Below are 144,179 nucleotides of genomic sequence, written 5' to 3'. Positions count from 1 at the left end.
AGAAGAATCTGAGGGATTTGACTCTATTAATCACCTTATCATGATTAATCGAGGGCCATTCATGCAATTACATAATGAAGATACAATTCTTTATAAAATTTTGATAAATGAGTTGATACAAGATAACAATTGCAGGAGTTGGTACTGAATATTGCAGATTTAGACGTTCCTGTAGCCACTAATGTATTGCATACTCTGTTGCCGTGGGAAGTCTGTACTTCTCATTTTTCTGATATGTCCCAAATTGATCTTACTACCAATATAGAGGTTGATTTGAATAAATGTTTGAATATCAATAGAGGTCTTTCAGATACTCAAAAGGGGGCCCTCGTGGACTTGCTGAAATATCATAAAAATGCTTTTGCATGGGATTACAAGGATGTGCATGGAATATATCCAACAATTTGCACCCACCATGTCTATATAAAAGAAGAATGTTGCCCACTCAGACAACCTCAAAGAAGAATCAATCCTGCATTAAAAGAAATAGTTAAAAAGAATTGTAGAAGTTGTTAAAGGTCGGGTTTATCTATCCTATCTCTGATAGCCAATGGGTATCACCTTTGGTAATAGTTCCTAAGAAATGAGGAAAATGGAGGGTATGTGTTGATTATAGAGCCTTAAACTTAGCAACAAAAAAAGATCATTTTCTATTACCATTTGTGGATCAAGTATTGGATTCTTTAGCTGGTAAAAGAAATTTTTCATTTCCTGATGGATTCAGTGGTTACAATCAGATTCAGATAGCCCTAGAGGATCAAGAAAAGATAACATTTACTTGTCCTTGGGGCACATATGCATATTTTGTTCTTCCTTTTGGGTTGCGTAATGCTCTAGCCACTTTTCAAAGAGCAATGATCAATATCTTCTCCGATATTTCTCTGGACATCATGGAAATCTATATGGATGACTTTACAACTTATGGTTATGAATTTGAACAAGCATTGGACAACCTGAAAAAAGTTTTCCAACGATGTGAGGACTATAGTTTGTCATTAAATAGTGAGAAATGCTTCATCATGATGTAGGAAGGAATAGTCATTGGTCATCATATCTCTCAAAAAGGAATACAGGTAGACCCAACAAAGATTGAAGTCATTCAACATATCAATGCCCCTATGAAGCAAAAAGATGTAAGAAGTTTCCTTGGTCATGCTGGATACTATAGAAGGTTTATCAAATATTTCAGCAAAATTGCAAGTCCCTTATATTCAATGCTTACCAAGGATATGGAATTTAAATGGACCTCTGCATGCAATGAAGCTTTCTTAAAGCTTAAGCATGCCTTGACCCAAGCACCAGTTCTTAAAGGTCCAAATTGGTCTTTACCATTTCAAATTCATACAGATGCATCTGATTATGCAATAGGGGCAGTATTAGGATAGAAGATTGACAAATTGGAAAGTGCAATATATTATATTAGCAAGAACTTACAGGGACCTGAGTTGAATTACACAGTCACTGAAAAGGAAATGTTAGTTGTTATATATGCACTCAACAAATTCAGGCACTATATCACAGGATATCCCATATTTGTGCATAAAGATCATACCGCAATCAGATATCTCATGAATAAGCCTTCAATTACTAGTAGATTAGCTCATTGGTTATTGTTGATGCAGGGATTTGATATCACAGTTGTTGATAAACTAGGGAATTCTAATGTAGTTGCAGACTATCTTTCAAGACTTTAGTTACAAGAAGATTCTACAGTAATAGATGATGCTTTTCCAGATGAACACTTATTACTTATACAAGCTTGCACTCCCTGGTATGTTGATATTGCTAACTATTTAGCTACTGCTAATTTGCCAATTCATTTCTCTCCTAAGGAAAGAAGGTTGTTAGTAGAAAAAAGTTTTAACTTCTCATGGATTGTTGATTGTTTGTTTTATATTGGGCCTAACCATGTCATGAGAAGATCTGTAAGGGAAGATGAAACATATAATATACTGTATGCGTGTCATGATGAGCCATGTGGAGGACATTTTGCTACCAAAAGAACATCACTCAAAATATTAAATACAAGATACTATTGGCCCACATTACACAAGGATGCAGCACAATATACAAGAAAATGTGATAGATGCCAGTGTATGGGAAGACCTACTAAATCTGATGAGATGCCATTATATCCACAAATATTAGTTGCACCATTTGATAAATGGGGATTAGATTTTGTTGGCCCAATTGATCCACCTTCTAATGGCAAATCCTACATTTTGGTATGTACAAATTATGTAACAAAATGGGTGGAAGCTCGTGCCATGACACATGCAAGAGATAATAAGGTGGCTGAGTTTCTTTATAAGGGGATATTTACAAGATATGGAGTACCAAGAGAAATTGTATCAGACCAAGGCCCACAATTTACTTCAACATTGATTGTAGCTTTGGTAAATGAATACAATATAAGGCACAGAAAATCTACTCCATATCATCCACAAGCTAATGGACAGGTAGAGGTTACAATAGGGAGCTTGACGCTATTCTTACCAAAATAGTATTTGTTCATAAAAAAGATTGGTCTCATAGGCTTTCAGAAGCAATTTGGGCATACAAAACAACTTGGAAAACACCAATTGGTTTTACACCTTTTGAAACGGTTTATGGAAAAGCACCAATGATGCCTATTGAATTTGAGCATAAAACTCTGAGGATAGCTTTGCAATTAAATATGACACTATCTGAAGCATAAAAAGAACGTATTCAACAATTGAATGCATTGGATGAATGGAGGAAAATGGTTGTCCAGCAGACAGAACTAATCCAAAATCAGAAAACAAAGTGGCATGATAAATATATCAAAGAGAAAAAGTTCAAAGCCAGTGATTGGGCACTATTGTATGGCTCTAGATATAAAGATACTATGGGAAAATTGCAAACTAGATGGTTAGGACCATATGAGATAGAAGAATTTTTCAATAATGGAGTTGTTCGTTTGACCACAATTGACCATGTTCAGTTTAAGCTTTTTGTGAATGGTCACCGATTGCATCTTTATCATAAGCTAGCTACTAAAGAGGAGTTCCTGCAATAATTTTCCCAAAAGGATGAAACACCAGCTCCTGTAGCAACTGATAAGGTTTCTATAGCAATTGATCAGGTTCTTGCTGCAATTGAGTACAATAATAAAGGTAAGCTTCCTGCAGCCACTGCAGTGAACATACTTGTCGCTTCATCATAAATATTTCCATGTCTTATAGGAATATTCTTCTCCATAAATAAAATTTCATCCACATCATCGCATCCCATTTTCTTATCTATCATTTCACTTCATTTTGCCATCATGTTCATATGACTGCAGGCATGTACATATTGTATTTTATTTTAATTACGCATTTATGATTTCATTATAATTATGCCTTCCCAAATCCACGAATACTCCCCTAAATCTTGTCATCTTGTGTGGACACATGCTAGGTTAAATTGGGGGGGGGGGGGTGTTGTATGGTTTGGTTTCTAAAGTTAGTGATTATTCATCCTTTTCGGTACTTAGAATTGATTGCTTGCCATCATTGTTTTTAACAAGATATTCTTTCACGCAAGGAAGTAATAAATTCTACTGCAGAATTTGGAGATATGTATGGAATTTTCAATTTTCAAGTTTGTAGGATATTTTGGTTCTTGATTTCTCAGCTGCAGAGTGTGCTATACTAACAAAGTAAGAAATGGGTGGAGATCCAATCCGCCATGAACCAACAGTCCATGATGCATTGCTGCAGGATGCTCTTTGTGAGCATTATTTTAGACACCATGGCTGGATTGATTGCTTTTTGAAAATCAGGGATTTTAATGAAGAAATTGCTCCAGAGTTTATGCATTCCTTCAACGAAGGAGAAGCTACGGTTAAAGGTTTAAGGGTCATTGCTATGGAGCAGCGGATAGCTGAAGTTACAAGGTTGCTGCAGGAAGGAGAATTGTTTCCAGAATCAAAAGATGCAAGGAGCGTCAGGGCAGAGTTTACACTTCCCATAGATGGACCTCTAGAGGTGGACAAGCAAGGAACTAGGAGGGCTTCCCTACCAGCAGAGTGGCGTCAAATAGCTTTATATGTCATGAAATACATTACTTGTGAAGGGAGGTATTCAAATCTACATTCACCATATTTTAAATTCCTTAGTCATCTACGGCATGGCCAGAGGGTGAATTTCCCTAATTTTCTATACCACCTCATTTCTACAAGTGCCAAAGAAATGCGGAAGAATGGAAATCACTCTGTCAGCCATCATGGTTTGATTAAATTGCTTGTAGAACATTCCCTTAGAGATGTTTTACAGATGGAATGGGGGGTATTTGATGAAATATTGCAATTTAGGGTTGAAGATGCTCCTGTTGCAGGTGATCCACTAGTTGAAGAAGAAAATATTGCAAAACCCTCTTCTCCTGTAGTTTCTGCAGAGGATGATTTGCTCGTTGCCGAAGGAGTTGCGGTTATTATGGAAGAAGAGATGGTTGAGACAAATGTGGAGCAACCCTCCACTTCTCTTCAAAGAGATTCACCACTTTCTAAGAGAAAAGGGAAGGAATTGGAAATAAATGAAATAGATGAAGAACCTATGGTTCAGCCACATGCGACTCAAAATTGTCCTGCAGCCAAGAGGCGTAGGTCAAAAAGAAAAACTCCTGTAGCAGAGGCGCAGGTAGAAACCATTCCTATGGCCACTCCAAAGGATTATGTGAAAAGAACACAAAGTAGGACCCAGAAGGCTCGTCCATCAGGTGATCCACTAGAGGTTATTGCAGTGGAAACATCAGAAGAAGGGAGCCCTATAGATGTTGAAATCTAGGAAGAAGGTGATGTAGATAGACTATCAAATCTTGCTTATGTGGCAGAGAAGCTTGAGGAAATTGTCGAAAAGATTCCACAGCAGCTTGAGGAACCTGTTGAAGAGATTCCACAACCTAAGGTAACATCTATTAGACCTACATCATCCCTAAGCATTTTATCTATTGCGTTAACATTTTATAGACAATGGAAAGTAGAGAGGGATAGATTGCAAGGGGTTATTGACAAACAACAAAGAGAAATTGAAAAGAGGGATAACAAAATTGAGGAATTAGAGGCTAAGGTTGAAACAATCTCTAGTATGGTCCTTGAATTGATGCAATGTAGGGCACCTCCAAGGGTTTATTCTCTACATTTAAGGGAGTGGTATTTAAATTTAAAATTGAACCACATTGTCAGGGACCTTAGCCCCTCTTTAGAAACCCCTAAGGAATTTTATTATGCTTACCAGACTTCTCCAGTAGCTGTGAAAAAATTGCTATGTGAATTTTATTTAAATAACTATGTTGTAACCTCAAATAGTGAGTGGAATCCTTTGTTATATATCAGAGATATCCATATGAAAGCTTTAATGTCATGGATTCAAAATGAGATCAACATGGGGGCACAAGCCAAAGCATACAAAGACTTTGAATTTAACTATCCATTGCAATTAAGGAAAGAAGCAAAAGAGCCAAGAGTTCTTTATTATGAATGACAAAAATTACTAGTAAGAGATGATGTTAGGAAACTAGTCCTTCTAGTGAGGGAGGAAATATACCAGGCATATAAGCATTTAGTTCAGACTGACAGTGCAACTGCAATAGATGGGTTAACTCAGCGCTGAAATAACTTACCAAAAGAATTGAAGCAGGGAGAACCTCATTCACTGCAAAATTTTCAGGCAGCTATGCAAAGAGCCCCCAAATATATACAACTGGGCAGAGAGAAGGCCAATAACTGGTTACCACTGATCTTTCAACCTCCTATTCTTATGTGGCCACTATTAGGATGTAAGACTACGGATCAGCCCTATGAAGCAGTTACATAAGAATCAGCCAAATGGTCCAGGCTGGAAAAGATGAAAGGTTTTTACTGGAATTTAGCTTCAGGAGGAATGGGTCAAGGAACCATTGGTGATCTGAGAATTAGTGCAAGAGTCAGAAATTTTCCTTTTGTTGTAGGATCAACAAGCTCTTAAAGTTGGGGGCATGATGAGTTGAGACATTGTCATATTTTTATCCTCAAAACTCTTGAGTTTTTGTCATCTTTTGATTTGTGTCATGCCCAACTTTTGGGCACGAACGGAAATTTTTTTTTTTTAAATACTTAACTAATTATCAACTTACTAATTTAAAATAATGCAACTTAAATTAAAATATCCATCTAAGTACGATTAACTTAAATAAAGTAATGCAACTTGTTGGGTCTTAACTATGTCTCATTGTAACCAAGCAACTAATTTTAATGAGTCAAAATATCCTATGTTGAAAACGAGCCTTTATCTCCCCAATTAGAGATTAATAATCTTCTATTAAATGGTTAAATTCTCAAATAAGAAAGTTTTAACTAAATATAAGATTTCTAAAATAAGGTAAAAACTTACTATAGTTCATCCAACCCGTGGGTCAAATGTTGACTCATCCTAACGCTTAGGTTGATTAAATTTGTTAAATTAAATATTCGTTAGTTTGAAACAAGCCCATTAATTCTCAGAATAGAGGGGCCAACATAGAGGTATTTATCCTCTAAAAGTTACCCCCCCCAAAATATAAAATCTCACTCTCTCCTTTATTTATTTAATTATTTACTTTATTGAACTGCTCTTACATATCATTAATTTAAGAGAAAACCCTATTTATAAAATTCCTTCTACCTTCTTAAATAATTTAAAAGGAAAAAAATAGCATTACTAAATTTTAAAATCAAATATATGACTCTAGTTAAACGAGGAAATTAAACCCCTCTAGGAAATAAATCCTCCCTTGTAAAAATTCTTCTTCATGTGGCCATTTTTGAAGACTTATTTCAACCATTAACAAATTTAGTTCTTAATGAATACCCATTTAAGACTACTTATGTGCATTTTATATATATGTGTGTGTGTGTGTGTGTGTGTGTGTGTAAATATATTTACACACATATATAAATATATATATATATATATATATATATATATATATATATATATATATATATATAAAATATATTTATACAACTAATTATTCATTTGTCTTTAAACCCCGTACTTATGAATTTAATTATAATCCCAAAAGGGAAGGAGGGAGAGTGAAACCCTTATTCTATTATTTTTTTTAAAAACTTTTCCCCCCCCCAACCCTTCCACCACACACACATGTTTGTTTAACTTTATGAGTGTTGCCCTAACCCGAACTAGGGTTAGGGCGTCTAAAATAACATCCCTCTTTTTTTTTCTTTACTGAGAGTGTGGGTGAGGGAAGGGCGGAGTAGGGCCGAGTGAGAGGAACCGGGCGGAGAGTCCATAGCAACCATCGCGCGCGCGGGGAGGCGGAGCAAGTTTCCAACACGGCGCAGCAGGGTTGCATAACGCGGCGAACTTGTTTAAACCACGGGTGGAGCCACTGGTGGGCGGGGCTTTCCCCCCCGGGCGCCACTGTGGCTACCCACAGCGCGGCCGGGCGCCGCCCACTGTGGGTAACCACAGTGGCGGCCGGGGCGGCTCCCGCGCCTCCGCCGGCCACTGCGTTACGCAGTGGTTCGGCTCCGAGCTGGAACCCTTGCTGCAGTTTGCTAGAAAACATGTACTATAACGCGTGAAAAGAAAAAGATGATCATTTTTTCTTGGTTTTTATATTTAATTGCTAGTATATATATATATATATATATATATATATATATATATATATATATATATATATATATATATATATATATATATATATATATATATATATATATATATATATATAGTACCGTTGTTATCAAATATGGCAGATTTCTCATTTTATACTTTATATATATATATATGTTTTGAATAACTTGATTAATAATTCTATCAGATTTGTTTTTTTTTTTTGTTTTTTTTTTTTCTCCTTTTATTTAATATCATCAGAACTGTAAATAATCTTTTTTATTTCTTTAGCTAATATATAACTGAATATCAAAATATTATACAAGAAGGTAAAATGTATTTAAATATATCTAGATTTACCCTTTTTTTTTTTTCACATTTGCAAAATGGAAGGGCAAACAGAATTTAGTTTTGTTACAGCTGCAACTAATGTTGTCTAATATTCATTTAAACAATAACATATATGATGTATTTTCAGAAATCACTACAATTTTCATTTCTTTTCAAAAGCTTAATAAGACATAAACAAACTTTCTGCCATAATACAGTCCAGCAAGTAAACATTAACTTTATCTTAATATCCATAAGGAAAGATTTCTATTTCTTTCATTTGCAACTAGCTAAAATAGGAAAACATCATATATTTCATTTTCTTTTGCAAAGCTACCAAGTAGGGATAAACATGAGTATTCATTGACAAATATAATTACAAGATTGACAAGGATACAAAATAACATTAATACAAATGGGATGATATCCCTACAATGCTTCTTTTATTCTACTACAACATAAAATCTATCTTTTTTTTTTTTCTCCTTTTCTTTAAAACTCTTTTCTGCAACACAAGAAAAACAGCCACATAGCTCTTTATTTCATCTTTTCCCATTCCCATGCAACCTGCAATAAAACACATTTTTGACCATGGGAAGCTCACCTCCCAGCCTAGGCTTACTAGAAGCCACCCCCGAGCTTGGAGAACCAAGCACTAGACGGGCTACAAACATGCAAACTCTACACAAACATAGGAAAACACTTTCTTACAAATTTCCCTTCCCAAGCTACACATTCACCACTTTCATGGTGACTCTTCCATGGGTGGAAGTGGACCAAGTACCTATGGGGAGAATGCATGCCAAAACATTACATCATAAGCCACCTCATGGCAACACAAATGCAACCAAAAATACTTCCTCATTCCTTATGCCCCCCAAAAGGCTCAAGGCCATATTTACTCCCCTTATGACCCCCAAATGCATACACAAGGCTATGCATCAAGGGTCACCAAGGACACCCTTGAGAACACTCTCCACAAGGAGAGCCTCTCACCCATGGCTATCATACTCCTTCCACCCCAAGATCTTCCTACCCTCCCAAGAGTAGGAGATCTTGGACACTCCCAAAGCAATAAGAACACAAACAAAATACAAAGAAGAGAAACTACACATTTTTAACTTCAACAATAAAAACTTCATAATACTCATTCTTACAAACAACTCTTTTCTTTCACAAAACAACACAAACTAACATTTACAACATAACAAGAGGAAGAGAGAAGTACCAACCTTATTCTGCCAAAAGGTTTGCTAACTTTAGTTGGGGATGAGCTGCCCAATTCCACACTAACTTTCTCCAAAATTCCACTAAAAATGCCAAACTCCTACTAACTTTTTCAAAACAAGCAAAATCTCCAAGAAAGGAGAGTGGGTGATTACTCACTAAGTTTGCAAATTCTTGCCTAAGAAGGCCTCTCACACACTTCCCAACCCCTTGGGTGAGGTGTGAGTTCCCATTGGTTGCCCTTCCCAAACTCTTGCACATCCCTAAAATTGGAAAGGGAAAAGGTGGAAGAGGATGGGGAAGAGAGTTTAACTCCTAAAGGGAAGGTTCTCTATCCTAGGGAGAACTTCCTAAGTTGAATTTTCGTGCATCTTGAAAACACCACTTTTTGAAGTGACTACATAGTCACATGGGAGAAGCCACATGTTGCAAAACACCCCTAACCCATAGGTATACCCTTAGGACCTTTGGAAAAGCCTAAAAACTTACCCTAGGAGTCCATTAAACCCTTTGGAAACCCCACTGAAGTTTACCTACGGGTCAAGCTTGAGTTGACCACTCCCATGACTCCCTACCCAAGGCAGATTTGGGACCACACTCAAGTTTTTGAATGGCTTTGGTAGAAACAAAACTCCCTCCAAGAGACAAGTCAAAATCAATGACACTTAATCAGCACATGTGTCAAGTGACACAACAAAAATACAATATAAAAATTACACATGGAATTTGTCCCTTGAAGGATCACACATTTACATATAAATTAAATTTTACACTCAAGCATTATACACATCACAAATAAAATACATTACAAGGGAAGGGTGTTGTCTCTCCAAATAGACAACTCCCGGCTTAACAAGCGCACATTGGTCTAGGCTTGGTTCTCCATTAAATTCCATGGTCACATGGATAATTTTCCTGCGCATCTCAATTAACACATTAGTAACTTCAAATAATCACAATTATACATAATCAAATACATGGATTTCATTACACATCAAACACTCATACATTTGACATCAATAATTCAATATCTCATTTGGTTTCAAATTCAATTTCACATAAACAATTAACATAATTTCCCAAAATTGAACCATTCATAAATAAGCATCATTTTCTTTCATCAAAATAAAATCCTGCAAATTTCCAATAATGACATTCACCATCATAATATAATTCTATTCTAGAAATCATATCTAAAGTTTCATAATCATCATGTATGAAATAGAACATCAACAAGTGTCAGTGTGATCCAAATCATGGGATCATATAAGTTCTAAGTCCATAATGCATAAAGTAAAGCAACCATAATAGTCTCAATATGCAAATAACTGAAAATGTCAAACTGAATCGGGGTAGGGCCTCACAATTTGCATAAGCAGTAGTGATGTATTGGAAGTTTACTATTATTACATATGTTAGCCTGAACCTATTAAATCATGTTTTTATCTTTGCTAGTTTATTCCTGCAACCATGTCATTTATTCCTGCAACCATGTGGTTTATTCCTGTTGCCATGTGGATTGTTTAGGGCAATATCATATGTGAAATTACTAGATGTCTTGATTAAATAAAATGCGTATGTATGTTCTTGGATGTTATTTCTTTTGTAGTGCAGGGAATAAATGATGATCCGGTGGATGTTCGCCTATCACGCCAGTTGAAGGAAAGGATACTCAAGAAGATGAATGAAGATCAAACTACAGAAAAGTTGAGAAGCGTAAGGAACGGTATAAGAGGAGCAATCAAGTGATACTACCGATGTCTAACTTAGGTGGACATCGAAGTTGTAAATACCACCACAGTATGTTATGACTATGGTTTGGTTTAGATCCGCATTTCCTGCAGCATAACTCCAGCTATCTCCTTTCTCAGTCAATCATCTGCCTCTTCTTTTCGGCGTGATTTGTATTGACTATTGCAGATGATTTCTTTTTAATAATAATCTTTTTATCTTCTCAGAGGTTAGATAGAAAGGGAAGAAACATAGCAGCGGATCTTTCCTAAGTATTTTTGAGTTTTCTTTTCATATTGAATCATGTAATGACTTCCAAAGAACGATGAATAAAAAATATGTTATTCTGAGCTTTAAGAGTTGTTTTTGGGAAGCCTAGTATCACTCATCCAAGGGGGCCCACTTGGTGAGTGTTCCTATGCATTTGTTAAGATTAGTTTTTTTTCCTTAGCTAGAGTAGACATTTTTGCATTGATTTTTCCTACAGCCACTAGAAACAGATCTGCTGACTGTTCCACAGCCAAACCAAAACAGAGTAATTTCTTTTTTTCAGCATTGAATTTATCCAGTATTTCTTTTATGAATTTATGCAAAAGTTTTCCTGTAGCCTTTCTATGGTTTCAATTCTTGCTTACCTTTTGCGCATAATGTTAGTTATTGCAGTAATGCAGAATAGTTGTCACAGGAACTTAGTGCATATATAGTGTTGACCCATTTCAAGTATTACGTCCCTAGGTTGACAATCAAATGAACACTAGCTATGAAAATAGTGACTTTACCAAATGAATGTCCAAACTTAGGGTTGAAACTCCAAATAGAGTTATTATTCTTATTGTTGGGTTGAACAGGCTCATCACCTTGCTCAATCATGGTCTGTAACTCCTCGATCCTACTAGCTCAGTTCTCTTGTTTGTGTGTCATTTTTGCTCGGATTCTATTCAAATCTCTGCTCGAATACCCAGAGTGAATAGTGCAAATGACCCTTCTTGGGGCCCACTTTCAAGAATATAGCTTAGGTTTTGTCTGAAATGACCTTTACCCATTTTTGGACAATTTTGGCTTATTTTCCCCACCTTGCTAGGGGGAAAACATAAGGGGCCATATACTCACCTTCATCTAATTTTTCTCTTCTATCTGTACTAATTCTCCTTAAACATTCTTCTCGATGAAGTAGCTTCCTCTATTTTTTGTGCCGACAAATTTTCTAGTTTTGTAGTATGGAATTCATCACACCAAATACTAGGCTTTCTCGTGTATACTTGGGGGCATCGCTTTTGATCATCGACTCGACCTCTGTAGTTTCTATAGTATCCTTTTTGGCTAAGCATTTATTGCATATACTGCACTTATTTCACTGCATGGGCTTAACGAACATATATTTCCAAACTACATATTGCGATTGATCCCTACAACCAATCAGTCCACTAAAGTGGGGGCAAAATGTAGTGTCCTAAATTATGCCTAGTGCATTTATGACACTTACGCATGCCTAGTGCATTAATGATGAACCTATGATCAAAATTGCATCATTTTGGCATCATAGGTTTGAAAGACAAAGTGCATCGAAATGCCTTAAAGTCCATTTGGGCCCGTTTTTGTGTGGACCACAGTGCAATGCAGGGATGTCCTCACGTTGCACCAACGTCTTGAAAAACTGATGAAATCTCAAATCTGGCAGAGAGTTAGATGTTGGTCGACGCATTTCCTTTGGCTCGCATTTCATCGTAATGACTCTCCACACCTCTTCCAAGTTTAAGAACCCTTCCTAGCTCATTTTGAAGGGTTTCAACTTTGGGTTCTTGGCCCTTGGATCTTGGATCTTGTTATTCTCTTGATATCACATTTATCTCTTCATGCTTTTGGATACACACTCTACCAATATCAAGCTACAACTATCTTGTGGTGGCTCTTACCAACGAACACTATTGCGGGCTTCATCACACTCGTATCTTCAACAAAGAGGGGTTTGGCTTCATGCCTTGTCTTCTCTTTTATCTATTTCATTTACATGCAATGAGTCCTTTGCATTATTTATTGTATGTATCATCTAGGTGCATTCATTATTTCCAATATTCCAATATATTTACATTGTATGCAATAGGGGTTTTCTTTCATTAAGCGGAGTATAGTTTTTATTTGCATTATTTCCAATTTACCAAGTTTTTAAGTTTATTTATATTTTTCCAATTTATCTATCTGGTTGTTCGTGGCGGTGGAAACACCTAAGCGGGGGTCTCATTGAGGCATGCCCTTATACAACCCCAACAATTTTCCTCGTTCTAGTCCATGTAGGTGACGAACATATTCCATGTGTAGGATGCTCTGCACAGAATCAGATTTTGGAACTTCTCTGTTCGTGGGTCGTACAGACAACAACATAATGCACTGATGTCCATGCCTTGCATTGGTGTCCAAAACCTGAGAGCTTCCTGGTTAGCAGGTATAATCTACTTTTGATACTTTGTCATTTCGTAAATCCAGTTTCTATATTTTATCATTTTTGTATTGTAATTCTATCATTTATTTCTATAGCATAGTTAGTTTAGTTAATTTTTTATCCCCTGGGTCATCTTAGCACCAGTTTGAAAGAGGTAGCGGTTGACTGATTTGCGTTCCAAGATTGGAGGGGGTGAATATCCTCCCCTACACTTGCAACTGAAAAAGGGAGCATCTGCACCATAATTTAATCACTAGGGGCCATTAGGTCCATAGAATTCAAACACCATCTGAACTTCTATATGCTCACAGCCTTAGTTAAATAATTTGTAAAATCCATCAAAGTCTCTACCATAACCAACTTCACCTAGCTATCCTCAACCATATACCTAACAAAAATGGTATTGTACATCAATGTGTTTGGTCTTGGCATGAAACATCTGGTTCTTATTTAGGCTGATAATAGTGTGATTGTTACAATAAACTTCACTACACCTTATTTTGTTCTAATATCTAAACACACTCTTTTAAGCCAAATGGCTTGTTTAAAAGCATGAGTAGCTACCATATACTCGAATTCAATAGTGGAGAAACAAGTCGTAGTCTTTTTCTTACCCATCCAACCAATTGCATCACCAAATAAAGTAAATACATAAGCATTAGTGGATCATTTGTGATCAACATCACTTGCCTAGTTTGAATCCATGTAACCTCGTTTCAAAGGAAAGCTCATCTCCTATCAAATTACCATGATAACACAAGGAATAATCTGAGATACATTATTAATAGCTGAAGATTGTTTTAAGTACATCCCAATGAACTCTACCAAAATTAGATATGTATTTGGAGAGAACTCCCACTACTTGGGAAATTTGTAGTCTAGTGTAGACCAAAGCATACATCAAACATCCAGCTGCACCCTAGTAAGTCACTCTATTTATGAAATCCATCTTTGATAGGAATGGAGTACAATCCAAAGTAGATAAATTTGTTCCTGTATGCGGGAAAAGTGGGCTGATAAAATTTAATATGTGAAAATATTGTAAAATAACTAGTCCACACACACACACAGGACTTCTTGGTGCAAACTATGGAGTAATAACGTATTACTCAGCTTCCCAAGGAGGGTCCCATGGTTCTCTATCTCACAATTTCCCTCAAACCAATGTTTTGCTCTCAGATCACTGAGCAAAATGGTTCAGGGATGGCAAATGTGAGAACGAGGGATGCTCTGATAGATTTTAGTATGAGATGCGTTATAGGCTAGGTATGATTCTAAAATGCAATAAACTAAATGATAAGATGACAAGATTAGTATGAATACTATCCTAGCATACTGTATTTAGTCTATGATTGAACTAAAATGATAAAGAAATTATTCTAAACATGCATATTTAGTCTAATTCCTGATCTAAAAGAGGCTAAATGATGAGCATATATGAAATGAGAAAGCTTGAAAGAATTTGAGCATAAGTGTAATGCTTCAAATTTGAAAGATGATTGTTGAGAATGGAGGAATGAGAGCTCTATTTATAGCATAAACAGGGCAATGGATGGTCAAGATTGAAAGGTTTAATCAAGGGCCAGGTTTGAAAGTTGGGGATCCATGTGCACAATTGGCACCAATGAAATGGTGACAAGTGTCAACATAGGGTTGGGTGGAGAGAAGAGGTTGGAGGCATTAAAGGCCTGAGAAGACCTCATGGTTATCTAAAGGCTAAGGGTCAAGTCTAAGTTAGGCTTACCCACTGGATTAAGAGTCAATCCAAGGATAAACCTTTGTGCAAATGATTAAGAGATAATCATGGTCAAAGCATTAATGGCCTGATGAGACCTTTGGATTGGATAGAGGTTGAGTCAAGACAAATATTTTAACCATGTGGGAGGGTTTGAATTAACCATTAATGGTTATTGGAGACTTTGGGGATTAAGTGGTTGAAGGTTGGAAGCCTTCAATGGTTTTCAAAGACTTTGAGGATTTTGGTGGTTGAAGGTTGAAAACCTTTAATGGTTATCAAAGACTTTGAGTTTTTGAGAAGTGACTTCCCTTTTGTTTAGGAATGTGACAAAGTTTAGAGGAGGGGTTAGGTTAATTAGAAGCGATTAGAAGATTCTAGAAGGGATTAGAAAGGGGTTTGGGATTTTGCAAGTGGATGGAGGGATAATAGGTTTTAATTGAATTAAATGATTTAATTCATTCAATTTGGTTGTAATTAAATAAATTTGATTTATTCAATTTGGGATAACTATTTAATTAAATTTGAATTTAATTAAAAGTGGATAGGGGGGATTTAATTGAATAAAATGATTTATTCATTAAATGGTATAGTGAATTTATTTAAATAAATTGAGTAATTTATTTAATTAAATAGAGGAATGTGGATAATTTAATTAAATTGGATTTAATCAAATAGAGAAATGAACATAAAATATTCATTTAGGAATATGGTCATTTTTATACGTCTACAGTTCCAAATGTAAAAGGAACACATAATGGTCTACAATTGCATATGTTAAACCTTTATAAAATTTATATTCACATACTCCAGACTAGCCATAACTTTATAATCAATCAATATCTTCTAATTTTCGTCCCAATAATGTGTTTAGATGCACCAAGAACTTTCATTTCAAATTTAGTTGCAAGCTAAGTCTTTTGAAAATCATTTATTTCCTTTTATGAATGAATAACATATCATCAACATATAATGCAATATATAGGAAATGATCACCATTAAATTTATAATAAATAAAATAATTTTATTTAGGACATTTAAATCCCAAACTAGCACATATTTATCATTTTTTTGTTAACATGTCCTACCACATAGTGCTTTGGCTATGTCATATAAATATCCTCCTCCAAACCATAGCGAAGGAGAGTAATTTTCACATCATTTTGCTCAACTTCTAAATCATACATAGTAGCAATACAAAACAAAAACATAATGTATTTCATTTTTTAATAGGAGAATCTCACGATAATCAACACTCAACCTCATAGTAGCCTCTTGCAACCAACCTTGCTTTATACTTCTCATTACGTCCATATGAACCAATCATTTTCTTGAACACCCATTTGCAACCAATAGGTTTTCATCCTTCTAGAAATGGTACAAGATCCCATGTATCATTATTTTCAAAGCTTTCTTTTCTTCATCCTTTGCAATTCTACATTGTTCATACCCAATGCCTCTTCTATAGATCTACATTCATCCATGTAGTATTCAAAGCAAAAATACGTCTCCAGTCATTAGGTCAATACCTTTCAGATGGTTTTCTATGCATTGTAGACCTTTGAACAAGTTGAGTTGGAGGTTCTTCTTCTCTTCTAAACAGTCAAAGCTAGATGAGCTCTTCTTAACTTGTTGTCATCTAGGGATGTCAATTCAAAAAAATCAGGTGTGGAAGGAAGTTGAATTACATATTCCTATTAAGTTTGTTTTGGTTGCAATGTAACATGATGAGACTTAATTTCTCTAAAAATAACACTTTCGTTGTATATTACCTTCTATGCAACAATATCCTAAAGCTTGTATCCTTTCACACTGTAACTGTACCCAATGAAGAAATATTTCACAACCTTGTTCTTCAACTTTGTTCACTTCTCATTTGGCACATGTATATATGCCTCACAACCAAAACTTTAAGATTCACAGTGAATACTTATGAACTAACCATGCATCCATAGGCATGTTATCAATGAAAGCTAATGCAGGAGACCTATTAATTAGGTAGCAAGAAGTAGCAACAACTTCCACCCAATTTTTTTCTAGACTAGCACAACTCAACATGCTAATTTAGCCTTCTCCATTAGTGTCTTGTTCATTCCATTTACAACTTCGTTATGTTGTAGATGATACGAAGTTAACTTCTATCTATGATTGTCATAACCTTTAAAAAATCTATCAAAATTATTAGAGAAACATTCACTACCATTATCAGTCCTTAAACATTTTATTTTATTTTTAGTCTATAGCTCAACCATTGCTTTAAATTATTTAATTTGACTGAAAAAATAGATTTTCTTTTTAGAAAATATGTCCATGTCCTTCGACTATAATCATCAATAAATGAAACATAATATGTGGATTTTCCAATGTAAGGAACATATACAAGATGAAACACATCAGAATGAATAAGATTTAATATGCCATAAGATATATGAGAACTTGAGTAAAACTAAATGTGGTTTTATTTCCAGTAAGTGCAATTCTCACAAAAATAAAAATCAAGATTGCAATCATTCAAACCTTCAAAAAGGTTTTTATTTTTCAAGGTCCTTAGACCCTTTTCTCAAACGTGGCTAATTCTTTGGTACCATAACATAGTTTTAAATTTATATATAATTTTGTTTCAAAAGAAAGAGCACCCTTAGGCACCCAAAATCAATGACTAAGTGTTGAAGGTGAAACTCTCACCTCTTCCAATGAAGTATTCACATATTTAATTTTATGAAATGTACTATTACACTCAACAATGTATGCATCCAACTTATACAATGTGCCAAATCCAACACCTCTATAAATCACCATAGCACTTGTGACCATTGTAGACACATAAAAATTTCCATTAAAATGACCTCTTGATTAACCTTAATTTTTTCTACATCATCAAGTGGATCCATTATTCAATTTTTCATTATAATATTCATAAATATCTGCTTCTTGTTGAATATCTCAGACAACTGAGAGGGGGGTGAATTAGTTGTCAATTAAAATATTTTACTTATTCCATAGAAATGGATCTAATAAACTAACTTTTGATTACTTAATCATAAACTGATATAAGCATGAGAGAACACACACATGAAACACTAGATTTTACGTAGAAAACCCAAGAAGGGAAAAACCACATAGAATGTTAATTATCAATTGTAAAACACCTGTTAGGGTGACACCAGTTAAGGTGATTTTTATAAAGGGTGGCTCATTGCCAGAATGCTCACTGCAAGTGGGCTCATTGCCCAGAAGAAGAAGAAATTTTTTTTAAAAAAAATCCACCACTTAAGCACAACTGCCACGACTCTGCAATGCCGGAAGAAACCTTTGGCTCACTGTCTCTGGTACCAAACAACAAAAACACACTACCATATTTCTCAACCACAACTTCACATAACCTCATAGAAAATAGATCTTCTTTTTCAATCCACTTTCTTTTGTGTAATCTTCATTACAACCATCCTTTATTTTTACTAATCTTTGAAATAAGAAGTTTCTCAAGTCAACTAAAAACAATTCACCAGAACACAATTTGAAATAGGTATACACTAAACATTCCTACGATGGAAAGGAATGAGAAGTGGACCATACCACAATGCGCTACATTGATAAAAAAAAAAAAGCATGTTATACATATGCCACAATCACCGAAGCAAAAATAGAAAAATTCAAGGTCAGCCAGACTCGGAATAAAAATATCCGCAACCACGACTTCAGAGCACATCATCACATCCCAAATCCAAATAACAAAGATAAAGATATGAATAGCATAAATCCAAGATATCATCATCAAAACTAGAAATGTGGAGAAATTCAAAGCTCTGCAAATACTATCAAACACCATCATCACTGAGAACACTTCTAGAGAAGCAAATCAATCACTAAAATACAAAATCAGTATGTTGACATTAATGACAACAATACTTACACACCATCAACTTCACATTTGCAACAATCTCCCTCTTTGTCATTGATGGCAACATTCATCAATGACAAACACAAATTTAGAATCATAACTCATATCTCCCCCAAATATCTCCAATCTCCAATCTCCAATCTCTAATCTCTCCAATCTCTCCCCCTTTGACATCAAAGACAAAGTCAACAACTCAACCATCTTCAAATTCCACACAACTCCCCCTAAGATTAAGCCCCAAACATTAGTCTAGGCTAAGATATACACAAAGTTCCCTGGACTAATGCACTAGTTCAAGCTAGGAAGGGGTAATACCCCCAGCTTATGTCGGAGACACTCAAAAGTATCTTTACACAAAGCCTTTGTAAAGATATCTACGACCTATTCTTTTGTAGGAACATAGTCAAGTTTTACTTCATTGTCCAACACCTTCTCCCTTAAGAAGTGATATCGAATTGAGATATGCTTTGTTCTAAAATGTAGTACCGGATTCTTAGATATATTTATCATACATGTATTATAACACATGATTAAGATCGATTCATCAAATATCATACCAATATCTTTCAATGTTTGTTTCATCCAAAGTATTTGAGTGCAAAACATGATGCAACTACAATGTATTTAGAATTTGCGGTTGATAAAGACACAAAATCCTACTTTTTACTTAACCATGCAACTAATTGGGATCCAAGAAAAAATGCTCCACCACTAGTACTCTTTTTGTCATCAACACTTCCTACCCAATTTGCATCAGTATGAGCTTTTAGAGTAAAATTTGATCCTATGGGATACTGCATCCAAATTTTTTTGTACATTTTAGATATCTGAAAAATTATCTTTGCTACAACAACATGCAACTCTTTTGGATCTTGTTGAAATCTAGTTGTAATGCAAACAAGATACGTGATATCCAGGTTGGTAGTAGGATTAGATTGATGGGGATGATTGGCTACATTTTAGCTGACAAGCTATATGCCAGTGGTGTAAATGTCAAGACAAGGTGTAGGCTATAATTCTTATTATCAAGTACCTCCAAGGGGTGATCGACACTGATGTTCCTTGTTTTAGCCTATTGGGGAAGGGATCTATGATTCAAAATACTTTTAAAAGGGTGGCTAAGCTTATCAAAGAGGATCCTCAAGAGTGGTCACCAAGGGGTACTGAGCATGCTTGTCAATAGCTAGCTAAGATTATAGTAGGTAGAATGTGTAACTCCCTTAAAGGGGGATATATTTTAGCTTGGGGTCTTGCCCCGAAAGGTAGATTCTCTGTTGCCTTAAGTTATTTGGAGTTGTATAAACAATTATATGGGAGGGCTAGCATTCCTTGGTGGAAGCGGGTGTGAAAAAAATAATCTTGACCCAAATGTATTTTTTTCTTATAGTTGGTGCCCCAAAATAGGTGTCTTAGGAAAATTTACGGAAGATAAGATTTTAGGGTCCTTCTATCTATGTTCTTGGTAATAATTGTAAAGAGTGTGCTCCACATGTATTATTCTAGTGTCCTTACTCTAGGGAGACTTGGCAACTTTGGTGGGGCACTTGGAATCAAGCTTGTGTTCATGCTACTTCCTTGGTTGAGTTTTGAGAAAGTTTGGGTAGACCTCTAGCTAGACATATTTTTTGTAGGTAGCTTGAGCTATTGGTCATACTTTCATTATTTGGTATCTTTGGTTGGAAAGGAATTGAAGGATTTTCCAGGATATGAAAATGATGGTGAGTTCATTTATGGTGAAATATTATCAACAAGCTTCAATAGACTATTGATATAAACTTGAGTTTTGGTTCTCCTATTTGTAAAATACCTCATTAGGATAAAGATAAGATACATCAGGAGGAAAGGTGGCTTCCTCCTCCTCAAAGAGTTTTGAAGGTAAACACTAATGGCTCCTCCAAGGGGAATTCCAGGTCATGCAGGGATTGGTGTCATTGGCAAAAATAGTGTTGGTGATGTTATGCTTTTTTTCTATATATAAAGGGTAGTAATCTAATAACCTCATGGAGGCCATTTCTATCCTTCATGTAGTAGAAAAAGGTTGCTTCCTCGGATGGAAAAGGATTATAAATGAATATGATACATAGGTTGTGGTGGATAGGTTGAACAAGAAAAAGTTGGATGGGCTTAATTGACAATTGGCCTTAGTGGCTAGACAAATTTTGAGTTTGGGCTACTCAATTTAGAATCTATTGCCTTTTGGCATATTCCTAGAGAGTGGAATAGAGTGACAGACTACTTAGCCGATTGGGCTTTTAAGTACTTGGAGGGATGAAATGTTGGTGATTGGGAAGTCTTGTCTCTAGAGTGTTCTCAAGCTTTCAAAAAATTAGTTATCAAGGATAGGAATGTGTAGCTAGGTTCTTATTCGGTGTCCCTCTTGGGGGATTCTTCTAGCTATTTTAATTAATTAAAAATATGTGTCTTAAATGAAATCTTATTTTGATATTTAATTATCCTATTATCAAAATCCCACCTTGCTTTTAAAATCTACAATAATATTTACTAGCAATTGCACCTCGATGTGCTATGGGTATGTCGAAAAGGTGTGGAAGGTCAACTAGGGAAAATTTTGGTTTGTTTTTTGCTTAAATTTGTGCAGTATATGAGTTCAATTGGTAGGCCATTTAGAACATGATGTTGTTTTTGCAACAAAGGCCTTAATAGAGGAGTGATAGCTCCAAATCAACTATGCATCGAATTACAAGGATCCAATCATAATTGAAACAAAACCTTTGAATCACGAAGCTATCAAGTTCCATTAGAAATACCCTCATGTCATGTTTGAAATAGGGTGAGGGAGAGAGAGAGGGGTGGGGGAGAGAGAGGGGGTGGGGGATGAAGGTGAGACAGAGAGGGTAAAGAGATAGAGTTAGAGAAGATAAAGATATAGATGTAGATAGAGATGGGGAAAGAGGAGAGGAAGATAAAGAAGAGAGATATGGAGAGGGAGGAGAAAGTAATAACTAGAGATGGAAGAGAAAAATAAATAGAGGGAGGGAACGAGAGAGATATGAAGATAAAGATAGATATAGGAAGTGATATATAGAGAGAGGAGAGATATATTGGTAGAGAGATAGATAGATAGAGATAGATGAAGAGATGAAAGAAGAAATATGGAGAGATAGATACAGAGAGGAAAATATATATAGGTCTAACGGGGGAGGGAGAGAGAGAGAGAGAGAGAGAGAGAGAGAGAGAGAGAGAGAGAGAGAGAGAGAGAGAGAGAGATTGGCATGAAGTGAGTATTCAAAAGTCGATTTCCCTCTCCCTCTCTCTTGCTCTCTTTCTGTAAAATTTTAATTTATGTTTAAAATTTATTTTATTATATAAATTAAAATATAACCATTCTAAAAAATCAATTAAAAAAATTATAAATTGAATTAATTATAATATCTTTTGGTTATCACTTGTAAATTCATAAGAAAACATAAATAAAGATATTAGAAATGATTTAATAAAAAACATAAATAATTAAAATAAATTTTAACTTAATGAAAATTACTCTGAAAAAAGGAGAATTAGAATAAATAAACAAACAAAATAGAATATGCAAACAAAAGAATATAATATCAAAAATAATTCTTATAAAAAAAAGATAGTAATAAAAGAGAGATTTTTAAATATCACACCATAAATTATAGGAAAAAAAAAAAGGCTCTACATGTAATAATTTTTACAATTCCTATGCGACAACTAACCTTCTTTTGAGGCCTCCTTATGGCAACTATCTGGGCTATGCAAATCGATTTTCTGTTCTTGCTAGCAGACACCAGGATGATGGCAATAGTCTTATCTCAGAAGCAGCAAAAATGTGAGATCAACAGACCTTTTTTGCGAAGACCAAATATTTACTAATAGACATGGGAAGGGCTTCCCCTCCTCCCCTAAACACCGATGACCGAAATTGGCAGAAGGTTGGACACAAGCAACCCAAATTCCCAGAAAGGGGTGAAACATCAACCAGTATGCCATGACCATCATCCACTGAGTTATACGGAGAAGGGTTTTTTAAAACCTACCCATAAAGACAAAACCATAAACCGGGCAAACACTCTCCGGCGAAAAATTACAGAGAAGAATTCGTGGGGCAAGGAACCCTAGCTAGACATTCATTGCACCACCATCATAAACCATCGATGGATAAACAAATTAAGGGTGACCAATCAATGCATCCATCAACCACAGAGGAAAGGCTAGTGATAGAAATTGACAATCAAATCCTAACAAAGCATCAGAGGCACTATAAAGAATTCGTCATCTTTTCTCGATGGGAAGGTATAGGTACTCTAGCCGAACAAATCGTTGAATGGTTAAAGACATCCTTTTAGGGCCTGGTAAGTATCGACATCCTCCCTGAAAATTTTCTTTCAATAGAATGTAGCAATCTAGATTTGAGAAATAGGCTTCTGAATGGGGATATTCCGACATATAAGGGTTTTTGCTTAGAATGTTGGGAATGGAAACCCCTTTTTGATCCATCTCGTTTAAAACCTTTTGTGGTAAATAGAGCAATATCAATTGATAACTTACTAGTAGAACTTTGTAATTTAGAAATCTTAAGAATGATAGGCAATAAGTTAGAGAAATTTGAAAGTGTCAAAAAAACTCCATTTAAATTCTCAAACAATGTTCTCATGGTGAATATGGATATTAATATCAAAACTTTAAAAAATATAGTTTTAAAAATCAATAACCATATTTTAAATGTCGAACCTTCCTTTTATAATGGCTCCATCGTAGATGATATTCCCAGGAAAATCTCACCTATGAAGTCATACCCTTGGATAAAACATAATAAAGAGGGTGTCAAAATTAAATTCATGGAAGGAACTAGGGGTTTCACTTTGGAAGGAGATGAGTCTTTAAAGATAGAAACTAACCATCAAGCCTTTGCAACAGATACGACATTGGATCGATGCTATGAGTCCTTATCTAAGGACTCCTTGAATAGGAAGACAAAATCCCCCTTCCTCCCATCTCTAGAAGTAGTATGACAAAAACAAATGAACCTTGGAACAAGGAACAAGATTTAGAAGATGGGGAAATTAGTGAGCCACCAATGCAGAAGGAACTGCCATGTATATGCACTCAAGGGGAAAACCTAAATATTAACTTTGGAATAAGCATAGACTGGGGGAAGGAAATAGTGAGCCCCCTGGGGTGGGGTATTCAACAGAAGTAAAAATATCCCTTTCAGAGCAACCATTGGTGAAGGAAATGTGTCCCCCTATTAAGGATAAAGGATCTGAGCAAGAACAACCGACAACACAAGATAAGGATATGGAGGAAAGTGGGGGGCAAAGGAAAATAGACCACCCCATAATATTGATTCAATGGTGGAAGAAGTGGAAGAGAGAGAACAAGTAGAAAGGGAAGTCAACATTATTTCCAACTTTATTGGGGAAGAAGTAGTTAATGACCTAATGGAACAGTTTGTTGATGAGGTTTGTGACTTTGAAGAATTGAAAATGTAGAGGGAGATATATGTGAAAAATTTAGTGGATAGTGCCAGAGTTAATATGGAAACAAAAGAATTGCTCATTTACCTAGATAATTTGGAAAATGAGAACCCAAACATTCTAGGCATTCATAATATAGAGGAGAGAAAAGACTCTCCTGGCTATGCCAAGTCCATCAAAAGGAGGGGTAGGAGATCACTTGCTGAATTGAGAGCCAAGGATGGGGAGGTTGTGGGCCAATCCAAAATTTCATCACTATTTAATGTAGGGGAGGGGAAGTTCCTCCCCACATAGCCATGAAACTCTTATCATGGAATGTTAGGGGCATGAATGCCCCTAACAAGTAGCGCATCATAAAATGTTGTATATCTGAATCAAAACCAAACATAATTCTAAGCCAAGAAACTAAAATGAACCCAATCGAGATAGACCTCTTTGAGAAGAAATTAGGTTTTAGAAAAGTGAAGTATTCCCCAGCACTTGGGGCTTCAGGAGGCTTAGCAATCATCTGGGATCCTAGATATTCCTCTTTTACACCATCAGAGATAAAACATAATTAGATAGGCAGAAAGGTAAACTGCTATAATAATAAGTTAAGATTTAACTTGATCAATGTATATGGCCCTATTCAGAATAGGGATAAAGTTCAAGTCTTGATGGAACTTGAGACTTTCTTAAGAAACAATCTGAATGAGATGTGTATTATTGGAGGAGATTTCAGTGCCATCACTAAGGCATCGGACAAAAGAGGAGGTAGTAATAAGTTACCTACAACAACACTCGACTTCATTGATTGGATCAATAGGAATTCTTTGTTGGAAATCCAAACAACAAAGAACACCTTTACATGGAACAACAGAAAGAAGGGCTTTAGCAATATTGCTGAAAAGCTAGACAAATTTTTTATTCATGGGGGGCTTATGAATTTCAATTACACTATTGAAGCAAAGATCCTTCCTTTATCTGGTTCAGACCATTATCCACTCCAACTTAACATTATGGCAGAACAAGGTCCAAGAAAATGCCCGTTCAAATTTGAGAACATGTGGTATAAGGATGATAACATCATCAACTTGATTGATCAATGGTGGACGGAATCAATATTCTAAGGCCCAAAGATGTATATTGTTGCAAACAAACTGAATTTTATCAAAAGGAGGCTCTTGGAGTGGAATTGAGAGCATTTTGGTAACATCTTTGATAAGAAAATTTTAGTAGAAATGGACCTCAAGGATGTTAATAGGGAAGTTTTGGATCAAGGGATGGATGAACCTCTCTTCTTGAAGGAAAAAATATTACTAACAGAGTATGAAGAGATTCTGGCAAAAGAAGAAATCTTCTGGAGACAAAAATCTAGAGAAACATGGTTGAAAGATGGAGATCGCAACACAAAGTTCTTTCATAACAGTACCAAGCATAAAATATGGGTAAACCGAATCTCTAACATTAAGAACTACCATGGAGTAAATCTAGAAGACCCGTTAGAGGTGGCAGAGGAAGCGGTAAGGTTTTTTGAAGGAATCCTTAACAATACAGCTGGTTCCAACCTTAGAGGCCAACATAATATAATTAAAAAATATTCCAAAACTCATTGATGTAGAACACAACAGATGTTTGCTTAAGAAATTTACAAAGGAGGAGGTTAAATCCGCCCTCATGAAAATGAACCTAGATAAGGCTCCAGGCCCAGATGGCTTCCCAACTAGTTTCTTCAAAAAATGTTGGGGTTTTATGGGTCGAGAGATCACGGAGGCCTAAGAGGGTGTTAGAAACTCAGGTAGATCCTAAAGGATTTCAACAATACCTTCTTAGTTCCGATTCTGAAAAAAGAGAAACCTAATAGCTTTAATGAATATAGGCCCATAGCCTTGTGTAATACCCTTTATAAACTACTTACCAAAACTCTAGCAACTAGACTTCAAAAACTTCTCCCTATCATCATTAGCGAAGAACAAACGGGCATTGTGCTTGATAGATCAATCTATGACGGGGTAATCATAGTTGAAGAAGCTAAACATTCGGTCCAGCATAATGGAGCACCAAGCATGCTGGTCAAGTTAGATATTAGTTAAGCATATGACAAAATGGATTGGAGATTTTTATGCAAATGTTTGGAAGCATTTGGCTTTGCCCAAACTTGGATCAACCTTATCTTTGAATGCATATCCACCCCCAAATTTTCTATCCTGGTCAATGGCACACCTGAAGGTTTTTTTAGTAGCTCTAGGAGACTTAAGCAGGGAGACCCCATGTCTCCTTTCCTCTTCATCATTATAGCAGAGGCTCTTGGTAGGTCTATTTCAAAGGCTAGAGAAGAGGGTGGAATCACAGGTATACCCATTACTAGTGGTCTAATTCCCATTACCCACCAGCAATTCGTAGATGATACAATTCTTTTTGGACGGGGCGACATTGGAGAAGCAAGTACCTTCAAAGATATCCTCAAATCCTACATGGAAGCCTCGGGTCAAGAGGTCAATTTGGAGAAGTCAGAAGTGTTCTTGTTCAACATAGAAACCACATCCGAGAAAGAGATATGCAAGGTCTTGGAGATCAAGCTTGGTCTCCCCCCTTGCAAATATTTAGGCATCCCTTTGGATGAGGGGAGCAGGACATCTAAGTCTTGGGATCACATGGTGGAAAAAATCAAGAAGAGAATTAACACTTGGAAAGGGAAATGGTTGTCCTCTGCAAGCAGGGCAACCTTGGTCAAATCAGTTATGGCAGCAATGCCCATTTACCAACTATCTTGTCACAATTTATAGGTTAAAAAATAGAATGAGCTAAATAAACACCTTAGAACTTTCTTTTGGTAAGGTGCTAATGATGATAAGAAATATCACTCCTATCTTGAGATAAGATTTGTAGACCAAAAGAAGAAGGATGAGCTGGCATTAAAAATATTAGTGACCAAAGCAGGGCCCTAGGGGAAAAATTAGTATGGAGAATGTTCAGACATCCCCATTTAAAATGGGTGAGAATCTTGTACCATAAATACCTTAAATAAGACAACCCTATCCAAATATTTAGAGAAAACAATCCGCCCAGAGGCTCTCGCATATGGAACTTTATGTTGGAATGCAAAAATATTATCACAGATAAACTCACATGGAACCTAGCGTTAGGGGAAGATGCCTTGTTTTGGTCAGACTCTTGGGGAGGTTATAAGGCGATCAAGAAAATCCATGATTTTGGGCCTACAAGATCACTCCTAGAATCAAACAGAGGGAAATTGATTGGGAACTACATTTCTCCCTCAGAGGATGGAGCGGGGTGGAAATGGATAGTCAGAGAAAATGAGGATATCCCTGTAAGGGATAAATATAAACCATGGCAATCCTAAAAGATAGAAACATTTCCTTTAGTCTAGGAAAGGATAGGCTTGTGTGGGATGACTCCAAGAATGGAGAATACAACTCCAAGGATGGGTATAATCACATCACTAAAAATCAAATTAGGCCCAAGATGAAGCTGCCTCTAAAACTCTGCTGGGATAGATACTGCCTACCCAAGGCTGGAGTCTTCACATGGCTTGCTCTCCATAATAAGCTCTTGACTGCTGAAAAATTCAGAAGGATGGGGTATGAGGGACCCAACAGATGCCTTCTATGTGAAAAGGATGAAGAGGACACAAATCACCTCCTCCTTAATTGCAACTATGCAAACAAATGTTGGGTGTGGTTTACCTAGAAACTAGGCTGGTCCTTTGCCTTTCCTCAAACTATTTTAGGAATGCTCAAAGACTGGCCCATCCTAAGGAAAGGTTGTCTAGTTGAAAGCTTATGGATATCTCTTCCATCTACCATAATTTGGGAATTGTGGAAGGAAAGGAATAGACGTCTTTTCAAAGATGAAAAATTAGAAGTGAAACAGGTAATCAATAAAATTGAGGCTGCTATGATCGAAAAAATCAACAGTATGATCAACTTTGGTCTGAAGAAGAATGCCACAGTAACTTATTGGGATGAGAAGATGAAGGGGAAATGGAAATGACTATCTATCCCACCCTATATTGGGGATGGTACTGAAGTAAATCTAAGGAAAAGAGCTGAATGTAAGTGGCAACCTCCAGGTGAGGGATGGTTCGAGCTAAACTTTGATGGGACCTCCAAAGGAAACCCAGGGGTGGCAGGGATAGGATACTCAATCCATAACTGGGAAGGGAAGGAAATTGCGCTCAGGGCTTACCCAATAGGTAATAAGACTAATAATTGGGCTGAATTGGTTGCCCTACTGGAAGGCCTTAATATTTGTAGAAAGATGGGAGTGAAGAAATTGAAAATTGAAGGGGACTCAACAATTATTATCAACGCTCTAAGAAAAGGTAGTATGCCCAATTGGAGACTCAACTCACTATTGACATGGGCCATTGATTTATGAAAAGGTTTTGAGAGATTTACGATCAACCACATCTATAGGGAAGGCAATAAAAGGGTTGATGAGTTAGCTAACTTGGGAGCTGATGGCATTCATCTTCCATGAAGCTCTATCTTAGGCCCTCGTCCAATGCTTTATATAAAATTCCATATTATGGTTTTATAGCTTCTTCTCATTAAAAGTTAGATATCATAACATCGACATCAAAATCCTAAAAATTATCGCTCAAACCAAGGCCATCGGATATACATACTAATCTGTCACCGAAATGCTCAGTCTGGCCGAAATGACTTTATCGAAGAAGCTTACCATTGTCCTATCAATAAAGTGACTTATCGAACAAATCTTGGCCGTAATGAACTTCCAAAAGGATTCACTAAAAACATTAGTTCCATTGACATAAAATACATCGAGGAAATCAGGAGTGGCCCACCGATGAAATAAAGAGTTTCGATGAAACCACAGTATTGATGAGACATGTGAATAGCTCACAAAGGGAAGGAGTCTGGCTGAAAGAGTGATATCGAAGGAACCAATGGATATTTTATTGACAAAGCTATTTCGAGGAAGAGAGCATATCGAAGAGGCACAAAAGATGTTGACCAAAGATAGCTTTCTCATTGATAAGATTTTTCAAGGAAAGGAAGGTGTCGTAGAGGTGCAAAACTTATTGGCCGACAAGCATAGTTCCATCAAAAATAAAAAATTCGAAGGAGGATATTTTTCTTTCGTCGACGTAAAAAAAATCATCAATGACCTGACTGATAAAATGGTTGCAAAACATAGCGCTGAAAGGATTCCTGCCGAAAACGGAGTTTCGATGAGCCGATGGAGGATTACATCGACATAAACACGTGAGGTAGAGCCTTTCGATGAAAGTGTAGAGATCGATGAAGCCTCAAAGCTCTTTATCGATGACGGTAGTCTCATCGAAACTAAGGAGACATTGATGAAACATGACATTTCGAGGGAAGATAAAGTTAAACCACCGAAGTTCATGATTCCATTGAAAAAGGGTGTGACCATAAAATTGATGAGCATCGATGGACGATATGTAGTGCTGCTAGATGAATGATTACTTTCTGTCACGAGGATCAATACAAATCTTTTGTGATCGAATGAAACTTGGATCAATAGCCTATGTTTATGTTTATAATGCCAAAGTAATTATAGAGTGGTCCCACCGATGAAATAAAGAGTTTCAATGAAACCACAGTATCGATGAGACATGCGTACATCTCACCAAGGGAAGGAGTCTGGCTGAAAGACTGATATCGTAGGAACCAATGGATATTTTATCGATGAAGCTATTTCGAGGAAGAGAGTGTATCGAAGAGGCATAAAAGATGTTGATCAAAGATAACTTTCTCATCGATAAGACTTTTTGAGAAAAAGGAAGGTGTTGTAGAGGTGCAAAAGTTATTGGCCGACGATCACACTTCCATCCAAAATCGAAAAGTCAAAGGAGGATATTTTTCTTTTGTCGACATAAAAAATTTCATCAATGACTTGACTGATAAACTGGTTGCAAAACAGGACGATGAAAGGATTCCCGCCGAAAATGGGGTTTCAATGAGCTGATGGAGGATTACATCGACATAAACACGTGAGGTAGAGATCGATGAAGCCTCGAAGCTCCTTAACGATGACGGTAGTTTCATCAAAAATAAGGAGACATCGATGAAACATGACATTTCGAGGGAAGATAAAGTTAAGCCACTGAAGCTCATGATTCCATCAAAAAAGGGTGCGGCCATAAAATTGATGAGCATCGGTGGACGATATGTAGTGCTGCTAGATGAATGATTACTTTCTGCCACAAGGATCAATACAAATCTTTCTGTGACCGAATGAAACTTGGTTTATGAATCATAGCTAAAATTATATAATTCTCCTAGTCATGGGACAAATCTTTGGAATTATGTGACATGAATAGAGCATTTTCTGATTATCATCATGACATCCACTATAATATGGTGGTGCATTTCAATGTGTTGCTTGATTTCAGACTAACATATGCTGACATGGTAATTCAAGATGTTTGTAGACTTTGGGTTGGCTGGTTTGTTTTGCAGGGCAAGGATACCAGGAGGGAATGACAATATCTTTCAAGCCTCATCCCAGGATCTATATCTGAGAGAAAATATAAAGCTTCCAGAACTTTCATAAAATCCACAACATTTGTATAATTTTCACATTTATATTTCAATGGTAACATGGCCAAGCAATGTAAGGTAGAAATACCATCATAAGATTTTGTACTTTTTCTAGGAAGTTAATCTTCCTTGGGCTAGATTGGAGGTTTTCTTGCCTCGGTTCTTTCCTACCAGTGTCCACATTGAACCGAGATGTAAAATACTTTAAATCAATAAAAATTCCGACCCTTGGCCTATTACCTATCAAAAAAATAAAATAAAGAGAGATTTTTTATTCAAAATATAATTATTCTATAGTAATTAAAATTTTAATAAGACAAAAATTATAAATTAAATTAATTTTAATAAATTTTAAATTATTATTTATAATTTCATATAAAGACATAATTAATTAAAACAATTTATAAACCTAATTAAAAATTAATCGTCAAAAGAATAGGAATAATTAGAATAAAATTACTTTTCTTTTATAATTTTTGTTTCTTTTTCCCTTTTAAAATTAAAAAAGAAGATAGAATATCCTAATAAAAGAAGATAATATTAAAAGATATTCTTATTAAAAAATACAATAATAAAAAATAGATTTTTCCTTTATACATATTCTTTTTCTAATTAGTAATACAAAATATATGTTTTTTATTTTTTATGATAAAATCGTGTTGCATCCTTCAATTTTGAACCATTGATTTCAGAAAGTAGGTTGTCCATTTTGTACAATGAATGTCTTTGACATAATATTTTTTTTTAATTTTGTGATGAAGGATGTGTACATCCTATATATGCAATGGTAATGTAATAAAAAAATTAACTATATCATTTTTTAATTCATTTTCCTAGTTTTGTGAATTTGTGATTAGCTCATAAGTGTAGGTCTTGGGTAGATTTATTGTGTTGTAATGACCACCCCTAGTTTGTAAAATTTTTTTTAATCTTTCCTATGAGGAATTTTGTCAAACAGTTGACACCCAAGCTTTGATACCATTGTAAGAACCCCTATCCTTTCTGCACTTATTTTTTCAGTTTGTGTGGTTTGACATTTTGTCAACTTGGCATGTATTCTTCTTAGGACTGATTTCTGCGTTTTCCTTTGTTTCAGAGGTTTTAGTTTGTGCAATGTTTGCTTTGAAAAAGAGTTGAATACAATGACTAATAGATAAAAATGACAAGATAATAAAGATAATAATCATAAGCTTATTCTTATTTCAAATCTGATTGAAACTGGAAATAAAAACATCTTTTCAAATTTCAATCCTATTACAATCTGGAAATTTCAAGTTTCTTCTACAATGGTGTGTCCAACTCATGCACAAGTTCACATACTAGAAGTAGACTCCAAATGAAGGGTTGCAGCTAATAGTGCTCATCCTAGTTGGTAAAAAACCAGTCACTAATACTTTGAATTGTTGTTGTGTTAACCTTTCCTACGTCCCTATAGCTCCCTTTAGTCACGGGTTTCAACTTTAGTGGATGGCAATAGGGATATGGTCCAAAGTTCAATGTGTCCTTTAGGCACAATTTGATGGCATGAATGGCTTAAGATAATGTGTGAAACTCATTATGTAGGTTTGATATTTTCTGCCCTTTGTTTGAATATTATGATAGCTAAAAATAATCCCAAACTCCTCCAAAAATATGTGTCCAAGCCTAGGAATAGGGTGTTGAAACCTTAAATGCAAAATGTGTCAATGAAGTGCTAAGTAGATCATCAAAATCTTGTGCATGAATTGTATTCTTGTTCACGACACTATTCATGCATTGTTCATGTCACTGTAGCACCCAACAATGTCCAACATGCAACTCAATGAGTTTGACATCCAAACTCCTTCACAATATTCAAACCCTAGCAAAATGAATAATAGAAACACAAAAGGTACCTTACAACAACAATACCTTCATTTCCATAAATGTGAAACACAAGTGAGATATACCCAAATGATATCTCCAACTGACAATGGGTTTCCATCCATTGCCTCCAAGCTCAAGGGTTTATGTCCTCAAACCTGTTGAAAGCCAAAGCTCTCGAAATCTCCAAGAGAAAATAATAAACCAAGCATATATATAAATGAGCTCTTGAGAACCTTTTATAACTTTTTTGGGAGAGCTCACACACTTTCTAGCCAATGTGGGATAAAAGATATTTTTTCCCCTTAACATTCATGTCTCCACATACTTTAATAATAAGAACTATTAATATTTAAATTACTTTCCCTTTTAACTTAAGTTCCCACATCAATAAAGTTAGATATTTTAATTTAACTTTATAACTTAACTTTATTGATAAATTAAAAAATAATTGCAAATGATTATTAAAATCTCAACTCAATATCATCAATAACCATTAACAAGATATTATTCATGAACCACTGATGATCCTGACCTAGCCCAACTCACTTATTATAAATAGAAAGCATCCCAAAAACACATCAAACCACCTTAGAATCGCTTGTAACTGAAACTGCCTAGGCCAAATATCATCAAGATCCCTTAAAAGTCCTAGTTAGCCTACACAACCATGAAGAAATAGGCTAATGACAACATCATACAAAGTGTGCTGGAAAAGGGGACATTACATGTGTATATAGAAAATTCTTATGATAAATGTTAATGCCATGTGCCGGTTTAGGTGGATTTGTAGGTAAGATTGCACGAGAAGTAATTACTTTATTGTTTTTACTAATGCATCATGATAACATTTAGTTATTTGAAGGAGAGCTATCATTGACATTTTACAAATGGTGTATAACATAATGCATATAAGCCATGCAATCTTGTAAGAAAAATCTGGTATGAGTTGAAAGGTGAAAATTATAAGATAAATATGTTCTAGCGTTAAGAGCAAGACAAACCATAAAAGCACATGACAAAGTATGGAATGATGTATAAGATATTTTATATGTATCAAGCTATTATTTTGTGTCACCAACTTAGATATTTCTAAAAGCATTTGTTAAAGTACCATTTCACATATATGATCATAAGATGAAGATAATAAAGATCAACCAACTTTACATTGTCATCTCCAATATACATAGATTTATCATCAATGTTTAAAAAGTACATGTATTAGAAACATCATTTATTGAATCATCACCAAACAAGGAGCCACTAACCACATTGTGTGAAGGATCGGATAAAAAATACTCGTCATTTAAGACACTGTCACTAAACACATCATTAACGGACCATGAACCAATGGATAGAGACAAGGGACCATTATGATCCACACAAGGATCACAAACTTATGCAATTGTAAACAAGGTGTAACATGTAGAGGTGCATAACCATCATATATATAAGCGAAGTTGAAACATGTGTATCCATCAAATACATATCATTATTCTCCTTAAGGAATGATGAATCAAAAGACGAACATGCAGGGGAATCCATATATGTAAGAGGAGAATTATCACGAGACATAAAAAGAATATCGTCACTAAGTATAATAACATAATGTGGGCCAAGATCCCTAGATACACCACTTGAAGATAGGGCTATATTATAATCATCATTTTTCATATAACAAGCATAATCACCGTTAATTATATAGATACATGAAGTAAATTCATATAAGATGGAAGGAAAAGTACTAATAAGGTCAATGGAAGAAGGGAAACTAGAAAGCACAGAACCAATTCACTAAATGAACATGCAACATTATCTATATGAAAATGGATGCAATATCCTAAAGGATGAACGAATAAGAGGTAATGAAGGGTGAAAACACCTTATAGTCCTTAATATGTGTGTGAAGCTAGTCCAACATAGAGGCTCACAAGGTTCTATAATGAAAGATACATTAATCATTTAAAATGGGTAAAAGGAGTGATAAACTAGAGCAAAACCCTAGGAAAAGGGAAAGCAAAACAATGATGCTCTAAAAAAAATTTATAAATGTGAAAGCAGAGATAAATACTACCAGAACCATCATATATGAAACACCAAAGTAGAAGGATAAACCTTAAGGCCAAACCTCAAGGGTGTAGGATTGATTGGGTTCACTAGAAAATAGAGATAAAAATATACCTTTCAAAATATTTAATGTTGAATAATTAACTTTAGTTCAAAACCTAGATAAATAAAAAGTGAGATTTAATTAATTGAACAAATTAATGCCAATTGAGTTAGTATATAAACACACGGTAAATTATAGTGAGAGAATTAGGGTTTAGATACATTGGATGTGAACTCGCCCAATAACACACTGTAACATAATACTAGAAACTAATGATGAGATCATATTTGTGACCAAGAATTAGATGATTGGATCTCAAGAATGCAACGAGCTTGGGACATACTTAAACAATGATCTCCTCCTAAATTTATGATCTTGCTTATGCTAAATTTTATCTCCACTACTTGCAAAAAACATTTGTCTAGTGCTACTTGATGTAAGAAAAACAACGATGACATTAAAAACATTAATAAGCTTGTTGCAGTGTTTTCTGGATTTGATTGTGTGAATATTTTTTTTTACCAACTTTTCAGATCAAACACCATGATCCATCATTGGGATAAGATAGCATGACTCAGGTTTCAGATCAAACACCATGGTCCATCATCAGGGTAAGATAGTATAAGAAGAGCCATTCTATCTTACCGTGATAATGGATCATAGTAAGATAATATAAAAAGAGTCATGTTATCTTACCGTGATAATGGATCATAGTATTTGATCTGAAATGTTGATAACAAAAATATTCACACAATCAAATTCAAAAACTATTTCTGTAAAAATTAAGATAAAATCAAATTAATAAATTAAAAAAAAAACTAACTTCAAACAATATAGCTTAAAACAATGGGGAAAATAGTTGGCATATGCTTTTTATCCTTGAAAAAGTATTTGCATTATCCTGTAAATTAGTGGCACTTCATTCTTTGTTTTTAATGAAATGTTACCTCAGTGGACCCAAATACTTATCTTTCATGGGGTTCCCACCTGTCTGTTGCAGAGGAGTGCCCATCAAAGTGATTTGAACGGTTGCCTTTCCGCCTTAGAATTTCTCCATAAGCTTTTAGTATAAAGAAGAGGCCATACTTCACCGGTAAAGAGAAAACATCCCCGCAAGTCGACAGCAACATTTAAAGCCCATTGGATTTGAGTTTCGTATTTTTAATTAAGAAAATCTCGCAGTATTCCACCTGGCTTTGAACTCTCTCTGTCTCATTTCTCGTTCTTATCTCGACCACAAAACCCAAATCATTGAGAAAAAATGGCAACTACTTAAACGATTTCTCGAACGAACCATGAAAAATTCCACCCTTTCTTTTATAGTCCTCAGTTTCTGCAAAATCTTCAGAATCCGAGTTACTAAACAGACTTAGGTAGAAGATGATTCCATTTAAATCTTTCGACTTATCAAAATAATCAGTTAATTGTTGTCTGACATTTATTCATCACTGGAATTGTCAGTGAATGAAGTACATCAGGAAAAGTCGTAGACACGGGTTAAAAGTTAAAAGAACTTTATATTTATATTATTTGGGCAGAGCGGGGGCATTGTTATTATTGTTCGGGGAATGGATGCAGCAAGGCGGGGGTCGAGAATGGTGATTGATCCGAAAGTCCGTCAGGTGGGGTTCGTAACCCCAGGAGGCAGCGAAGCACAGCCGAAGCCTCACACGGCAGCGGAGGCAGCAGCGACAGAGGCGGCGGCGGCCAATTCACCATCGCCTGTAATGATTCCGCCCCCGCGCCACGCGCCTGACAACGTTGGCACCCGGGCGGTGCCCATGCCCGTGCCCGGGCCGGTTCCGACGATAGTTGGTCACTCGGACATAACGATGCTAGCGGGGAGCTATAATCCTGGGGATTCTGTCCTTGGAACGTCGCCCTCCAGCAGGAACGGCACGGAGCGTGGCTACATCACTCTTTCTTCCGAGGACATGAATGAAGACCGCATTTCACCTCGCTGGATTGCCACGGATTCGAACCCTAGTCACAGGATGCCGCATGGAGTGGCGTCTGTACCTAGCAGCTCCATGGACCTTGCAACCATGCGGGCATCCGCCGCTGCAGGGTCCTGTGTTGCCGCTGCCAGCCTTCCTCCGATCGCCACTATGCCGCCCCCAGAAAAATTAGCCGGTACCTTTTTCAATCATATTATTGATTTCATTTGTTTTTCAAATGACATACTCCTTTGAGTTATCACGCAGGTTACCTAACCACTTACATTACAAATTAGAATGCAAATGTTCTTCACAGATAATTGATCCCTCATCATCTTTATCATGCTCTCAACAACAGGTCATTATTTCATGCAATACAGAATATTTGTACACCGGGAGACGTTCTCCTACATGTTCTGTAGTTTCCTTGTAACTCTGAGCTAGCAATATGGCTGGAATGAGTAGAATAAGGACTAAAAATTGGTGCTGCATGCATTGAATTTAACTGGCTTGGATTGTTTGTTTTATTATTTATGGAATGTTTTTCGCCTTTCTACAATGTTGAAGAATGTCTAGAATTGTGTCTGAGAAGGATATTGCATTGTAAATTATGAGTAAGGTTTCGTTTGGCTTTTCCGTGAATTGGGCAATGCTATGGCTGCATTCTAAAGATCTGTAAACATGCATCACGCAATGTATTTAATTACACCACTGAATTGTTTTATTTCCAAATAGTGTTAAAAAATGGTTAGTCATGGTTGAAAAGAAAAGGGGTTTTGAATTGCAGTGATTAATTAATTGTTTTTTATTGGTATTTGAATAATGTCAAATAATGGCCAAAATTAGGGCTAAAAGGGGTGGAGCTATTATATACTTACCGTACTTACATTGTTAATTAAATACTGAGTAGAATAGGGCTGAGAAATTCCTGAATGTTTGGGTTCAGGAGGAGAAGATGATTCAAAGCAAAAGCCCCTGAAGGAGAGGACTTCAAAAGCTGAGAGACGAGCACTTCAAGAAGCTCAGAGGGCAGCAAAAGCTGCTGCAAAGGTGACAGGTACTTCATGCTATTCCTTAAATATTTGAAGGGTTTTAAATTTTTTCATTCAAAGTCATGGAAATTCTGGTATGTCGTTTGAATTCACATCCAATGCTTGTAATCATAGTTCAAAGGTTTGGCCTTAACAAAAACTCAGCAGGCCTAAAGTTTGACTCGGATTGGGGACTTGAAAAAGACTCGGTGAATTTTCCAAACATTAAAACCATAGTTGAACTACTCGCCAAAACCAAAAACTTGCCAAGCCCCCCCCCAAAAAAACTCGGGAAAAACTCGGCCAATACTCAGCAAAAAACTCGAGAACTTAAAAAATTGCTTAAAATTAATTAGAAATGCATTTTTTTGCAAAATTCAATGAGAAGATGTATCCAATGAGTCAATAAATGAGAACACAAAAGAAACAAGCTGAGTTTAGATATATTTAAACGCAAAGTGGGAACAAAATCACATCCTAATGAGAAATGCTGATGGCTAGAAGCAAAATAGTAAATAGTTTTTGTAGAACTAAAAGTAAATACATCAATACAATTACATCTTCCTCTTCCCAGCTTTAGTAAAAACTAGGGGAGAGGTAGAACTAGAGGGTCTAGTCCTAGAAGTTTGTTGTGGGTGTGCTGCGTGACTGTGCCTCCTCGCTCGGTATGACTAGCTTAGGCTGTGGCTCGTACTCCATCTTGGATGTAGCTCTGCCTGTAGCTCTGCCTCATCCTCCTCATCCTCCTCAATGTCATCTAGTGTCAAACCAAATCCACCCCCTTCCTCCTCCGTAACTTGCCTCTTCAAATCATTGATGTCATCCTTTGTAAACAATGAGGTTACTCCTATGCTGTCCAATCACTGTAAGGATCTATACCATCCAAATCAATCGGACCAGTTGGTGCTTCCTCTACCTTCCTTATGCGCAACCGAAGATTATATTGCACAAAGACAAGGTCATTAAGGCTTTTTTTGGCTAAGTTGCTCCTCTTTTTCGTGTGGATAGCCTTAAACAAGCTCCAATTGCGCTCACAATTGGATGAACTACATGGCTGACATAAGATTCTGAGGGCAAAATTTTTGAGATTTGGGGTATTTCCACCCCAACTTTGCCACCAAGCATTTGCAAAATAAAATTAGGTTGAGGGTAGCACCAATCGCGAGGGTCTGAGGGTGAGAAAGAGAGGGGTAGAGATAGGTCTGGACCTTGGGGGAGAGAGGAGAGAGTGAGATGGAGAGTGGTAGAGAGGGGGATAGAGGAAGAGTGATAGGGAGATAGATAGGTCTAAAATTCGGGATAGATAAAGTGAGGGGGATAGAGGAAGAGTGATAGGGAGATAGATAGGTCTAAAATTCGGGACAGATAAAGTGAGTGAGATAGAGAGATCAAGAGAATGCTAATAGGAGCCTACTGATTACTGAATTTGACTAAGTCTAAAAATTTAAAAGATCTTCCAAAACCTAGAATTTGCATTATAACTCCTAGAGATCTGAAACCACTCTCAAACATCCTGTCAATATATACATGAAATATACTTAAATGTTATATTTCATGTATATATTCTGATGAAGAGAATGAGACTGACTTGAGAAAAAAAAAAAGATAATTTTTGATATGTGTGGGCCTTTTTTTTTAGTGCAGCCAAGTTTTTCTTGGAAACTCGCCGAGTTTTTGCGAAAAACTCAACAGAGTTTCTTCTGCGAGTTGAAGTCATAAATACTCGCCAAGCAAAAAAATTCGCAAGTTTTTGAAAACTCGCTGAGTTTTCGGCGAGTAGTCCATCTATGATTAAAACATAAGTTGTAAAATAATCTTAAAAAAATGCATTAATTGAATTTAGAGAACTCATAAATGATTTTTCCTTCATTTGTAGATCAAAAAACTAGTTCAATAAATACCATAGTTTTTCATTTCATATGATATGTCGATATGAATAAACATTCCATATTCAATTTCAACAAATTTCTTCTCCGGCTAATGCTTCTGAATGGATGTACTGGCATGCTTGAACTGGATGATAATGATTTCTAAGGAACAATACATCCTGAGCCTCAGGCATATCACATGCATCCAATAAAGCCCCTATTGATGTCTTGTCTCCTGCCTCCTCATTTGCTGCGAAGTCTGCTGCCCATTCTGCTGACACCCTCCCCAATTCAGTAATCTCATCAACAGAAAACACGACCCCATATCCTCAACAAACCAATTTGAATATGAAATGATGTCATCTAGGTTACTCATCTGACATGTTTCTTGCCCCTCTGCATTTTTGGCACATAGACAAAGGTTGTACCTCACAAAAACAAGGTTATTTATTTGCTTTTGAGTTAACATGTTGCACTTCTTCATGCAAATTATTTCAAATGTGCTCTAATTGTGCTCACACCTAGAACTGTTACAATGTTGGCACAAAATGCTGATGGTGAAGCATTCAAAATTAGGTATTTTTTGGTTAAAATTCGACTATGGTATGTAAATTCAACCCAAGAAATTGACCTTAATTATTGAAGTACTTTAAAGTTTAACCTGCACACACATGTTGCTGAGAGTACAAAAAACAACGAATACAATTGAAATCAGAATTATTTGCAGTTTGAAAATAAAATCTTATTATTCTGAATGTGCTGTTATACAAAAGTGGGTACCCAGGGTTTATTAAAAAAACCTCAAGCTTGGGCACACTAAAGCAGGAAAAAAAGCGCTTTCAATTAGAGTCTATTTTGTTTTATTTGTTACATAGAAACTCACTTAAAATCTAACAAAACAAAGCCCCTACACACTAGAATAAAACATAAAAAAACAGATTCAAAGAAGCTAAAATAAGTGCCTAGAATCAGGAAAAGTAATTATAAGTATGAATTATGAAGTTTTGTGGACTGGTACAACAACTGGTTAGAGGATTGTATGGCTGATGCAAGATGAATTATAAAGTTGGGCGGTCAAAAAAGAAACTCAACAGTGATCCAAAGTGCTGCAAACCCCTCCCAAATGCTGGCACCACACTATAGAAGCCTGAAAACAGCAGATCACGCCTCAATATATGATAATAAATGTTGGTCTCAGCACTAGGGTGATGCCAATTGCTGTTCAGTGCTTTGAACAAATCCTCAAATTGTGTGAAATGGCTCCTAACTGCTGTTGCTCTTCAATAGTGTAAGAAATATGCAGATTGCTGCACCCCAAGCAACATAAATCTGCCCTTGATTATCTACAGAAGTCTTCTTTGAGGGCTGATTCTGAATCACAGCAATTTGGGGTGATAAATTGAGGTCAATAACCTCTGAAACAGCAATGGAACCACAATGCAAGCCCTTAAAATATCTGAATTATGCTAGTGGTCCAAGAAAAATCAGCAACTATTTGCTTGCAAATATGGATCACCTAAACCTGAAAGTTCGCACAAATCTCCATTTTAGCTCAACACGCAAATCCTATGTGGAATTTGCTAGTGCCTATGATGAGGGCTTTTGTCCTCATCTCAAGAGAAGAGAGCCAAGAGGGTTTTTGTCCTTGGATTTAAAATTGAACACACAACCCACAATGAAAATGCTGAATGAAGTTTTGATAATAAAGTGAAGCTAAGATGACTTTGATAGGGTGTCTTGGATCCTCTACCCTAGGTCCAAGAGTGGATACACCATCCCTCTTGGCCTCATGTGGCCTGTGCCATCCATATGAGGTAGCGTACCCAGTGAGGTATCTCACAGCCCATTCCCCCTCATCTTGCCATGCCTTTCCTACTTCCTATGATTGGACTCCTTGGTGTGTTGATTCAATATGATAGAGGGATGAGGTTATTCACAATAGGGTGCCTTGAAAGCCCATCTCTTCTAAGCCCAAAGGCAGTACCCTGTGTATCCCCTTGGCCTCATGGGACCATTTGGTCACCACCATGAGGTAGCGTACTGTTGGTGTAGTTCTTATGCACTTTCAACACAGCAAATGTGGGCAATTTTGCTGTTTGGGATAGACTCAAATGGCTTGATGTGATTGCTGGTAATCTAAGGGGACTTACGTTGTACATGAATGTTGCTGGAACGTGGAAATTAACTTGACTAACAAAGAAAGACAAAAGAGATGAAGGTTCAGACTTCAAAGAGACTAATTTAATCCTAAGATCAATGATAACAATGGATCATGCTTGAATGGACAAATTCTTTAAACCGAGCTTTGCTTTGCCATGTTGCCAACAATTACACAAAACCGATGGAATCTTCCAAGGGAAATGAAAGGTTTTCATATCATGAACATTCATCCAAATACTCAATACATTGGTGCAACTTGAATGAACATATCCATGATTGAACTTGGCATATTTTGAGGTTTAGGCTAACTATGGACTGTAATTGAAAATCATCCAACCACAAATAGTATGAACCAAGGAACTATCTAGCATCCATACACTACTCCATCATAATCAATGAACTTTAACTAAGATTGAAAAGTAGAAAGAAACCATGCAACAAGTTGAAATAACACCCAATGATCCACCATAACTTCAATGCAATCAAGTATTTATTCCATCATGTCTTTGCAACAATCTCTTGTCTCCTCCTACTCTACTTCTACTTACTTGGTCCTAAACTATCTACCACTAATCTATTTTTTTTTTATCTCTCACACATGAGAAGGCAAAAGCCTTTTATAGAGCTCAATTACAATTCAATGGCCAAGATCAATTTGAAATGAATAGCTGAGATTACTAGATAAAACCCTAATTAGGGTTTGTTACAACCACTTTCTCATAACTAATGAGAAAATTATAACGTTTTGAATAACCAATGAGAAAATAGGAGCCATTCAATATCTTTCACATGTTGAGTTTGGTTCATTGCACTTGGACAGGCTTTACTTGAAACCCTTTGATTGGTTGATTGATGATTGGGATACCTCCTCAACTTGCCTTGTAGATTTAATTCCTCGTCATGAAGAAGTTTTGATACCTTAGGCAATATCTCTTGATACTCAACATTTCCAATTACCTAATGTGATGAAGATGCTGGGACATATTCCCAAATCGCATCATCTTTGGATGATCAAGTCTTCTAACTTTGATTATCTCTTCTGAAACTGTCTTTCCTTCTTGATCATTCTTGCATTTTAATCTCATATTTGGGAATTTTTCTCCTTTGTAATGCATTTCATCCTTGATTCTTGCTTTAGTCTTAAATTCCTTTACTTGATGTAGGGATACCTTTTTGTTGCAATTTTCTCAACCAGGATCACCGCTTTGTATTGACTCCTATTCTTGGATTTCCGAAGGAAATTCAAAATGATTAGAACATTTTCTTCATCTTCATCGTGTCTTGAACTTGTCGCTCCTTGGTGTGGAATCTTTTGTGTTCACCATCATTCTGAGGTTTTCTTTATGTTTGAACTAATCCTCATCTTCACTTTGATCTTGTGCTTCTTGAACAATTCTCCATATTGATGAGTTCTTTCTTTTGATTTTGGATTTCCAAAGGAAATCCAAGGTTGATGTAGAGTCTTTCATCTTTGAATGACTCGATCTTCTTGAATGTCTTGATGAAGTGTAAGTCCTTCTTTGTTCCATTTATGTTGGAAGTATGAATGTTGTCCTTCCATGCATTGTGGAATCAGCTTTCCAACCAGTTCCTTTAAACTTGAACACCTTGAGATATTCCTTTTTGTGGTTGAGTCTTTCTAGTTCCTCCTCCCATATTCTTTGGTGCAGACATGGTACCTGTACGAAGCTTGAAATTAAAGACTTTGTAAGGCAATTAAAATAGAGAGGAAAACTAATTAATTCCATAATTTCTTGCGTTTTGATTTTAGTTATGAATTCCAGACATTTTGACCTCCAAAAATCATAATTTAAAACTATGAATGCTCAATTTTAACAAAATCTGGAAAATGGAATCCTAAAACCTGATTTTCACCTTTCAATGAGGTCTGATCATAATTAGAACTTGGAGATATCAGCCCACTATGTTTCTGAAAATTAAATTTCAGACCGAAAATCTGGAGACAAAGAGGGAAATTCTGTGGTTTTGCTCTCAGAATATGATTACCAAGGCTTGAATATATGTCTGAACTTCTTTGCTTGCAAAAGATGAGGGCTTTGTTTGGTTGATCAGCCCTTCTCCCTCTGGACTTCAGACTGTTGTTGCAAAGTCTTCTTTGAGCAAAATCGAACTTTGTGCATTTAAATGATTACTGCTCTTCTCTTTTATAGACTAGTAAGCCATCTCTCAAGAAGGTTGACTTAGGTGTTTTTTTCCTTTACAAAAAAAAAAAAACATTAAAACTTTCATCCTCCCCTCTCAAAGGCGACTTGTGAAGAAGTTTTTAATTTTTTTGATTTTCCTTTAAAGCTATTTGCAAAAAACAATAAAGTTTTTAATTCCTTTCTCCAAGCGATCTACAAAATAAAGCTTCTAATTTCTTTCCTCAGGTGACTTGGGAAAAAGTTTGCTTTACTTGTTTTTTCATCGCTTTGCTCCTTTCTATGAAATCGACCTCATGAAGGAATTATTCTTCTACCTCTAAGTGGATTTTCTACTTTGCTCAAATCTTCTTCACTCAGGAAATTTCTCTTCCAAGTGAATTTTTTTTTTTTTTTTCATTTTACCTCACAAGGAATTTTCAAGGACTTCGAAACTTTTTGCTCACCTGTACTTGGGAAAATCAGACCTCAAGTGGATTTGTCCTCTTCACCTTGTGGATTTTTTTTTTTTTTTTGAGGAGGTTGGACTTCATGGTCTTAACACGAATTTCCACTTCTTTGTTTGGGCGGGATTAGCACTTTCAACTGGATTTTCCTTTTCTCCTTGGTGGATTTTATGCCTTAACAAGATTTCTTACTGAGAAGGTTGGACTTCATTTGAAACAGGATTTTGTCATTTCCTTGTCCACAATAGCAACCTCTGACATCTCCCAAAAATAGAAACTCCTAAAAATAGAAATTTCTCAAAATAGAAAAAAGCAGCTTCCCCAATTGACCAATTAGAGCCAAAAATGACACTTTCTAAAAATAGGAAAAAGCAACTTTTTCTAAAAATTAAAAGTCATCCAAAATCATCCTGGAAAATTGCGTCCTTTCTCATTTGGCCTGTCTGAACACATCTGCATATGACATGTTCAAAGCCTTGAAAGACATGTTTGAGATTAACAACACAAGCAGAATCCTCACACTTAAAAATCAACTTTCTAATATTAAAATGAGTAAGGAAGAGACTATCACTTCATATTTTATGAGGATAACAGAATTAAGGAACCAACTCTCATCAATTGGTCACATTTATGATAATAAGGAGCTAACTATGATAACTCTAAATGGGCTCCCTATCTCATGGGAAAACTTTAGACAAGGAGTTAGTGCTCGATCCAAAGTTCCCAAATTTGATAGACTAAAAGCTGACTGCATTCAAGAAGAGTGTAACCTAATATAAAGAGGAATCATGAAACCCGTTGATGAAGATGTTCAAGTTCTAGTCTCTAGTTTGAAAAGGAAAAAGGACAAAAAGACATATGGTAATCGATCATTCAAGAAGCCTAGAAACTTCTCTAAAGTACAATGTTTCATATGTGACGAATATGGCCACATTGCAAGAACTTGTCCTCTCAAACTTAAACTACAAGCTTCCCTTGCTGAAGTCAGAAATTCAGACATATGTTCAGAAAAATATGTTCTCTAGAAGAAACTCAAGATATCTTGTGATTGAGAGGGAGCTTACTAATAAAGATTGAGCACTTCTGAGGTAAAATTGTAAATATTGATTATTATTATTAATACTAATAATTGTTGTATGGGCCCTGTGTAAATCATAAGGAAGTGATGACTTCCAAATGATTTCCACTTGTATTTTTTGAAGTTATTGGAAGGTGACGATCTTACAATAACTCAAGATTGTGGATAGAATCGCCGACCGAGGCAATCCACGTAAGAGCTTGTGGGTAGAATTGCCGATTGAGGCAATCCACGTGAGAGCTCATGGATAGAATCGCCGACAGAGGCAATCCACACAAGAGCTCATGGATAGAATCGCCGACTGAGGCAATCCACGTAAGAGCTTGTGGATGGAATCGCCGACTGAGGCAATCCACTCAAGAGTTTGTGAATAGAATCGCTGACAGAGGCAATTCACATCTTGAAACTATGGTCCCAAGATAAGCATCATACAATTTATGAATATTGCTCCCAATATCTTTTATCCTCCCTAGCTAAGAGGGAGTGTTGATGATTTATAGCTTTAGTCGGATAAAATTAAATGTTAAATTGGCCTTAAGGCCTTCAACATTTAATAATATATATATCATTCTAATCACCAATATGCACATTGCTTTCATTAATTATTTATGTTTAGTTAGCACGTATTATGTCTTGTTTGCCTATCGGTGATTACACATCTCACCCCCTCATTTGGTATGCCACCCCGATTGAGGTCACAACCCCTCACCGAAATTGAACGAGTATTTATCTTCTATCGGGGGCAATTGCTAGGTGGGTGGTTGTGAGAGACCAATACTGATTGGACATATACGTCATAGGAGAGGCTGATGTAAATTTAGTGTATACGATATAGAGGGTTATGCTGTTCTCTTCTAACACATATATTTGTTTGTGGTCTGCAGAAAATATATGTGTGAAGTCAGGATATTACAATTGTTGTGTAATTTATAAAGATCATTTGCTGTGCATCTTCACCCAACAATTTATATATAAGCAAATTGATTATACTAGAAGGATCGAGTGACTGAAGGAGGAATTAATAACCTCAACAGTTTTCAACGCCTTTTGGGAGTCTTCTACCTTGCTGATTTTTGTGATTTCGGGTTGAATGCCAAGCTGTTTTTTCTGCAACAAGGAATGTGACGTGGTGGCTTCATTATCTATTTATAGAGCATTTCGGGTCATCTCTTGTTCATTTATTCTTGTCTAGGGCATTTGATCAAGCAAGATTTCGGGTTTCTATATGATCTTCCCAAGTTGTTTTGCTCTTTGAATACAACTTGTGAAGTTGCATGTTTGTTCTCCACACTTGGAGTTAGCCTTCCCAAACCCGAAATTGAGCTTTGACCCCACTTTTGCAGCTCCTTTGTCTCATTCATGTCAGTCTTGTTTGCACACACGATCTATCAAACCAACAAATCAAGGCATGGACATTGTTTTATAACAATATCATCTTGAATAAGGTGTTATGGGTTCTTCATCAATGAACAAAAGAAGAGATACAACATCAATTCATGGATGCAAATCATTGAATGCTTTCAAGACAGATATGGTCATAACAGGAAAAGAGGAAGGCAGCCCTTTCCCTCTTGAAGAAATGGTGCTACCCCAAGCATTTGAAAGGTTAAAGTTCACTGGTTAAAGACACAAAGACTATCAAGGGTGCAAGTTCCTGTTCCAGTTCAAGATGCCATTTACCTTGATCACAGAGTGTCTTGTAGCAGCATGAAGATTTTCAAAACAGAGGATGATGTAGTTAGAGTCGTGTCTTCGGAGACATAGAATAGTTTCAATTATGCATTTGTAATTTTGTTTTGACAAGTTACATGTAAAAATAAGTTTTGTAATTGCAAGTGTCACTTTTACTTGCATTTTTGTAAAATGTAATTACATGTAAAACAACTACAAGTTTAGTTAGATTAGGACTGTAGTTGGAATAAGTCATGGTGGTTGAGAGAATTTCTCAAGCTAGTTGGAATCCTCCCTTCTTTTTCTCAAGGCTCTTCTCCTATAAATACTTGAGGAGGCCTATTGTATTATTTATCTTTTGGCAATGCAACAAGGCTTTGCCAGTTTGTATGTACACTTTAAGACTTTGAGCTTAGTTGTAAATCAGATTGTAGTCAATTAAAAGAGGCAAATTGCTTTCAAACTTTGTATTGATTCAAGGTGTTATGTGACGACATTTTTTGGTAATTGATTGTGAGTTTTGAGGTGTTATACAAGAGGGATTCAAGCTCAGCAGACTTTGAGCTGCTTATTGCATTTGGAGTTCTAGATTGGTTTTAAGATTTGATACTATAGACTTTGAGCTGCTTGTCATGTTTGAAACTATTGTAGGACGCTCAAACAAAAGGGGTAACTTGCAGACTTTGTGCTGCTTCTGCTTTTATTTTCTATGTTTGTGCATAAGAGGTGCATCATGTAGTTAGACTTTGAGCTGCTACATACTGTGCTTGGTTACCAGAAAATCATCTAAAAAGGTTGATAGGAGGGTAGATAGCTGAAGACTTTGAGCTTTTTTTCTGTTTTCCTGTCTCGGAGAAGCTACATAGGACTTTGTGCCTTTATGGAAACTTTGCTTCTTTATTTGGTTTACTTCATTAATCATTTGTGCTTTCAGCTGTAATTCTTTTCTGAAAGAAGAGAAAAGAATAAGTGTCTTTTTTGAAAAAAGAGAACAAGACAGAGTTTCTTCCAGATTTAGAATAGATTTAGAGTTAAAGTTTATTTTTGAATTGTTGAAGTAGAAAGCAAAGGGGGAGCCTTCCTTGAATTAGGAGAGTTTTATACTCACACTATGGCTGAAACCACAATTTTGTACATCCCCCAGGTGTACAAAATTTTCAACCAACAAAATTACAATAAAATGGACACATGTCCTCCTTTGAATATTTGACCAATAGATGACGACGGTAGGTGCATTGGAGTTTGTGCCCACATGTAGTAGTTATCCTTGATGGATGAGTCAGGTACATTGAATCTGGATGCCTTATCTTAGAATAATGTGATTGGATAAGTGATGACTAGGCACCACCTCAACTAGTTGATCTTTGTAACTCATCACAAGTTGTAAATGAATGAGGCATATCTCTTGATACTCATTTCATCCTTCATCTTTTTGTCTGGGAATTCCACCTTAGTGCTGCATTTGTTGTAGATCTTGTGATGCTTATGCTTGACCCTTCTTGCCTTGAATGCATTGATCTTCATTATATAATATTATTTTCTTCATGTGGTGGAAATCCTTCATTTTAAGCCTGGAGTCTTCTTGTGCTCCCCTTGATCTTTTCTCTATTCTTGCCTTATAGTCTATGATGATGATCCCATCAGCTGCCTTGTATGAGCTTGAGACTTGAAGTACTGCAATGTCTTCCTTGGGCTCGTCTTTGCTTATGAGGTGAAGTCCTGACCTTCTTCATCTTCCTTTGCATGTTCATCCTTGCATCAAACCTGGAAACAAACATAATTTGAATCAAGATATTGTAAAAAGTACTTACTCAAGCTTCCTATTACCTTCTCTAAATCTGGAAATGAATTTTCTGATCATGGAAACATCTGATTTTAAGTCTGATTTTTCCTTTTGACTTAATTTTTCATTAACTTGAGTCTGATTTTGCATTGGTTTCAGGTGGCAAAGGAAGTTTGTGGATATCATAGGGCAAAGGGAGTGATGTCAATGCCTTGGTTGAGCAAAGGAGGTGGTGTCAATGCCCTGGCTGGGCAAAGGAAATTCTGTCAATGCCTTGGTTGGGCAAAGCAAGTAAAATCCTTAAGTCGCACATTTGAAGAGTCAATGGAAATCGCTCAATCCTTAAGTCGCACTTTCAGCATAGAAAACGAAATCATTTGATCTTAAGTGGCACATTCAAGGGGCCAATGGCAATTGCTCAAACTTCAAGTCGCTCTTTTAGGGGGTCAAAGGAAATCACATAATCCTTAAGTAGCTCTTTTCAAGGGGCAGAGGAAATCACTTAATCCTTAAGTCACACGTTTAGATCCTCAAAGGAAGTGAAGCCCGAAATGCCCAAGTCACACATTGGGAGCTGGATTGGAAGTAGAATCCCTTAGTTCGCTGATCAAAGCATCAAAGGAAATGAAACATCTTAGGTCACTGATTGGAGGAGGCAAAGGAATTGATCAAAACCTTAAGTTGCTGATCTAGGCAATCAAAGGAAGTGATCAAAATGCTTAAGTTGCACTATTGGGGGGTCAAAGGAAGTGCCAACGCTTAAGTCGCACATTTGGGGGGTCAAAGGAAATGATCAAAATTTCAACTTTGATAACTTACTCATTTCTCCTTGAGCCTTTTCATGATGATTTGGACTTCCAGCCCATCCTTCCTTTCAAAAGTTGACTCTAAAACAATTTGCCTTAGCTAAATTTGCATTTTATTTCCATTTTTGCAAGCTAATGATGATGGTCATCATGAATCATTCATTTCATAAACCTTAAGAACTAATTGACCTTACTTCATCCTAAAGAGAGAGACATGACGTGATTACCTCCTGGCTACCTAAGACACTACACCTCGTCCAAGTGAAAGGTAATAGCTAAAGACTCTACAACTATCCTAGAAAGAAGAAAAGAGTGGGGGTCCCCATTTGCAATGGGGCGATGTGTGTAAACTTCACAACACCATCTACTCCATTCCTGGGAAAGTTCGTGGAAAGTTTAGATCTGTTTAGGACAGATTGGAGGGCAAAGTCAAATTGGAAATTAGTGCCAACACTTGGGGTTAAATTGCCACAAATAATATTAGAGTTCGAGGCATCCAAGATTGGGGTAGTGGTCCCTTTAAGGACAGTTTATTGCTTAATAATCTAAGAGAATTTGATAATTTTTGAAATCAGAATTAAGGACAATTATTACTGAACATTGCCATATTTCAGGGAGAAATTGCTGTTTTTTGTGGTAAGAAATCACAGCCCTTGTAGGTATTTTGAATTACCAATCATTGCTGGTAAGGGTTTGGTGAATTTGTGCAAAACAAGAATTTTTTGAAAGAGGATATTACATGTCGCCTACATGCTCCATTTTTATCTACTTTGAAGTTAGGTAGCACATGCACCATTTCCTTTAGGAGAGGTAGAGCTCCATAGTGCAAGTGGCCAAATCAACTTGTAAAAACTTCCCTCGCTAATATCTCTAGCCAAGATTTTTTGATCAGGATCATGGCTGTGATTTCTAACAATAACTTGTAGACCATCAAACTCAACCACACACTTCAAATCTGTCATGGCTGAAACTAAAAGTATATTCTTTGTTAATCTAAGAACATGTAGAGTATTGTGAGGGTCAAGGATATCACCAAAAGTCATGTTGTAATATTTTAGTCCCAATAATAAGATATGTGGCATCGTCACTAGTCTCTACTTGTATACCATTCTTATGCTCTCAAAGTTTACTAAAAGCTTTCTTATTAAAGGCCGTCCTAATGTTTTGCTGTCCACATACTACCCTACATCTGAAATAGTGCTAGTGGATAAGCATGCTGTCATTGAGAAGGTTGTGTTGAGCTTGGATGAAATCTTATACATTGCTAAAGCTTTTGCACTCCATACCAACTGCTTTGGCTTTTGTTGCTTGCTTTCCCCTGTTTCTTCTCAGGACACTAAGAAGCATAGTGGCCATTCTTTTGGCATTTGGAATACTTGATATGGCTCAAGTCTTTTTTCCCATGTTGATAAGAATTTTGAGTCGTCCTTTCCTCTCAGACCTTTCCCAGGCCCTTTTGGAAACTTATTGGGTGGATGGCTCACTCTGAAAGAAGTCTTGGGTGCTCCTACATGTTCTTCTGCCTCTTGCAAAGTTTGGGTGAGACATTTAGGCTTCTTGGCTATTTTAGTTGGGGTCGAGGTGTCTTAAGCCTTAATAGAACTTGGTTGACCAGCATTAGGATTTGTTGTATTTTATTGATTAGAACTTGGAAGAATGTTCCAGTTATTGTTCTCAACTTCCATAAGAGGCTCTTGAGGCTTAGAGAACCAAGCATCTTCATCGAACTTAACTTTTTGCTCATTAATATTTCTTTTTGTAGTGAAACACAGATCTTGTAAGCCTTGTAAGACTCATTGCATCTCATAATTTCAAGCTAGAGGTTTCAAACTTGGTTCTATTCTCTTTGGCACATGAATTCAAACACCTTAAAGTGTGAAACGTTAGGTTTCTTCCACTGAAGGCTCCTTTTGCAGGCTTGTCCTTCAACATTTTGTGAGGACATCTGTTTAACATGTATACTGTACAGCGGCATGCTCGAGCCCAAAGAAACATTGGCATTTCTAAATCATGAATTATAGACTTAGTAGTTTCTATTATGAACCTATTCTTCCTTTGGGGAACCCAGTTTTGTTGGGGCTTGTGAGGAACAGTCAACTCCCTCTTGATCTTTACATATTTAAGAAAAGAATCAAAGTCCATGGAGATATACACACCTCTACTATCAGGCCTCAACACCTTAATCCTAGGTTACCGAATTGGAAAGAAAACAGGTTGTTCCTAAAATTGGATTCCAAATTGAATTGCTTGTGGATTCAACTAGGTTCGGTTATACTCATTTAGAATCAACAAAGGACAAACTTCAGTCACTCTAGGCTTGATGTGCTTACTTGAAGGTGTATGTCATGGTTCTAGAAGATGGAAAAGATTTTGACACATTTTTCTTTACTTATTAACCACCAAAAAGCCTAAATGACATCATTTCACTCATTTCATGAGTTTATTGAATTGTAGGAACAAGGAAAGAGCCATCCATGCTAGAGGAATAACAACTACAATATGTAATAGATTGCCTTTGAATTGCGACTCCTATTGGATACACTAGTGCTAAAACCTAGCGCCATGGCATGTCCGCCCCTCTCCCTTGTGTGTTCTAGTGTAAATTATCCTATTGATTGGACCATTTAGCGTAGTATTACCGTGCATCAAGTGTCTATAGGCTGTCCTACATGTCTGGCCTAATAAAAATGTATATCAAAACTCAATAAACATAAAATTAAGTGTGCTCTTTGGTGTGATTAATGCTTTCTCCCTTATAGATTGAATTAATAGACTGCAAATTAGTTTGTACGGATATATCTTTAATGTACCCAGTCCGTCCTCCCAATATTTTCTGTACTGGTGTACTATACCTGTGTACCCATACTCGTGCTCAATTCTGATTCCTCCCAATCCTTCTACTTGGTTGACTTTCCACAATTGCTTTGAACTTTTGAAATTTCTTAAGAGACCTTGTCATTAGTCTCCATGAAAATAAATAGAGGTTTTTCTCCAAGAAAAATCAATGAAGAAAACATAAATATTTTTGGTAACAAAGTTGCAGCCATAGGTCCGCAAATATTTGAATAGATTATAGCTAGAATTCCTTTTGACTTGTGGTCATTGCTAGGAAAATAGTCTTGTTGTGCTTGCCAAATGCATATCCCTTGCATACACCAATCTTTCTACCTTGAAGTCAGATACACAATATCCTCAAAAAGAGGTAGAACTCCATGGTACAAATGGCTAAATTTCTTGTGTCAAAGTTTGTACAATTTGTCACTGTCATGTATCAAGGCTACCTACTTGATCAGATCAGCAATTAACTTATAAAGACTTTATTCTTGAATATTTTTGGCCAATACTTACTTGGATCTTGGTTGTGATTTTTGATGGATCATTGACATCAAATAAACTCAGAAAATTGTCTCTCTCCGTAAGACTTCACAATCTTCTGATGAGACCAAGACTAACAGCAAAAGAAGAAAGCCATCATCGTTAATTTGTTTCTAATCTACAAAGCAGTGATTCAGATGATAATGAGATTATATAAAGCAGCAGACAATTTTAATAACATAGGCAAGCTATTTATAGAGAATGGCGACTATTAAAACACATTTCAGTTGCAGTGATTATCATTAAAGTGGTCATATTAATGAACAATAAAGCAGCTATGTGATTATAAAGAACAACACAAGGCAGCGACTTGATTAATTACATGAGATACGATTTGTATAGAGGTAACAGACAATATGGTGTAATTCAGTTAGTCAAGCAAATACAAAGGACAACGATTGTATTAGAAGTTAAATAAAATATAAAGATAAAAGAGAGCAGTGCTTGTATTAGACAACATTAAGGCAGCAAACTAAAGACAAATACACAGCATTTAAGAGGTGTAATACATGTTGTGAAGGCAGCCATCTTACTATAGGAAGAGGTGCGATTAAGTGAACAAACAAATAGTTCTGAAGAGGCACGTCCACTTTCTAAAGAGCAATCACTCCCAAGAGACGTCTCTCTCCATAAGACATTAAGTTATAAAATGGAAGACTATGATGAGGAGAGAAAACAGGGAGGAATAAATTTTACAAGGATCAAGGAATCAAGAAAGAGAGAGAGTTATAATCTGCAAATGGAGGAAGATTGATCAAGTAGAAATCTGAATAAATAAATCATATTCAGCATACAGTCCCTGTGCATTATATAAGTGATTGAGTATGACGACTGATGTGCTCTTGTTATCTGGTCTTCTATTTGATAGGAAGTAGCAAATTTATAACATATTGCTTCTAATATATATATATAAATATGTATAATTAATGATAATGAAGATTCCTTTAAACTTTTATCCAAACTACCATTCCATTATGGAGGAGAGGTAGGGTGTATTAGGAGAGCAAGAGGCTTGAGGGTCCATATGAGCTAGGTAACCCCGGGTGGTGCTAGGAGTGCTGAATGGTGGGTGTCATTCCGTGCTCTTGGGCTTGGTGGACAACCTCAAGGCGTGTCAGGGACATCGCAGGATGCTTCATAATATGGATAGGTTATTAGGGGAAAGCTTAAGGAAATTCCGCATTTACATTATGAATATTATTGAGTTGATTAGAATCCTATTTCTTTTTAACATTGTTGAAGTATAAGTATATCTATCTTGTGATAACTAACAGTAACCTGACTGCAGGCTCTAAATCAAGGTATTTAGCTGACAAGTTACATTCTTGAGCATAATTCAAACCCTATTTGGGAATTCTAGGGCAAATTGAGTTAAGAGCCAGTAGGGGACATTGTAGACATACCACTGGTAGAACATCAAGGTTAATGTAAGACCTATTGACAAATTAGAGAGATTTTCATGTAATGGTCTCAAAGGAGACGTGCTTAAATACACCAAGGAGTGCCTTGTTTGCCAACATAATAAAACAGAACATCTCTTTCTTGTATGGTTATTACGGCCAATACCAATCTGGAAAGTATATCTATGGATTTCTTTAGTGGACTCCCTAGGTCACATGGTACAGATTGTATAGATGTGGTAGTTGATAGAGTTACAAGTATTGCCATTTCTTTGCCATATCTATGAAATTTAAGGCACCTCAATAAGTAAAATTATTTTTCGAAGAGGTTTTTAGATTACATGGGTTGCCAAAAAACATAATAAGTGATAGAGATGGTCCCTTAGTATGTTCTGATAAGAACTATTTCATCTAATAGGAATTGAATTATCACTAAGTATCGGTTACCATCTACAGATTGATGGATAACCAAAAATAGGCAACAAGTGGATTGTAGGCTAACGTAGCAGAATATCAAACATCTTGGAAAAATTGGCTCTATTTAGGGGAATATTGTTACAATGCCACATCCCATATGTCCATTGGGCTAACGCCTGCCAAGCCTTATATGGCTATTATGCCTTATAATTTGTGGATTTGGTTATCATAGATATTAAAGTACCAAGGGGAAAAGATCTAGTTAAGCAAAGCCCAAAAATTCTAGGATCACTCAAAGAGTAAAAAATTATATGCAGATCAACATTGAATCGAGAGAACATTTGAAGTAGGGGATATGGTTTTCTTGAGGCTACAACCTTAAAGGCAATCTTCTCTAAAAGGAAGTAAAGAAAAGAAATTGAAACCAAGGTTTTATGGCCTTGATAGAATGAAACAACAAGTTGGGGAGGTTGCATACAAATTGGAATTACCAAAAATTAGTAAGATTCATAATGTATTTAATGTCTCTTCTTTAAAAAAAGCTTTAGGAAGTAAAAGCATTTGTTTGTTAGAGCTACCCCCATTGAATGATGAAGGAAAGTTAATTTTGATTCTTGAAAGGAAACTAGGACATAAAACAATGTAATGTTCCTGTTTCTACTTGTAACAAAAAACTCAATTTCCAGCACACATGCAAACTAGAATGATAGATTACAGTGGATTCAAGGTAACTTGAAGTTCATATAAATTTTTTCACAATATTACACCATGTGAGTTTGTAAGCCCATATCTTAATTTTGGGAGAGTTTCAGAAAACCAATCTTTCAGAAGTTTAAGACCGACTTACATTTTTCACCGATACAAACTCAATATGATCTCTGGGTTATGAATAGATCGATAGGACAACGTTTGGCGTTGGAAGTCACCAATCCTATTATCAGCCCCTTTTGAACTGTTCCACCACCCAGTGATGAATTTCACTACTGATGATGTCGTTCCAATAACCAATGCCTCCGTTCACAATATAAACCCTGCACTAAATATTACATTGCTGGCAAACCTTTATCGCGGATAGTTGTTAACCCCAAATATTTCATTTGAATATATCAAACTTATATGCAGCTCCCTATTGAGTCAGCTTATATTCATAGTATGGGCAATTATTTACCCACCACTTACAACAATAGAATGACATATGAATCTTTTGATATATGCCCTCGTCAGCGCAATGGTTTAGGGAAAAGAACCCGTTGATGTGTGTTTTATGCACATGCAAGCATCAAAATAAAATTCCAAAGTACTTTACCCTCTCTTGAACAAAATCACCTTAGATGCTAAGGGTAAGATCAACTAAAATGATTCCAAGGTTTCTACAATCAGGTCTTGACGAGTGGGTAACTCAATGGTCAATGTGAATTGCTGTTTTCACTTGGGGACTCACACAATTGTTCGAATCAACTTTGTATATCATGGATGTAGAATGGGTGTGTGTTGATGTGTATTTTGTACACGACCAAACACAAAATAAAATACCTAAAAGGTACCTTATCCTCTCTTGATTAAAGTCTCCGAATGCTGAAGATGTCGCGAAAAGGATCAATCGGGATGACTTCAAGGTTCTTTGTTGTAGGATCTCTACGTGTGGATAAGCACCAGTGGTCGTTGTATATGCTGTTTCTTCAAGGGGCCTTACGTACTTTCAGAGAAAGCTTGTCCATGTTACTTTCTTTCCAAAAGCAGGAACAGGATTTTCCTAACACTAACAGATTTTCAAAAAATGTCAAAAGATAAGGGTTTCAAAGAAGGAATACTTGAACTGATCCTAAGAATGACTCAATGAAGACTAGACTTGATGAGATTCTACCAATTTCAGTTTTGCCAAGAAATTACAACTCTACTAGAATTGATGCGATCTTCTAAGGGGATTCAATAGTTTTTCAAATCATCAAGGATATAGATACTATCATAGAGATACATATCAATACTTCCAAGAATGATTGAATTCTTAATCAATCTCAAGGTTTCCAGTTGACCACACAAGGCGTCCTTACAATCAGTAAGAAGCTAGTGGTTTGGAATATGAATCTTATCAAAGGTCAAGCACAACACTTCGTCTTTCAAACTTAAAACTTAAATGCTACTTCAACTGAGAGTGATTCAAGAAAATAAACAATCATGAAGATAGCCACAAGTATTGCAATAAAACACCATAACTTCAATATTTTATTGATCTCATAGCCAAATGGACAACAATTGTTCAAAATTCTTTCTTCACTACTCAATCTTGCTACAACAATAACTTTCTAACTTTCTTCTCTTTTAGCTCTCTCTCTCTTCTAACTTTTCTCTCTAACTTCTTTTTTTTAAAAATGAAATGAGTGAGGGTATTTATAGCATCCTCAAATACAATGAATGGCCCAGATCAAAAGAAGATCAACGGCTGAGATTTTGACACCTAAACCCTAATTAGGGTTTGTTACAAAAAAGTCCCCATTTAGATAAACATCACTAATCCATAGCCAATAAAGAATTGGCACAAAAACTGAGGAGACATAGACCAATAGGAATTAAGCTGCCACATCATCTTATAACAACTTTTCATCTAGAATTTTGTTCCCCTTCCTATGCTCTTTCTTAGCATATTCAATGAATCTGGACACAATTCCCTCAATCTCAGCAATGGGAATCTCAGGAAGATTCTTCATTCGTTCTTCTAAGTGAAGGACTTGATCAAAAGCAGTGAGAAGAGTTGTCTCCCATCTAGGTTCAAGTTCTTTGGTCTTCTCAATCAGGAACATAGTAGTGTACATCTGATCTCGTTGCTTATCTGTGATGATGTTCTCCTCTTTGCAAAAGATGACCTTGATTCTATCCTCCAACCCTTGGATGTCCACATCTGTCTCGATCTCGATCCGCCTGTCAAGAATGGTACACAACACCTCAAACACCTTATCTTGAATTGGATGAATGATACCTTCAACTCGACTGCATCTGGTGTTGATGTCTTCAAAAAGGACCTCTTTCATCTGGAGCAGAGCTGACCACTATAGGAGGTTATGGGTTCCTCCATCCATTATCTTTTCTTGTGCCAGAATCCGTCTTGGTGTTTGTCTTATCACTTGTAAGACAGGAATGATAACATCTCTAGTGTGAGCGAATGCAGCTACAATTATCATTAGATTATGGATAATCTCAAGGACCTGGATAGCTCGATGAACTGTCTTCATCATTCTCGTTGTAAATTCAACGACTACCGTGTGGGATTTATCAATCCAAGAACTTATAAGTTGAACCAAGCTCTTCACCCTTTCTGCCTCACCTACTGATTCAAGAGGGAGTGCTTGTAAAGGAGATACTGCTGGATCCTGACGTCTCAATGGCTGATTAAGGTGACTAAAATAGTTCCTCCAAGCACTGACCTCCCTTTCAAGCCTCTTATTCTTTTCCATTTCTTCTTTAAGTTTGTCCTTAAGTGCTTCAAATGAATCAGTTGCTTCTTCCATCGCTTGCTCAGAGGTAAGTGGGCCAAGCTCAAATGTTTCTAAGTCATACTCTTCTGCAAGAATCTCATCCTCATATTTGTCCACCACTGGTGCAGCTACCTGCACTTTCCTGGATCCCGTCTCATCTCTAATTACCTTAGACATCTTTGTGGCCTTTTTCTTCTCCATTACCTCATGAGAATTGCCTATAAGACTTTCCAAGTCAAACACATCTTCTTTCTGTTCAACCACAACTACCTTTGTCAGTCTTTCTTTTAGCCAATCGGGAATGGCAGATCTTGTTTCCCTCACTTGTATTTCTTTAGGTAGTGGCCTATCTTCCCGGAAAGGAGATGTTGCTTCATCATCATTCTTTTCTTCGTGTTGCTCATTAGCATCAACTTGGGGAGATTGACTTGATGAATGCTGAGGTGTCTGTCCTTTCTCTTGTTTATCATTCTGTACCATGGATTCCATAGACTCATCAACTTCATATACTATCTGCCTCTGATCTTCCCCTTGACTCGCCTCCTTTTCATGCCTAGAAGATGTGCTTGGTGGGTGATCAGGGTTTGTTTTCTGTTTCTTCTTGGAAGGTTCTTTCTTCTCAGGTCCTTCTTTCCTCTTTGAGCCTTTGGAATGAGAAGTATTCTCACTCACACTTGCTTCTCCTTCTTCTGGTATTGCCTCCAAAGTAAATGTCATTGATACATTTTGCTCCTTCAATTTTTGATGCTGTACATCCACCCATCTGCGAGTGCAGGATAAAACGGGAGCCATCAAAGCTCTCAAGTCTAAAACCTCGGGTTCATCCCAATCTATCTTCACTTCTTTGTCGTCTTTCTCATAGGACGACTGGAGGTATCTACCATTATCCTGGGCTTGATCGGCTACTCTATAAACTTAGCACTTCCTGATGAGATCTAGTGGTAGCCTGGAATGTATCTTTCTTTTAACCTCTAAATCACCTGGGAGATTCATCCAAAAGTCCTCCACCTGAAACTCATGCTTGTACTTTCTACCGACTGTCTCTTCCATATAACCATGAGGGTCAAAGTTCTCTCGTGAGGCAAAGGATGTGAATGAGTATAAAGATAATTCCTTCTCTGCATCTTCCGTGGCTTGAGTATTAGGACACACCTCAACTGAGTTCCCTAGTATGATGGGCACAGGAATCCCATTTCCATGCTTGTGTCTGGATGCCTTTGCATAAGCTGCCAACTGTCTAGTCACCTCAAGTAGCACTATCCTGTCTGTTGGATATCTTGGCAACATGTAAGGAGGTGAAGGACACCCATGAACTCTGATGTATGTGAACTTTTGAAACTGGATGAACCATGCGCCATACTTCTTCACAAGGTCTTATGCATCCAGAGACAGTCGATTGTGAATTCCCCCTTGCAATATCCTGGTAATGTTCATCGTGAAGGTGTCATTGACTAACTTGTAGTCACTTCTAGGCGGATGATGCAGATGAACATAAGAATCACAAACCCTTATTTCTCCGGGTCCTCTTCCAATCACTCCTTTGTGAGGTAGCCCTGCATACTCGAAACTCCTGATCAAGGCATATATAACATATGAGCTCATGTGGAATGATTTGGTGGGTCTTAGCCTTCTCAACTGCACGTCCAGACAATTGCTAATGATTCTGGCCCAATGAAGCATTCCTTTTCCTTGGTCTATCACTTGTATGAAGAAGAACATCCATTTTTCGAAGAAGAAGGCTTGAGAGGCACCTGTAACTCAATTGAGCAAAGTTATCAAGTCTCTGTATGCCTCCTGGAAGTCAATCCTATGTGGTGTATTGGGAATCTTGTTCAGGCGAGGCCGACTTTTGAGCAACCAATTCTTATTGATGAAATTCAAACAAGACTTAGGATCATCTTCATAGATTGACCTTGCTCCTTCTAAGCTTTTGTAAATCATGTCTTTATGGTCCGGAAGATGAAGAGCTTCGCTTATAGCTTCCTCTGAAAGGTAGGCTAAGATGTTCCTGTCTTTGGTTACGGTCGTCCTTGATTGTGAGTCATAGTGGCGGGCACACTTGATCATCAACTCATGACACTTGACTGCGGGAGGGAAACCTGCCGCCTTGATGATGCCACTCTCGATTATCCTCCTTGCAACAGGTGATGGCTTGCCAATATAGGGGACCTCTCGAAACTTCTTCACATTGAAGTTTCCTAAGTTGGTGTCTCCGACATTATTCCACTTGGACACGATCCTGGTCTCCAATTCGTCGCTCCTCTGATCTTCCTTGATGAGAGCCTGCCGACTAGTAGATCCTTCGGCTTTGGGGGTCGTCATTTGATGCCTACACAAAAATTTAAAATTAGTCTTTAAGTATCATACCTTAAAGCATAGAACTTAAGATCTTTCAAGGGAATAGCTCAAAACATTAATTTGAAAATGACATGATAACTCAAGAATTATGAATTTTCAAATTATGAATGAAAATTAGATTGCACAAGACTTAGATTTTCAAAGGATTGCTATGAGATCAAAATAAGTCTTGAATAGAAACTTCAAAAGGATTCTTCATACCTTCTCCTTGAATGCTTAACTATAAACCTTGGAAAATGGAAGAAAGGAGATCAGATTTTTTGCTGGATAAAGATTGAATTTCTGGTCCTCCTTGGATGAATTATGTCTTGATTAACCTTCAAAAGAGCTTCACCCTCTCTAGCCTCCAACACTTAGCAAAATTCGCCTCCAATCTGTTGGGATTCGCTCCTCTAATCTGCTCCTCAAAATTCGCATAAGAAGTAATGAATGAATGATTTGAATTTTGAAACAATACTCCTCCTTTATATAGGGCGCTCACCCTAATTAAGCATAAGGCTGACCTAGCAAATAAGCTTTAAAATAAGATAAAATCCACTAAAAAGGAGGCCAACTTGCTTGTAAAAGCCAATAAATGTGTTTTGAGCGCTCACTTTCATTTAAAATTTTAAAATTAATTTCAAGGCCTCCAAGGTGGATTAATTAATTCAATTATAAAGGCCTCAAATTATGTAAATTTGATCTAACCACCCCAGATGTCTTAATTTTGGCAAATTTGGAGAAAATTTGGGAATATTAAGTTTTGATCGAGGCTAAATGAAGTATCCTGATGATTTCGCCTTGGACCCTTTGGAAGGTTCAGGAGCGATTTTTCAAATTAGGTCTTGAATACCTCATTCCTTGACTCCAAAATCTCTTGGAAGGTGAGTTCATGTGCGTCTTGACCTACTCGAGGTCTTGCATTTTGAATTTATATCATTTTTCATGAGGAAATTAGGTGAAAATGTGAATTTCGCCCTGGACCCTCTGGAAGGGTTAGGAGCGATTTTTTCATTTTAGGCCAAAATTCACCTTAGTTTGATCATTAAACTCCTCCGAAGCAATCTCCAGGGTTCATTTCCTTCCATCATTGGGTTAGCTCATCAAAAACTTTGAAGGAAATATTGCATTTTAGGGAATTTCGCTCTGGACCCTCTGGAAGGGTCAGGAGCGAAATTCTCTCCTGAGCTCAAAATTCTCATTTTTGTAAGTCCAAAACCTCACTAAGGCATTCCTAATGGCATCTTTTATTGTAGTTTAGGCTTTGTTTCACTTGAATTTTGGAGGAAAAGGTGTCTTTAGTGTTTTTCGCCCTGGACCCTCTGGAAGGGTTAGGAGCGATTTTTCTTGCTTAGGCTTACTCCTCCATCATTTTAACTCCAATCCACCTCACAAGGTTAGGCAATGATCCTCTTCATTCACTTCACACATGCTTGGTTTGTTATTGCAAGGCAAAATAGGTGTTTGAAGGATTTTTGCCCTCGACCCTTTGCAAGGGTCAGGAGCGATTTTCCTTCTCTGACCTAGAATCATCAAATTTTTAAACAAACACCTACTCACAAGTGGTCTCAAAGGCCTTTGCTAGCTTGGTTTAGCCTTGTCTTAGCACAAACTTGAAAGGAATGCACTAGTTTTAGATTTTTTGCTCTGGACCCTTTGGAAGGGTCAAGAGCGATTTTTAGGTTTTAGGGCAATTCCTTCATCCTTTCATCTTCAAATCATTTCCAAGTGATAGAACATCATGTCTTACTCTTCTTTGAGTCCTGAAAACCAAAATCTAATCTTGAACTGCAAGGAAAATAGGAGGATTTGGAAATTTCGCCCTGGACCCTCTGGAAGGGTCAGGAGCGAATTTCCCTCTTGGCTTCAAAATTTTCATTCTTAGCAATCCAATTCCTCTTCAAGGCAATTCAAAAGTCGTTTCAAACCCATGTCTAAGCTTGGTCTAGTCCAATCTTTGGAAGAAAAGATAGGTTTTAGGATTTTTGCCTTGGACCCTCTGGAAGGGTTAGGAGCGAAAATCATGTTCTAGTCTTGATTGTTTCTTCTTGACAATTTCAATCATCTTCAAAATGCAAAACACTCTTCCTCACACCCATTCAAGCCATAAAAACTAAAAAGTTGCTTTGACCTTGCAAGGAAATAGGTGCTTTTAGGAATTTCGCTCTGGACCCTCTGGAAGGGTCAGGAGCGAAATTCACCATTTGGCTCAATTCCTTCACTTTTTGATGATTTCTTGCAATCTCAATTCACTCCTAGGGGCAATTCTTTCAGTGTTTGACCTTATCCCATACTTGGCTTAGCAAAATTTGATAGCAAAAGGTGATTTTGAGGAAATTCGCTCTGGACCCTCTGGAAGGGTCAGGAGCGATTTTTGCAATCTTGACCAAAAATCTTCATTTTTTCACCTTAAAACTTATTTGCTTAGTGGGATTTCATCTTTTATTGCCCTAGGAACAAGGTTTTCATGTCCAAGAAAGGTTAAAAATGGGTTTACAAGGAATTTCGCTCTGGACCCTTTGGAAGGTTCAGGAGCGAAATTGCCTTTCTTGGCTAAAATCTCCATCCCTCAATGCTATCAAACACTTCTCAAAGCAAGATCATGTCCATTCCTCTTTTCAACATGCTTTGGGCATCACAATTTGGTCAAGCTGAGCAAAAAATGCCTCCTATAAAGTTTTTCGCCCTGGACCCTCTGGAAGGGTCAGGAGCGAAAATTATGTTCTAGGCTCATTCCATCATCCTTTTAAGTTGAATTCACCTCTCAAAGGAAGAAAACACTATTCCTCTCTCATCTATGCCATAAAAACCAAAACTTGACTTGACTTTGCAAGAAAATAGGTGATTGAGGAATTTTCGCCTTGGACCCTCTGGAAGGGTCAGGAGCGAATTTCCCTCTTTTGGGGAAAATCCTTCATTTCTTCAATTTGAAACTTCTTCAAGAGGCAAAAACAAGCTATTCTTCTTCCATTCATGTCAAAAACTTGACCACCTTCATTGCAAAATAAGAGCCTTTTGGGAATTTCGCCCTGGACTCTCTGGAAGGGTCGGGAGCGAAATTTCCCATTTTGCTCAAAGTTCTCCATTTTTTCATGCTTCCAAATCTCAAGGATGTCCAATCTTTCCCCCAAGATACCCTGCACATCACAATTTAGCCAAAGTCAGTGAGAAATAAGCTCAAATAAAATTTTTGCTCTGGACCCTCTGGAAGGGTCAGGAGTGAAATCTCTATTCCAGGCCAAATTGCTTAGTTTTCAAGTTTTAAACCACCTCATAAGGCAAAGTTAGGTCTTTTTCTAAGCCACGAACAAAATTGCAAGGCTATCCAAGGCAAGAAATAGTGTTTAGGATGAAATTCGCCCTGGACCCTCTAGAAGGGTCAGGAGCGAAATTCCTCTTTCAGGTATCATCTTGCTCTTCAAATTCAATCAAATCCTTCTCCAGGCAAGAACACTTCAAATTACCTCCAAACGTGCCCTAGAAAGCATCACTTAGTCAAAAATGAGGAGGAAAAAAGGGGTTCATAATGATTTTCGCCCTGGACCCTCTGGAAGGGTCAGGAGCGAAAATCCTCTCTCAGCTTGATTCTAGACGTTTTAAACTCCAATTTTCCTTGAAAGGCAAACACAGATTCTCCTTCATGCATTTCCATCGAGATCCTGCCTTTAATTACTGACTCTACTCAACTTACTCAGCCCGGGAAACAAACATGACCCTGACCAGAAAAAACCCTCTTTCAATCTAGACCTGACCTGAGATGAGACCTATTCACCCTGCCCTCTGATCTAACCAACTTGAATCTCCCGAAAGGCATGCTTCATTGTGGCAATCTTGAGGCTTCAGGTAGACGACTAACAACCTCCTAAACCAGACTAGACTTAGCTTGAAAGAAACCCTAAAACGAGCTTCCAAAGTTTAGCCCTAATCTAGCCAGCCCAGGCAGACCACTCACTTACTCAAAACCCTAAAAGCAGAGAGAAAAACGAGCAAAGAGAAAGCAAAACCTAAGGCAAAAAAAAAGAGGGGGTCCCCATTCTAATGGGGCAATGTGTGAAATGGTCACAACAGTGTGCTGATAACTTAAGATTTTACAATGAGGCTCTTGACTCAATTCTAACAAGACTTTCTAAAAAAAGGGCTAAAAGAGAATAGGGTTCAGGAATTCTATTCTAAAACCTAGAATGCAAGAAGTGAGGAACGAATTCAGTGGAATCAAACTAGGCAGGGTCTCACCATCAAGTCGAACAGATTTTGTTATGAGCTTAGTGCATTCATCTAAGGTGTATCTCATAGATTTTCAAATTCTACCATCCAACATTGAAACCATCCAAGTTGATGCGTAACAATAGACGTATAATAATCGAAGTTAAGCTTGCACAAATTTCCAGTTGAGCATGTTGAAATATAGCTAGATCGTATCCCTTGATTGGGCCAACCTAGCTTGGTAAATGTTTGATGGGCCTACTTATGTGATTATATTATGTAGCTTGTGAATGTTAAAGGGCAGGCCCTATTTGGGCGCTCAACTTGTGTGATTTGTAACTGGGTCTGGCCCTAAATGGGCATTGTAACTTGTGATATTGGGATGACCCTATAATGGCGAATGTAACTTGTGGTTATAAATGGGTCTGACCCTATAATGTAACTCGTGAATTTGTAATTTGGCGCCAAAGCCGACCTAGGCATAAGGGTTAAGGGCATGTATATAAAGGAAGTGACTTGAGGTCACAAGTCAGATAACATAAGCGAATATCATCTGCCTTAATGCGATTTGTTTTGCTCCAAAAGATCAACGAACTACATTCTGAAGTCAGTGAAATTGTTTTCTAGCTGGGTGAACATCTTCTTAGGTCTGCCGAACCCTCCTAGGTTTGCCGAGCCTGCCCCAAGGCTGCCGAACTTGCTCCAACGCTGCTGAACTTACTTCAGGCTGTGGTACATCTGTTCTAGGGCAAGCGAACTCCCTCACATGATCTGCAATCAACTATTTGGGCGATTGTTCAAATCTGACCTGAACTGTGATTCAGATAAGTTCTTTGTATGCCCTAGAAGGGCAGTATTGTAATCTGCTGCTATACCTAATCTAATCAGATCTGAGATCTTTGGTTGCTGGGTTTTTCCTCGAAGAGGGAGGTTTTTCCAGGGTACATGTGTGTTGTGTATGATTTACTTTGCATTCTGTTTTTTTGTTCTATATTGCTAATCTGATCACTAAAAACTAACAGAGCACGCACGACACACTTACAATCAACAAGAGGCTAGTGGTATGGATAAATGGATTCCACACAAATACATTCAACAAATTCTTTCATTCAATCTAACAAACATTGAAAGCAAATTCTAATCTAAAATTCTAATCTAACTTGGAGGAATTGAGAACCTTGAATGCAAGACAACACATAAACAAAAATCACCATCAAGTCGAACAATGATTTATATTCAAATCTAAAACATCTGCCAACAATTCTCAAATATCTCTCTTACAAATGAGAGGCAATGAGGTATATATAGAGTTTTATACAAAATGGATGGCCAAGATTAAATCAAAATCAAGGGCCAAGATCATGCCAAGAAAGCCCTAGAGTTGCCCTAATTAGGGTTTACATAAAAAATGGAGCCACCAACATATGACCCAATAGAAAGACACCTAGTCATCAAATAGGGAATCTTCTAGAAGATTTCGTCTTGCATCTCTTTCTCTCACAGCATAATCCAAGTATCTAGCCATTACAAAATCTAACTCCTCCATGGAAATGTTGGGTAAGGTATCCTGTTGTAAATCAATCACGTCCAACATAGCCGAGCAAGCATCCAAAGTGTTCTCCCAATCTGGCATGAGCTTTTGCAAATTGTGGACATGAGTCAACAAAGAGACCAAGTCATCTATCTGAGTCTTCTTCAAAGAGTCCAACTGATTGAAGTACATGAATTTCATTTTATCTCTCAATTCTGCTAAGTGTAACCCACTGGCTTGTCTGACATCAACTCCCAATAATTCCTCAATTGAGGCAAGGATCTTCGACTGAATATCATGAATTGATCCTTCCATCTCTGCACAATCCTTTTGTGTGTGCTCATAAGTTGATTTCTTCATGGCCACTGAACAATACCAGCCATGGAAATCTTATCTATCTCCATTGTGCACAATATTCTTCTTGATCAATGTGGACATAGGAATTCTCTTCAAAGCTTTGAGGCATGAAATAGTCTTCTCCTGAATAGGTCGGAATTCTTCCCAAACTCCCTCCAAATACTGTATCCTGAATGTGAGCCATGTTATCTTGTCAAAAACCTAGACAAAGTGAGTAAGGAAATCATCTGCCCGTCTCTTCTTATCTTCAATCCATTTCTCCACCTTCGAGAGTGTATCTCTCGTTGCCTCATAATGTGTATGTAGTCCACAATCAACTGCAATAGGGGAAATGAGGGTGGGATTCTCACGCCTTATCCCTGCAATGTACTCTCTAATTCTGATATTCTCTTCTTCATACTTCTCTCTTTTTTCAATCTCCCGGTCCAATCTCACATTGATTGCCTTGAGGGTATCACCAACCTCCTGGAATTCCTGTTCTTTTGTACTACGGTCAAGGGCAACTGAAGTAATCTAGAAATCCATGGGAGTTGCAACATCCTGTTTTTTTTTTTTTTAGCTCAACGTATGCTACAACATACAAAACTAATTTTAATATTGATTCATAATAAAATTCATTACAACTCCTATTTTATTTATAGAGGATTCATCGATCCTTCTAACTATTACATAGCAAATTCATGAGCGGTGGAAGTAGTAGTTCCACCGATTAAAAGATTAAACAGATAGGTATGCATGCGTGGAAGTAAAGAAGTCTCGGCTGCATGAAATGGGAAAATGTGCATGAGGAGTTTAACGATGGCCGACTGAGGGCTCACGATGGAACTGAAGGTTGAGTATAGAAAACTGTAGTAAACGATGGCAAGAGAAATTATTCCTTCCAACACACATCTCCAATAAGAACAACCACCTGTGCAATCCCCATCCCTGTCTGATCTCTAGCTATATGTGACAAAGTCCCAACTTTCTTAGGTTCTTTTTCCTTGTTGCTCCTAGCTAAGTAGTTATCAATGTCATCAATAGGCTGCGCCTCCACCATCTTCTTACCATTCTCCATACTCTTCATCAGCCAATCAGGAATAGTGGCCATCTCCATACCATCATCGAGACACATCTCTCGGTCAAGCTCTCTCAATGCCAAGATAACATCATCATCATCATCGGGATTATCCTTGGTCAAATCATATACATTTTTCCCCAAACTAACCTCCAAGAGGACAGTAGGAGATCCTGACTGATCATCATCTTCGTTAGGTGGAGCAGATGTAGCTGTGGCATGTAAATCCTGGACATTCTCTGGCAATAACACTGTGTTGAAACACTGTTCAACCTCCTTATTTTGTTCTGGCACATCAACTTCCTTGATTGATGAGACATTGAGGGGAGGTGAAGGAATGATAGTCTTTTGCTTCTTCTTCTTAACCTCCTCGATCTTCTTCCCTCTAGCCTTGACTTCTCCTGGTGTGTCATCCTTTCGTTTAGGAGCTTGGCTCTCCTCTTCTGCATGAATTCTTATGTCGTTGATAGTTCTTTGATCATCTTCCGAAGCAGATTCCTCTTGTTTCATCTTTTCATAAGTGAAGATAACACCCATGTCAACTAACTTGTTCATCTGACTGTCTACCCATCCTCGGGAGAAACTCAAGACCTCTCTCATCAATACACTTAAATCTATCACTTCTTGTTCTAACCAATTAAGCAATAAAATAGCTCTCTTCATTTCATTCTCATATTGTCATCTAATATCTGATCAGGAATGAGGAAAAGTCCACACTTCCTCATGAAATCCACGGACATTCTGGACTACATTCTTCTTTTCACTGCTTGCTCGTTCGTTAGGTTGGCCCAATAATCTTCTATGTCTACCTTGTGGATGAACTTATCTTCCTTGATCCTTCCAACTTTCTTATTCGGATCAAACCTTTCTCTTCTTTTGTATGTCGCAAGGCGATAAAATGCAAGCTCTTCAATTGCTGTGCTAGCTGTTGTGGCAGATTGACAAACCTCCAATGTCTTCCCCACCGAAATAGGAAATGACATGCCCGTTCTATGTTTGTCCTTCTGGATAGAATCAAACTCTAGAAGTTGTCTCACCACTTCAAGTAATATCATTCTGTCTGTAGGATACCTAGGAAGCCTGTAAGGTTCGGATTGAAATCCATGAATCCTTAGGTATGTTGTAATGTCCCTACTAGTTAGAGATCATTAACCTGCAAAATAGATTGTTAGAATACAACAAACATATAGAAGTAATCTAAATTGCAATCTAACTTTAAAATACTTACTTAACATAATCTAACTTATATATATATATATATATATATATATATATATATATATATATATATATATATATATATATATATATATATATAAGTAATCTAAATTGCAATCTAACTTTAAAATACTTACTTAACATAATCACAACTTTTATCTAATAAAAAGGATACGATTGCCATACGAAAGTATGTCCTTAGGCGGTCGTGAAGCTCGCCTTCTTGGAATCCATCTTGGTTCCAAGCCCTTCAGGAAGTCGAAGGTGAATTCAATTCCTATCTTGAATGTAATTTCTTACATCCAAGCCCTCCAGGAAATCGAAGGTTAATTCGACTCCTTTCTTGAATGTAATTTCTTACATCCAAGCCCTCCAGGAAATCGAAGGTTAATTCGATTCCTGTCTTGGGTGTAACCTCTTACACCCAAGCCATCCAAGGAAGACCCTATGTCAATTCCTTGCCTTAGATGATGCATCCCATCATCCAAGTCCTCAGAGGGGATCGGCCAGATCCGTCTCTTCTTGGATGAACTTAGTCAACCAAGCCATATATATGCATATAGATATTCAGTATCTACTGCCCTCCAGGGATTATCATAATCCCTCCATTAGGCTAAGGGAATTTCTTCTCTATAACCTTCATCATATAATCACATTAATATTACATTTTATAATTCATTACTGTTTTCCATTCCATAATTTACGTCTTCATTTACATATTCTTTAATCTTTCTAATGATCCTAAATATACATACATATTCTACATAGATTCCTATCTTTATTGCTACATTCATATAAGTAATCATTAGAGATATATGTATTCATAAAAATGCATATGTGTGTGTGTGGCACACACGTCCACACACATATATACCTTAAGACTTCTTAACCCCTCTTACCTGTACGCAGATTGTAGCCTGCGGTTGGAGTTCGCACTGTAGATGTCGCCTGCATATTGGGAGGCATACCATAAAGAACACAAATGTTACTTCCTATAACTTGATAACAATTCTGATTTGATCATATCAATGGTGATGTCACTAGATGCTTTTGATTCCTTCCCTTTATATCTCTCAATTTGAGGGAGAGGTCACTCCTCTTCATCATGTACGCCCTTTGGCAAGAGAGATACCCTTTCACCATTAGCACCCTTTGAAAGAGTGTAACTCTTCATTATTTCTACCATTTGAAAGGGACACAACCTTTCATAATCAGATCTGCACTTATTATTTAAATCAAATCTGCACTTCTCATCACCAAATTATCCCCCCCCTCAAATGAGGTTTTCTTCTCCCTTTTATATATCATTGTTGAGGGAGTCACAACTTTTCCTTTCATGTCTTTTGACTTTTCATTAACTTAATTAATTTTTTATTAATCATATTTAATTATACATTTTATATTTTAATTTTATTATTATCATTTATTATTAAATCCTATTTCAAAGTGGGGATATTATTATCATTTATTATTAAATTCTATTTCAAAGTGGGGATATTACATATGTGAAAGTGGGAAACTGTATGTACCATGATCCATATTTCTCTATCAGCTCTATTGCCTCCTTGGACAACCTCCTGTGGATTCCGCCTTGCAACATCCGCGTTATGTACATAGTGAATGCATCATTCACTCTTGTATAATCTTCAATTCGATACATGTTCAACTGCGGATAGCACTCGTTACTTCTGAATTGTCGTTGTCCATTCTCGACTTCACCTTTGCATATCAATCCTTTGTAGGTAACAAATCGCGCAAGTAGATACACCAGGTAGGAGTCATGGCGAATGACCTGGATCTCTCCACATTCCTCAGCTGAAAATCTAGATTGTCACTTGTGATTTTTGACCAATTGATCAACCTCCTTCAGACAATCTTGGATAAAATAGAACATTCATCCATCATATATTGCACCATGCGGCATCCCCATCACTCGGTTATGAGGAATACCAAATCACTATATTCATCTTTGAAGTTTGTTCATATGAGTGTCTTGGGAGCCTTGGAATGATGAGACCTAGGGTTGATCATCCGCTCCTTGTTCACTACGGTCTTGCATGCATCCATCTTCTTATATCTTTCTTCATATTCGTCCTTGGTTCTATCTTTCATGTTTGCTCCACGTGGAATTCCGAACACCTCAGCAATCACATCGTTAGCAAGGTTGGCAATGACGACACCCTTAGGAGTCTTGATCATAACATCGTGCACACTTCAGGATAAGCTCGCAGCATTGTATGGACTGCGGGAATCCAGCGGCCTGATAAATATCACTCTTCATAATGTTTACATAAGCTGGGGAAGGAATCTGGCTTCCAATTCCGAACATCCACTACTGCATTTGGTCCATGTTTAGGAAATGCATGTTTGTGTCTGTAATCTCCTTCCATCTGGATGAAGTCTTGGATTCTGGATAGAATTCCGTCTCAACAATCCTTTGTTGTTCTTTCCGGATGCTAATTCCCGACTTCGACATTGTACTTGTATGAAGCTGGAAGTTAGCAACTTCGGAAAATATTCTTGATAACAAGTTCTGATTTTCTGTTTGCAGCCAAGTCCAAAACCCAGCTTGAGCTTAAGGAAATGCAGGATAAAATCTAAACTAGTGGATACAATGAAGTATCAATCAGGGAGGAAAATGAAGTGCTTGTGAAGTACCATAAGATTATTAGAAGAGAAGAAGAATTCTAGAAACAAAGGTCTAGATCTCTATGGCTTAAACTTGGGGACAGAAACACTAGGTTCTTCCACATGACTGCTATGAAACATAAGGCTGCAAATAGGATCTCTAAGTTGAGAATTCGGGGAATTGAAACTAGGAAGGACGATGAGATTGGGAATGAAGCCATAATTTTTTCCATTCCTCTTCTCTTGGCGGATTGTGGTCTCGATGTTCGTTCTCAGAGGATCCTCTTAGAGAACATTCCTTCCATCATTAATGATGTTCAGAACAAGGCTTTGGTGGCCATCCCTTTTGAGGACGAAGTTTAAAAAGCAGTTTTTTCTTTTGATGGCAATAAAGCCCTGGGCCCAGATGGATTTCCATTGTTCTTCTTTCAAGCCTTTTGGAACATCCTCAATAGTGATGTGGTTACAGGTGTGCAAGAGTTTTTTGGGGCTAGAATTATCTTAAAGGAACTCAATGCTACTTTTCTGGTTCTGATTCCCAAATGCCCTTGGGCTTATTCTATGGATAAGTTCCGTCCGATAAGCTTATGCAATTCTTTGTATAAAATTATCTCCAAGGTGGTTACTGGCAGACTGCTAAGGATTCTTCCATCGATAATTTCGCCCCAACAAAGTGGATTCGTTCCCAGTAGACAAATCCTTGACTCTATCATTTCTATTCATGAAAACATACTTTCGCTGGTGGAATCGAAGAAACAAGGCTTTCTGATTAAGTTGGACATGTCAAAAGCCTATGACCGTGTTGACTGGAGCTTCTTGGGTAAGGTGCTTGGTACTTTTGGCTTTTGTGCTAGGTTTATTCAGCTGATTGAACAACTTATCTCGACCCCTTCTTTCTTTGTAATTGTGAATGGTGTGCCTTCTCCCTTCTTCAAAACTTCTAAGGGCATCAGGCAGGGGGATCCCATCTCCCCTATTCTCTTCATTATTCTAGCTGAATGTCTAGGTAGATTTATTAGCAAATTTGTTTCTCAGGGGCTTCTTGTAGGAATCTCCCCCTCTTCAGGTTTCAGAGCCTGTACCCACTAGCAATTTGTTGATGATACCATCTTAGTGGGTACTTCTTCGATCAAAGAAGCGTCCACTATGAAGAATCTCCTCAACACCTATAGTTCTGCCTCGGGTCAAACGATTAATTGGGAGAAAAGTTTTGTTTTCTTCTTCAACACCCTGGAGGGTAGACATATTAGGATGGCTCGAATCCTTGGGTGCCAAATTGGAAAGCCTCCTCCTATTTACCAGGGTCTCCCTTTGGGCATGAAACCTTTAGAGTTGTTCTGGAATAGTCTTCTTGACAGATTCAGTAGGAAGCTGGCAGGATGGAAAGGTACCCTTCTTTGTCAAGCTGGAAAAATCCAGCTTTTAAGATCTTCTCTCCAGAGTCTTCCGGTTTATGCTTTAAGCCTCTTCAAAATCCCTGGAAAATTTGCTGATGCTATTGAGAAAATTCAGAACGCCTTCCTATGGTTTGGGGTTGAGGAGAAGAATAGAGTGGCACTCATAGCCTGGGATAATGTTTGTAAACCCAAAAAGGTGGGGGGTTTGGGCTTAAGAAATATTAGAACCTTGAATAAGACTCTTCTAGCCAAACAAATCTGTAGAATCTATCAGGGAAATGGAGAATGGAATGATATCTGGAAGGCTAAGTACTTACGGGTGGTTCCCACCATGGAAGATTTCCTTGCCTCTGATCAGATACCAAGTGGCTCTTTTATTTGGAACAGTGTTATCCAGGCTAAAGTTATTGTTAGTTTAGGCAAAAGTTCTAGGCCATAGGTAATGGCAGGAAGGTGGATTTCTGGGATGATGCCTAGATTGGTGGAGCCCCTCTCAATAAGCGTGCCTCTCAGATGCTCATCCAAACTTGTAAGGAGAAGTTCGGTGTTAAAGTTGCTGATTACTGGAGAGATCAAAACTGGGTGGACCTTAGCTCTATTGATCCCAACCTAAAGCAGGTAAACTTAATGATCAACCATGCAATCTTAAAAGCCAGAAGGGAAGACCACATGGTGTGGAGTGGTACCTCTTCAGGGATTTATTCCGTATCATTTGCTGTCCTTATGTTGGCTTAGTCCCAAGACCCTAACCCTTATTGGGCTAAGGCCTGGCATCCAGGTTTGACTCCTAAATATATTATCTTTTTATGGATTCTTTTGCAAAATAAGATTCTAACCATTGATAATTTGAGAAAGAGGGGTTTCTGCATCTCTGACATATGCTATCTTTGTCTCAATGATGAGGAATCAGTAAACCACATTTCTATACACTGTCCTTATGTCCATCCTATCTGGGCTATGTTTTTTCAACATTGGGGTTTGAATTGGGTTTTCCGAGAGGAGATTCAAGATTGTTTCAGAAGCTGACACTGCACTACTAATAATCTGACCATAAGAAATTTATGGAAGTTTTCCTTCGCACATATCCTTTGGGGTATATGGAAGAGAGGAATAACAAAATCTTCAAGAATGATATTAACACCTCTGAAGTGGTGTGGGCCAAGATAAAATACAATTGTGTTGAGAATGTGATGGCTAGGAGAGAGCATTACTGTAATAATTCACAGTTGACAGATAACGATAACAATATGGGTGGAAATCGCAAGAGAACGGAGGCTACCACTATTGATAAATGGAGGGACCGTCCTCAGGTCTAGGCTGTGCTGCAAGCAGCCAAGATGATTGATTTCATGGAGAGAATGCAAGAGAAACAAACCGAAATTACAAGAATTTTCAAAAATTTGGAATAAAGGCACATTGACCATTGGCAGTAGGAAGGTCAAGGTGACTGAAACCATGATCGTTGAGGCTACGGGTCTTCCGATGGATGACATCAAGTTCTATAGGGATAGGAAGATTTCAGATGTTGTTGTGAAGAAATTTCCTAAGGACGAGGAGGAGAAAGCCAAGTTGGTGAAGGGCAGCCATACTTACTACTCGCCGAAGGTAATTAAGTTAATTTGGCGAAGGGTTTTGCTTGCTATTATGGAATTTATCACTTTAGATGGGAGATTTATTAGGGTTTACAGCTATCATTTTGTTATTCTGAACCATTTTCGGTATAAAGAGAAAATTTCCATCCCATATTATCTTTTCTGTGCCCTAAATGTAGGGATAAAGGATGCAATTTCCAACCCCCAAACCAATCCTGCTATGCATGAGGGTCTGATGGTGACTTTGTATAATCACATCAAGAATACTACCGTCCATTTGAACATTGCTAAGGCTTCTGAGTCAGAAGAGGAATTGGATTACTCTGAGGATGATGATGGTGATGGCTATGACACGGAAGCTGAGGTAGAGGACAATCCCCAAATCGCTGGGTCGAGCAAGAGAAAAAGAAAAACAGGGCATGAGCTATAGAACAAAGGGTGGGCCAAAAGGATGCAGAGGGGGGAGGATGATGATGGCTGGTATGAGGAGGAAAATGAGACTGATGACGACATGGATACTGACAGCGAGGAGGTCCAAATATTTTCGAGCCAGAAGTAGAAAAGGAAAACTCTAAAAAATGAGGAAGTGGGAACCAAGAACCTAACGCCTTTCATGACTGGTTCTAACGATAAGGGCCTGGCAGGGGAGGACACGGCCATGAAAGAAGCTCAGAGCTCTGATGTCAGGGAGGTAGGTCTAGAGGTGAATTTGGAAATTGCGGGAGACAAGGCCCTCATCTAGATATTGACCTTTGCATCAAAAATGGCACAGATAGCTTCAACAAGGTTTTCCTCTGGCTGCAAAAGGAATTTACTGGTATAAAAACCAAGCAAGCCCAGGAAGCCAGAAAAATTGAGACTTTAGAAGCTATTGGCACTGGTAAATTTAGCTCCCTCCCTAAGTGTCTCAGTGAACTTACCAAAGCTATCAATAATGATAAGGAGATCATTAATGCCTAACATAATAGCTTCCAAATCCTGGAGAACAGAGCCGAGGCTACTGAAAAAAGACTCGAAGGAGTTGAGAACACACTCAAGAAGATTGGTGAGCAAAGTCATAAGATCCTAAGGGCTGCCTCTGCTAGTATGAAGGCTCTTATCAGTAAGCTTGAAAATGACCATGGGGATAAGGCCACTTTGGGCATCATTGATGTGAAGGAAGACACCCTTGATGATAAGGAGACCGGTCTTGGCAGAAGAACCCAAGCGAGCACCAGAAAGATGCAAAGCCAAAGCAAGGAAATTGATGATATCAAGCGGACGACTAATAATATGGAGCAAATTGGAGCTGGAAGCCGTTGAGATGCTTCAGAACTTTACCTAACCTGGGCTCTTTCTCTATTGGTCTTGTTTGTTGTTTGCTGTCTCTCGTTTGCTGGCCTTTTTTGCTAGTCAGCTTTCCTTTTCTTGTTTGCTGTCTTTTGCATTCTGTAGCGCTTTAATGTATATCTTTTGATCTTTTGTTTGTAATGGGTTTCAGGGGCCCAATCAAAGCTTGTTTTCCCTTATTCAAAAACAAGTTCCGATTTCCTAATAATTATACAATTTTTAAGAATGAAATTAGGAAATTTATCCACATCAATGAGTAGAAAGTAAATATGACAAGATTAGGGTATGGAAACCTTATGAATCATTAAAATCATAAATTTTCAAACTTAACAATGTCTGAAGACACCTCCTTATACTTAGAAATTTTATCAAAATTAGAGTGCAAAGGAGTATACCGGATTGGGAATTGAACTAGGAAAGGTGTGAAAAGTAGTGTTTTCACACAAAAATTGTCTGAGGACACCTTCCCAAGTCAACAATGGCTGCCAGCAAGTCTGAAGACACCCAGCAACTCTATAAATTAGTCATTAAAATCATGTTGCAATCACGCGTTATGCAAAATTTATGATGAAAATAAATTTCCCAAGGCAAAAATGAATAAATCTGAGCACGTATGTAGGGCTGGAAGTGAATTTTCAATATGAAGACAAGACTTACCAGCACCTCTAGGAATGATAGTAAACTCAGAAAACTGCCAAGAAATGGTGCAAAAATGCACTCCAAGTGAAATCACCCAAATAGGTAAGTGGCTGGAAATGAATGTTTCTTAGGACAGCCCCTTGACAGTGAAGTTTTAGACCTGCAACAGCATTAAGAAGGTCTGAAAATGTTCTAAAACCTCCCCAAAAAACACCTCCAAACAAAATTGCCTAGGTTGGGATTGGCTAGGCAATGAAAAAATTAAGTCTCAAAATTAATTACCTGCCAATAATGGAGGTCACACAAGCTGCAATAATGGCGTCAAACTCAGATTTGGAAGTTATTACAGCAAGGAATGACAATGGCAGCTACGAGGAACGAAAGAAATACACCAAAAATGGTGTCAAATAATTTCTAAAATAAAATCGCCCCCTTCCAACTATGGCGCCACCTCCCAAAAATCACACAAGTCTGAAAAATGCCTTCAAATGGCCTCCAATGGCTGTCTAAAAATATCGCCTAGGTCTGATTTGGCAGAAAATAACTTGAAGCTGCAACTCCAACTTGAAAAATGGTGTCAAAATGACACTTAGCAAAAGAAATCGCCTAGTTGGAAAAGTCACAATCAGCCATAAAAATGTCTCCAATTCACCACTTAGCCATCACCATAAGCAATTATAATATTATAATATCGCTGGACACCCTCCTTTCAACTTGCTTTTGCCTTGAGTTCTCACCACACAAGCAATGCGGGATAAAACTTTGATACTTATACTTGCCTGGGGAAAATCGATTTGCTTCTAGAAGGTGAAATTCATTAAATGCTCATTGCAAATCATATATTAATTGTTTTTTATTTTTTAAAATAATCATTGACGTTTGTAAAAACAATTAAATGTGGGGTCAATTTATTAAAATATTTCAAAAATTAAATCAAAATTGACCATTAGGGGGAAAATTGATTTTAATTGGGATAAAAATCCCCCAAAACCATTAAAAAATTATTAAATGCCCAATTGGGGAAAATCGCCCCATGTTGGGATAAAATTCCCATCAAAATTCATCAACTTTGCACACATTTGGTCTCCAGGGGAAAATCGATCTCTGTCAGGAGTGAAAATTCCAATTCAAACTCGCCACTTAGCACAAAAAATTATCTTGGGGGAAAATTGACCCTTGTTTGGATAGTTATCTGGACCCAAAATCATTAAAATTGTCACTTCTGGAAATTCGCTTAAGGTCTGGAATCACTATCCGGATAAAAATCCCCAAAATTTCGTCATAAAAGTCCTGGTGGAAAATTGATAGGCATTAGGAATCATCATTTTAGTCCCCATCAAAGTCATCTGCAGTCCTGGTGGAAAATTGTGGGTTGTTAGGAGGAATCCCCACACCTAGTCAAATTTTCATCTCTCTGGTGGAAAATCGCCCCATGTCTGGATAATGAGTGGGGGAAAAATTGGGTCTATCAAGAATCCAGTGGAAAAGCACCTCGCATGAGGAATTTTGACATTTTGACCCTTAGAATATGGATTTTCATTAGGAATTTAACAATTTAACCACTCAAAATCATTTGGACACTTAGAATTTTCAATAAAATGCAACGGGGCTTAGGCAAATTTACCAAAATTTGAGCAAAACAAAAGGAAATTTATCAGGATAAAGTACAAAATCGACTTGAATAACCTCCTAGGAGCGAGAAAACAACTCCTAAAGGTTCTGAAACACCTGAGCACTTAAAATCACCAACGATGATGTTCAAAAACACGTTAATGCTCAAAAGGTCTTACACTTGGACAAAATTAGGATCATTTAAAATCTCAACTTTACGCACTTGATCCTATAGCTTCAAAAACCCTAACCGACAAATTGGCATGATCAAAAATCCGAGACTTGGGCACAGGAACTCAAAATTGCCCATTATGCTGCCAAAACCCTAAACTAACCAACACAAAAAGTAGGAAAGAGGGGGTCCCCGTTGGCAATGGGGCGATGTGTGAAAAGGTCACAACCATAGTTGAACTACTCGTCAAAACCAAAAATCGCCAAGGCCAAAAAAAAAAACTCGGGAAAAACTCAGCCTATACTCGGCAAAAAACTCAGGAACTTAAAAAGTTGCTTAAATTTAATTAGAAATGCATTTTTTTGCAAAATTCAATGAGAAGATGCATCCAATGAGTCAATAATTGAGAACACAAAAGAAACAAGCTGAGTTTAGATATATTTAAACGCAAAGTGGGTACAAAATCACATCCTAATGAGAAATTCTGATGGCTAGAAGCAAAATAGTAAATAGTTTTTGTAGAACTAAAAGTAAATACATCAATACAATTACGTCTTCCTCTTCCCAACTTTAGTAAAAACTAGGGGAGAGGTAGAACTAGAGGGTCTAGTCCTAGAAGTTTGTTGTGGGCGTGCCGCGTGACTGTGCCTCCTCGCTCGGTATGACTGGCTTAGGCTGTGGCTCGTTCTCCATCCTGGATGTAGCTCTGCCTCTAGCTTCCCTTGGCACTGACAATGCCTCATCCTCCTTAATGTCATCCAGTGTCAAACCAAATCCACCCCCTTCCTCCTCCGTAACTTGCCTCTCCAAATCATTGATGTCATCCTCTGTAAACAATGAGGTTGCTCCTATGCTGTCCAATGACTGTAAGGATCTATACCATCCAAATCAATTGGACTAGTTGGTGCTTCCTCTACCTTCTTTATGCACAACCGAAGATTATATTGCACAAAGACAAGGTCATTAAGGCATTTTTTGGCTAACTTGCTCCTCTTCTTCGTGTGGATGGCCTTAAACAAACTCCAATTGCGCTCACAACTGGATGAACTACAAGGCTGACATAAGATTCTGAGGGCAAATTTTTTGAGATTTGGGGTATTTCCATCCCAACTTTGCCACCGAGCATTTGCAAAATAAAATTAGGTTGAGGGTAGCAACCCTCGCGGGGGTCTAAGGGTGAGAAAGAGAGGGGTAGAGATAGGTCTAGACCTTGGGGGAGAGAGGAGAGAGTGAGATGGAGAGTGGTAGAGAGGGGGATAGAGGAAGAGTGATAGGGAGATAGATAGGTCTAAAATTCGGGACAGATAAAGTGAGTAAGATAGAGAGAGTGAGAGAATGCTAATAGGAGCCTACTGATTATTGAATTTGACTAAGTCTGAAAATTTAAAAGATTTTCCAAAACCTAGAATTTGCATTATAACTCTCCTAGAGATCTGAAACCACTCTCAAACATCCTATCAATATATACATGAAATATAACTTAAAGTATAAGAAAGGAAATGTTATATTTCATGTATATATTTTGATGAAGAGAATGAGGCTGACTTGAAAAAAAAAAGATTAGATAATTTTTGACATGTTTGGGCCTTTTTTTTAATGCAGCCAAGATTTTCCGGGAAACTCATCGAGTTTTTCCTAAGAACTCGGCGAGTTTCTTTTGTGAGTTAAAGTCGTAAATACTCGCCAAGTGAAAAAACTTGCGAGTTTTTGAAAACTCGCCGAGTTTTCGGCAAGTAGTCCATCTATGGTCACAACAGAACCCAAGGCTTGCGATTTACACTAAGTCGGCTCAAAAGATGATTCACGGCTTTAGGAATACGCACCCATAAAAATGTCACCGATGAACACTTTAATATAATTTGCCAATAGATGGAAGTTCGATTTAATAATCAACCCCTCCACAAAGCTCTAGTAATTTAATCGTGCAGATAGGCAACCAGCTCACACAAACAAGCAACCATCTCACACCCTTAGAGATTGATAATTTCAAGGTCATAATTTTGAATCTCCATATTTGCAAAAGCCCTTATTGCTGCTGATTTGTCTGCATCGAAGACTTAACAAATTTGGCACAGATGTAGAGTCCATCGCGAATCCACCCCTTCAGGAGAACTAGGTTTTCGTCTAGCTCTTCAATCAAACTCCTGAAGGTTTTTGTCTCCAGAAAGCGTAAGTCGTTTATCAAATTCTAGCATGCTTTACAACTCCTAGCAAGTCTCATTATAAAGACCTCCAAGAACTTTCTAGAAGATAAGGCCAACATGAACATTGGGAATTTTTAATTAATAAAGCGACATAATAATATTTTCTTGTTTTTTAAATTAAATTAATTAATATTAAGTGATATTTGAATATTTTTTTTTACTTTTGACAACTTAATAAAAATCAATTTAAATAGTTGTCACTTTAAAAATCGGGAACATGACAATCCTCCTGGCTCAAACATTGGTTGTCCTCAAGCAATTCTCTACTGTACCACCAGGATCGCAAACTAACCATATGAAAAATGTTACATCACTCCGCTGCTCCAATCTTTGATGCTGTCAGCAGTGCTGAATTCTGCAATTTCATTATCTTGAAGCATTCCCATTACGAAGCCGATTGACGGATCTGGAATCATCACACTCTTATACACACGAAAAGTGGGGGGATAGAATTCTCTTCTCATACCACCAATCTAAGTCACCAAGTTTGAATTCGAATTCGAAGTTCGACAACTTTGAAATTTGAATGAAGTTCGATGAGGGGAAAATTTGAAATGTATAAAATTCGAATTAAGTTCGCCATATGTAATTTTTAAATTGTTTTAATAAATATATGTAATATATCTATAAAATTGCCTAAATAGTTTAACATTGATAAATAGATTTGAAATCGTTACAAAAAGATGACATATTTATAAAATATAAACCATAGGAAACATATGTTAGGGCATGAACGGCAGGCAAAAATTGCAGTCGAACTTCTCCTGCAGGCTGCGACTATCACGTGTGCGCGACTACTTCTCTTGCAGGCCGCAACTCACGACAGACTGAAGATGTATTTAAGAAATATTCACAGAAGAAGAAGGCCAAAAAAAAAAAACAAATAAATTGAAGTTCGACGAATTTCGAACTTCAAGGATGAAATTCGGCCTAACCTGGTGACTTAGCCACCAATGCCCAATATCCATCTAAATTTGTATGATTTCCCAAGGATGTGAACAATGATCATCCTAAGTGCATAATCAGACATGCCAATATATGTAGTGATCCCACTTTGAAATATAATTTAATAATAATAAAATTAAAATACAAAAGAATAAAATAAAATTAAAATACAAAAGAATAAAATAAAATAAAAATATAATTAAATATATATAAAATCTGATTAAAGTTAATGAATGGTCGAAAGGCATGAAATGATAAGTTGCGACTACCCCAAGTATGAGGTATAAAAGGAGAAGAGAACTCATTTGAAGGGGGGATAATTTGGGGAATTAGAAGTGCAGATCTGATTTAAATAAGAAGTGCAGATCTGATTTTGAAAGGTTGTGCCCCTTTCAAAGGGCAGAAATAATGAATAGTTGCGCTCTTTCAAAGGGTGCTAATGGTGAAAGGGTGTGTCTCTTGCTAAAGGGCACACATGATGAAGAGGTGTGACCTCTCCCTCACATGGAGAGATATAGAGGAAAGGACTCAAAAGCATCCAATATGAACACCATCGACCAGAGCAGATCAGAACTGTTATTATGTTACAGGCAGTAACATCCTTGTTCTTGGTGGTATGCATAGGGATGTGCTTAATATGTGTGTTTAATATATGAAGGTTGATAATGTTCTTATACAGAATTTAATGGTAATATTAATATACACTGCAATATGTATGACAGTCATACTTAATTTCATATACATTCATAATACATGATAGTTTATTATATTAGTGGCCTAGTCTTAATTCCTTACTAAGTCCTATGAGTGGGTAAGCTGGTGTTTGTAGGGAAAGGTGAATAAACCCAATCACAAGTGATGGTAAGCCCAAAACAGGTAGAGACGTAGTCCTGGGCCTTGAGGGAGCCTCCTTGTAGGTGGTGTCAGCGCCCTATGACAGTAAATACCCATCCCTCATTAGGATTAGGAAAGAGAATTAAGATAGGACTGAATATAATAAATGTCAAATGTATTGATAATAATAATTCATGCATTAGGTTTAGAAAAGTGAATCGAAACCACAATAATGTATAGTAACATGTGTTAATTTATTGGGAATAAGACAACCTCTTAGTAGGGGACATTATAATATACCATATGCTGCTGTTGTAAATGAGGACATCATCTATTTTGCTGAGAATCTCACACAAAGTGAAGCAATAAGTACCTCTAATGACAATGGATGATGGAAGTTCATCAATGAGCCAACCTCCAATAAGAGAAAGACTATACAATCCTCTCCAGCTCCTCCAATCAACAATTGTCCCTAAAATCTTTGTGTTTTAAGCTTGCCATGTACCAAGGCTCAGCTGAGACTTATTCACTCCAAGTAAATGCCACCCAACACGAAGAACATTTCTTATGTGCACTTCATACTCTGAAAATTTAGCAACTTCATACTTGTTGTGACCATTTCACACATCGCCCCATCAGAATGGGGACCCCCTTTTTTTTTCTTAGGGTTTTTCTTTCCCTTAGTTAGTTTTTCTCTCTGCTTGCTAGGTTTTGAGTGAGTGAGTGGTTGCCTGGGCTGGCTAGATTAGGGCTAATCTCTGAAAGCTCGTTTTAGGGTTTCTTTCAAGCTGAGTCTAGCCTAGTTTTGGGAGGTCGTTAGTTGTCTGCCTGGAACCTTAAGTTTGCCTTAATGAAGTATTTCCTTTCAGGAGAATCAGGATGGTGAGATTGAAGAAGAGGGTGAATAGGTCTCAGGTCAGGATAGGTCTAGTTTGATTGTTTTCTTGTTAGAGTCCTGTTTTCTTCCAGGTCTGAGTCAATCGAGCAAAGTCAGTGGTCAAAGAGGGATGAAAGTGGTGATTTCAGAAATTGATGAATGAATGCACTGGATGATGATTTAAGGAGTTTTGGAAGGAAATGATCAAGATTATTGACTTTTGAGGCGTAATTGAGAAAGTTGATACATTTTTCGCCTTGAAGAAGAGTTTTAAGGCTTTGAAATGATGAAAGCTAGTCTAGGATGAGATTTTCGCTCTTGACCCTTCCAAAGGGTCTAGAGCGAAATCTCCCTTTCTTGCCTCCCTTTGGCCCTGAAAACCCAGTTGGACCTTGCCTAGACCAAATTGGATGGAGAATTGTCTTGATAGTGAAAGAAGGAAGTTGATTTGATCAAGTTTGATGGAAAATGAAATGAACCAAGGTGAGGAACTAGCCAAGAATATGATTTTCGCTCCTGACCCTTCCAAAGGGTCCAGAGTGAAAATCCCCTTTAGCATCAAATTTTCACTTGTCAAGGCCAGGATTATAGCTTCCTTAGGCATAGCAAAGACAAATTGATATGTTCTAGCCCTAGGAAGTGATTGATGATGGGTAAGATGAAAGATTTTAGTCAAGAGGATGAATTTCGCTCCTGACCCTTCCAAAGGGTCCACAGTGAAATTCTTGAAAGCTCTCATTTTTACTTGGCTAAAGGCAGGATCTTGATGGGGATGCGTGAAGAAGGGTCTATGTTTGCCTCTCAAAGAGAATTGGAGTTCAAAAGGTCAAGAACCAAGCTCAAACCATGATTTTTGCTCCTGACCCTTCCAAAGGGTCCAGAGCAAAAATCTTGTAGCCCACATTTCCTTCCCAATTTTGGCTAAGTGTTGGTTTCTAAGGCATGTTTGAGGATGAATTGATATGTTTTTGCCTGGAGATGGAGTTGATTGATTTTGAAGAACAAGATTTTGGCCTAAAGGAGAATTTCGCTCCTGACCCTCCCAAAGGGTCCAGAGTGAAATTCATCATAAACCTTATTTGTTGCCTTGAATGGACTAGAAACCTTGTTCCTAATGTGGAAAATGATCTAATTTTGCCTTATGAGATGGTTTGAAGCTTGAAAAATGAGCAATCTAGCCTGGAATGAGATTTTCGCTCTTGACCCTTCCAAAGGGTCCAGAGCGAAAATCTTTTTAAAACTCATTTCCTCCTAAGTTTGACTAAATTTTGATTTGCAGGGTATCTTGGAAGGAAGGTTGGACATTCTTGTTGCCTTTTAAATGTTTGAAAGCATTGAAAATGAAGGATTTTGGACCAAAAAGGAAATTTCGCTCATGACCCTTCCAAAGGGTCCAGAGCGAAATTCCTAAAAGTTCTTATTTTTGCATTGAAGAAGGTCAAGTTCTTGGTCTTTTATGAATTGAATGGAAGGGAGATAGCTTGTCTTTGCCTCTTGAAGATGTTTTGAATTGAAAAAAAATGAAGAATCTAGCCCAAGTAAAGATTTTCGCTCCGGACCCTTCCAAAGGGTCCAGAGTGAAAATCTCTCTAAGAGGCATTTCTTTCCTTGTTTGGCCAAATCTTGATGTCCAAGGCATGATGAGAAGAAGAATGAACATGATCTAGCCTTTGAGAGTGTTTGGAAGTTATGAAAATAAGGGATTTTAACCAGGAAAGGAAATTTCGCTCCTGACCCTTCCAAAGGGTCCAGAGTGAAATTCCTTATGAGCCTACTTTTTGACCTTTCTTGGACATGAAACCTTGTTCCTAGGGCAATGAAGGATGAAATTCTACCTTGCAAAGAAGTTTCAAGTTGAAAAAATGATGATTTTTGGTCAAGAATGAGAATTTCGCTCCTGACCCTTCCAAAGGGTCCAGAGCGAATTTTCTCAAAACCTCTCTTTGCTATCAATTTTTTGCTAGATCGAGTGTGGGATAAGGTAAAATCAAGGAGAAGTTACCCCTAAGAGTGACTTTGAGTTGCTAGAAACAATGAAAGATGAAGGAATTGAGCCTAAAAGTGATTTTCGCTCCTGACCCTTCCAAAGGGTCCAGAGCGAAAATCCTTAAAATCATCTTTTTTTCCAAAATTTGAGCAAAGTCAAGCTTGGACAAGGGTGCGAGAAGTCATTTAGATTGCCTTAGAGTGGATTTTGGTTGCCAAGAATGCAAATTTTGAAGCCAAATGAGATTTTCGCTCCTGACCCTTCCAAAGGGTCCAGAGCGAAAATCCTAAAATCTACCTATTCCTTTCAAATTTATGCTAAGCTATGCCTAGACCAAGGTAAAAGATGCCCTTGAGATTGCCCTTGAGTTGATGGTTGTCTCCAAAAATGATGATTTTAGGCCAGAGGAGGAAAATCGCTCTTGACCCTTCCAAAGGGTCCAGGGCGAAAATCCTTCAATCACCTATTTTGCCTTGCAAAATCAAGTCAAAGTTGGATTGGATGAAAGAAGAATCTTCCTGAGATTCCCATTGCTGAGATTGAGGCGGTCACGTCCAGATTCATTGAATATGCTAAAAAAGAGCATAGGAAGGGGAACAAAGTTCTAGATGAAAAGTTGTTATAAGATGATGTGGCAGCTTAATTCCTATTGGTCTATGTCTCCTTGTTATTTGTGCCAATTTTTATTTGCTATGGATTAATAATGTTTATCTAAATGAGGACTTTTTTGTAACAAACCCTAATTAGGGTTTAGGTGTCAAAATCTCAGCCATCGATCTTCTTTTGATCCGGGCCGTTCATTGTATTTGAGGATGCTATATAAGCCCTCACTCATTTCATTTTTGAGGACTAGAAAGGTTAGAAAAGTTAGAAAGTTGGAGAGAAATAAGTTTAATATTGGTTGTAGCAAAATTGAGTAGTGAAGAGAGAAAGTTGAACAATTGTTGTTTATTTGGCTATGAGATCAATAAAATATTGAAGTTATGGTGTTTTATTGCAATCCTTGTGGCTATCTTCATGGTTGTTTATCTTCTTGAATCACTCTTAGTAGAAATATCATTTGGATTTTAAGTTTGAAGGACGAATGTTGTGCTTGATCTTTGATAAGACTCACATTCCAAACCACTAGCTCCTTATTGATGGTAAGAACGCCTTGTGTGGTCAACTGGAAACATTGAAATTGATTAAGAGTTCAATTATCATTAGAAGTATTGATATGTATCTCCCTGATAGTATCTATCTCCTTGGTGATTTGAAAATCATTGAATCCCCTTAGAAGATCGCACCAATTCCAGTGAAGTTGTAATCCTTTGGCGATACTGAAATTGGTAGAATCTTATCAAGACCAGTCTTCATTAAGTCATTCTTAGGATTAGTTTAAGTATCTCTTCCTCGAAACCCTTATCTTTTGATCTTTTTTGAAAATCTATTAGTATTAGGAAAATCCTGTTTCCTCATTTGGAAAGATAGTAGCACGGACAGACTTTCTTTGAAAGTACGTAAGGCCCCTTGAAGAAACAGCAAACACAACGACCACTGGTGCTTATCTGCGAGTAGAGATCCTACAAAGCAGAACCTTGAAGTCCTTCCAATTGATCCTTTTTTGCGATATCTTCAGCATTTGGAAGCTTTACTCAAGAGAGGATAAGATACCTCTGGGTATTTTATTCTGTGTTTGGTTGTGTACAAAATACACATCAACAATACTCCCATAATGTATCATGAGGTGGAAGTGTAACAGTAGCTTCTCCAAGAGAGTCTACATGCTGCATCACCAATGCCCCCATCCATGGACACTCCATAGGCTGATCCAAAAACTTTAAGTTTTACCATGAGAACCTCTAGGAGAGATAACTCCTCAAATTCTCCTTGAATGATCAAAAGCTCAACCAAAACACTTATGCCTCCCTCTACATGCATAGGTATAACACTAATGGCTGATCCAACTTGTGTGTAATCAACTGTTTTATCCTCCTCTATGATTTGAGACTTCAAAGGATCCTCTAAAAGAGGAGGCTCAAGAACCTGATGATGCAAAGTAGATATCCCACTAAAATTTTCTGAATCATACCTCTTCTCTTGTTCACACCAACCTGAATGTTCTTGCTTGCTCAACCCAAGAGGATCATCCTCTATATGATCCAACTCCAAGTTCACTTCCCTCGGAAGAAATAGTGATTGAGGAAGGGTTTCTCTTCGTTGCCTTGCTTGATCTATATGATTTCAGCATTCCTTGACCTCTTGTAAGTGCTGTCTTGTTCAGGCAGCCAGCAACTTTGCCTCCCTACCTCTTTGTGGCCAACCAACACCCATACTTTGTGTCTTCTTTACATCTTCCATGCTGAAATAACCAAACCCAGACCTCTTGTGACTTGGATTCATAACAACTGCCTCCTGTTGGACTCTCAAATCTTGAGTTCCAACATTGGAACACTCCATAACCTACATTTTCATGTATTTGGGCTGACAACTCATAATTCTGCAAATATAAAATCAGTCTTTTCTTCATGCCTTTGTGTGATGTCTTTGTAGACCTTAGTCACCTCACCTTTCATGAGTGAATGGTCATCAATAAGAGCTGTCTCCAACTGTAAACCAAATGTATCTCCTGTCATGACTTCTGTCCCATGTTGCAAGTTGTATCTATGTCTTCTCTTCTAAAAACTTCACATTGAAGACCCATGAATTTTTCTTCTGTGTACTCTTCACAATTTTCATATTAAGTTGCTGCTTTTTGGGTGTGGCCGCTGTAGATGACTTGGATGATGAAGAATGTATCGAGCTCAACTCCAAACAAAGCTAATCAACTTTATTTTCTGATTCTTGAAGGGCCATTTGAGTACTCTTCAAGGAGTCCATTGTAGCCTTAAGCTCATAGGTAAGCTTATCTACTTCATCTTCTTTTCTTCTCAATGCATCAAAAATTATCTCATTAAGTTCAAGGATATGATCTCTATCCAAAAGTAGGTGTATGTGATTTAGTTTCATCACAACTAAAGCTTCTTTGAGTACTTGTAAGGGTGCAAGAGATAGTTCTCCTTAAAAGCCTTTGTGTCTTCCTTGAATATTCCAATGCTAATCTGCTAGCATCTTGTGAGTGTCATTAAAATGAGCTAGGGCAGCAGTAATCATGTCTTTGTTTACCCTCAATTGACCTTCCAAGTGATGTGACTCTTGAAGTCTAATGTCTTGAGTAAATGTTCATAAACATGCCATATTAACTCAGCTCCCTTCACAACATCTCTTCCACACAACTCACATTTTTGGGGTAGGCCAATATCATGCTCAATCAAAGGATTACCAACATAACCATGAGTAGAAACAATTACCTCATGTTCTTTTTTAACTGCTGATGCATAATCAGACTGTGAGCAATCTGAATTACAATCTTTTACCTCATACTTATCAATCCACTCCTTAGTGTCCTCCATGTAAGGCTCATATGATAACAAAGGACTGCTGATCAAACTCAGAAAATCAGGAACATGTGCGTGCTTCTTCAAAGTGTCTCTGTTGTTCTTTATTGCATCTTCTTCCATGATAAGTTGCTTCCTCATAGGGGCTGGTCTGTGAGGTGTGTCCAGCTGCCTTAGCTGTCACTAAACTGATCCATATCTGCACTTGCTTGGCTATGATGTTTGTTACCTCCAACCAACTCCATGGTGAAGTATCCATGACAGACCAAAAATTATCATACTGGAGGACCACCTTGTTAGGCAATCAGCTCTCTAAGACAACATATTTCATATAATCTTAACATATATTTCTCCAATGTAATCGGGGGTATGGAACAAGGAAAATCCATCTCACCACATGACCAAATTTCTATATTACTTTTATATGTACGAGCATCATCACTATTCAAATCACAATTTGCTTCTTTACCAATAAGATGTAGAGTTGGCTCACACAATTGAACATTAGTAGGATTCGTACCTCTACATAGCTGATCAGTCAATGCTGGTTTGGCCAATTCTAGGAAGTCATTTTCTTCAACCTTGTGGTCGCCATGAAGACTTGTGTATTCTCCACTTGTAGGTGCAATAATCGGTTCTTGCTTGATCAAACTCTTATGTGGCTGATTTTTGTCCCTCCCATGATCATTTGTAAGCTGTAGATCACAAGCAATTGATTCCTCGTTCTTTTCTATCTTTTCTTTAATAGTCACTTCTAAGTTTTCATCTTCCTTAAAAATTTCTTCTAACTCTTTGTTCTTCTCATTCATTTTAGTCTCTTCATCCAACCCATCTTTAGGACAATACTCTGACTCATTATACTTGCAACTTGTGTCTTTAGCAAACTCCTCAAACCTTTTAACCTCTTTTTATTCTGGTTGAGATTCTGATCCATTTCTTCTTTACTTTTTTGGGCTTGACATCCCCTTGAGTATTCATGAAAGACTCTGATAATCTCCTCATTCACAGGTATAATATTTCTTGTCAGGCATAGGTACTCCTGAAATTTTAGTAGACTCTTAACCTTTTGATATCTGTTATACCAACTAGCAATTTTAGAATTTGCAATTTCATTTTCCCTCTCTGCCATTTCCGTAATCATCCTTAACATCCCACAGGCTCGCATAATTTTTTTGCTCTGATACCACTGTAATGTCCCTGTTTCTACTTGTAACAGAAAACTCAATTTCCAACACCCATACAAACTAGAACGATAGATTAAAATGGATTCAAGGTAACTCGAATTTCATATAATTTTTTTCACAATATTACGCCATGCGAGTTTGCAAGACCATGGGTTAATTATGGGAGAGTTTCAGAAAACAAGTCTTTCAGAATTTTAAGACAGACTTACATTTTTCACCCGTTACAATCTCAATATAATCTTCGGGTTATGAATAGGTCGATATAGGGCGATGTTTGGTGTTGGAAGTCACCAATCCTATTATCACCCCATTTTGAACTGTTCCACAACTGCTGGTGTTCCGTCACAAGCAGCTCCGGACAATTACTCCCTTTGGTCTGAACTGGTGATGAATTTTATTGCTGATGATGTTGTTCCAATAACCAATGCCTCCGTTCACAATATGAACCCTGTGCTAAATATTACATTGCTGGCAAACCTTTATCACCGATAGTTGTTAACCCCAAATATTTAATTTGAATGTATCAAACTTATATGCAGCTCCCTATTGAGTTGGCTTATATTCATAATTCGGGCAATTATTTACCCACCGCTTACAATAATAGAATGACATATGAATCTCTCGATATATGCCCCCGTCAGCGCAGCGATTTAGGAAAAGGAACCCAAGGCTTGCGATTTACACTGAGTCGGCTCAAAAGAAGATTCACGGCTTCAGGAGTACGGACCCATAAAAATATCACCGATGAAGGCTTTAATATAATTTGGCAATAGATGGAAGCTCAATTTAATAATCAACCTCTCTGCAGTGCTCTAGTAATTTAATCGTGCAGACAAGCAACCAACTCACACAGACAGGCAACCAGGTCACACAGATAAGTAACCTGCTTACACCCTTAGAGATTGATCATATCAAAGTCATAATTTTGAATGTCCCATACCTGCAAAAGCCCATATTGCTGCAAATTTGTCTCCATCGGAGACTTCACAAATTTGGCATGGATGTAGACTCTGTCACGAATCCACCCCTTCAGAAGAACTAGGTTTTCGTCCAGCTCTTCAATCAAACTCATGGAGGTTTTTGTCTCCAGAAAGCATAAGTTTTTAATTAAATTCTAGCATGCTTTACAACTCCCAGTAAACCTCCTTATAAAGACCTCCAGGAACTTTCTAGAAGATAAGGTTGACATGAACATTGAAAATCTTGATTTAATAAGGTGACATTATAATATTTTATTGTTTATTTAATTAAATTAATTAATATTAAGTCATTATTGGATAATTTATTTATTTTTGACAACTTAATAAAAATTATTTTAATTTATTGTCACTTCAAAAATCGGGAATATGACAAACTATAGATGGAATACTCGTAGAGTACTCGATGAGTTTTGAGCTGGGTGAGTATTTATGCCATTGACTCGTAGAAGAAACTCGCCGAGTTTTTCACAAAAAGCTCGCTGAGTTTTCGGCAAAAACTCGGCTGCATTAAAAAAAGAGGCCCAAACATGTCAAAAAATTATCATTTTTTTTTCAAGACAGTCTCATTCTCTTCATCAGAATATATACATGAAATATAACATAAAGTAGAAGAAAGGAAAAATACATAAGTCATATTTCAATATGTTTTATTCCTTTTTTATACTTGTAAGTTATATTTCATGTATATATTGGTAGGATGTTTGAGAGTGGTTTCAAATCTCTAGGAGTTATAATGCGAATTCTAGGTTTGTAGAGGATCTTCTATATTTTCAGACTTAGTCAAATTTCACTAATCAGTAGGCTCCTATTAGCATTCTCTAGCTCTCTCTTTCTCACTCACTTTATTTGCCCTGAATTCTAGACCTATCTATCTCCCTATCACTCTTCCTCTATCCCCTCTCTCTACCGCTCTCTCCTCTCTCCCCCAAGATTTAGACCTATCTCACTACCCCTCTCTCTCACCCTCAGACCCCTGTGAGGGGTGCTACCCTCAACCTCATTTTGGCGAGGTGGAGGAGCCACATTGGACTCCTAGGACTAGACCCTCTAGTTCTATCTCTCACCTAGTTTTCACTAGAGCTAGGAAAAGGAAGATGTAAAATGTTTTGATGTAGTATTTACTCTTAGTTTTACAAAAACAATTTGCTATTTCATTTTGTTTCAGTCTATCAGCCATTAGCATTCCACAAGAGGATGCCATTTTGTACCCAATTTGCATTTAAATCAATCAAATATATCTAGACTCAGCTTGTTTCTTTTGTGTACTCATTTATTGACTCATTGTATGAATCTCCTCATTGAATTTTGCAAAAAAAAATGCATTTCTAATTAAATTTAAGCAAATTTTTAAGTTGCGGAGTTTATTTTGGGCCTTGGCGAGTTTTAGTTTTTGGCGAGTAGTTCAACTATGTGACAAACAATGAAATATCTAGTTCATTGGAAAAATCTTCTTGAAGAAGATGCTACATGGGAAAGTGAGAAAGTTCTTCAACATCTTATTTCATAATTGCTTGAGGACAAGCAATTTTGGGAAGGGTCGACTGTAATGCCCGGTCCTTAATTTTATTGAGGATGGCCCTCGTGGATGAAGGAAAGTAAATCTTAATTCCTGAGGCCATTATAAATTTTAGAGAGGAAACTAATAAATAAAATAATGGAATATCCAGGTCAATGGAAAATTCTATTATATATATATATAAAAAATAGAATTTTGCAAAATAGTGTACAGTATCAGTAAAACCGTAAACTTGCTAAACCAGAATAGCATATTATTTTGAAAATTATATATTACACTTATTGACATCAATCATCATAAATCATTTAGTATTCAGAAGTCAAAAGAAATACTCTGTTTAATCAATCAATTGTAGAAATCCACAGAATTATTATTTAACGAATAATCAAATAATGACAAATTTGTTGCTAAAGCAGGCTATAACACCAACTTTCTTTAACAAGATTAACCTTTATTAAGATGTTAAGTTTTTAATATCTCTCTTTCGCTTTAAGTATGTTTAAGTTTTTATACATGGCTCATTGTTTGTACTTTTTGTCTAACTTTATGAAATGGCAGTTTAAGTCTTCTGATCATAGTCAGTTTTGTGTGTATTATTTATGTTGCTACTTCACTCAATCATATACTTGTGTGACCTTTGCAATGTCTGTTATGCATTGTTTCATAGATTTTCTGTCACTGTATGTTAATCTACTTTTTCCCTAGCCATTTTGCCCCTTGATATTAAGTTGAACTTCTTGTTTGGTGGGTGGTTTTTTATTTTTGACATAGTGAAATTCCTTTGTAAATTTCTACTGTGTGGAAGGTAATCACACCCTCAATTCTGCTTTGGAATTTCAGTGAAGGATGATGTTTTCTTGACATTAACTCCTTTGGCAAAGGGAGGGAGATCATATATCATACTTTTAATGCTTTCTTTGAATTCATAGTCGGATCGAACATAATGTGTTGTTTTGGAAAACATGTTTTTTCCTTCAATCTTAGATGTCATAGCTATAGCCATTTACCTAATTATGATGAATCTTTTCTGTAGCAAAAATCTTGTATATTGTTTGAAAGTTTTAATGTGCTTGTTATGTCCATGATACATCTTCTTATATTAAAATTTGGTAATAGTGTATTTAACAGATAGCCTAAGATTAAGTTATATGATGTCTTATTATTTGAATTTGAAGTCACTTTTTTTTTAATTGTAGATCAGGATTTATGCCAATGGAATTTTCACTTTAAACATTTGAAGTTGCTTCAACAGATTTGCCTGATAAGTTGCTTGTAATGCTAATTTTTTTATGAGTATTTAATGTAGGAGAAAACAAGGGTGGAGATGGAGGACCAATAGCGACTGCAAAAGAGGCGAAGGTTCCAAAGCCCCCTCAGAAGAAAGACAGTAATGTAGATAAGAGGTCAGTCACAATTTCAGAGAAAAAGTCAACAGAAAGGAGTTTGGATAAAGATAAAAAGAAGGATATACCAGCTCCACGAATGCAATTTGATGATGAACATCGAGTAGCAAAGGCAAAGAGACGGTCGTTAGTAGAACAGACTGAAACTAAAAATAGAGTTGAACTCTTTAGGCATTTGCCACAGTTTTTGCATGGTAGACAACTTCCTGCCCTTGAAGCTAAGTTCTTTCAAGAAGATCCTCTTCACCCTCATCCTGCCGTCTACAAGGTATTGCTCTTAATATGCACATATACTTTGGCAGATGATAGCATACAAATTAGGAAAATTGATGAGTTTTAATTTTTTTTCACTTACACCCTTACTGGGTTTTCTTCTTTTGTGTGGTTATTTGCCAGTTTTTTATTGTTGTATATTTTAAAAAAGACAATGCACATCTATAGAGTATATTTCATTAGTGTTTTCTAAGTGCTGCTCTATTCTGTGTTAGGTTGGGTTGCAATATTTGACGGGAGACATAGTTGGTGGAAATGCTAGATGTATAGAAATGCTTTCTGCTTTTCAAGAGGCTATTAAAGACTATGTTGTGCCACCTGAGAAAACCTTGGTACGTGATTTAACTGCAAAGGTCAATATCTACATTTCATTTCTTATCACATGTAGGCCTCTATCAATTAGCATGGGCAATGCCATTAAATTCTTGAAGGCGCGGATTGCTAAATTAGCAGTAACTCTGTCAGAATCAGAAGCAAAGGCCTCACTTCTCTCAGATATAAATCGGTTTATATATGAGAAGATTGTATTTGCAGACAGAGTCATAGTAAAGCATGCAGTAACAAAGATAAGGGATGGGGATGTTTTGCTTACTTATGGGTCATCTTGTGTTGTGGAGATGATACTATTACATGCTCATGAATTAGGGAGGAAGTTTCGTGTTGTTGTAGTGGACTCAAGGCCAAAACTTGAAGGAAAAACAATGCTTCGTAAGTTGTTGGCTGGTGGTCTCAACTGCACATACACTCATATAAACGCAATTTCCTATATTATGCAAGAAGTAACAAAAGTTTTCCTTGGAGCTGCTTCAGTTTTATCAAATGGAACAGTTTATTCCAGAGTGGGCACAGCTTGTGTAGCAATGGTGGCTCATGCATCACATGTTCCTGTGTTAATTTGCTGTGAAGCTTACAAGTTCCATGAAAGAGTTCAACTTGATTCTATTTGCTCAAATGAATTAGGTGATTTGTCTTGACTCCTGCAAAAACATTTTAATGTTCATGACATACATTGCATAAGTTATGTCATTAAGTATTCTTCTAAGATCCCCTTTCTGTTACGTTTGCAAAATTTGCTCTTTAGTTTATTGAAGATGGGATTTTTCCTTTAGTAACATTTCTCATTACATTACCAGTGAATATGCATAATCTTAAGACACTTCCACAAATTATGCTATTTTCCCGGTGTCATGCATGAAAAGACTGGAAAGTGCTGCAATACATTATAGTTTATGGTATATGTGCTGAATCTGTATGCAGGCGACCCAGATGTTCTTGCAAAGGTTCAAGGAAGGAAAGAGTTAAATCAGCTGGAGGGTTGGACAAATGATGAATCCCTAAGACTACTAAATCTAACGTGTGTTCTCTGTTCTCTCACGGAAGTCAATTTAGCTTTATGCTTAAACCTCTTTTAGACTCAGTAGGTTTTCAGAGGCTAATTGTTAGGTTTTGATGTTGATTGTGACAGTTATGATGCAACACCTGCTGACTATGTCTCAATGATTGTTACTGATTATGGCATGGTAAGGCCCTCTTAATCACTACCTCTTTCACATATTATGTTGAAAAATAATTATTATTGAAGACCAGAAAATAAATTTTACGAAGAATCTCCTGGAAAAAATGCAGAGTTAAATATATTTCCTCTAGTTCTGGGCAGGGATATTTATGAAATCTGTCATAGTATTATAGAAGGAAAGAGATGATTAAGTTCGTGTATATTTAATGTTCCATAAATAAAGTTCTTGCATTTTTCTATTTTCTCATACCTAAAAAAGCTATAGACTTTAAGCTTCTGCCTTTCACAATGTTTAGACAACAATTTTTTGAGGAAAAATTGCATAGAAGAGAAGTCGGATCAACGTGCTGGGCCACTGTTTCTTTGTTAGGATGAATGATTAAATTGTAGATAGGAACTCTTTATATATACATTTTAAATGACAATTATTATATTATACATATTAGTACTATAATCATAGACAACTCCTAATTACAACATGATATGTGGATACATTACGAGCATCATGGAGGGTACATATAATGCATGAAGAATAATTAATAATTTCTGCCCAAAAATAAAATTTATCTAATCAATTAAATATGGTTTTGGCCCGAGCATATGAATGATGAGCACTAGGTGTCGCTATCATCCAAACCTTAAGTGTTTGTTGGCATTGTTTGTATGCTTTCTTATGCTGTTGCTTCCCTTAGCTTCATCTTCGTGAAATAATCCTCCTATAGAATTTCATTTTCTATACGAATTTTGTGGTTTTAGGAGTGTGAATGATTTGCTAAAACTATGCTCATTACTGGATGATGGTAGATTTCAGCATAACGCTCCTTGATTATTTGTTGAAATGATAATGTTCTGCTAATATACACCATTAGCCAGCTTGGAATCAATGCATCATGTCTCAACAGGAAAAACTGCAATAGTTTGATAGCTTGTCAAAGATAAGGGTTTCTAAAATGGTCAGTTTTAGTATGATTACAAACCCGTTTTTTATGAATGCTGATAAGAATGCCTTGACTACAACAACGGATTATTATCAGTGCTTATCTGTGCACTGTTGCCTTAGTGCACACGTATGTAGAGTCTAGACTAAGTGGTTCAATAACTCATTGAGCAACAAAATGCAATTGAAACAAAGCCAAAATTGAATTGAATTCATATAAAATTTAATCTGAAGAAATAACAAAAAGAACAAGTGTTCAGGAAATATACAATAGATTTGACCTTAGAGATAAAAAAAGAAAATTAGATTCAAATTTTTAATGAGCATTTAATTCTATTTCAATTATCAATTCACTGAAAAACAGAGGTTCAAAAATTGCCAATATGAAACTCTTCAATTGAATTCAATAATTCTAAACTATGGTACTGGGTCCTTCATGTATTAGTAATGTTGTTGTATTGAAAGGAAGTGGGATTGGGATCATATTTAATTGGGCAGGGCATAACCCTGCTGCCTTGTGTGTCCTGTGGATACATCCTAGACATACCCACAGGGTACCTAGGGTGGCAGGGCTGTATATGGGTGCCTAGGAAAAAAATGTGCGATAGATAATTATGAGGATGGTTGAGAATATATAGGATTGGATACAATGGGGTCTGCTCCTATGTGTAGGGTACTTGTAGACAATGGAGCATTAGAAATTGGTTTTCATCATGGTACTTGCCTAATTCACTGTAGGAATGGTTTTCACCTATGGATGGAATTTTTTCTCTTTATATTTTTCCAATTTCTTTTTTCTTTTGTTTTTTGGATATAGAAGCATCAAATCGTTGTAGTTGTTGGTTAACGGATTTGTCTCTCTAAAATAACTCAAAGATGACTCATCAATGCCCAAGAGGAAAGACAAATTAGAAACTAATAGTTGGAGAAATTGCTATTGAATTAGCAAATTTCCTCTGAATTTTAGAGGCACAGCTCCCTCATAAGATATAATTTGATTCTTTTTGGGTGTGCTTCTTTCCAGAAAGAAAGAAAGGCATAGCTTTTAATTAGAAAACTCTAAAAAAAGGGGGGAGGGTTTTGACAAAAGCAGAACCGAATAGAATACAAAGATTATACCCGATGAAAATTTGTAGAACTAGGACATTACTATTCTGTTCATATAAAGCTAAATATTTATAATAATGTGCGCATGCAAATTTTAGTTGTCATCCAATAGACAAGAAAGATAATCCAAATGCATAGTATTTCAATCACCAATCGTAACAAAAAGTTTATGACCCATGAAGCTGCATTCAGATTTCTCTTTCATAAATATCTATTCAAAAACTGTTAAAAATGTCCAAAGGTGAGCGAAAGAAAATCTATATACATCTATACTTCCTATCAGACATAAATAGACCAAAATTGGTAATCGTCTTTTTAAAAAAAAAAAATAATGTTCTTTGAAAGTGACCGCTCCAAGAAAAGAACTGAACAATTACTCTAAATAAAACAAAAACGGCCTATGAGAGCCTGGCTATATATCACCTGAACTAGCCATAGGTCTAGAGGGCAACACTATTATCAGGAGGAACATGGTTTCTTCCCGCTACTATTGCTAGTTGGAGCTGGGCATCATGCATTTTGGCCTTTTATTCCTCCTTTGACACTATGATAACCCTCATGTATTCTGCAAAGTTCCTTTTACATTTCTAAGCCAGAGTTGTCAATCCGGAAAGAATATCCTCTTGTGGTTCTTCGACCAATATCGGGTTGGGCTGAACTACGGGGGTGACACCTTATCCTGGGAGAACCATTTTGTCCCACATCGACTTGGGTCGATAACTATTCATGCACTCACTTGTGCATAGACTTTTGCTGTGCCGGATTAATTTGCCTTAGGTGTGGGATTTCTAGCTGCAACAATTTATCTTTGCAAAAAATGATTGTGAACTTCGGCTTGTCTCCCCTCTCGCTCCAAAAAGGAAGTTATCCTTCTGTATTCAGCGTGAGTGGTCTTTTCCCCCCACGCAACCCTTTTCAATTGAGCAACTATGTCTTCCTGCTCTCATTGAATCCAATTCAAATCAGGTTGGGCTATGTGAAGCTGATCTTCATGAGGAAGCACCATACTATCTTAGGATGGGGGAATAATCCATACTGACTGTTGGCCCAAGAAATTATGAAACGGAAATAATTAAAATTCTTGAGTTCCTACTCCAACAAACACACCAGTTTGTCAACTTACCGTATTTCTGGCGAATCCCTAAAGAAAGAATGAATTCGGAAAATTGCCACCTTTCACTTATGGACAGGGCCATCAGCTCATTAAATTTTGGCAGCGAGAAATAATATCATTCTTCTTAAAAAATTGCGTCAGTAGCTTTACATGCTTTAGCCACCTAATCTGTCATTAAGGAGATGTACTTCCCAGATCTTTGAGCAGATTACGTCTTGGAAAACGAAAAACTCCATGTAGTTGGGCAATTGCAAAGGTTCTCAATCCTTTGCATGAAGTTCAAAGAATTACCAACCTAGACAATGTCAACTTGGGTGACAAGACACATTTAATGTGGTCGAGTGATTAGCAAATTTAAGAATTATTTCGAGGCAATCAGTGCAAAGAAGTGGGCTTACGAGGACGATCGGCTAGTTGGAGATTTTAGAACTTTAGAACTAGTGCCAAAGTTTGGAGATATCCCTACTACCTGACTATATAGACTCCGACACCATACATGATTGACATCAATACTTCAACGTAGAGGAAGGTCGGTGAATCGGTGATTTTTTGGAACTTAGGAACCATGACAATCAGATTCAAAAACTCACGACTAAACCGACAAATTCTAAAAGTTGGTAAGAGGGCTAAGGTGAGAGTCAACTTTTGATAAAGATGATTGAGAGTTTTAAAACTAGGGGGTAACAGTAGTATGCAAGCTTTTGAGATGCTAAGTGTTTAGAAAATTGTCAAGATCTTGTTCATCTTCCAAGGCCAACTTGTATGTTGTTGACCCAAATTTTGTGATGATAACAAATTTTGTTTGAATGTCCTTGATTGCTAAGTTGGTTGCTTCTAAACATCTTAACTAGGTATCTTCATAGCTTCTACAATAGAGGGTGCTAAAAAGAAAGGTAAAGTGGGATTCTCATTGGATAAAGACTTTTGTTGCTTAGGTGAAAGTGCGAAAGAGATGATGTTGTCATGGAGGTAAGTGGAAATCTTATGATGCCAAGAGGAATTGGGACCAATAAGGGATGTTATATGCTATGATCATTAGATGTTCAACCAAAAACAGAGTGTCAAGTCGTCTTTTGCATTTCAATAAGAGAACCAATGGTAGCCATGGTGTTTGTGTTTGCAAATGTAGGGCTCTCCTATAATGACATTTGCATAGTAGAAAAAATGTGGTCCTCATCTATTAGTGGCTCAAGGAGGTTTTCACCAATGGATTTCTCTTTGTTTCCTTGACTTTGAATTCTTTGGTCGGATAGGGCCTAAGATAGGTTTTCATTTGGAGGCTTGCCATGACTTTTAGGCAAAAGGGGAAGTTTACCCACATAGAAAGCATCTTGTATTTCATCCTCTCCACTACCTTTGTCAATGATTTTGAAATGGGATGCAAAAGGTGGGGTTTTGGAGGTGGATGGGAGGTCATCTAGATGTATGTAGGATGGATAGGTTGTTGGATTTGGTGTTGTGGATTTATTCGTTTTAGAGGCATTTTTGGTAATGGAACAATTATTGATTTTATAGTATTGCCTCTCCAACATTTTGCAATATTGGAGAGGTTGAAAATCACTAGGGACAATTACTTCTATGCCTAAATGTGGAAATTTGATGTGTTGGTGGAAGGTTGCTATGCTTCTAATTCTATAGTGTGCATAGGGTTATGAATTGTTTGCTTGTGGCTACCTCAACTCTTGATTAAGTTATTGATCTTAGTTATATTCTTATTTAGATATTTAATTCGTTCTCGGTGTTATTATATTTAGGCATCTAAGTTGACCTGGGTGACATCTTTGGTATATATAGGAACTAGTGGTTAGTGTATCATCATCATATGTGGTTAGTTTATTATCATCATATCCTCCCCAAAGTTTTTGGTATAGGGAAGACCTGGGATGGGGGGACGTGTTTCTGATATGGGTTTTTTAAAATATGAAAAATAAGGAAGATTTTAAAATATAAGGAAATAAGGAAGATTTTAAAATATAAGGAAATATCAAATATCCATATATGATAACATTGATGGAGCATTCATCATAGACATTATAGAACCTTAATACATAACATTAGATTTGAATTGATATTTCATATGAAAATCGACAAACAAAATGAAATTTAAATGCTTTCATTGTCAATGTGCATATATATTATATAATGATTACAACAAAATGCCCAATGGTAGCAAGTTTCAACTACAAAATGCAAAAACATAGAAAATATATAATAGTTCGTAATCAACATCCATCTTTGGTAGGTTTGCATCTAAATTAGAGTTTGATTTTGGGTCACCACCATTATTGAGGGGCTGCCTCATGCAATCGAACTCCAACCAATCCCTCTTGTGCCTTCTCTTCAATTTGTATGGCATCTTTGGGATCAACATTCGAATGTGAGGTTGGTGTTTGTCGATAATGAGGCGTTTGTTGATCCTATAGCTACAAGATGCCACGTATGACCACCAACTTTCTCGTTTGTCTAGAGGTAAGATTGTTCTTTTTGACTAATTGGATGAAGCTATATGTGGACCAATTGCTCTATGCAATAGAGGAATTGACAACTTGTGAAAGGAGGCGAGTGGCAAGTATCCTCAACTCTAGTGCATCCTTGCCATGCCACATTCGCCATTCCATTAGGGTCGATTTAAGCTAATGTTGCTCTACCTGTCTTTGCTTCTAGTTTGATAAAGGTTGGACCATGGAGATTGACAAAGGCAAAAGCTATTGTGTGCGAAGTAAAGAAGACTCCTCATTAGTATACATTTTTGGGCCTTCTTGAGCCCTTCTTTCCCTTCATCATGAGATGGAGGCACTCTCCGAGGCACGACTATATCCCATTTGGGATTTAGAGCATATGCTGTCATATGAAGTTGGGTATTTATAGTCTTCTACTGCTACATCTCAATGGGCCTAAGATACTTTTAATAAATTCCTAAAGTAAGATCTTTGCTATAAATGGCTTGTTTCATTTGTCCAAACATGTTATCAAAGGTTTCATAAATATCTCCAAGTCTAGGAGGGTTTGTATCAACATATCTTATGATTTACCCAATAGGCTTTATGAAGGAGCAAACATATTTGCAAGTGCAAACAAGCTATAAAAAATAAATTTTTAAAAAAATTTAAGAATTTAAAAATCAAATAATAGAGTGAATGCTATTACAAAGAATGAAAAACATATTCTCATTATAAACATTAATAAATTAACTTTAAAATTTTTTAATAATAAGACCAGCAATTTCTTACATCATTTTGGGTTACCAACAGAGTTACCCCGGGACGTGTCCCTGACCTGAAAACCCTTGTCCCCATCCCGGGGACGTTTCAGAGACTTGGGGACGGCTAGGGGACGTTTCCCCCCGTCCCCAAATTGCCCTGTATTTTGAGGGGACGTCCCTGAAACGGGGGGACGCCTGCCCTAGCTCTGGGGGATGTCCGTACGTCCCGGGGACGGCGGGGACGTCCCCAATCCGTCCTGGGGACGGCCAGACGTCCCCCATATCTAAGGCCCTTAAAAAATATTAAAAAAATAAAAAAAGTTGTATTTTCAATTTTTTATTTAAATTTTCTAATATAGGCCCCTTATTAATTCAAATTGTTATTAAAAATAAAAAAAATTAAAAGATAACATTAATTAAATTTTAAATTTATTAATTTAATTCATAATTTTGACAATGAAACTATATGGCAGCAGTGTAGCCTTTGGGCATTTTGACACAGAGATTAGAATATCGCCAAACTTGGTGAGTCAATAGAAAAATAACACCCAACGCCTTTATTAAAGAATAAGTTTTTTTGGCACTGCCCCTTGACCCCACCTTGGGGGCGCTGCCCCCAAACCCCCGTTGAAAAATATGGGGGGAAACTGCATCGATAGAAGTTGGGAAAATTTAACCTCCGAGTCTATTGATATGCATATTGACAATGTGAATGAATTGAAATTCTGATTTATGAATGCATAATTGCATATTGTCTATTGAGTATTAACAATTTTGTATGTTTAGAATTTACATTCTAAAATGTTTTCAACTTTTCATAGTATCATACACATGCTATATCCATGTTTTATTGTTTTCATATGAATATAATGTATGTATGCATGCTTTATCCATGTTTTCATATGAACATTTAGAATTTTGAAATTTTCCTATATATTTTAAATTTTTCCTATATTTTATATAGCCGTCCCCTTTGCCGTCCCCCGCCGTCCCCAAATTTGGCAAAACAATTTGCCGTCCCGGAAACGCGTCCCGCCGTCCCCTGCTGTCCCCGTCCCGGAAACTCAGGGTAACTTTGGTTACCAATCATCATCAAGGATCTTTTGTTTCACATATCTTCCTTGAAGTGTGCTTCATTTGGCCATCTATCGCATTTGAGTTGAATCATTAATTGTAGAGCCTCGTACACCTCAACCATCCTTTCAAACAAAATGAAGTAGCTGAAAAATCTAGTATCCACTAGCTTGAGGAATTCCTTTCTCAAAAAAGTTTTTGAACAAAGCAAGTGAAGTGTGTTGGGTTGCAAATGAACATCTGTATATCATTAGCTTCTAACACCATTGTCTTCACCTAATCTATCTTCTTAATGTCCTACAATGCATTCAACTCATAAAATCAACAAGAGGTCTATAAGATATACTTGTAAGCACCCTTCACCATTAAGCCAACTAACTTACACACATGGGCTAAATTGGTAACCACTTGTACAATGTTAGAGGCTCCCATCTCTTCCATGACATCCTTCAAAATCTGAAATTGGAAGTTTGCATCCTTCTTACCTAAACAAGCAATAGCTCTAAAAGAGTAAGAGCTAGTTGAACATGTGATTATGATATTGATGAGTGGCTAATGTTTGATATCAGTTCACCAATCCATATGTAATCCAGTTATCTTGGCCTTTTTAGATAGAGTTATTTTCTCACAACTTTTTACCCCTTGTTCACTTATGTACAAAATTTGGGAATAAACTCTAGTATAGCTGCCCCTATAGTATTTCTTGCACAAATGACATAGCCATACTCTACTTCCCCCTATTTTTTTTTTTGTCTCTATCTGTGTGTTGCAAATAGTGGTACAAGACTCGGACTTGGTCGTACCGACAAGTTGATTTTTGACTCGAACTTGGACTTCGTGCCCTGGCTTGGTAAAAACTTGGCAAAGACTCAACAAATTGAAAAACCCAAGAAATTAAGAGATTTTTAAGGATTTTAAACTTGTTTCATGCATCCTTTACTAAACAAACCTTAAAGACACAATAATCTCATCAAATAGAAGCTACTTTGAACACATGCACAAGTATAGATAGATCATAAAGTATAAAAACAAATTTTAGCTGAAGGAAATAACACATTAGATATATAAATAGTGTCAAATGTCTACAAACTCATGGAATACGAAATGCATGGCATCAAAAGTTTCAAACAAATATCAAAACAAAAGCTAGAAGTATACTGCTCAAGCCTCAAAGGAGCCTATATCACTTGGCACCTTGGTCCTCCTACGTGTGCTCTAAGATAGGTCCCAGATGATGTTGTAGCCGTGATATCTGCTTGTGTCTCAGTCTCAAGCTCAGTTACAAGATAATCCTTGATTGCGGCTTTGACTTCAATGATGCAAAGATTTGCAACAAGGGATATGTATTTTGTAGATTTTATGATCATGATTCATCATTGGCCTATATCTTGCTTAGACTATAGTTTGATGGGGGTTTGGGAGCATTACCAAAATGAGATTGAGGGTAGCAGCCTCTCGCAAGGGTCTGGTGGTGAGAGAGAGAGATAGGTCTAAGTCTTGGGGGAGAAAGGAGAGAGTGAGATAAAGGTAGAGAGAGGGGATAGAGGAAGAGTGATAGGGAGAGTAATAGGTCTAGAGTTTAGGGGAGATAGAGTGAGATAGAGAGAGCGAGAGAATGTTGATAGAAGCTTGGTGATTACTGAAATTCGACTAAATATGAAAGTTTATAAGATCTTCTAAAACCTAGAATCTGCATTATAACTTCTAGAGATTTGAAACCACTCTCAAACATCTTGCCAATATATACATGAAATACAACTTAAAGTATAAGTAAGGAAAGACTTGTACTTAATGTTATATTTTATGTATATATTCTGATGAAGAGAATAAGACTGACTTGAAGACAAACATGGGGAGAATAAAGTTTTTATAAAAAAAGTAACTAAAATGTCAGATAAATGCCTTACAATTTTGGTTTTTTGTTTTTATCTTTTTTCCTCATTTGTGGCTGACTCTAGCCTCCAAGTGTATTGCCCCTTTTCTGAAATAGGATTTAATAATAAATAATAGTGTAATAAAAGTAAATTATAATTACAAGTTAATTACAAGGATTTTATAATTACAAGTTAATCAAGTTTAATGAAAGGTCAAGAGGCATGCCATGAAGAGTTGTGACTCCCTCAAACATGAGATGTAAAGGGGAGAAGAGTTCATTTGAAAGAGGATATGGATGAAGGAAAAAGAACGGAGTATACGAATTAAGGGAGGATAAATGGAAGAAGAAGGAATGCAAAGGAAATAAGGAAGTGATTCTCTCAAAGGGCAGAAATGATGAAGGGTTGTGACTCTTTCAAAAGGTGATAATTATGAAAGGTCATGACTCTCTCAAAGGGCAGAAATGATGAAGGGTTGTGATTCTTTCAAAAGGTGATAATTATGAAAGGTTGTGAATCTCTCAAAGGGCAGAAATGATGAAGGGTTGTGACTCTTTCAAAAGGTGACAATTATGAAAGGTTGTGACTCTCACAAAGGGCAAAAATGATGATGGGTTGTGACTCTTTCAAAGGGTGATAATTGTGAAAGGTTGTGACCATTGTAAAAGGAAGACAAGATGAAGAGGTTTGACTCTCTCTAACATTGGAATATATAAAGAGGGGAGGTGGTTTCATTTGAGGAGGACATCCAATGGAGATCAACTTGAGGAATAATTTATTGTTCTCAAAGGCAACAATGAAAAGTGGTGACTTAATTCTTATGAAAGGTGGCAACCCTTTCACTAATAAAGTATAAAGGAGAATTTAGTCCAAGCATTGAAGGATCACTTATCAATCATCACTCATGAATCCATCAAGACAAATCCTTCATTCATCCATCAATACAAATCCTTCATTCATCCATCAATCATTAATCCCTCAAGAATCAATTAATGAGAAAGATCAAGCAAACAATCATCAAATCCACGTCAATCATCACTTCATCTTGGGACCAAGAAAACAAACAATTCACCAATTAAGCATCACTCTATCAAACCAACATTCATTCAATCATCATCCACCAATATATCAAACTAACATTCATTACCTCGTCACTTATCAATCATCTAATCAACAATTACTTAATCATCACTCCCTAATACCTCAAATCATCAGATCAAAGGAATAAATTCAATCAATCAAGGAATTTTATCAGATCAGTTATACATAACCTGCAGCAGATGACATGGATCTAATATCTTGCAAATAGCAGACTTGTGATCTAGCACACAATTGGTATGCAATACAATGATCTTGCTTAACATATAATCTCTTATGTAGTATTAAGATAATTAAGAATGGGAATTGCTAATCTATCTAGACTCTTATAATTATTTATTTAATCAATTTATTCCCCTACAGACAATCATGTATGGGTTGGCAAGCTGATATGATTGAGAGAGAAAATAAGGGTTCCACTTCTAAGTAGACGACTACATGTTAGGTGGACAAGAGTTCTTGCCACTTGTGGGCCAAGGGGTGTTGTATCATGCCCTTGGACCTAGTTGCGACAAATGTTTCTGAGCACCCTTTTGTGTTATCCTCTCTAATCCCTACAATGGTTGGTTGTGGAAAGTGAAAGAAGCAATCATGTATGGGTTAGTGAGGAGACACATTTGAGAGAGCAGATACGGGTTCCCCCTCTAAGTAGACCACCCCATGCTGGATAGACAAGGGTTCTTGCCACTTGTGGACCAAGGGGTAAAATAAATATTGAAAAGAGGGGATTGGGGTCATTTTGAAGAGGGAATGCATCCTTGAGGAGCTAGTTATCTATTGCAAATTGTGTTCTCTTGGACATTTTTTTGGAGGTTTGCCTTCTCAAAGTAGCTTATTATGTTGAGAGGCATAACCACAATGGTAGCAAAAGGTGGAGTTTAATGTTGCGAGTGTGTTAACAAAAACTATTTTACTAAAGAGCCAATAGGTAAAAATAAAGAAAATATATAAGAAACAAAATGACCTACCTAGAAAAGTTTAACAAGTCTACAAAATATTTGTGTGGTTATTTTTATTTACGTATAGGGAATAAAGATTTTCAACAAAATATATTTAGTAGACATCAAGTTTCCACAATCCATGATATAATAATCTTGAGTGTTTCCGGATTAGATTGTGTATGAGTTTTTTTATGAATGTTTCGGATCACACTCTGTGATCCATCTTCTCATTTTCTGCATGCTCTCTATTTGTCATCCTGATGATGGATCACGGAGTGTGATCCGAAACGTTGATGAAAAAATTCATACACAATCTAATCCGGAAACACTAAAGATTAAAATATATTTAGTAAATAAAATAGTAAATAACTATGCAATTTAGGAAATAAAATAGTAAATATATAAAAATATGTAATAAATAATTTATATAAAATTTAAATAGAAATTAAATATTATTTCAAAATTTGGATTCAAATAGAAATAAGATAGTATCTAAATTTTCAAATAACTTAAAATATATTTTATTACAGTGTATTAGATATTATGTATTTCTAATATTAAAATATTAGTTACATATAAATATATAATATTTATTATACTTCTAAAAAATCAAATCAAACAAAAAAAAGCCATAAAAAAAAAAAATCTCTAAAATTGTTATGTAATGTCAAGTTCTTTTTCTCTTGCATAATAAAACAATTCTTAAATGGTGCTAAATCCTATTATCTTCCAAGTGTTTTTTCCACTGCATAATAAAGTGAACAATGTAAATAAAATACAATATTCTTAACTCTAAATTAAAATAATATTTAAAAAAAATAAAATAATAGATTTGTCCATGTATGTATGAAGTATATTAAGATTTGTTAGAAATGGATCCAATAGTATTTGAAATTTCTAAATCAATACAGAAAGACATAAAGATGATGAAGTGGTTCGTATGTATTTGGTAGTAGTCTAAAGTTTGATATACCTAAAAGCTGAAACATTGGCTTACTTTTGTAATCATTCTTGAACAAAATAGAAAATTTGTTCTTTGACAAATCTTGATTAATAATAAATTATTAATAAATAATGCATTTTAATGGGTTGGGCCAGTGGAAAATCTGTTTTAGCCTGTGGTCGGAAACACCCCCTTTTCAGAGAGGACTTGAGACAAGCCAACTCCTCCCCCAGCAATAAAGAAGGTTGCAGTGGCCAGCCACACAACCACAACTGTAGCATCCATTACCCTGTGAAAAGCACACTAGCCAGGCAACCAAGATTATTCAACAGGTGGATTCCATATAATAGGCATCTTTTACGTTACAGCCAAGCACACAAAAAAAAGATCATAAGTACAAGAGCAGCTATGGACATGCCCGGCCGTAGGTAGTATATATTTAATATTATTGATAATGTTATATAAATATATATAATAAATCAATTAATGTGTAATTTTATAATGTTTGTAATTAAATTAATTAATATGTAATAAATATATTATATAAATATAAATTATAATAAATTAGAAATTGCTTTATAAAGTAATAAATCAAAGAATAGTTGGAATTAATCCAACTAAGAATGTGATTATAAGGATTACTTTTTATAAGCCAAAATAACCAGGACTGCAATACTCAGTTATTAAAAAGTAAAACCTCTAGAAACTGCAATTATAAAAAGTATTAACTTTATCTATTTAAGTTTTTTGTCTATCATCTCCCCAAGCGGTCATCCAACCCTGGACTTGTGTATCCCTGTATCCTTTTACTCCTGTCATATCTGTATCAATGGGCTGCTGCTGCCATTTTCAAACATTGATCAACTGGTTGTGATCAATTATGAATTGCCATATCCTGAGTTGTGTTTGATTTTCCGTGATGTTACAAGTGGAAAGTTTCAGTATTCCAACAGGTGTGGGTGAATGACTTCTAAAAATTCCTTGGAGTCCATGTGGGTATGCCCAGGTATGGCGGGCATGCCCGTGGTGCTGAGGTTACTCAATGGGTACATCTCATATGTACTAAAAACAATACCTGCAATGCCTGGTACATGCCTCGTGCCCAGTGTGTAACTAGTATTTCAATGCAATATGAATGACGTATCATCTGCAGTGGTGGTATTGTCCTTCCATTGCCTTTTCTCAGCTTTATTTTCCCAAAAGTTGATTAGAAGCATACACACTTGTTGCAGTTTGATGTAAGGCATATAAATTGTTTAGTTGTAATGTCCCCCTTTGGGATATATCTAATTTTGCCCAAAAGAATGACAAATCCAAAAATGCAACTTATTTACAAGAGGATTCTTTCACTAAATTACACAATAGCAATTGAATTTAGGAGAATAATCAATTAGTCATTAAACAAAATGTTAATGAAGATTCCTATTTGTAAACATGCACACTATAGCTTCAACCATACTAGAAACTTGAGGAGAAAACACCATAGAATGCTGGGAGACTATCCTCCACAATTAAACCCAAGAGCATCAAACAAGCAACCAACTCAATCCAACCCCGTGGCCCACAAGCAACCAACTCAATGAGCATGCATTTAATAGATAGGACCTGTACTCCTACATCCCTATTGTGTCTCCTTGCCCGTTTCTAATAAGATTGCTCTATTAAATCTGATGAATAATAATTAGTTCCAACTCCTTGGCGGATTATCAAGCTAATCAAATAAATAAACCAATGATTCATATAAGAGATTAAATAATAGACTTAATCATATTGCATACCAATTATTTTGCTAAATATAAATCGCTGCTTTATTTCTGAATGCAATTTATATCTAAAACTCTGTGATCTGATCGATTAGTGACGATGTAATGAATGTTAGTTTGGTATAGGCCAAAGAATAGCACAAAAGCAAGAGATAATAAAATAGACTAGAACAAACTATATTCTCATCAAGATGCAAAATGCCTAACTAGACTGAGTACAATGTACATGTACCTGCTTATATAGGCAAGGCCATAGAAAAATGAGAGCACACAATCATGACATGTGGCCGAATGAGATGCAAGGGTAGGTAAGGGTAGTGTTGTGACCTTTTCACACATTGCCCCATTGCTAATGGGGACCCTGTTGGCATTTTTGATGTTTATGTTGTGATTGTCATTGATGGACACACACTTGTATTGAGATCCCCTTTATATGTATGAGCTCATGCTCAACCGGTATTTGTTCCAACCGGTATGTTGTATTCTAGTCTTTAGACTAGTAGTGATTTTGCAGAATTTGTTTCTCGGTCTGAAGCGGCATGTCGACCCCAAGCAGTTCGCAGATCACAAGTGGTACGAGGAAGCAAAGCGGCACAACACATTCTTACCAGTCTTCATTATTGTCAAACCGACAACCGACATTTTGTATAAACCGGTAATACTCTGTGATGAGTTACCAACCGGCATTTTGTGATGAGTTACCAATCCACCGATTGTTTGACGGTGCTGACACATTGACGGTGATTCTTGTGTCGTGTTACTGAGTATGTCTAGATTCACTGAACCTAGGAAATTGTAATGTAATCCTATTGGACCGACATGAAATCAGATTCCTTTAAAAGGACATCATGTCTAAGTTTTTTTTTAGTTGTTGAAGAAGTTGCGAAAAGGGTTAATGTTGAGCTAGGGTTTAAGGTGGATGTTGAGTTGTTGGAAGAGCGATCTTATCTGAGAAGATCGAGTTGTAACTGAGAGAGATAGAGAAGACTGAAGTAATGTTGGAATGCATTAGCTGTGAGCAATACTGGATCTAACCAAGCAGTTTATGCTATTAGATAGATCAAACACTTGTTGATTACTCACATCTTTGACAAGTCTATAGCCCTTAACCGGGTAGGCCTCAAAGCCTTTGTAAAATCCTCTAACAAGGTGGTTCACACATGTGAATCTAAAATCCTCTAACAAGGTAGTCTTTAATCGGACTTATCTCCTAACAGAGATTGAGATTCCTAATAGGATCTGTTCTGGTGAAGAACATTGTAAGACCTTAACCGGTCTGGTTTCTATTCTGCAGATAGTGGCTTGTGAGTTCCATCTCACCGTGGTTTTTCCCAGTTGGGTTTCCACGTCAAATATCTTGTGTTATGGTTGTATTGCTTTTGTGGGTGAATGTTTTATTCGCATTTTGGTTTGTATGTGTGGTAACCGGTTTGATTGTCAGACTGCTTTACCGGTTTATCTTTAGACCGTGTAAGTGTTTTAGTGCAAAGATTTTTGGCATACTAATTCACTCCCCCCTCTTAGTATTCATCAGACCCCTCTTTTCCTGCTTTTTGCGTTGTTAGGTTAGGGTTTTGGCTGCTTAGTGGGCAATTTTGTGTTTCCCGTGCTCGAGTCTCGGAGTTTTGGTCATGCTTAGTGCTGTTTAGGGTTTTTAAGGTTATAGGATCAAGCGCGTAAAATTGAGATTTTAATGATCCTAGTTTTGTCTAAGTGTTGCCCCTTTTGGAGCGTGAGCGTGTTTTCAAATGTCCTCATTGGTGATGTTAAGTGCTAAGGGGGTTTCAGACCTTTTGGAGTTGTTTTCTCGCTCCTAGAGAATTATTCAGGTTGATTTTGCACTTTATCCCGATAGTTTTTTTTTTGTTACGCTCCAATTTCTGATGAATTTGCCCAAGTCCAGCTGAGTTTTATTAAGTTTTGAAGTTTCTAAATGATTTTGAGTGGAAAAATCATCATTTTCCAGAGTAAAATCCATATTCTAAGGGTTAAAAGGTCAAAATTCCACACTAGAGGTGCTTTTCCCCTCATTCTTGACTACCCATTGTTTTCCCCACTCAAAATCCGGATTGGACATGGATTTCCCTTGAAATCCATACTTGCTCCATTTTTCCACCACTATGAATCCATACTAGGGTCGTTTTCCCCCTGGAAGCATTAAAATTTGACTAAGTGTCAGGATTTATCCTGACTACCCACGATTTTCCACCAGGTTTTTGTGACAAGTTTTTGAGGATTTTTGTTTGGATTTTCATCCAGACTCGTAGCGATTTTCCACTAAGAGTATTTTTCATGATTTTATGTCTAGATTTTCATCCAGACTGAAGTCGTTTTTCCATTAGAGGGGTATTTTTGGGGGATGACTTAATTTTAAGTGGAGTTTTTCACTCCACACTCATATCGATTTTCCCCTAGCCCCATTTTGTGCACATTTGATAAATTTTGAGTATGGATTTTCATCCAGATTGGGATCGATTTTTCCCCTAAGGGGATATTTTATGATTTTTAAAGTGATTTTGTGAGGATTTTTTAATCCTTACTAGGATCGATTTTCCCCAATTGGCCCATTTTTTATTCAAATTGAAATATTTTAATAAATGAGCCTCATTTTAATTGTTTTTAATAAAAGACAATGATTAGTTAAAAGATGAAAGCAATTAATAAATGATTTGCAATGAACATTTTATGTTTTCAACCTTCTAGAAGCAAATTATTTTCACCCAAGCAAGTATAAGAGCAAGTGTTTTATCCCAAATTGCTTGTGTGGTGAAAATTGGTGATGAAAGTAAGTTTAAAGGGAGGAGTCCAGCATTATTTTATTATTAAGTTTGCCAAGTGGATTTCATGCAAGGGCGATTTTCTCCATAGTTGGTGATTTTGGAGCAAGTGTTGAAGTGAAGTGTTGGAATGAAGACTTATTCCTTCCTCCATTCCAGCCAGCTGGACAATCCACTCCATTGCTGTCATTGAAGCTTATTGACTCCATTGTTTCAGATTTTCGATTTTTTGGGGAGTTAGCGATTTTTTTATTTTGGCAACTTTGATCATTTTAGAAGGCTCCTACCTCTAAGTTGGCGATTTTCCTTGGGGCTGCTATTTTGGCTGCTGTTATCAGACTGGTTTGCTGCCATTGAGACCCCCCATGCCACGATTTTGGTGAAGTTCGCCATTTTTGGTGAAAATCGCGATTTTTTTTGTTTGGGGTTTCATCCCCAAACAAAGGTGATTTTCCTTGATATTGCCTGGTTGGTTGCTGTTCTCAGACCATTTTCAGACCATTGTTGGCAGATTGGTGTACATTGAAGATCATTTTCAGATTTGTGGAGGATGGCGCCATAGCTGGGAAGGTTCGATTTTTTATTTACCATGTGTTTGGATCACATTTTGGTGGATTCCATGCATGTTGGATACCGCCATTGCCCCCCTACTTGCTGTCATTGCCTCAGATCAAAATTCTAACTCCATTGCTTCAGGTTATGATCTCCATTGTGGGCTGTACATTCATTTTTCAGACTTAACTTTTATTGCCCAGCCAGCTGCCATTTTAGCGATTTGCATTTGGAGGCATTTTGGGATCATTTTCAGACCATTAGAGGGCTGTCTCAGGTCTGCAATTGTGTTATTGGCTGCTTATGCTCAGAAACTTATCTATTACCAGCAATACCTATGTTCCCAAGATTGATTATTTTCATCGTCAAGACTGATTTTTATCAAGTTTGTGCATATTTTTGAATGATTGCAACATGTTTTGAGAGGTTTATTCATATAGTTGCAGGTTGTTTTCAGATTTGTGACCTCCATTGTTGATTGTGGAAGGTGTCTTCAGACATAAATTTTGTGACAACACAACCTTTCACACCTTCCCTAGTCACTCTCGATCCGATATATTCCTTTGAACTATGATTTGCACAAAATTTCTAAGTATAAGGAGGTGTTGATTTCATGAAGGTTTCATACCCTAGTCTTGTCACATTTTGTGTTTAAATTGTTAAGATCTACCTAGAGTGTGGACTATTTTCTTGACTTCATCCTCTAATTAGCCTAAATAATTAGGAAGTTAGGAATTCTATTAGAATGTTATATTTCTCCTAAAGTTCTAACTTCAAGCTTCGTACAAGAGCGATGTTGAAGTCCGGATTTAAGGAAAGAAGAGAACAACAGAAGATATTGGAGATTGGATTCTATCCAGATTCTAAGATGTTATCCAAATGGAAGGAGATTACGGATACAAACATGCATTTCCTGAGCCTGAACTTGATGCGACAACAGATGTTCGGAGTTGGAAATCAGATTCCTTCCCCAACGTATGCAAACATTATGAAGAGTGGTATTTTTCAAGCCGTTGGATTTCCACAGTCCATACAATGCAATGAGCTTATCCTGGAGTGTGCACGATGTTATGATCCTCGCTCGCGAATGATCAAGACTCCTAAGGGCGTTGTCATTGCCTACTTTGCTGAGGATGCGATTGTTGAAGTGTTTGGAATTCCACGCAGAGCAGATATGAAGGATGCAACTAAGGATGAATATGAAGAGTGGTACACGAAGAAGATGGATGCGTGTAAGAGTATAATAAATAAAGAGTGGATGATTGAGCCTAGGGCTTTTTCATTCCAAGGCTCCCAAGACAGTCATGTGTATAGACTTCAAAGAGGAATATAGTGACTTAGTATTCCTTCTTAACAGAGTGATGGGGATGCCGCAGGGTGCAATATTCAATGGATGGATGTTCTACTTCATCCAGGATTGTCTTAGAGGGACATTGATAAATTGGTCTAGAATCATAAGTGACAATCTGGACTTTCAGTTGAGGAATGTAGAGTGGTCCAAGTCATTCGCCATGACTTCCTACTTGGTATACCTGCTTGCACGTTTTGTTTCATACAAAGGATTGATATGCAGAGGTGAAGTCGGGAATGGGCAAGGACAATTTAGGAGTCATGAGTGCTATCCCCAGTTGAACATTTATAGAATTGAAATCTATAAGAGAGTGAATGATGTATTCACCATGTACATCACGTGGATGCTGCAAGGCAGAATCCACAAAAGATTATCCAGGGAGGCATCAGAGCTAATAGAGAAATATGGATCGTGGTATATTCAGCTTCCCACTTTCATGTACCTTAGGATTCATGGGTTTCAATCCGAACCCTACAGGCTTCCTAGGTATTCGTCCGACAAAATGATCTTGTTGGAAGTGGTGAGACAGCTTCTAGAGTTTGATGCCATTCAGAGAGAGAAGCATAGGACATGCATGACATTCCCTATTTCAGTTGGGAAAACGTTGGAGGTTTCCTAGTCTGCCTTAGCTGCAAGCACTGCAAGTGAGGAGCTTGCATTCTATTGATTTGCAACCTTCAAGAAAAGAGAAAGATTCGATCCCGATAAGAAAGTTGGAAGGATCAGGGGAGAGAAGTTCATCCACAAGGTAGACATAGAATATTATTGGGTTAACCTGATGGATGAACAGGTAGTGAAGAGACGAATGTGGTCCAGAATGTCAGTAGATTTCATGAGTAAGTGTGGACTTTTCCTCATTCCTGATCAGGTGTTAGATGGCAGGGATCATACGCATCCACAGTATGAGAATGAAATGAAGAAGACAATCTTATTGCCTAATAGGTTAGAATCATAAGAGATTGATCTGAATGTATTGTTGAGAGATGTCTTGAGTTTCTCCCGTGCATGGGTAGATATTCAGATGAATAAGTTAGTTTATATGGGTGTTTCCTTCATTTATGAAAAGATGAAGTTGGAAGAGTCTACTTCCGAAGATGATCAGAGGACTATCAGTGATGTCAGGATTCATGCAGATGAAGAGAGTCAAGCTCCCATGAGAAGGAAAATCACGTTAGGAGGAGTCAAGGTCAGAGGGAAGAAGATTGAGGAGGTGAAGAAGAAGAAACAAAAGACTATCATTCCTTCACCTATCATTCCTCCACCACCTCTCAGTGTCTCATCAATTAAGGAAATTGAAATAACAAAGCAGAATAAGGAAACCCAACAATGTTCCAACACAGTGATACTACCAGAGAATATTCAGGAGTTACATGCCACGACACCAAATGAGAGTGATGATCACCCGGGATCCCCTACTGTCCTTTTGGAGGTTAGTTTGGGAAATGAGATATATGATTTGACCAAGAGTAATCCTGATGATGATGATGTTATCTCGGCATTGAGAGGACTTGATTGAGATATGTGTGTCGATGATGGTATGGAGATGGCTGCTATTCCTGATTGGCTGATGAGAAGTATGGAAAAGAGTAAGAAAATGATTGAGGTACAACCTATTGATAACATTGATGATTACCTAGCTAGGAGCAATAAGCAGAAACAACCCAAGAGAGCTGAGATTTTGTCGTACATAGCTAGAGATGAGATAGGAATGCGGATTGCGCAGGTTGCTGGTCCTATTGGAGGTGTGAGAACGGACATTGCTACTCCTATGGATTTCCAGATTACTTCAGTTGCCCTTGGCCGTACATCGAGAGAGCAAGATTTTCAGGAGGTTGGTGATAACCTTAAGGCGATTAGTGCAAGGTTAGATAGAGAAATTGAAGATAAGGAGAAGTACAGAGAAGAGAATATCAGACTTAGAGAGTATATTGAGGGGATAAGGCATGAGAAACCCACCCTTATTTCCCCTATTGTGGTTGATCATGGACTACATTCACACTATGAGGCAATGAGAGATACACTCTCGAAGGTGGAAAAGTGGATTGAGAGTGCAAGAAAACAGGCAGATGATTTCCTTACTCAGTTTGCCCTGGCATATGATAGGACAACAAGGCTCGTGTTTAGAATCCCAATATTTGGAGGGAGTTTGGGAAGGATTCCTACTTGTTTAGGAGAAGAGTATTCCATGCCTCAGAGCTTTGAAGAAGATTCCTAAGTCCACGTTGATCAGCGAGAGCATTGTGCACAGTGGAGACATACGATTTCCATGGCTGGTATTGTTCATTGGTCATGAAGAGATCAACTTATGAGAGCAACCAATTGAGTTGTATAGAGATGGAAGGATTGATTCAGGACATTCAGATGAAGATCCTTGCCTCAATTGAGGAGTTATTGGGTGTTGATGTTAGTGATGCTAGTGGTTTACACTTAGCCGAATTAAGAGACAAGATGAAACTTATGTATTTTTGTCAGCTGGACTCTTTGAATAAGAGTCAGATAGATGATTTGGTCTCTTTGTTGATTCATGTTCATAGTTTGGAGAAGCTCGTGCCAGATTGGGAGAACACATTGGATGCTTGCTCGGATTCATTGGACGTGATTGATTTGTAGTAGGATACCTTGCTTAGCATTTCCATGGAGGAATTAGATTCTGTATTGGCTAGATTCTTGGAGTATGCTAGGAGAGAGAGAGATGCAGGGAGGAATCTTCTAGAAGATTGCCTATTTGATGACTAGGTATCTTTTTATTGGGCCATATGTTGGTGGCGCCATTTTTGATTTAAACCCTAATTAGGGCAATTCTAGGGTTTTGTTGGCATGATTTTGGCTGTTGATCTTGTATCAATCTTGGCCATCCATTTTTGTAAGAGACTCTATATATACCTCCTTGTCTCTCATTTGTAAGGGAGAGTTTTCGTAGAATTGTTGGTATATGCTGCAGCTATTTGAATCTAAATCATTGTTCAATTGTTGGTGATTTTGCTCTTCAAATGTTGTCTTTGCATTCATGGTTCTCATTTCCTCCAAGTTAGATTAGAATTTTAGATGAGAATTTGTGTTCGTGTTTGTTAGATCGAGTGAAAGATTTGTTGAATATATTTGTGTGGAACCTTTAATCCATACCACTAGCCTCTTGCCCCTAGTAAGTGCGCCTTGTGTGGTCAACTGGAGATTTGAGTAAGCTTAACTTCAACTATTACGCGTCCCTTGACAAGCATCACCTTGGATGGTGTCAACGTTTGATGGTGATAGTCTGAAAATCCTTGAGTATACCTTAGATGATTGCATTAAGCTTGTGTCAATACCTGTTTGTAAGACCTTTCCTAGTTTGATTCCACTAAACTTGTTCATCATTTCCTACATTTCTAGGTCTAGAATAGATTTCCTGAACCCTATTCCTTTTGCCCATTTTTTAGTAAGAATTAAATCTAGAACTACATTGCTAAATCCTAAGTTGTCAGCACACTAACTCCATATATTTCATGATTGAAGAAGATAACCCTAACATTTGTGTAAGTCCCCAAGTGAACAACAATTCACATCGACCATTGAGTTACCCACTCGTCAAGACCTGACATGTAGAAGCCTTGGAATCATTTTAGTTGATCTTACCCTTAGCATCTAAGGTGATTTTGTTCAAGTAAGGGTAAATTACTTTGGTATTTTATTCTGAAATATTATGTGCATAAACACACATCAATGGGTAGGTAGAAGAAATAATAGATAATTCCACTAAAGGTGGATCACAAGATAACAGCACCAAAAGTGGAATTTCTCCTACAACCATATTTCCTAAATATGCAATTCCCTAGGTGTCTCATATGCAAACTACTATGAAATGCATTATCTTAAGTTAACTTAAGTAAAATGTAATTACATGAGACATAAATTACACGAACAATTTGATAGAGTGATTCTTGATTGTTGAATTATTTGTTTTCTTGATCCTAAAATGAAGTGATGGTTGATGTGGGTTTGATGATTGTTTGCTTGATTTCTTGAGGGATTAATGATTGATGGATGAATGAAGGATTTGTTTTGATGGATTTATGAGTGATGATTGATAAGTGATCCTTCATGCTTGGAATGAATTCTCCTTTATACTTTATTGATGAAAGGGTCACCACCCTTTCACAAGAATTGAGTCACCAAGTTTTATTGTTGCCTTCGACAATAATAAATGATTCCCCAAATTCATGTCCGCCGTTTGCAATGGTCATAACCTTTCATAATTACCAGCCTTTGAAAGAGTCACAACTCTTCATCATTTCTCTCCTTTGAGAAAGTCACAATGTTTCACAATTACCACTCTTTGAAATAGTGACAACCCTTCATCATTTCTGCTCTTTGAGAGAGTCACAACCTTTCACAATTACCACCCTTTGAAAGAGCGCAACTCTTCAACCCTTTGTAAGAGTCACAACCTTTCACAATTATCACTTTTTTGAAAGAGCACAACCCTTCATAAGTTTTGCCTTTTGAAGGAGTCACTTCCTTATTCTCTTCCTATTCCTTTCTTCTTCCGTTAATCCTTCATTAATTCCTATGCTCCATTTTTCCTTCCTTCCTCCCTATCTCCTTTTCAAATGAACTCTTCTCCCTTTTATATCTCATGTTTGAGGTGTTAATTTTGTAACGTCGGTCATACTATTTCATGCTTTCGATATATATATATATATATATATATTAATTTGATTACATATACTAATATGTTAACGTTAACTAATGATAAATAAAACCAAAGTTAACTTATCGCGTTTGACCAACAGTTACACCGTTCATGGTATCGGGTGATAAAGCGATTCTCAAACAAGTCGCACTCCTTCCGATCGGGTAAGTAAACGGTGACTAGTTTATATACTGTGGTGAGAGGTACGTAGGGAAGAGATGTGTCTTCCCACGTGGGAAGACATATCTCTTCACTACATAACCCCTCATCCACTTATATAGCATGCTTACATTGAGGAGGATGTACACACCGAAATTGATAAGTGTGGTGCATCTTTAAAACACGCTATAGCAGATAAAATACAACTTTCAGATCATATCTCCATCTCTTCTATTTTGATCATAGATTTTTGAAAGAACTTAACATGGTATCAGAGTGAAGTTAAGGAAGATCATATTAAAATTCTGTAACGATCTCATAAACTTTCACCAGGCTCTTACTAAGATCACATTCCCATGATCCTAATGGCAACCAGAGTTAGGTTTGAAGATAGATTAGATGGAGCATCAAATTTTGTATCTTGGAAATTCAGGATCATGCTTGTTTTGAAAGAAAATAAAATTGACTCTCATGTCAAAAGTGAAATTCCTGAACCCTCTGATGATACAGAGAAAATTCAGTGGAGCAAGGACAGTCAGAAGGCCCTTAAGATAATTGTGGATTAAGTAAGAGACCACATTGTACCAGTTATTTCTAAATATGAGACGGCCTTTCAGATGTTCAAAGCACTAGCTGACATTTATGAAATCAACAACACTTGCAGGGCTCTCACCCTAAAGAATCAACTACACCATATAAAGATGAATAAAGGAGAAACAGTTACATCCTATTTCTTGAGGATCATTGAGCTTAGGGATCAACTATCCACTATTGGAAATCTAGTAGACAACAAAGAACTTCCTATGATGGCCCTAAATGGACTTCCTACTTGTTGTGACCTTTTTCACACATCGCCCCATTGAAAATGGGGACCCTCTCTTTTCCTGCTTTCTAGGGTTTTGTTAGTGTCCTATGAGCTTTTGTTGCGGTTTCACCAAGCCTTGTCCAGTTCAGAGCATTTCAGGCCCTGACGATTGAAAGTTAGTTTTTGCAAATTATGTGATTTCGGAATGCGAACACTACCAAAGTGCTTAGAGAGGCCAAAGGACGAAGATCGCAATTGATTTGGACGAATTTGGACAACTTTCTATTTTTAGAAAGTTTGCTTTTTTTGCTTTTTCCTATTTTTAAGGAAGTTTCGTTTTTGGCATTTTTAGCCCAATCCCCGGCATGGCTTTTTTTTTGGAAAGTTTTCCCTACTTTTTAGGGATGTCTGCTTTTTGCTTTTTTGGGATGCAAACCTAGGGTTTACACTTGCACCATTGACCAACTTCGATCGAAACTCGAAAATTCCATGTTTTGACCTAAAAAGCTAAATCCCTAGATTTTAGGCTTTTTTGCTTTTTCGGGATGCAAAGCTAGGGTTTACACTTGCACCACTGACCAGCTTCGACCGGAACTCGAAAATTCGAAGTTTTGACCTAAAAAGCTAAATCCCTAGATTTTAGGCTTTTTTGCTTTTTCGGGATGCAAACCTAGGGTTTACACTTGCACCACTGACCAGCTTCGACCGGAACTCGAAAATTCCAAGTTTTGACCTAAAAAAGCTAAATCCCTAGATTTTAGGCTTTTTTGCTTTTTCGGGATGTAAACCTAGGGTTTACACTTGCACCACCGACTAGCTTCGACCAGAACTCGAAAACTCCAAGTTCTGACCTAAAAAGCTAAATCCCTAGATTTTAGGCTTTTTGCTACTTCAGATGATCCACCTAGGCATGGATTTCAAATTTCAAGTTAATCCGGTTAAATTTGATTAAGTTGTGAAAATTTGAATCTCTCTGAAAAATCTTCTAAGTCTGGCTAACAAGGGTTTTGAAGTATTGTTGCAGGATCAAACTCCACCACGATGCGGGAGACCATGTGGGAGCACTCTCCAAAGTCCGCCATGCATTGTGAGGTCATGTGGGAGCACTCTCCAAAGTCCGCCATGCATTGAGAGGTCATGTGGGAGCAACCTCCAAAGTCCGCCCAAAGTGGAGAAACCACCAAAGTCCGCCCAAGATGGGAGCGACCTCCAAAGTCTGCCCAAGGTGGAGAAGCCACCAAAGTCCACCCAAGAGCACCAAGTCTAAACTCCGCCATAGGTTGGGAGGTCATGAAGAAGGAGTCTTCAAAGTCCGCCTAAGCTAGAGGGCCCTCAAGGGTCCGCCATGTGTGTGGGGTGCCTAGGGTTAAGGTCTAAAGTCCGCCCTAGGGGGATGTGTTCTAAATTCCGCCCTAGGCCATGTGAGATAGTTGGTCTAAACTCCGCCATGTGTGTGATGCCCGCCATACATGTTGGGAAGGCTATGAGGGGCCTTGCTAGAAGTCCGCCCATGAAGGAGGTGTCTCTAAACTCCGCCCATGGAGATGTTGCTTGAAGTCCGCCATGATTTGGAAGAGGCCATGATAGCCAACACACCAAAGTCCGCCTAGACCATGAAGGAACCTTGCCTGAAGTCCGCCCTATGCCTTAGCCTTCAAAGTTCGCCTTGATGGAGTCCTTCCTAAAGTCCGCCCAAGATGAAGACAACCCATTAAAAGTCCGCCTACACATGAAAAGTCAAGCAAAATCAACATGATGTCACAAAAATCCACAGAGATTTCAAAATTAAATCCAAAATGAAAAAAATATCTAAGGATTATTAAATATCTCCAAAGTTAGATCCAAGATGGAAAGCTTTTTTGGAGGAAAAGAATATTGAAAGATTATTGAGATATTAAATCTAAATGGAAAGTTTTTTTTGAAAGGGAATATTGGAGAATTGATAAATATCTTCAAACTCAAATCAAAATGGAAAGTTTTTTTGAGATATTGTCTTAAAACTGGGAAACATGAAGTTAAAATTAGAAGTATGAGTTGGATGATTTTAAGGGTTTCTACTTGAAGATTTAACCTTGTCTACAAATACTTCATTATCAACTTCATTATTACACCAAGAAGTTCAAAGTTACTAAGGAGAGCTTAGTAAAGTATTTCAGTTTGAAGATCATCTGGAGAAAATTCTGGATATTACTGGAAGTTGGATAACTTTTTGGGCAAAAGTTTCACGGATTTTTGGAGAAAGGCAACTACTGCGAGGGAGATTATATAACCTTTTCTGAATTTTCTGAGTATTCTGGAGGAAATTCTAGCCTTACTTCTATCCAATTCGAAGGTGAAATTAAATTTATGATGCAGATTTATGAATTTTCTAGATATTTTCCAGAATTTAATAAATGATTTTTTCGAAAATCTTGGAGAAAGAAAATTAGTTTTGGCTAAGTACGAATTTTTTTTGGAAGTTTTGACACTTGGTGGTAACCACAACCAGCCTTAAGATTGAGGGTTCTTGAGGTGAAAATTCGATTTTTATGGCTAAGTATGAGAATAAAAATGGAAAATTTTCCAACACTTATCCATTTCGCAGCCCCGTTATTTTCAAAACTTTGCAAATTATTTTGTAACTTTAAAATTTCATTGTTTGCTTGGAGGCCCTAGACATTATGAAATTCCAGGTAGACAAAGATGCTCCTCCAGAGTCGAGGATGTCTTCAAAGTGGAAGAACATCAGCGACACCAACCTCAGACACATCAATCTGAGGGAATTCAAGAAGCGAATGTTTGGTCTGGACAACCTTGTGCCTACCACCATTGCGTGAAAGATGATGAAGAGTGGTATCGTGCATTCTGCTGGCTTCCTCCCCTCCATGCAGTGCAATGAACTAGTAGTCGAATGTGCCAGACACTACAACCCCATCAATCAGGACATTGTTGCACCTGATGGAAGAGTGTTGGCAAATGTCAGCGATGAGGCCATCAGAGAGGCCTTCAGGATCCCAGAGTACCACAACACAGTGTATATGACTAAGGACGAAGCTGACAGTCTGTACCAGGACCACCTCGAGGAATGTGATGCCATAGTTAACCATTCCTGGCTAGACAAGCTGAGGAAGGGCGCCTCCAAACTCCAGAGAAAGAGCCTAGTGCGAGCATACTTCAAGGAGGACATTGGGGACATGATTGTCCTACTCAATAGAATAATAGGAAATGCTCAGGGAGCTCCATTCGAACCCTGGATGTATTATTTCATTAATGAAATAATCAATGCAGTAAAAATGATAGACTAGGCTCGGATGATCAGCGAGAACCTAGACAGCCAGCTAAGGAACCTGGAGACGAATAGGACTTTCTTCATGAGTTCTTACTTGTTTTATTCTTTGGCCAGGACCTACTAGTACAGAGGTCTCACTTGTAGAGGAGAAGTTGGGAACAAGGAGAACCAGTTTCCAATATACGATTGCTATCCCCAACTCCACATGGAGGAGAAATTCCATTTCAAAAGGGTGAATGATACCTTCCTGATGCACATTACCCAGCCACTTCAAGGTGGCCTGCACCAGAGGCTCTCTCAAGAGTCTATGGACTTCATCGGTCGGTTCGGGTGTTGGTACATCCAATATCCGAAATTCATTGACCTCCGAATTCAGGGATTCTCCAGGCCTCCATACAAGCTTCTAGCTTACCCTACCAACCGAGTGGTGTTGCTCGAGGTTGTGAGACAATTGGAGGAGTATATAGTGATTGAAAGGGATAAGCAGAAGAAGGCAGGAACGTCCTCACTTACAATTGGTAATGGGCTGGAAACATGTCCATCATCACAAGCTGCTGCAACCGCTGAGAAGGAGCTGGCCTGGTATCCCTTCTATCAATACAGGGCAAGAAAAGATTTCGATCCATTCCATAGGATAAAGAAGATCGAAGGAACAACGTTTGAGCACAGACTGGATCTAGAAGACTACTGGGCTAATGCAGCCGATAGCTTCGAGATCAAGAAGAGATTCTGGTCAAGAATCCCTTTGAGTATGGTGAGAGCAACGGAAGTATTCGGAGTTGCCGATCAGGTAGAAGAAAGCCTAGAACTTCAGCAGCCGGGCTTTGAGAAGATGAAAAATGAACCCTTAGTCTTAATAGATTGGACAGAGGGAGAGAAATCAGATCTAGCAGACCTCATGAGGTCGGTGGTTGAGTATTCAAGGTGGTGGGCATCTGAAAAGACAAAACAGTTGAAGGCCAAAGGTGTGACCTTGACTTATGGATTAATGGGAGTGGATGATACTCTGTCCGTCAATCCTTGTACCTCCGTCGATGATGCTCTAAATCCAGAAAGTGTTGGGTCTCGAAAGAGGAAGGAGTTGGTTGGAAGCTCCACAAAGGTCACAGGGAAAAGGGTTGTAGGTGAGAGAAGAGAATCCAACGAGAGTCACTCCATCCTAAGTGCTGCTTCCATTGCGCCCGATCAGAGTGCAACTGGGGAGCAAGAGATGAACATTTGTGTGATTGATGATGAAGTAAGAGTGCTTTCCCAGCCAGTTGAGGAAGTAGTGGAAGAGGTCTTCCAAAGTCCAGACAGAGAGCAAATTGAAGCACCTACAATCTTCTTGGATGGCATACCAACAAACCCAGGAGAGGCAGATGATGAGTTTGATCGGAACACTGTAGAGCAATCAACCATTCCGGATTGGCTGAGAGCAAGGATAAAGGCCAAGGTTCCCAAGGAGGCCCACTCAACTAAGGAGGTCACCGCAACATTCCTGGAGAAGGTGAATGAACCCGCTGTAGCAAAACCACCCAAACCCGCTAGGAAGTTTTCCCTAATTCAGAGAGACAGTGCCGGATTCAGGACAGTCCAGATAGCGGTGCCCAAAGAAGGGAAGACTAGAGACAATGTCACGGCGGATGATTACAAGGTTACCACCATAGAGCTGGGTAAGCCCACCCAGGACCAAGAGGTCCAATATTTTGATGACTCCTGCAACGTTCTAAAGACGAGGCTAGCTCATGAAAAGGAAAAGAGGAAGAAGGTTGAAGAAGAGAACCAACAGTGGAAGAAGTATGTTCTCCATCTTACTAGCCCACTCAATCGTGAAGTTCCGACTACTCCGCCACAGCCTCTTCAGCAAGGATCAATGAAGGACTATGATGATATGAAGGGCTCGTACACTCAAGAAAAGGAATGGATTTCAGACGCTTCGGTGCGTGCTGACGCACTGGTAGAAAACTTAGTATCGGCACATGAGGTAACTTCTTTATTGATTGATCGTATCCAGGATCTAGCGTCCAATTGGGAAGAGGTGGATGAAATTCAGAATGAAATACTCCCTCACCTAAAGGTTATCTGAGGCATGTCGAAGAGAAGCTTAGTGGATTCAGGCATCATACAAACAGGAGACAGGCACGACTTCGGCACATGGTACTATACTTTGGTCACTCGGATTGAGGTTTTGAAGAAATCCGAGACCAAGTGCTTTGAGACAGAGGCAAGTGTTAGAGAGATCCTGGGCAAGGTATTCCGTGTGGCGTTAGAGATCTGGAAGAAGGAAAGCCTAAGGGAGAAGCATTTACAAGCAGAGAACCTGAGAGCTAGGATTCAGGCAAGCTTCTTCATGGATTCAAAGATGATTGACAAAGGCGATCTTTCAAAGATTGCAAACTTCCTCTCCATTGATGATAACTTCTTCACCCAAGCAATTGAGTGGGAAGGCATCCTTGCCACATGTACCGATGATGTGGACCTCATCGACTTGCAGATTGGCAGTTTGCCAAGTGTCACCATGGAGGAGGTCAAGCTCATTGTGTCCAGATACTTTGAATCTCTAAAAGAAGAAAGTGGCCACTCACCTCAGTGAAATTAGCAGCTGTGCCACGTGTCATTCTTTCATTTGTTTGAGCTAATAGTATTTCGGGAAACCCTAATTAGGGTTTAAGACTTTCAATCTTGGCCCTTGATCGTTGTTTGATCTTGACCATTCATTTATTTTTGAGAACTATATAAGGTTGCCTCCTCTCATTTGGAGAGGGTGAAGTTTTTGATGTATTGTTGCTTAAGGTCATTTCCAGATAATATATTGCATGTGCGCTGCTTTGTAATCTCTATTATTTGAATGATTTGCATGGTTTCAATTGCCTCAACACTTAGTTAGAATTAATTTAGATTTGCTTTCATTGTTGTTAATTTGAATGAAGGATTTGATAAGTGTGAATTGATGGTGCATCTCTGCTCATACTTTTGGTAAATGGATGATTTCCATTCTACCGTGCAAAGTTAGTTTGAGCCCATCCCCCGTGCATCCCAACATCTCGATCATAAGCACAACCCATTGAAGATTGCACCGGCCTTGTGTAGTTGTCCCTAATGTGGCGAAGCAAGGTTTGGTTTCTTGAGAGCACCCAGTTGATACCGTCTCCAGAGTTCGTAGGATTAGATTAGCCTTCTTAACCCTATCCCTTTTTCCATTTCTTTTGAAAGCCTAAATCCAAGAAAATTCCCCCCAAAAAAAGAAGAGCTTAAAATTGCCAAATCCATCTAAGTTCAGCAGTTCGAGATACTTGTCAACGTGAGTCCCCCTTGAAATTTCAGCATACACTAACCAAGAAGCTATTCCACCAAAGTCGCTTGTTCGCACATATAGACCTTGGAATCAGTAGTGATTTTTCAGGAGAGGATAGGATGCCTTCGGGTATCCTATCCTAATGTTTGGTAGATGATAAAACAGACACCAACACTACCTCATGGGAATCGTTCATTCAAGGAATCAGTGCTCGTTCTAAATTTCCTAAGTTTGATAGATTGGAAACCGATTGCATTCAAGAGGAATCTCGGTTTGTCACAAGAGGAATAAAACAAAACAATGGTAATGAAGACATTCAAGTTCTAAACTCTAATTTCCACAAGAAAGGAAAGAAGAAGAACTTTAAGAGAAAGAGGGACAACAACTCAAATGGGAAGAGGTCTTCAAAGAAGAAGAGAGACATTTCTGAAGTACAATGTTTCAGATGTGATCGATATGGGCACTATGCAATGAAGTATTCAGACAGGATCAAACAACAAGCTTCAATGGCAGAAATTAAGAAAGGGAGTAATTCCGAGAAGCTAGTCTTCTACTCAGCCCTCTCTAGTCAAGTCACCTCCAGTTTCAACACATGGGTGATTGACAACGGAGCATCTCAACACATCATTGGATTTCGTGAGCACCTACATACACTTGTGGAAAGTTCAAATGAAGAAGTGACAATTGGTGATGACTCAAATTATCGAGTTATGGGAATAGGAACTTGCAATATCAACCTAAAGTCAAGCATATCCCTACAGCTAACTGGAGTTCTATTTGTACCTGGTATAAAGAGAAACCTTGTCTCAGTTTCTGCACTTGAAGATAAGGGTTACAAATTAACTTTTATGGAAGGAATGGTACTTGCTTGGCCAAACAACTCCACCATCAAGAAAGCCCACACCATTGGAGTAAGACAAGGGAGCCTCTACAGACTTTGCACCACTCTACCTCTAGCCTTGATTCATGAGACTCCAGATTCGAATGAACTTTGGCACAGAAGATTAGGGCACCTTCATTTCCATGCCCTACCTAAGATAGAGAAGATGGTGATCAACTTACCCAAGCTAAGTCAAAAATCTGAAGGAGCTTGCAAAGGGTGTGCCTTGGGAAAGAATACTAAAGGGTCTTTTAATGCTAGCAACAATAAATTCAAAAATGTATTAGAATTAGTTCATTCTGATTTTTGTGGACCCATGTCTGCACCCTCATTAGGGGGATTTTTATATTATGTAATATTTGTAGATGATTATTCCAGGAAGACCTGGATATATTTTTTGAGGTACAAAGAGTCTGAAGAAATCCTTTCTAAATTTTAGGAATTCAAAGCTCTTGCAGAAAATATGACAAATAAGAAAATCATAACCTTAAGAATAGACAATGGGGGGGAATACACTTCAGATTGTTAATAGATTATTGTATAAATGCTGGGATTAAGAGGGAGTTAACTGTACCTTATAACCCACAACAAAATGGGGTAGCTGAAAGAAAGAATAGGACTATAGTAGAAGCTGCTAGGGCTATGTTGTTTGACCAAAATATAGAAACCTCATTTTGAGCTGAAGCATCTAGGTCAGCTGTGTACATTCAAAATAGATGTCCTCATTGTCTTCTTGACAATAAAACCCCTGAAGAAGCCTTTAGTGGCAACAAACCTGACATAAGTCATTTCCGGATCTTTGGGTGTCCAGTCTATATTCATGTACCCAAAGAAAAGAGGTCAAAGTTAGAACCTTCTGGAAAGAAAGGAGTATTTGTTGGGTACAGTGAAACCTCTAAAGCCTACAAAATATACACACCTCGTCAAAGACAAATTGAACTAAGTAGAGATGTCATCTTTGAGGAAGACATAGCATTCAGGAGGTTCAAAAGCTTTAATGAATTAGAACAACAAGATCTTCCTACAAGCTTGGATGAGGATTCCACCCTTGAGATTCAGAGGGAGACCCCTAAAGATGCTGAGCATGAAGTTCAAGGCTTATCTTTAGAAGAAAATTATCCCGAAACTAGGAAGAGACCACTTTGGGCTAAAAAGATGCTTCAAGAAGTTGAAAATTATGCTGCTCCAAAGGGGACCTTCAGAGAAAGTAAGAGACCTAACCTATTTTCTAGTTATACTGCCTTGATGAGTGAGATCATTGATGCAGAACCTTCCTTTGTTGGAGATGCGCTCAAGCATCAAGTTTGGAAAGATGCTATGTCAGAAGAGTATCAATCAATTCTGAAAAATGACGTCCGAGATATTGTGCCTAGGCCTAAAGGAAAATCTGTGGTATCTTCTAAATGGCTCTTCAAAATCAAACATGCAACAGATGGCAGCATTGAAAAGCACAAAGCAAGGTTTGTTGCCAGAGGTTTCTCACAGAAAGAAGGTATTGACTATGAAGAGACATTTGCTCCTGTTGCCAGATACACTTCTGTCTGAGCAGTTTTGGCTATTGCCGCATCTAAAGGATGGAAAGTCCATCAAATGGATTTCAAGACTGCTTTTCTGAATGGTAAGATTGAAGAAGTTTATTTGGAGCAACCTGAAGGTTTTGTGATTCATAAGGCTGAATTACATGTCTGCAGATTAAAGAAAGCTCTTTATGGACTAAAACAGGCCCCCAGAGCATGGTATGAAAGAATTGATCACTATCTCTTGGAATTAGGGTTTTTCAAGAATGAAGCAGATCCAAATCTCTACTACAAGGTAACCAATGGTGAATTATTAATTCTTATCCTTTATGTTGATGATCTACTAATCACAGGAGAGGATAATTGTATTTCTCGATATAAGAAAGAATTAGCCTCTGAGTTTGATATAAAAGATTTAGGAATTCTTCACTACTTGCTTGGATTGGAAGTTTGGCTGCAGGCAGATGGTATAATCCTTAATCAAGGAAAATACACCATTGATATACTCAAGAGATTTAGAATGTTAGATTGTAGATCCATGACCACACCTATGGAGACAAATTTGCACAAGCTAAAGGAAACAGCTGTAGAATCAGAGTTTGCATATCCTACACTCTACAGACAGATTATTGGATCTCTGATGTATTTGGTAAACTCAAGACCTGATATATGTTATGCTGTAAATGCACTAAGTCAGTTCATGTGTGAACCCAGGGAAATACATCTTGTTGCTGCAAAGCATATTCTGAGATATCTTCGAGGAACTATTGGTTTTGGTTTGAAATATAAACATGTAGAACTTGACCTACATGGATTCACTAATTCTGATTGGGCTGGAAGCATAGTTGATAGGAAAAACACATCAGGATGTTGCTTCAGTTTAGGATCAGGAATGATCTCATGGATATGTAGAAAACAGTCTTTAGTTGCTCAGAGTTCTACAAAAGTTGAATACATTGCAGCCTCCATGGGAGCAATAGAAGCTGTATGGCTCTGGAAATTGCTTGTAGGATTGTTTGGTTAGCTCTTAAATCCTACTGTCATCTATTGTGACAATCAGAGTTGCATCAAGCTTTCAATGAATCCAGTATTTCATGACAGGTCTAAACACATTGAGATTCCTTATCACTATGTTTGAGATATGGTGGAAAGGAATGTGATCCGACTGAATTATATTAGTGCAGGTGATTAGATTGCAGACATTCTTACCAAGCCTCTCTCTAGGATCAAGGTTGAACACTTTAGAGATAAACTTGGTATGGTTGAATATGTTATTTAATTTTGAGAGATAGTCTCATTTATTCTGATATATTGATATATTTAAAGATGTTTAGTGTGTAAACTCTTTTATTTGTCATGTGTGTGTCTCCATGACTGCATGGGCCTTCTGTGAACATTATTGAAGGGTGACGACTTTTCAATAATGAACACTTGTTTGAAATTGATATTGTAAGATGACGATTTTACAATTATCAATTTAACTATCTTGATGGATATCATGTGACTTGATATCTGTGGACATGTCATGATAGTATATATATCTCTGAGACATTATGGTAGATATCTGTTGGTTGATATCATTAAATAAACCAAAATTATGATAGAGATCTTCATGGTGAATATTATGAACATAATATTTGTGGACATGCCATGAAATCATTATCAGTATGGTAGGCATCATGTGACTTGATGCCAGTGCACATACCTTACTTGATAACTATGAGTTATGGTGAGTATCATGAGACTTGATATTCATTGTTGAACCATATCTCTAAATATCACTATGGTGTGATATCTCCTCTCTTCACAATCAATGGATGAATTGTGATGTTTTCTCTAACATGAAATGTGTCCTCCCTAGTTAAGAGGGAGTGTTAATTTTGTAACGTCGGTCGTACTATTTCATGCTTTCGATATATATATATATATATATATATATATATTAATTTGATTACATATACTAATATGTTAACGTTAACTAATGATAAATAAAACCAAAGTTAACTTATCGTGTTTGACCAACGGTTACACCATTCATGGTATCGGGTGGTAAAGCGATTCTCAAACAAGTCACACTTCTTCCGATCGGGTAAGTAAACGGTGACTAGTTTATATACTGTGGTGAGAGGTACATAGGGAAGAGATGTGTCTTCCCACGTGGGAAGACATATCTCTTCACTACGTAACCCCTCATCCACTTATATAGCATGCTTACATTGAGGAGGATGTACACACCGAAATTGATAAGTGTGGTGCATCTTTAAAACACGCTATAGCAGATAAAATACAACTTTCAGATCATATCTCCATCTCTTCTATTTTGATCACATAATTTTGAAAGAACTTAACATGAGGGAGTCACAACTCTTCATTGCATGCCTCTTGACCTTTCATTAAACTTAATTAACTTTTAACTATATTATATTTATTTATTTATTTGTTAATTTTTTTTTTTGCTAAGTAATGAGCCGTAGCTAAATTTATTTTATTAATTGCAAATCAGAATATAACTCCGTTCAGTGCGGGCACCGGTAGGAAAGAATAGAGTCAAGAAAACCTCCGGTCACGCTCGAGACTCTTATTTCTAAGTAGTCCAACAATAGATATTGTTTGGACGCCATATATATGGCCTGTACATTCATGCTATCATTACATACATAATTTTCATCCTATTTCATAATCATACAAATTTATTCAACCTATTGCATTGCCAAGCATAGATGTGCTTGTATTACATCAGTGAATTGCCAAAATCTTCTCAGTTCCTGGTTGCATTCCCAAACTCACCCACTTCCCAGCCTCATTCGAGTTCTGTGCCATATTTGATGTAGATGTCTACATTACCCTGTGACCTGCCAGACTAGTCACCATGCTCATAATTAATCCCCAAATAACCATAAACAAAGTCCTAACCACTTTATCTTGGTACGAAGGCATGTGGCTAATAATGGCTGATATTACCCGAGTGCTGTAGATTATGAAGTTACCTTTGCCTTTGCATAACACCTCGTTTATTCCTGCAAAACTTTGACAAAGAATATAGCTTTCTTCCTAATGTTACTCAAAAACTGATATCAATAACCCTAATTCAGATTCCAAAAAGATATATCCTAGAAAGAACTTATGAGAAATCAGTCCTTATAGTCTCTCCCAATAATAATTTGATGCTATGAGATCTGATCATCAAAACCAGAAAGTCACCATAAAACACGCGTATTCCATTATGAAATCCAAGTATAAAGCTACAACAGATGAACTAAACAGCTAAAGCCAGAATATTACCTGTCTGCTAAATCTCCTTGTTGAAACCTGCATTAACTGTTAAAAGAGAATAACGTCTTTTCTTGATGTTACCTAAATCTTATCATTTTTGTATAATTCATACCTAATTGAGCATCTATGAAACCCCTGGGTAAATTACATATATTATAACATAATGCTTATGTAGAACGTGGAACGCAGAACCCAAGTAGATATCTAAATTATATACATGTATTTCCATCCCCTAGATTGAAATAGGACTGTACTCCGTTCTATATATAATATAAATATAAAGACCACCAACCCATAACCAGACTAAGTTCTATGACAGATCACAGGCGACCTTGTTCCCTTGGGTGAAGTTTTAACGACATTGACCAGAATTGTCGATCAAAGGCATTAGTGTCTATCAGTGCTTGCTACGGAAAAGACTGTGCCAACCCAAGCATGTGCCTAACCTGTTATATCGACCTCGCCTCCGCTTGTGGTGACCAACATTGCATCTCAGGAATTCGATGATCGCCTTGTAGCGTCAAGGGCCTTGTGTTCAAGAATCTGAGCTTTTAGTCCCAACAGGGTGTCCTGAACTCATGTGTTATCAGGGCCTACCAAAGGATGAGTGGACACAATCTTATTAATTCCATCAGCCCCATCATTTGCTAGTTTGTCAGCCAATGTGTTGGCCTCTCTGTATATGTGATTGATCATGTAGTCATCTAAGTTATCTAACAAGGAGATGGCTCTGTACAAGAGACATTTCAATTCCAAGCTTGGCATGTTCTTCGTTCTTAAAGCGTTAATTATTATTGCAGAATCCCCTTCGATTTCCACTCTCTTAATGTTGTGCATAGGTCTAGTCCTTCTATGAGTCCAAATAGTTCCGCAGTGTTATTAGAGCAATGCCCTAGATAGATTGATTTTGAACCGATCCAGTCCCCATTGTCTTTGTGTATGATACATCCCGCTCTGGCTTGCCCCCAGGATTTCCCCTCAATGCCATGTCAAAGTTGAGTTTGAACCATCCTGATTTAGGGGGAGACCATTTACATGCCCTTCTTGTTGCTAACTTGTCATTCCCTTCTTTTCCAAAGAATGAAGGAATTTTTAAGCCAATCCATTTTTTCCTACTAAGGTTGTCCCATTTGGAGAATGTTTTGTTATGTTGAGGAATTTTGTGTTCTTGTTATTGGCTACCTCTGTGATGGATGCCTCAATTTTCGCTATCAGACTTTCTACCTGCATCCCGAACTCTTTGAAAATTCTTCGATTTCTTTCCTTCCACACCTCCCAAATTACTATTGCAGGGCTGCAAATCGAAAGGTTGTGGAACAAGCTTTTCTTTTTGATGATTTGCCAGCTTCTGAGCCAATCCAATAGATTGGGGAGTAGTGCACTTGACCATCCCAGCTGACCCATAAGCCACTTCCAACAGCATTGTGTATAGTTGCATGTCATGAACAAATGTGCATTTGTTTCTTCATCTTGCCTGCATAGCATGCACATCGTTGGACCTTCAAAACCCCTCTTTTTAAATTGTTCCGCTGTCAGAACATTCTCCTGCATTGCAGCCCATGCAAGAACTCCAGCTTTGGGAAGACAAAATTTATCCCAACAAAGTCTGATTGGGATGCAGTCTGTGTTTACTCTCGATTCATTGTAAATTGTTCTGAAACCATCCCTGCAGTTGTATTGACCATCCTTTGATCTTAACCATATTAATTTATCTGATCCTGATCTGAAAATTATCCGTCTCTTTTGTAATATCTGGATCAACTCATGCCATTTTTCTTGTTCCAGAACACTGCTCATATCTTTCCATCTCCAGCCAATAGGAAGATTTGGATCCATAACTACATAGTCACTGACAAATCTACCCCACTTTTGAGCTAACTGATCCTTGAAGGCGCTGGTGTCCATAAGTTTCTCGATAGGTGGTTGTCCTCCCCATGAATCTTCCCAGAATAGAGCTGATCTGCCGTCAAATATGTTCCAAGACAAATATTTGATAATGTGCCTTCTGCAATCAATCATAAGTTCCATATCCTTGATCCTTTTGGCGGATCCCTGGTCCTGAATATTGACTCCAAATTATTCTTGTCCAGATATTTACATTGAAGTATTCTAGCCCATTTAGCCTCCGGGAAAGTGTAAGCTCTCCAGACCAGCTTGGCTCCTAGAGCCTTATTTTGCCAAAGCAGATTGCGAATTCCAGTGCCTCCATCTTGTTTCTCTCTACTGATCTTCTCCCATGCTATTAGTGCTAATTTCTTTTTATCTTCTGCCCCTTGCCAGTAGAAATTTCTAATTGTTTGAGTTAGTTTCTTGTGGGCACCTTTTGAAAGGGGATTACATGACATGTGGTAGATGGGCATAGTTGTTAGGACAGATTTTATCATTGTTAATCCCACCGCCCCTGGTAACCATTTACCCTTCCAAGAAGACAAGCGTTTCTGAAGTTTCTCATTCAAGGGATCCCATAGTTTTTCGGATCTAAGCCCCTTCTGAATGGGCATTCCTAAGTAGGTGCTTGAAAAATAAGACTTCAGATTTCCCTGCATTGACCTCCTCCCTTGAGGCCATCCCATATTGGGTTAGTATCCGTTTGAATTCACGGGCCTCTAAAACCTTTCCTCTTCCCATGAGCATTGTGTCATCTGCAAACTGCTGGTGTGTGCTTGGCTCAACACCATTAGAAATTTGAATGCCTGATAATCTCCCTCTCCCCCTGGCTGCCACTAGAGATCTTCCTAAAGCTTCAGACATTATTATGAATAGAAAAGGAGATAATGGGTCCCCTTGTCTCAGCCCCCTGACCTATTTGGCACAAAACCTGTTTGCTCTTCTGAGATTATGTTTGGGAGCAATTTTTTGAGTCTATCGGCCATCACTTTGGCCATCAATTTGTAGATCATATTACATAAGGATATGGGCCTGAATTCTTCCCATTTTGTAGGATTCTCTTTCTTTGGTAGAAGACCTATGAATGTATTGTTTACTCTTTTGAAAATCTCCTTGCATTTTGTGCAGACTCAATAGCCTTTGACACCTCATCCCCTATGATGTGCCAGCATTTTTGGTAGAATCCAGCTAGAAAACCGTCTAGACCTGGAGTCTTGTCTGCTTGGAATTGTGCTAATGCCTGTTCTACTTCACTCTTCGTGATTTTGGCGTTGAGCATCATGTTGTCGTCTCTGCTTATTAACTTGGGAATGTTTTTTAATAGTTCCGTGGTATTGGATAGGTCCGAAGCTTCCCAATTATTTAGGATGTTCCTAAAGTATGTCACTGCATCCTCTGCGATCTGCTTCTGATTTTCTAAAACCTGACCATTTCCTTGTGATATGTATGTGATTCTATTGGCATCTCTCCTCATTTTACACTATAATGGAAGAACTTGGTATTTTTGTATCCTGCCTCTAGCCAAGTCTCCCTTAATTTTTGTTTCTAGAAGATTTCTTCTTCAGCCAATATGTCTTCATACTCGCAAAGCAATTTCTTTTCTTCTAAGTAAGTGTCCTGATACTTTCCTCTAGCCATAACATCCTGGTTAACCAGTTCCAATTCTCTTTCTATCCTTTACTTTTCTTCAAAGATGTTCTTGAACTTATCCTTGTTCCATTTCAGTAATCTCTTTTTGATCATCTTGAGTTTGGACACCAGGCAGAACATTCTGGACCCTGTGGGGGGTTCCTCAAACCACCAATCCTGAATATTAGAATAGAAATCCTCATGTTTCATCCACATAAGCTCAAATTTGAAAGGGCTCTTGATAATTTTGGATTCCCCCATGATTTCTAGCATAACCAGGTAATGGTCCGAGCCTGACCAAGGCAGAATTAAGGCTTTCATTTCTGAAGGAAAGGAAGACAAATCCCCTTTGAAGAAAAATCTGTCTAGCTTTTCTGCAATATTGCAGAAACCAAGTCTCCTATTGTTCCAAGTGTAGGTACCTTCCTCTGTTTGGATCTCAAGCAGGTTATTGCTATTCACCCACTCCCTGAAATCTTTTTGGGGTTGTCTCATCACCCTCACCCCACCACGTTTTTCAGTCTGCTGAAGAATCGTATTGAAATCCCCTCCAAGAATAAATTTTTTGTTTCCTTGTCCCTCGAGGAAGTGTTTTATTTCCAGCCAAACATGTTTCTTCTTGTCTGTTGGGATTGGCCCATAGACATTCACCATGCCGAATTCTAAGTTATGTTGAGGTACTCTTACTGACCCCGCAATCCAATGGCGCATTTTGGCCAAACATGTAAAATTTAATTCTCTTATTCGCCATAGTACTGCCAAACCACCAGAGGCGCCCTCTGCGTCTACTGCCTCTATCTGCCATTGGGGAAGTTTTTTGCCAAATTTGGCCATCTCATCCTGAGTTAGTTTTGTTTCTTGAAGCAGGATTAAGTGCATTTGGTATTTTAAAAGACTGCGCTTGATGATGCGCTGTTTGTTAGGAGCCCCCATTCCCCTAACATTCCAAGTAAGAATCTTTATTGTTCTTTTGGGGGCAGGTTCTCCTTCCCCAGTCCTAACATGGTTGTTATCTTCTCTTGTCCTTCTGCTTCCCCATCCATCTTCAGTTTGTCTAAAAAAGACTTCCTTCCTCTTCTACTTGCAGATGTTTTGCCAGAATCAGGAGTCTTCTTATTACCTGCCTCCTGTAATATGCCTCCTTCATTTATGGAATCATGGTTGTCTGCTAGTTCCATTCTGCCCTCTTCCTCCTGCATTCTGGTTAACTCCTTAATAATGTATCCTCTTTCTTCTTCTTCGCTCACTTAAAAATCACCGGGCTTGTGTCATCCATGTCCATGGGAGTATCTTTAACAACTTCTACCTGATTCAAACCAATCTTCTCTTGATCATCCCGTTCAGGGGAAACTGTACCCTGTTCAGCCTCGTCATTGGTGGTTGTAATCTGGTTTCCTCCCAACTGTGCATTCAGCTCTTTGTTTTCTACCTCTGCATCCTCCACTATCTCCTCTGCAATTTTCCCTACTACCTTATTGATGACATCATCATATTCTCTTTGTATGTGTTCATCCAAAGAGCATGTTTGCGCTTTCTCTGCATTGTTCTGTTTCTGGGAATAAGACTTCTCCACGGGGTGACTAAGAGATTTGTTTATTTTGTTCCCTTTTTGTTGGTATTCCTTCCGTGGTACCTGCTGTGTCTCTTTTGATTGAATTCTCCTCCTTGTTCGAGGCATAATATTTTCTGAAATTGGCCCCGAGTAAAATTCTGGCAACAGGGAATATTTATCATCCGAAGTTTCAAAACTGATCGGGCTTAGGTTCATAGCTTTGGCATCCATATCTATTAAGATTTTGACATCTGTGGTGTTTAACCAGTCCTCTTCTAACCCTAAAAACCCACCCAATCTATCTCCAATCTCAAAGAATATCTGTGCATGCATAAATTCTACTGGAACATTCCTAAGAATTACCCATCTTGATATCCTATCCGTCTTATACATTTTGGCATCAAATTTCGGGTGCCAATCTATAAATTTAAAGTTGAATCCTTTATGAAAAACAAAGTCTCCATGAAGCAGTTCCTCTTTAAGAGATTCCTTATAGCATTCTAAATTAATAAAATCATTTGGGAGTCGAGTGATACCTACCTGGTCTACCTGGTCGGTGAAATTGTCTTCCCACCATTCTGCAATCACAGAGCTGGGATTGCGCTGCCGCTCCATCTGGTGAAAATGCTGTGTCTGGAACAGTAATTTCGGAGTCTTTGAGTGAATTTTCTCTGTGATCACGATGGGTGCGTCTGCTTTGATTCTAGGATTCTGAGATGTTTGATTCGATGCTGCCCTAGGTGCACGAAGGTTCTTGGGGAGTCTTGTTTGATAATTTGCATTAGTTTTCTGCTTGCAATTGTTCATACTGTTTTTGAATCTGACCTCATTTTGAAAACCCCGGCCTCTGGCTGGTTTTAGAAAACCCTCGGCATGGTTGAGTGGCTGAAAACGGTTCTGGAATGGGCGCGACCCATGCCAATATTGTGAATGATTCGAATTTCTGTGACCAAGCTCTGTTCTGTTTGCACCAGACACGAACGGGGGAGTCCATGAAGTTATCGGTGTCACCCATAATCTGGAATTTGGGCGAATTTCATTACTGCTCCAGTTTTCTCTCCTCTCCATCATCTGTGTCCGCCTGCTTTTCACTGTTTGCCATGGCTGTTCTTGCCGAGGGGGAGCCCTGCCAGAAGTCGAGGGTTCCCCAGAATGCCGACGGTCCATTGTGCTACAGAGACCTTGTGAAAGTAAACGGAATTTTTTAGAGCCCTCCTATTTGTCAATTTTAGAGTCATTTATTATTAAATCCTATTCTAGAAAGGGGACATTGCATTTATAAAAGTTTCTCTACATTTTGTTGACCAGCAGCAGCTTTTTATTTCATATTCTTGTTTCCCTATTCAAGTGCGTTTCTGCATATTACAATATTCTATCTCAGCTCTTTTTGTTGGATATAATTGTAACATTGTTACATAATTCCTTGCAACATTTTACATGCAAGAGCATTATCAGCCGTTTTCAATTTTTTAATATCTAACACCGTTTGCAGTCATACTTTTAACATCTTATTTCCTTTTACATTTGAGTTTTGAGAGGAAAGGGGACAAGTGATATGGAAAAGAGATAATGCTAATAGGGTTTGCGATTTAATTAACTGATATCATCTTTGTTTTGCAGGTACCTCCAACTAGTGTGCCTGTCATTGTCAGAGAGTATCGGAGGGAATACCTGTTAATATAATTTAGGAAATTTTGTATACCGTCTTCGATGACTGTTCTTGCTACTTTGCATATGCTGGTGCATTCCCAAGAGCATAATGTTGGTTGACGGCTATTTTTAAAAACATTTATCGTGAGTATAATTTTATAGAGATTCAGAAAATGTTCAGGTTGAGAAGTTTTTTATGCATGATTCATGAAGCAACAGAATATTGATGAGTTTCCTATGCCATAAGAAGCCAGCAGGGTCCTTATATTTCATTTAGTGATCTATTTTCATATTTTATTTGATTTTTTAGAGGCCACTTTTTGCATAATTTACATTCCAGGGGGCTATGCCACTAATTAGTAATTACTCTTGATGTTGTTTGTGAAATTCAGTTTGAGAGGATTCGTTTAAATACCTTAATGAAAGGCAATAATTGTTTGTTTTTGACAATTTTTGTTTACCTCCTCCCTTTGCATTTGGACACCAGTTTAATTTTTTAAGGTGGACATTTATTATGTTTGGTGTAGTAAACATATAACACATTTTATGAATTAAAATGTTTAAAACTATGCTTTTATGGGGAAGATAATCCTTGCAACTTTTTTGATGCGGAGTACAGTATTTATGCCATTTAATGTCATCAAGTTCTCATGTTTCTCATTTCTTTCAAGATCTCTCCAATAAGCCTCAATCGGTGCTTGGGGCTCCTAGCCTGGGTCTGATACCATATTTTTTATGGGCCAGCTAGTACTTGAATCTAAGGCCTCCCATTTGTATGCTGGGGTCCTCTACCATTGAGGTACTAGCCATCTTTTTGACCAGTTTTCATTATGGTTCAGGTCAACTCATTTTCTCCAACACCCCAACTTCAGCCACAGTTTGGTGCTTGGGGTCCCTTGGTAGGGTTTACTACGATGCTATTTTCATGGACTAGCTAGGACTTGAACCTAGGATGTGCCATTTCCTGTTGGGGCGCTCTACAGCTTACTTGCCAACCTTATTTGTGACTGGATTTTTTTGGTATGCTCTTTATTATGGTTCAGGTGGTTCATTTTCTCAAACGATATTTGTGTAGAAGGTGTGGAAAAGACTAATAATGAAAGGATATCCTTAATCCGAAATTCTATAGAATGAACATGTTTGTATGTCATTCATAGATTATCACTGCTTGATATTTAGGTTGAGAACACTCTGTAACAAGTGTTGAAAGCATTAGTTAAGCATAGACACTAATTTTCTGCAATCCATAAAGTGGAGAAAATTCTGGATGATAACATTAGTTGCTGTTAAATTATATAAATGTTCATAGAAGTTTCAAGACGTTTGTTATTGTAGAAAGCAGTCCCCCCGTTAAGGCTTTGTGATCTGGTAGGTCAAGCAGGCAGTGAATAAGGCATTACAAGGATGACGTGGTACGCCAAGCAGTTGGCAATGAATAAGTTATTATGAAGATAAACTTAGGCAAGATAATATATGGAACACAAGTGCTGCGAAGTCATAATGGTAATAGATAAGTGGGATGAAACACACAATTGGGGATGTGCAACTTGTGTTTAAGAAAGCATAACAAAGATCATTGCAAGAAGATCGTCACAAAAGTGGGGGATCCACAAAGCATGTATGAGCACTACACCGTTGGAGAAGCTCGATTTAATGCTTGCCTCAGTATGTGACAGTTAGGTGATATGCTTTATGAGACAAAACTCACAATAAGAAGAGTGAGGAATTAAAAAATTGGAACGAAAATCACAAACTAAGGTATGTGCTAGGTGGGTCTTTCAACAATCTTAATTAAGAATGCACGACTTATACGACCATATCAAGGTAAGTGAATCTGTGTTCATGCATAAGGAGGTTGTGTTGATGGGAGAGCTCGAGGCAATCGCTTCCCAATTAAAAAAAAAACTATAAGAAATCCTTAACCGAATGTGGTTGGCTTGTCTTCTCAAGAAGTTTTTTGAGGTAATAAAATTGCCTTTAACACATTTATTTCCAATTTTACTGTTTTGTTTGTGTTAATTTATTTGTGTTTTTTTTAATATAGATAAACGGCAGATCCTTAGGAATTTATATTAAAATTAAAGCAGTTGCATATCAAAGTCATAACATATTCAGGTTACCCTAAAACTAGGGGGCAATCTCCCCAAATAAACCACATTCTTCTTTAGAAGTTCTTTAGAAGAAGGCCTAACGAATGTATCTCCATATGCATAACAGAGAGGCGAATTGGCAGCCTCTGAAGTCTAGGAATTAGAACTGAAACCTACATGACTGCTATACACAAATTATCAACAAAACTTTGGACTTCAATATCCACAGATAAGAAACTTCACAGGAAAAATAAAAAATCATAAGAAAATTAAGGAACCGCCCTAGGCTAAGCCTCTCGCTTGAGCACAACCCTTGCCTCTCGGGCGCTGTTGGTTTGGCGTGATATTGCTTCTGTGGTGCAGGGCTTTTGTATTTCAAGTGTGACTAATATGACGTAAGGTTTGTCTAGCTGCTACGCTATTTTAGTTTGTGCAAGGTGCAATTTGACAAGAAACCTCCTGCTAGGATATGATGAACAACAGGTGCACTTTTGATATAAAATAAATGGAGATGCATCCACCAATCAGAGTTTAGTTAGGGACATGCCACTTAGAAGTGGAGGGGGGCAAGATCGACTCATTTTTTTTTAGAATGTGTGAGGACCTTGGAACTTTGGAGGGGGCAAGTAACATTTTTCCTAAAGACCACAAAAGTTATTGTGTAGGAAAAAAAATCGGTAATTAGCATGATTTTGTAATTATTGCAATGGTATATCATGGCTCATAGCTTGAACAGTGTGTTAGGGTTTCAAGCAGATCCGAAGCAAATATGAACTAACAATCATATGCAAATTTAAATACAAAAGATAAAGAAATAAAACAGGACACAAATAACACAGATTTAACGTGGTTCACCCAGAATAGGTTACGTCCACCATATAGAGCCGTCCAATCTTTCTTATTATCCAGCAAAAATAGTACATCAACCTTACAATGCCTTAAGCATCCCAGTCGCTTATAACATGCGTTTTTAGGGCAAAAACAAAGTTAGCCTTTTTAGGGTTTTATTACAATGTCGGTTTTCATCAACAACAAAAAATACCCCAATTTTTTTTTTCTCGGGGGCCCCTGCCCTCGAACCTTCACTTTCCTCGGGGGCTACTGCCCCCAAACCCTTGCTCGGCCCCGGACCCCGACAAGGATACATGCTGAGTTTACAGTACTTTGCTGATCAGTGGCCACATTTCAACAATCTCCCACTTGGAGACTGATCAAGCACCACACTGAACAATCTCCCACTTGGAGATTGATACTATACGACACCACTGTACATGCAACATCCGATGGATAAAACACTAGGACTTGACTAGTATAAATTTCACAATTATCAATCAAGAAGAGCAACAGAAACTAATGAAGAAATCAACTTCTCCTGTGGAACTGCCTTCGTGAACATATCGACAGGATTCTCACTTGTGTGAATCTTCTCAAGCCGTAACTGACCCTCCTCCAAAACAGTTCGGATGAAGTGGTACCTGAGCTGAATGTGTTTTGTCCTTGAATGAAAAGTAGAGTTCTTCGCAAGATGAATGACACTCTGGCTATCAATATACAATGGGCGATCCTCGTGTCTGACCCAATTCCTTCAGAAAACATTGTAACCAAATCATCTCCTTACTGGCTTCTGTAGCAACAACATACTTAGCTTCAGTGGTTGAAAGTGCAACAACCTTTTGCAACTGAGAAATCCAACTGACTGCAGTTCCCCCTATAGTAAAAATATACCCTGTAGTACTCCTCTGTGAACCAATATCACTTGCCAGATCAGAGTCAACAAATTCACTCAGAGCAGCATTAGATCTTTTGAAACATAATGCCTTCATAGTGGTTCCTTTCAAATACCGAAAGATCCATTTCACAACATTCCAATGTTCCATACCTGGATTACTTATAAACCTGCTCACAACTCCACTGCATGTGCAGTATCTAGCCTTGTGCATACCATTGCATACATCAGACTGCCAACAACTGATGAATACTGGATGTTAGATATTTTATTAACCTCTCTCTGTGCCCAAAATCTCCTTAGTCAATTTGAAATGACTAGCCAAAGGTGTACAAACCGCTTTTGCATCCTGCATGTTAAATCTTTTCAACACCTTCTTTATATACTCACTTTGGGACAAATTCAAGGTTCTATTTTTCTTGTCCCGTGTAATCCTCATATCGAGAATTTGTTAGTTGCACCCAAATCCTTCATAGGAAATGACTTGGCTAATTTCTGTTTAAGATCATTTATATGTTGCATGTTAGACCCAACAACAAGCATGTCATCAACATAAAGCAACAGGATAATATAACTATCATTATCCAATCTCTTAAAATATACACAATGATCAGAATGACATCTATGATAACCGTGTTCAGCCATGAAACTATCAAATTTTAAATACCATTGTTGGAGTGCTTGCTTTAGGCCATACAAACTTTTCTTCAACCTGCACACCAAGTTCTCCTTACCTTTGACCTCATATCCCTGTGGTTGCAACATGTAAATTTCCTCCTCCAAATCTCCATGGAGAAAACCTGTTTTGACATCTAATTGTTCAAGATGTAAATCATCTGCAGCCACAGGACTAAGTACAGTTCTAATTGAAGTCATTTTTACAACTGGAGAAAATATTTCATCATAATCTATACCCTTTTTTTGTGCAAAACCTTTTACCCCAAGTTTGGCCTTATATCTTTTCTGACCTCCTTCCTCCTCCTTAAGCTTATAAACCCATTTGTTAGGCAAAACTCTTTTTTCTGTAGGTAAAGGGACTAAGTCCCAAGTCTTATTTTTCATCAAGGAGTCCATCTCCTCTTTCATGCCTAGCTCCCACTATTGTTTGGCATCCACCTGCATTGCTTCTTCATATTCTTCGGGTTCACCAGAATCAGTTAATAAAATAGAATACAAAGAAGGAGAAAATCTTTCAGGGGGTCTACTTGACCTTGTAGAACGTCTAACACTTGCAGGAGTTTGTGGGACAATCTGTTGTTGCTGAGCATCAAGTACCTGTGACATTTCATTTTCAGGAATCTCATCCAACACCACATATTCTTGTTTGTCCCGTTCATGCTTCTTTTCC

At 37.4% G+C, this 144,179-nt stretch overlaps 1 protein-coding gene across 1 annotated transcript; it reads left to right on the top strand.

Moving 5' to 3' along the window:
• Nucleotides 1-35,839: 35,839 nt before the first annotated feature.
• LOC131030489 (uncharacterized) lies at nucleotides 35,840-139,287 on the top strand. Its single transcript, XM_057961327.2, has 7 exons — nucleotides 35,840-37,039; nucleotides 37,790-37,900; nucleotides 93,831-94,195; nucleotides 94,416-95,160; nucleotides 95,458-95,554; nucleotides 95,666-95,720; nucleotides 138,986-139,287. The coding sequence occupies exons 1-7, from the start codon at nucleotides 36,475-36,477 to the stop codon at nucleotides 139,046-139,048; spliced, it is 2,001 nt and encodes a 666-aa protein (XP_057817310.1). The 5' UTR covers nucleotides 35,840-36,474; the 3' UTR covers nucleotides 139,049-139,287.
• Nucleotides 139,288-144,179: the final 4,892 nt, after the last annotated feature.

This window comes from Cryptomeria japonica, chromosome 2 (genome assembly GCF_030272615.1).
Source record: "Cryptomeria japonica chromosome 2, Sugi_1.0, whole genome shotgun sequence".
Taxonomy (NCBI): domain Eukaryota; kingdom Viridiplantae; phylum Streptophyta; class Pinopsida; order Cupressales; family Cupressaceae; genus Cryptomeria; species Cryptomeria japonica.
The sequence above is the reverse complement of the archived record's forward strand: the minus strand, read 5'-3'. Positions and strand labels throughout refer to the sequence as shown.

Excerpts from the sequence above, each read along its gene's own strand:
- LOC131030489 (XM_057961327.2), top strand. The coding sequence starts at position 36,475 with ATGGATGCAGCAAGGCGGGGGTCGAGAATGGTGATTGATCCGAAAGTC. Across the intron at positions 37,040-37,789 it reads GCCCCCAGAAAAATTAGCCG|GAGGAGAAGATGATTCAAAG; the intron begins GTACCTTTTTCA and ends GTTTGGGTTCAG. Across the intron at positions 95,721-138,985 it reads TTGTTACTGATTATGGCATG|GTACCTCCAACTAGTGTGCC; the intron begins GTAAGGCCCTCT and ends TTTGTTTTGCAG.